This window comes from Convolutriloba macropyga, chromosome 11, assembly GCF_964194025.1.
Source record: "Convolutriloba macropyga chromosome 11, txConMacr16.3, whole genome shotgun sequence".
In the NCBI taxonomy this organism is placed as follows: domain Eukaryota; kingdom Metazoa; phylum Xenacoelomorpha; order Acoela; family Convolutidae; genus Convolutriloba; species Convolutriloba macropyga.
In genome coordinates this window covers 47083634-47192217 of record NC_134478.1, presented here as the reverse complement: position 1 = coordinate 47192217, position 108584 = coordinate 47083634, and the positions used below count along the sequence as shown (strand labels likewise).

The window sequence follows — 108584 nt, the reverse complement described above, 5'->3', positions numbered from 1 at the left end:
ATATCGAAGTTGACTTTGGCTCCGTCTGGAACTGAGTTCTCAGATGAAAGTCTGTTGTCTTTTGTGGTTGTAGACAATGTCTCCGTGTGGAGGTCTCTTTGGACGTTAATTGAAAGATCTATGATTGATGAATCTAATATCTCAATAATACGATTTGTATAGCTTGTAGCTTATGACTAAGTGTGAAAAGAAGTTGCGCTTTAACACTCTTAAATTAATGGCCACGAACATGCGACTTTTCTTAAGCGTTGTAATATTTCGTCTTCAGTTGAGCTCTAACGTGACTCATTAGCAGCTATAACGAGACCTGTCAATCAGACGTGAAAGTGAGCAAACAGAGTTAACTCCAATAGGAGTTTAGATACGTATGTACAACAAAGTTAATTATATAACATAAGAGTTTAGAATAAGAGTTTATAAATAATACTTGTAAATCTTGGTTGCGGAGATAACTATGTATATCTCTGTATCACACTTCCCCCTCTGCGGGAAAAATTTCTTGTTAGAAATTTTTGTTGAGCTCCTGGATATCATCGTCGTTTAAGTCTGATATGGAGTCACATTTTGGGGAGGACGGCGGCGTTTTGTAGACCGACGAACTGTGGGGGCTATTGTAGATCTCCGATTGGGTAGGCAGTCTCTGGTCCTCGGTGTTTCTTGTTATCTCTTGGGAGGAGTTTGAAGATTCAAGATAGATGATTTCCGGGGCCTTTGTTTCGGTCGATGATTGTTCCATCTTTTCAGATTCGTGTAATTGTGCGGTTGTGGTAGGCGAGGTGTGTTCTCCTTGCGTGGAACGAATTTTGTTGACCGTTCTGTCCAGTTTGGATGTACTTTTTGTGAATTCATCTCGATTAATTCCGTAAGAGTCCGTCTCTCCATGTGGAGTTTATTCGGAAATAGGAGCAGGGATGATTGAAATTAGCGGCAGCTCAGCTTGAATGTTCTCTCCGTCTGGAGTTGTGGTGTCCTCTGGGTAGATAGGTGGGCTCTTTGGGCTGGTTCTCATGAAGTCCACTGGGTTGTCACTAGTATGTATCACATGAGGTGGGATATCAGGGTTGTCGGACTCAATGTGCGTTTGGATGTTGCTCTGATCGGCTTCATCATTAAAATTGAAGATGTGGAACGATCGATTGGATACCTCGGATGGGGGTCGAGCTGTTTTTGATGAGCTGGCTTTACTGGATGACGCGACGTTAGCAGATTCCATGAGGGCGGCTTGTTGAGTTTTATAGTTGATGGAATGCTTGGGAGTGGAAGATTTGAACTTTTTCTTGAGCATAGAACTTTCTGGTTGTGGCTGGGTTTTGGATTTCGATTGTTGCCGAGATTGGTTGCGGGTGGCTAGCTTGACCAGCTTGTCTTTCGTCCATTTCGTTTCTGCTTTTGAGCGTTGTTTAGCCGGACTTTGTTGCGGTATTTGCTACACCGGTATGTCGGAGTGCGCTTTCCCGGGGAATTCCCTTGTTTGGAGGATTGTGCCTTCTTGATTGCTTTAGCTTCTTCTAAACAGAACTTACGGATTTTTTCTTGTTTACGTTCATATTCTCCTACGGTTTTGCATGCGATCATATGAATTAGTCGTGGCTTTGGTTCCGGTGGTGGTATAGGTATAGTTTCCGTGGCAATGGCAATATCATTCTTCCCAATTACTGTGTTTTTTCGTTTAGGACTATCTATGGTTACCGTATGGGGTGTGTACCCGGTTATTGTGCCATCTGGAATTATATTCCATTGGGATGTTAACGTAGGTCTTGGCTCTTTGGCTTTTCTCATTATTGTTTTTCGAGCTATGTTTTTTTTATTATATATTATCTTAGATGTGTTGTCTCCGATGGAGAAATGTAGTTCTGAAGGCCTGATCTTACGTGTGGGAGTATGGCTGAGAGGAACGTTTTCTGAATCGTCAGAGTCTATGTCCGGTGGAGTGGGGGGGTTTGTCGATTGCGATTTTTACTGGATGTCCAGTTCGTCTTCGGAGGTTCCGTCTCGCCTCCACAGTTCTTCTTTTGTTAGGGCGTCATGTCTGAGGAGTTTTTTGTCTAAACAACGAGGTTTGAGTTTTTTGTAAAACAGATTATCGAGTGATGGCTTAGTTACGATATTTGAGAGTTCAGTATTTGGTTTTCTTCCAAAGTGTGCCTCAAATGGAGTTGTTCTTGTTGTTTTGTTAGGTATTAGTCGTATATTTTCGATGATGTTAGCAAGTCAAGAGCGTAGTGTTTCATTGCTCCAGTTGGGGTCTATGTCTAGAACAGCTAGTCTTCGTTTTATAGTTTGAATTAGTCTTTCAACCATACCTGTTCCTATGTGGTCTCCGGCTGGAGCAAGAATTAGTTTTATATTTTTTCTTTTTGCAGAAGATTTCAAATTCTTTTGCTTTAAATGCTTGGGCTTGGTCGCATCTTATTGATCTAGGAATGCCATGTTGTTTGCAGTATCGTTCGAGGTAATCTAATGCTGTTTCTGTGTCACAATTATGGAATGTTTCCGCGTGTGGGTACCTAGATAAGCGGTCAACTGTGACTAGTATGTAGTTATTTTGAGTATTTTCTTTAAATGGTATAGGACCCGCGAAATCCATTCGGATTTCTTGATTTGGTTCTGTAAGCGGCGGTAATGACCCTAATAGTGATTTGGATATGAGAGGTTTTAAGTTTTTACCTTTGTCCGTACATGATCTGCAAGCTTGCGCTTTCGCCACTATCTCCAAGTGGATATGGGGCCACCATACCAGTTTTACTAAGGCTAACATTCCCACTTGTCCTGGGTGCTTGTGATGTATGGCGTCAAGTATTAGCTGTTTTAGTGACTTGGGAATGACCATCCGATTTTCATAAATTAAGCAATTGGTGGGGGTGACCGATAAGTCGCGACGTATTTTATAAAATAATGGGTTGGTTTTTTCAAGTCTTCCCAGTTTTGAGTTGTAACTAAATCAATGATGGGTTTTAGATCTTTGATAGAAGCTTGGGCAATAAATTCTTCATTGAATACTCTGTTTAGGTTTTCACGATAAAGTGGGGTTAGGTATTGTCGTAGCTGGGGAATATTTCTTCATGTTTAGATTCGTCGATAACGTCTAGGCCCTTGCCTTTATTGGAAGTATAATCAGTTTGGGTGCTTGAGTTAATTAAAGTTTTGGGTGTTGAGGTAGATTGCTCCATTTGGAGTTTTTTGTTTGGGGCACGGAAGCGTTTTTTGATTGGGACTTGAAAAGTTTCTTTAAGTGGATTTTTTCGCGTTGTAATGGCGATTAGTTTGCTGTTAGATAAATTTGAATTTGGATTGATATGTGAGAATGTAATAGAAGAAGAATAAAGCGACTGATTTCTGAGTTGTTTAAGGCAAAAAGCGTTATTTCGTTCGCTGTTGTTTTGGAGTGGATTAATGACGTCATTAGAATTGACTAGTTTCTTGTCTGCTATGAATTCGCTCGCTCCATTTGGAGTAATGCTATTCTTAATTAGAGCGAATGTTATTTCGTTAATAATGTTAATGACGAAGTTTTTATCTTCCTCCGATGGAGGGGGGGGCGTTGCCAGATGGATTTCTACTAAGATAATCTGCGAAACCTATATTCTTTCCTGGGACGTGTTCGACCGCAAAATGAAACGGAAGGAGGCGGTCTACCCATCGTGTTAATCGACTTTGATATGTTTTGTTTCCCCTGTTTTCTTTTAAGGCGGTTAGGAGTGCTCGGTGATACGTTTGGAGAATGAAATGTGAGCCGTAAAGGTAATATTTTAAATGTTCCAGAGTTCAGACTACTGCTAGTAATTCTAGTTCGTTTGTACTATATCGTTCTTCTAAGTTATTTAGAAATCTGCTAGCGTAAGCTACTGGTTTCCATGTGCTACCGTATTTTTGTTCTAGGCATGCGCCTAAGCCTTTTTTTACTTGCGTCACATCTAACTCTCGTTTGTTTTTTGGTATCGAAGTGTTTGTTTTCTGTAATGTTTTGAGTTTGAATTTTTATTTGATTAAAAGCTTCAGTATCTTTTTCGTTCCAGTCCAGTTTGTTTTGTGCTTTTGTGTTAGCCTTTGATAGTAATGGTCTTAGTGGTTCAGATAATTCTGCTAAGTTTAGTAGGAATTTTATTAGGTGGTTCTTACTACCCATGAACGACCGAAGTTGTTTAAGTGTTTTCCGTGGGTCTAGTGCTAGAATTGCCTCACATTTCGGTTTTGAAGGAGTTACTCCGTTTGGAGTAACTTTGAAACCCAACCATGTGTTTTCTGGTTTGGCGAACTCACATTTTTGTAGGTTTATTGCTAAGTTCTCTTCATTTAGTTGTTTCATTATTTTGTCTATCTCCGTTTCATGATCTTGTAGTTTTCCTTTCGTTATTACTAGGATATCGTCTAACTATGTAAATTTTGTTTTTATATTTTGAAGTGTTTTGTCGATCGTTTTTTGAAACGTTGCTGGCATGTCCGTTAGTCCGTAGAATCCATTGATAAACCGGAATGTGCCTGTTGCGCGACCTCCTAGTATATTGAAGTTACAATGTTTTTATATATTTTCATCTAGAGGGATTTGGCTGTAAGCATATTTAAGGTCTATTTTTGATAACAGACTTTGACCTGGTAGATTTCTCTTTTCGGAGATGTATAGAGCTACAGAGTCTACAAGGTGGTCGATGCTTTGCATTTGGTATTTGTTCTTGTGTAGTGCGTCATTGAGCATTTTCGAGTCGAGAGCTATTTTTACACTTTTATCTTTTTTGACCGTGATTACAACAGGGCTTATAAAAAGGTCATCGTACATTTTTCCAATTTGATGATTTGACCGTCGTCGATAAGTTTGTTAAGTTCGTTTTCAACTTTTTCTAGGAGGTGTAGGGGTACCCTTCGACCTTTGTGTTGCGATGGTGTATAGCTTGCTTTGAATATTGATTGAGCTGTATGATTTTTTGACCGACCTAGTCTCGTACATAGGTGTGGATATTTCTGGAGTATCCACTTTATGATATTTTTCTCCGTTTGGATATTAAGAATTTGTGAAGTTTGCTTACCATTCGGTTTGTTTGCGTTGAGGGTGATCCCTAGTTTCGCCAGCAGGTCTCGACCCATGATGTTGTTTGTCTTGTTGTCTACGATTAGTACTTTACACTGTTTCGCCGACCATGATCCTGACTTTATGTCCAGGTGGAGTACGCCTCGATTTTGGATATTATTGTTGTTGAAGCATCTATACTTTGTAAATTCTTTGTATGGATGAATTATGGCGTTGAGGATTTCCTCTAACAGTTCCATCGCTTTTTCTGCGTTTATAAACGATCTTGGAGAGCCTGTATCGGCGAGCCAATGGAGTTTTTTGTGCATTGTCAACGTTTCCACCCAGAATTCTCCGTCGGAATTTTTGTTCAGGTTGTCGTTTGATTGTTTGTGAAATTCTGTTGGGCGTACCAAATTAATGTTTGCCCAATCTTCATGAAGCTCCTTTACGTAAAGTACTGCCTCGGCATCTACACTCTCTTCTGTGGATTCTTCGTGAGTTATTTCTGGCTTCACGTGTCTTACACGTCTTGCCTGGGGTGACGTATATTGGCCTGGAGATGTAGGTTGTTGTCTCCGAGGGATTTTTCGTTCTGGCGTCTTTGCTGTGAATAACGATGTATAGTGGCCTATCTTTTTGCAAATTTTGCATTGTTGATTTTTTGGCGGGCAAATCTGGAGATGTGCTAGGCTGAAAGGGTTGCCACATTTTCTGCATGGGGTTGCTTTTTGTGGTTTCTGCGTTGTTGTAGAATTTTGTTGTTTGTTGGGGCGCACGTATGTGACTGTGTTCAAATTGGAGTGTGCTCGGCGATTTTCTTGTTGATTCGCTCGCCCTCTTTCTCTAATGATGGCATAGTTGAGCACCTGTTGTGGTGTTCTAACTTCTGAAAGCAGTTACATTTGTGTTTTGGAACTGTGCATGTTCGAAATGAACAAGTCTTTTACTAGATCTTCTTCTAAATGTTCTAATTTTGCGTGCGACCCGAGCTCTCGGAGTTGGCTGTAAAATGTCTCCAGTGTTTCGTTGCTTTGTTGAAGTGCTCGGAAAAATTGGAAACGATCAAACGTCAGATTCCTTGGTCGGGTGATCAAACGTCAATGAGAGTTCGTGAACGAGTTCATTTGTAGTGCAGCGCTCGATTCTAGTGTGAGGGTTTCTTTGATGGAAAATGCGGCACCCTTCTGTTTCCAACGATAGGTAGATGAGACTTTTGGCCTTTAGGTCTGCTTCATCCCATGGAGTGCGATCTATCATTGGCCTTCTATATTCGATCTGTTTGCACTCGTTCTCCCAATCCATCTTTCTTTTCTCATTTCTTTGTTCCCTTTGTCGTTCATCGTCTTCCGTTTCTCCTTCGAAGGCGTCCTCGTAAGTAGGGAGGGTTGGGTAGAAGAGCTCTGCTCGTGTCGGTTTTAGTTTTAGGAGCTTGTCGACTACGAGATTATCCCTGGCCATTATGGCCATTTTTAGCGTGCCAAACCATGTGCTCCATTCGGATGTGGGGTTTGCGCCCGATTCCCAGAATACTGGGACTCCTAAGGGGGTTTTAGGAATAGATGACTGCGCCATGTGATATACGATTTGTATAGCTTGTAGCTTATGACTAAGTGTGAAAAGAAGTTGCGCTTTAACACTCTTAAATTAATGGCCACGAACATACGACTTTTTTAAGCGTTGTAATATTTCGTCTGCAGTTGAGCTCTAACGTGACTCATTAGCAGCTATAACAAGACCTGTCAATCAGGCGTGAAAGTGAGCAAACAGAGTTAACTCCAATAGGAGTTTAGATACGTATGTACAACGAAGTTAATTATATAACATAAGAGTTTAGAATAAGAGTTTATAAGCTTGTAAATCTTGGTTGCGGAGATAACTATGTATATCTCTGTATCACAATTATTACTACTATTATTATTATTATTATTATTATTATTATTATTATTATTATTATTATTATTATTATTATTATTATTATTATTATTATTATTATTATTATTATTATTATTATTATTATTATTATTATTATTAATATTATTATTATTATTGTTATTATTACTATTATTATTATTATTATTATTATTATTATTATTATTATTATTATTATTATTATTATATTATTATTATTATTATTATTATTATTATTATTATTATTATTATTATTATTATTATTATTATTATTATTATTATTATTATTATTTGCTCTAAAATTGCTCCAAAATTTGTGCTTTTTAACTTTTATCGTTGTGTAATCATTCTTAGTTTCGACAATATCTTTGACTTTACACTCTTTTCTAGAGGTGTTGTAAATTTCTTGTACTACAGCAATCAGTCATTTGCTTGCATGCTCCATTCCTTGATTTAAAATTTTGCTCCTAACTATGTTCAGTTTCCTTTCCCGCAATGTCCTCAAGACAATGGATTTGACAATTCTCTCAACCGCTTTCATAATCGATGTGAATGCAACCTTTGTAAAACTTTTCTAGGGAACGCAAGCGTTTGCTGAATTGTTTGCAGCTGGCTTCACGTAAAATGAAGTGGTTTCAAATGCTCCGCTGACCGTTTTCCCGGGTTTCAACGTCTCAGATGTACATCGAAATCAGCACATGGTGATCGCAACGTCTCTACTACAGCCCCGCCGGCTGACCCCATACCAAAAATCAAGACCAAAAAACCCATTAAAGCCACGAAAAGCCCAGGTTGTTGCTGATGAGGACAATGATTAACCCATAGTCGCACCAGCTCCTAATACTTAGCAAAAGACGAAAACATTTACAAAACTTTCTGGCGTACATTGCCAGGGAACGCCGATAAGATTGACAGAGTTCATCCAAAAATCTTGCATTGTCGGGCAAATTTCATAATGCTGAACGAAAACACAGCGGGGCAAAAAATAGTTGAATGCTTTGATGAAATGCTGAAAGAGTTTGCAGAAAGGGGCATTAGGAAGAACTTTTATTGAAGGTTGCCGCTATCTTCCCCACCTGGTCCCCCTTCCGTGAAATCGACCCATGAGCAGTCAGTTACCAACACAGTTATGGTGCCAAGGCCGCCTCGGCGAGCTTCTTCTGGAAGCTAGAGTTCTGCAGTACAAACTTTGTAACACCCTTAAAAGCGGAAAAATTCACGAATTGAAACTTTAGGCACACTGGAAAAATTTCAAACGCCATAAAATGTCTTATTGGTGAGTCATCCGGGGTATTATGAACAAACGATAAAATTAACAACAAAACTGTACGAGTTGTTCAAAGAAAAACAACCGACTCTTTCCCAAGTGAAACACAATTACATAGTAGACAAAAACACGTATGAGTCAATACCGTACCACCCCGCAGTCTTCAAAAACATAAGTGCATCGGCAGTTAAATAGGCGGACTAGAAAAGCATTTGCAGCAACCGACAATACGGTAGTATAGCTGCAAACGACTAGAGACGGATTTTCACTTGTTTCAAAGAACTTTCAGCAAACATAGCGAAAACGGTAGCCAAAATTGCTATTTGTCTGGCAATTGAAGAGAAATTATCTGAAAAACCTCCTGAAGCGTACAACGCATGCAAGCTAATCACCTAAAGCAAGGGCACCAGTGTTCGACTTTTTGGCGTAGGAGAACTTCTCCGTCGCATCATAGGCAAATGCATCATCAATCGTATAGAAAACTACCTAAGTTTTTTGGGCGGCAACTCACAACTCTGCTCAGGTAGAATTCCGCGATTGAACACGCACTTCACTCTTTGCTCTTACAATTTGAAAGAACTGAAAATGAAGCTGTTCTCCTAATAGACAATGAAACGCCTTGAACTGCCTCAAACGTAATTTGGCGAACAAAAATATCAAGAGAGTTTGCCCCGCCTTGAATTCTTCTGGTTCAAAACATTTGTTCAGCCCCGTCTGATCTATACATCGCAGGCAAAACACTGCAGTCCCTAGAAGGCACAACCCAAGGTGACCCCATTGCTATGGCAATGCGTGGAGTATACAATCTTTTTTTGCTGAGGCTTGTCCAGAAGACGCAAGTGTCGCCTAAATGGTACGCAGACGACGGCATGGCAGTAGGACAGTTGATGGACTTACTCTTGTTCTTCAAAAAACTCACTTTGATTGCTTTTCTGGTCGCTTTCTTGGCTACATCGTGAACGCCCCAAAGTGTCCAATAATATTTTATGATAAATGGTACGCAGACAACCTCAGCGCAGTAGGACAGTTGGAGAACTTACTCTTGTTCTTCAAACACCTCACTTTGGTAGCTTTTTTTGTAGCTTTTTTGGAAACACCGTGAACGCCCCCAAAGTTTCATATAATATTAATCAGAGCACTCAGTTTGTTTGAGGGGACGGCAGTTGAAATTGTTGACTGCTGCCGAGTTCTAGGATCTGTAACAAACAGCGAGCAAAGCTACGTGAAATTTTAATGTAATCAAAGCAGGAAAGTACGCTAATGTGTTGAAAAAATTAGTGCAAGTAGCAAAAACGTCCCTTCAAAACGCTGACACATGCCTCACAAGAAGCTTGCAACAAAAATTAAATTTCTTGTATACGACAACGCCAAACTCACGGAATATCTTCACAGAAGCGGAAACCAACATGCAAACGCTCTTCCTACCGTCGTTTTTCAACTCTCCGGTGTGTAAATCCGAACAGGGATTGTTTTCTCTACCAACCCGGGATAGCGAACTTAACATCAAGGAGCCAAAAGATTACGAAAGGGGGTTTGCCGCTTCGCTGACTGCATCGGCTCCCCTTGAAAATGGGAATTGAGCAAATGCTCATCTCCTCCGAGAACTCACAACGAACGACCGCCGAACTGCACGATTGAATAAAATTCGATTGCGAGAAACGAATAATGTGGAAATTTTTCAGACCGAGCAACGCTACGAAACAGAAATAGCTTCGGAAAAAAGAGCCTCGAACTTGCTCACAGCTATACCTCTTAATTGTTACTGTTTAACGCTAACGAAGTCCGATTTTAGAGAAGGGCTTTGCATTAGTTATACATCGAGGCCAAAAACACGGCCATTAACTGTCGATGTGCTGAAAATTTCACCCAATTACATGTTCTCCACTGTGCGAAGATTGGGCATACACACGTGAGACACAGCGAGATCCAAGACAACGGTTTTTGATTTATTTTTTAAGATAGTTTCTAGAATTGTTTATATTGTGGTGTTCAGACAAATTTAAATACATATCATGTTTTTTAAACACTTTGTGTAACAGTTTTAACCTGGCAATGATCGAAAAGTTCGAAAGCGTTTGTTTTTGTGATGCCTTAAAATTATATAGAAAATCTAGAATGCAGCCTTTTATTTGAATACCAGAATTCAGGCGAAAAGAAACTGGTCTGCTTTTTTTAACCCAATTGCAAACTCCGGCCTGAAAAGGTCAGTAGAAGAGTACCATTATCATTAGTCGTTTAAGTGCCTCAAGTATTAGCAACGAATACTTGGCGTCGAGAAGAGTATTTTTATTCGGCTTGTGTTTTCCCGCATGGAGGGCGCAGGAGCGTCCGCAACGCGCACTATAAAACAACTAGCTAGCAAGATTGCTGAAAATAAAGATTAATTTTACTTGGCGGCAATAAAATACATAAGCCCGAGAATAATTTCTTCTCTCCTGTGCAGTGCTATCATATGCGTATGAGGGTGTGTGTTTCAAAACAAACAACTGATTTTGATAACTCAAGCAGTGCCATAGTGCAGGAGGGGAGACTAGACTCAAAACGATTGAGCTAATATAAAAATTCGATTGTCATGACGCAGATCTAAAGAATTATAGGGAGATGTCTTTAAAAATATATACGATAAAGTGATATCTAAATAATTCTGATATTTAAAACAAACCATTTCGAACCTAACGTTCATCGTCAGGTTAAAACTGTGTCACAAACTGTTAAAGAATAAAACGATTATGTGTTTACAATTGTCTGACACCACAATTTAAACAATTTTTAAACAATCTCAATAATTAGATTGAAAAAATTTTCATTTATACAATATTTAGCCTATTCACCAGTGTTATATGAGATAAAATACGTTTTCAATTTTCTTAAAAACATTCCTATTGCGGATTGTTCAATTTTGAGCATGTTTTTTTTATTTTTAGGGTAATTCTGAGTTTACCCTTATCCTAAGTATCCATCTTGGAGGTTTTTTCAAATTTTGTTTTGTCATGCACGACATAAGTTTTGAATAACTTTTGAAACTGAAAAAACTTAGAATTTGTCAAAACTCAAAAATGGTCAAACATGAAAATTTTTACAAATTGGGACCGAAAATCTGTACACCCCCCCCCTTTTGGGAAGGCAAAACCCGAGCAACCCGAGGTTATGGCAGACGGTTCGGGTTACCTCTAAGCTAATAATGGACCCAACGAACGTTATTCCATCAGACCCACAAGTGTGGCTATTAGCTCTTAAATGGTGCAAAATTGGCATTTTTCGACATTTTGTTATTTATTGTTAAATTTTTTTATTAAGTTTTTTATTTATGATTCTTTAGATGATCATTAAAGGTGAAATACCGTACATTCGAGGCATTTAGAGCTACGTAATAACCATCCGTGCTTATGTCAACAAAAGTAAATATTGCAGTAATTTGACATTTACTATGTAAACAATGACCTAAATCATTTTCTTGATTAACCAATCAGAAACAAGTAGCGATGATGTTATAAACGATAAATATTTGATTATTTACTTTAACCCAATTGTTTGATTAGTCAAACCGTATTGTATTTAGAACCATTAGAAACTGTTGCCAAGAGCAGTTGGTTTTCAGATAGACTAAAATTTGATTCTTTAACAACTTTAGTCTTTTTGCTAAGTTTTGCTAGATCTTAAGATCTTGGGAGTTGTAAGTTAGTTGAGCTGACTTAACGAGAAGTTTGCAACATTACTAGCTACTGGCTGAAGCCTTACAATCTTCAGCACGAGATTGAACATAGACTATCACTAAGGATTTTCTTATATTCAATCTACAAAATTAAAGTTACAGTCCTTTAATACGTCCGAGCGACTAATTATTTCTGCGAGATCGTTAGTCAATCGAAGCCAGTGAAGAACCAGGCCGGCGTAAAACTCGAGAACCAGGCTGTAATATATCGGTTCCGCTGAGATTCTTGAGCAGCCGCAACATTTGGTCCGCCGACCCGGGCAACAACAGCAGTAACACGAACAACAACGAATCTTCGATTCAACCTGGTGGACCAAAACACAACCAGCAACGATGGCCAGCAAAAGTCCCAACAGACACTGGAAGACGGCTGATTGGAAGGTGAGTGGTCAACTCAAGACGTTAGAGAAAGAGAAAGCTGATCTACTCAAGTCGTTCTCCAGACACCTCAACGAGCTAGAAGGCTACCTGACAAAAAACAAAACAATGACAGCCGAAGGTGCTTATCGATGTTTCTTCGAGACGTACGACAACTTGGAAGACAACCGACAACAGCAGAGGCTACTATTAAAACCAAAGTAATTTGAAAGCTTTGACAATGACGCCAAGCGTATGTTACAAGAAAAGAGGAAGGTTTTGCGATGGGTAGTTGGCAAAATACCAGATCTCCGATTCTTTGAAAATTGTCGCGCAGTAGTCGTCGACTACTGGAAAGACACATTGCTGGGAGATTATTGGGAGATTATGTTTCAATCGAAAACGAATTGTCAGAACTCGAAAAGAAACTGAAAGTAGAAGATTTAAGCGAACCCGAAAAACAGATACTGTGTGATCAGGCGGAACGGTTATTAGAAAAACTAGATGAAGTTTTCGCAGAAGTTCTTCAAATAATGAAGACAGAAGCTTGTCCCAATGAGTTTGCGGGTTTCATTAATGCTAGGAGTCATTATCAAGACCTGATCAAACAGTACAGGCTCAGCAAGGATTGTGGAAACCAAACATCGTTAGTGTCGACTACATCGGCTGGTGACAAAGACCCAAACGACGAAACTGTAATTGATACAGGTAATGGAGCAATAGAAAACGCTGAGGAGAACAACGAGTTCTCTTCCAAGCATTCAGCTACACATGGAAGCAGAAAACAGCCCAGTATCGCCAACTCGCGATCATCAAAAAGGCGACAGATCGAAGAAATGGAGCTCGAAAACCTAAGAGCAAAGAAAGAAACAGAGCAACGATTGCGAAAGCGCTAGTTGGGGTTAGAGCAGGAGCGTGAAAAAATAGAACTTCGTCGCAAGCAAGAAGAGTTACGTTTACAACAGCAACAACAAGAACAAGAGTTACGTCTAAAGATGCAACAACAAGAAGATGAACTGCGTCTTTGACAGCATGAGCGAGCACTTGAAAACGAAAGAAAGAAAGCAGAGGAAGAAGAAGAAGAAAGACGTACGAAACTTGAGCTGACCAAAGCAAGCTCAAGAGCATCTGCATCGGTGGCAGATGAGATAGGAAGTGTTGGATCAAATCGAAATCACGAAAGAACAGCAGGGTGGGCAGAATCAGTGGCTCAACAGTCTGTCCATAGACGACCACTATCTCCAAATGTTGTTATCGACCCACCAACGAATGTCACACAGGAGAGAATTGACAAAGGTTTCAGCTCTTACCCGAAAACTACCCCGCTGTTCCAACCGGGTGAAGGACTTTTCTCAACGCAACTGACAGAACCAAACTTTCTCAAGAAACCAGAAGTCCTTAAACCAATTAGAGTAACGGACCCACCAGCACCGCCGTTGACAAGAACGACGTTTCAGCAACAGGGAACGTCAGCAGTTCAAACTAGAAACAGGAGTCAGAGTCCCATCAACAACTCTCGAAACAGGTCTGCCGAGAGCAGAAACAGGAGCACAATGAAACACACCACTCCCAAGTCATTTACCAACCATTTCCAAGCAGTGGTGCCAGTGGCTTGCCAAAACTAAAACTGACTGAGTTTTCAGGAGATGTTGTTGTTCATCAAAAGCCAATCAGCGATACAGAAAAGATGCAACACCTCCAGACCAGTCTCACGGGTCAAGCAAAGGCAGCAATATCGGGAATGTGATTCAGCTCGCAATCATACTATCACGCTTGGGATATACTCTGTGAGAAGTACGGCAGATCAGATTTTATAGTCAACGCTCAATTCAAGAAAATACATACTCATCCTCCAGTTCGGAATGACGATTCTACGATTATCGTCAAATTCGCAAATGTGGTAACAAATGTAGTAAACACTTTGACTCAACTTGGATATACATCCGACCTAGAATCAGAAGGAGGGCTAAGTTCAACAACTAGAAAACTTTCTCCGCAACTGAGAGAACAGTGGTTGCAGTACATGCAAGATCGTCGACTACTGAGAGGCAACCTGATTGTTTTCAAAGAGTGGCTTGCCTCCAAAGCTGCAATTCATGAGAACTTGTTAGCACAGACAAGCTCGTCGTTTGACAGAAACAAATTTCAAAGCCGTGATAAACCGAAGACGAGTACCTTTGCTTCAAACGCTGAAGAGTCGAGCAAACCCATGAATGTGGAATGTCCCTTCAAAGATGGACAACACCCCATTTGGACATGTGAAAAAATCAAATCAATGAAATAAGATGAACGACGAGAGCATGTCCAGAAGTTTCGACTGTGTTTCAATTTTTTGAAACCAGGTCACATGTGGAAGGACTGCAGAAGCAGGCCATGCAGTGTACCCAGCTGTGGAAAGCGGCACAACAGGCTTTTGCACAGCGAACTACCGAAGAAGGAGACTGCAAAGAATGTCTCAGATGCTACAACTGCAGTAGCAACTAACATCACCCAAGGAGGACTTCCAGTGGTACTAATCAAGCTGACAAACAGAGACTTAAGCCTAAATGTACAAGCGATCTGTGATTCGGGATCCTCAATCTCATTTGTGGACAAATCAGTGATGTCAAAACTCCAACTCCAAGGCCGAAAAGCAGCTCCATCAGTAGCAGGGATCCATGGATCACAGGAAAAAAAGACTGAAATAGTGCCGATAGCTGTTTCAGCGCATGAGAAGTCTCGACCATTGACATCAGTGCAGTTCTACGTACACGAAAAACTGAAATTGGGTGACAGATTGTGGAGCTGCAAGAGTTGAAAGACCGTTACCCACATCTGAGGAAATTGCCAGATCAGAGCTACAATCTAAACGATGTTCAAGTGATTCTTGGACAAGATTGCTACGACATTCATCACCCTTTTGAAATCAAGACAAAGCTGCACCATGGGCAGTAAAATAAAAGGTTGGTTGGGCTTTAGGTGGACCCCTACCAGCGAAGCAAGCAGCAACTCTTGCGACCACAGCAACATCAATTGCAGACGACAAATTAGCAAACCAGTTGAGTAAGTGGTGGGATATCGAGTCCTGCGCTTCAAACTGCGATGTCACCGGACATTCAAAGGAAGAACAACGAGCAATCAAGACGTTGGAACGAACAACCCTATTCAACGGTGAAAGATACGAAGTTGGACTTCTGTGGCGAGAGGACGAAGTGAAGTTACCAAACAACTTCTACTCTGCAATGGGGCAACTCAAGTCCTTAGAACGACGCCTACAGAAAGACGAGGCGCTAAAGAAGAGCTACCAAGAAACCATCGACACAGATGTCAACGCTGGATACGTTCGGAAAGTAGATCAAGCTGAACTGAATGAAACCAAAGACAAACTGCAATGGTATTTACCACATCATCCCGTCATAAACCCGCACAAACCCGAAAAAGTCAGAAGATTGGGCAACGCAGCAGCAAAGTATCAAGATGTAGCCCTAAACGACAAACTTCTACTTGGGCCAGACCTGCTGCAGAGTTTGATCGGAATCATATTTCGCTTCCGAGAACAATAAATAGCCTTATCAGCCGATATAGAAGCAATGTTTCTTCAAGTAGCTGTCCCAAAGGATGACAGCCGATGTTTACGATTCCTCTGGAGAGAAGATCCAGAGCGGAGAATAGAAATCTACGAGTACACACGACACGTTTTTGGGGCGAAAAGCTCGCCGACTTGTGCAAATTACGCCTTGCACCAAGTGGCGAAAGATAATGCAGTCAACGACGAAAATCTTGACAAAGCTTTCCAGCGAAACTTCTACATGGACGAGTTCCTCAAGTCAGTCAGAACACCTGAAGAAGCGATTGAAATTTATCAGAAAGTCAGAGACATCCTCATCAAAGGTGGATTCAAGTTGACGAAATGGATAACAAGTGACGAAGACGTCAAGTCACACATTCCACAGACAGACAGATCAAAGAAAGTTGTGAAAACTTTCGAAGCAGAACCAAAACCATCCTCAATCCTAGGACTGAACTGGAATGTGGACACAGACAGTCTCATAGTCTGTCGTGGAACTGAGCAAGATGTTCCAGCAAAAATAACTCAGAGAATTGTCCTATCCTTTGTCTCAGCAGTGTTCGACCCACTTGGGATATGTTCACCATTCACCATACGAAAGCGGTTTCTACTCCAAAGCATCTGGGCAGCGATGGGACAAGCATGGGACAACGAGTTGGCAGCAGATTACTCAAAGATATTCAGTGATTGGTGCTCTGAGTTGAGAGAAATAAGGACACTGTCAATAAATCGACTTTATTTTGAAAACGGATGCACAAACTTGGGACTACACATCTTTACAGATGCATCAGAGGAAGCAATGTGCATTGATGCATATCTGCAAGATGAAGCAACGCTAAAACTGACATTTGTAATAGGGAAATGTTGTGTGACACCTATCAGACATATGACGGTACCGAAATTAGAACTTCAAGCCGCAGTCTACGGAGTTCGTCTCAGAAAGCAGATACTCAATGAACATGATGTCAAAATTGACAAAATCTATCATTGGACCGACTCATTAACAGTGCTACAGTGGCTACGGGCAGCGCACAAGAAACAACAAGTATTCGTTGCGAACAGAGCAGCGGACTTATTGGAAAACTCATCGATGGATCAATGGAGACACGTCAAAGGTGTCGAAAACCCTGCCGACATCGGAACCAGAGGAATGTCCATCGAAGGCCTCATGGAGTCCGTATGGCTGAACGGGCCGGCATGGCTCCAGGCAGATGAAGAAAAGTGGCCAAAGCCGTGGTGCCAAGTGAATGAACTCGAGCCTGAGCAGGTTATGAGTACTGTAGCAACAGAAACAAAACGACCAATTATTTGACTGGAGACTATACAGTTCCTTCAACCGAATTAGAAACTTCATTGCCTACTGCATGAGGTTCAAGACAAAGCAGAAGGGTCCCCTCAAAGCAGACGAATTTCATCAAGCAGAGCAAATACTGTTTGGATTTGTTCAAAACGAAAGCTTCCCGAATGTTTCGAAGTCTATAGCAAACAGCAAAGAAATCTCCAAAACTTTAAACATTGCCAAATTCTCTTCCTTCATAGAGGAAGATGGAACAATTAGAGTGAAAGGCCGACTGAAGCTTTCAAACCTTGACTACAATGCAAAACACCCAATATTGTTAACAGCAAAACATCCAGTTGTACAACTTCTGTTGGAGAAAGCACATCAAGACAACCAACATGAGGGCACAGAATATGTGAGAAACATGCTCCAACAAGAACACTGGATCATCGGGCTGAGAAATGCATTAAGGAAAAACAAGTCGAGATCCATCAAATGCAGACACAGGAACGCCAACCCAATTCACCCACCGATGGCAGATCTACCCCGAGAACGACTTGACGAACTTGTGTTCCCATTCACCCATACCGGAGTTGACTACATCGGACCCTTCGAAGTCAAGTTCCTACGACGTACCTTGAAGAGATGGTGCTGCCTCTTCACTTGCCTGACAACGAGAGCAGTACACATTGAAGTTTCTCAGTCATTGGACACCGAGTCATGTCTAGCTGCAGTGACAAGATTCATTACAAGACGTGGCTAACCAAATACCATCATTAGTGACAACGGAACTAACTTTGTTGGAGCAGCCAATGAGCTGAAAGTATTCATGAACGAGTGGGACGCAGCTAAGATTGAGAGTGACTTAGCACAGAAAAAGATTGTTTGGAAATTCAACCCTCCCGGAGCTCCTCACTTTGGTGGAATCTGGGAAAGACTGGTTCAAAGTTGCAAGAAGGTCATGATTGCAATCTTAGACAACAGAAGCCTCACCGACGAGGTACTCAGTACAACAATGTGTCTTGTAGAGCAGACTCTCAACGCAAGACACCTGACGGCAATAAGTTACGACCCTGAAGATTTGACAGCACTCACACCTAATCATTTCTTGCTAGGACGAGAGAACTCGAGTGCACCATTCATGCCATCCAGTGAACGCTACCATGACCTGAGAAAATCATTCAAAACGGCTCAAGCAAATGCCGAGCTGATCTGGAAAAGATGGACTCGCGAATATCTTCCACAATGGAACCAGAGATCGAAGTGGTCAAAAGAACATGTGCGAAACCTGAAAGAAGGCGAGTTAGTGTGGCTAGTAGATGACTTTGTGAAACGCTGTGAATACAAGCTTGGACGAATCATTGAGATCTTCACTGGCAATGACGGAGTTGTGAGATCAGCGAGAGTCAAAATGGCACATGGAGAGCTAAACCGGCCAGTCGTGAAGTTAGCGCCAGTATTCTACGATGGTGTTTCCGAGATCGAAAACAGGGCCGGCGATGTTGGCGCCACTTCAAATCAGCTAGAAAAGCCATCAGACAGCAAGAAATAACTTTTGAAACTGAAAAAACTTAGAATTTGTCAAAACTCAAAAATGGTCAAAAATGAAAAACTTTACAAGTTGGGACCGAAAATCTGTACACCCCCCCGATTTTGGGAAGGCAAAAAACGAGCAACCCGAGGTTTTGGCAGACGGTTAGGGTTCCCTCTAAGCTATTCATGGACCCAACGAACGTTATTCCATCAGACCCACAAGTGTGGCTATTAGCACTCAAATTGTGCAAAATTGGCATTTTTCGACATTTTGTTATTTATTGTTAAATTTTTTTATTAAGTTTTTTATTTATGATTCTTTAGATGATCATTAAAGGTGAAATACCGTACATTCGAGGCATTTAGAGCTACGTAATAACCATCCGTGCTTATGTCAACAAAAGTAAATATTGCAGTAATTTGACATTTACTATGTAAACAATGACCTAAATCATTTTCTTGATTAACCAATCAGAAACAAGTAGCGATGATGTTATAAACGATAAATATTTGATTATTTACTTTAACCCAATTGTTTGATTAGTCAAACCGTATTGTATTTAGAACCATTAGAAACTGTTGCCAAGAGCAGTTGGTTTTCAGATAGACTAAAATTTGATTCTATAACAACTTTAGTCTTTTTGCTAAGTTTTGCTAGATCTTAAGATCATGCGAGTTCTAAGTTAGTTGAGCTTACTTAGCGAGAAGTTTGTAACAATACTAGCTATTGTCTGAAGCCTTACAAACATCAGCATGATATTGAACATAGACTATCACTAAGGATTTTCTTAACTTCAATCAACAAAATTAAAGTTACAGTCCTTTGATACGTCCGAGCGACTAATTTTTTCTGCGAGATCGTTAGTCAATCGAACCCAGTGAAGAACCAGGCCGGCGTAAAACTCGAGAACCAGGCTGTGATATATCGGTTCCGCTGAGATTCTTGAGCAGCCGCAACAGTGGCTTCCTGCCCCCTAAATTCATCGCGTGTGTTCAATTCCGGCTTCAACTTGCTGTTGCTGATGTATATAGTTTCGATGGTCACGAGTTTCTCTACTGTGTGAAGGGCATCCATAATTTTCCATTCAATGTAAATCGAGGAGCCACTACATTCAACAAGATGGTGACGCACCTGTGCATCATTCTTTTGATGTTCTGATATACTAGTGGTAACATGCCGGCTTGTCTGCCCAACATAGATGGATCCAAATCCGTTACATTTTATCTCAAATACCAGCTAGTGAATAGGCCAAAGATTGTATAAATGAAAAAATTTTCGCTTTAATCTTTAAATCTGGCGACAAACGTAAAGTTCGAAAATGTTTGCTTTAGTGATGCCTTAAATTTATTTAGAAAATCTAGAAGGCAGCCTCCTATTCGAATACCACACTTCAGGCAAAATTGAAAGGGCTGCTTTCCTTAACCCACTCGCCAAATCAATGCTGAAGAATTCAGTAGAGGCGTACAAATATCGTGAGTCGTTTAACTGCCAAGTATGAGCAACGAATTTTTGGCTTCGAGAAGAGTATTTTTGTTCGGCTTGTGTTTTCCTTCATGTGGGGCGCAGGGGCGTCCACAACGCGCACTATAGAACAACTAGCAATCAAAATGGCTAAAAAAAGACTAGCATTACCCAGAGACCATAACATACCGACGCACTGGAGTATATTTTGCTCTCCTGTGCAGCGCTATCAAATGCCTCAGAGATTGTCGAGTTTCAAAACGGGCGACTGTCATTGATAAATCATGCAGTGCTGTAGTGCTGGAGGAAGTATAGATTCATAACAAATTAGCTTACGCAGAAATTCAATTCTCATGACGCAGCTCTAAAGAGTTATATTGAGTTTTCTTTAAAAATATATACGATGTAGTGATTTATAAATAAGTCGGATATTTAAAACAAACATTTTCGAACTTAACGTTCATCGTCGTTTTAAAACTGTTTCAAAATTATTAAAGAAAAAAAATGAATAAGTATTTAATTTTGTCTGGGACCACAATTACAGGTTCATTTTATTCTTTAAAAATTTGTGAAACAGTTTAATTCTGGCGATGAACGTAAAGTGCGAAAAAGTTTGTGTTAGTGAGCCCTTAAATTTATATAGAAAATCTAGTCGTCAGGTTAGAAGTGTGTCACAAATTGTTAAAGAATAAAATGAATACGTATTTACATTTGTCTGAGACCACAATTGAAACAATTCTAGGAACTATCTTAAAAATTAATCTGAAATTTTTTTTCATTTATACAATATTTAGCCTGTTCACCAGCGTTATATGAGATAAATTACTTTCTCAATTTTCTTAAAAACGTTCCTATTCCGGATTTTTCTATTTTGACCATGTTTCTTTAGGGTATTTCTAAGTTTACCCTTACCCTAAGTATCCCTCTTGGAGGTTTTTTCAAATTTTGTTTTGTCATGCACAACATAAGTTTTGCCCTATTTTTACTTCCCGATTAAAAATTATGATTTGAACTAATATTTCAAAGTGGGTTCCCGCAACCTAAATTCATCGCGTGTGTTCAATTCCGGCTTCAACTTGCTGATGCTGATGTATATAGCTTCGATGGTCACGATTTTCCCTACAGTGTGAAGGGCAACCAGAATTTTCCCTTCCTTGTCATTCGAGGAGCCACTACTTTCATCAAGATGATGACGCACCTGTGGATCCTTCTTTTGATGTTGGGATATCCCAGTGATAACATTCCGGCTTTTCTGCCCAACATAGACGGATCCGCACCATTACATATTTTCTCATATACCACGATTTTATCTCAAATACCACTATAGTTAATAGGCTAAATATTGTATAAATGAAAAAAATTAACGCTTTAATCTTTAAGATAGTTCCTAGAATTCTTTAAATTGTGGTCTCAGACAAATGTAAATACATATTCATTTCAATTTTTAACAATTTGTGACACAATTTTAACCTGACGATGGACGTACAATTCGAAAATGTTTGTTTTAGTGATGCCTTAGTTTTATGTAGAAAATCTAGAATGCAGCCTCTTTTTCAAAAACCACAATTCAAGCAAAACTGACTGGCTGCTTTCCTTAACCTACTCTCCAAATCAAGCCTGAAGAATTCACTAGAAGCGTACAAATATCATGAGTTGTTTAAGTGCCTCAAGTATTAGCAACGAATACTTGGCGTAGAGAAGAGTATAACAACTTAGCTTATATAGAAATTCAATTCTCATGACGCAGCACTAAAGAGCTATGGTGAGTTGTCTTTAAAAATAAGTACGATGTTTTGATTTTTGAATAATTCTGATACTTAAAACAAACCTTTTCGAATTTAACGTTCATCGTCAGCTTAAAACTGTTTCAAAATTGTTAAAAAATAAAATGAATATGTATTTACAATTGTCTGAGACCACAATTTAAACAATTCTAGGAAAGATCTTAAAAATTAAATTGATTTTTTTTCATTTGTACATTGTTTAGCCTATTCAGCAAGTGGTGTATGAGATAAATACGTTATCAATTTCACTAAAAACATTCGTGTTCCGGATTTTTTGACTCTGAACAAGTTTTTTTTTGTTTCTAGGGTAATTCTGATTTTGCTCTTACCCTAAATATCCCTCTTGTGGTGGTTTTTGCAATTTTTGTTTTGTCATGCACAACATAAGTTTTGCCCTATTTTTCTTTCCCAAATTAAAAATATGATTTGAACTAATATTTTAGCGTGGATTCCCATCCCGTATACTCATCGCGTGTGTTTAATCCCGGCTTCCACTTGCTGTTGTTGATGTATATACATTCGATGATCACGAGTTTCTCTACTGTGCGACGGGCATGCAGAATTTTCCATTCAATGTCATTCGAGGAGCCACTACATTCAACAAGATGGTGACGCACCTGTTGATCCTTCTGTTGTTGTTGTGATAACTAGTGGTAACATGCCGGCTTGTCTGCCCAACATAGATTGATCCGCATCCATTACATTTTATCTCATATAACACGTAGTGAATAGGCTAAATATTGTACAATTGAAAAAATTATCTCTTTAATCTTTAAGATAGTTCCTGGAATTGATTAAATTTTGGTCTGAGACAAATGCAAAAACACGTTCATTTTATTCTTTAACAATTTGTGAAACAGTTTAAACCTGGCGATGAAGGTAATGTTCGAAAACGCTTTTTTAGTGATGCCTTAAATTTATATAGAAAATCTAGAAGGCAGCTTCCTATTCGAATACCACACTTCAGGCAAAAACGACTGGGCTGCTTTCCTTAACGCACTCGCCAAATCAAGCCTGAAGAAAACAGTAGAAGCGTACAAATATCGTGAGTTGTTTAAGTGCCTCAAGTATGAGCAACGAATACTTGGCGTCCAGAAAAGTATTTTTGTTCCGCTTGTGTTTCCTGCATGGGGGGCGCAGGATCGTCCGCAACGCGCACTATAAAACATCTAGCTAAAAAAAATGCTTAAAAGACGAGCATTACTCAGAGGCAATAACATACAGACGCACGGGAATAAATTTTGCTCTCCTGCAAAGCAAAATCATATTCCTCAGAGGGTGTCGCGTTTCGAAACGGGCGACTGACATTGATAATTCAAGCAGTGCCGTAGTGCTGGAGGAAGACTAGATTCATAACAAATTAGCTTACGCAGAAATTCAATTCTCATGACGCAGCTCTAAAGAGTTATAGTGAGTTTTCTTTAAAAATATATACTATATAGTGATTTCTAAATAATTCTGATATTTAAAACAAAACTTTTAGAATTTAAAGTTCATTGTCATGTTAAAACTGTTTCAAAATTATAAAAGAATAAAATGAATAAGTATTTACATTTGTCTGAGATCATAATTACACGTTCATTTTATTCCTTAAAAATTTGTGAAACAGTTCAATTCTGGGCATAACATACAGACGCATGGGAATAAATTTTGCTCTACTGCGCAGAGCTATCATATGCCTCAGAGGTTGTCGTATTTCAAAACGGGCGACTGTCAATGATAATTCAAGCAGTGCCGTAGTGCTGGAGGGGAGACTAGATTTATAACAACTTAGTTTATATAGAAATTCAATTCTCATGACGCAGCACTAAAGAGCTATAGTGAGTTGTCTTTAAAAATATAAACGATGTTGTGATTTTTGAATAATTCTGATACTTAAAACAAACCTTTTCGAATTTAACGTTCATCGTCAGCTGAAAACCGTTTCAAAATTGTTAAAAAACAAAATGAAAATGTATTTACATTTGTCTGAGACCACAATTTAAACAATTCTAGGAAATGTCTTGAAAATAAATTGAACTTTTTTCATTTGTACATTGTTTAGCCTATTGAGCAAGTGGTGTATGAGATAAATACGTTATCGATTTCACTAAAAACATTCGTATTCCGGATTTTTTGACTCTGAACAAGTTTTTTTTTGTTTCTAGGGTAATTCTGATTTTGCTCTTACCCTAAATATCCCTCTTGTTTTGGTTTTTCAATTTTTCTTTTGTTATGCACAACATAAGTTTTCCCTATCTTTCTTTCCCAATTTAAAATTATGATTTGAACTAATATTTTAGCGTGGGTTCCCATCCCGTATATTCCTCGCGTGTGTTTAATCCCGGCTTCCACTTGCTGTTGCTGATGTATATACATTCGATTATCACGAGTTTCTCTACTGTGCGACGGGCATGCAGAATTTTACATTCAATGTCATTCGAGGAGCCACTACATTCAACAAGATGGTGACGCACCTGTGGATCCTTCTATTGATGTTGTGATAACTAGTGGTAACATGCCGGCTTGTCTGTCCAACATAGATTGATCCGCATCCATTACATTTTATTTCAAATTACACGTAGTGAATAGGCTAAATATTCTAAAAATGAAAAAATTATCTCTTTAATCTTAAAGATAGTTCCTGGAATTGTTTAAATTATGGTCTTAGACAAATGCAAATACACGTTCATTTTATTCTTTAACAATTTGTGAAACAGTTTAAACCTGGCGATGAAGGTAATGTTCGAAAACGCTTTTTTAGTGATGCCTTAAATTTATATAGAAAATCTAGAAGGCAGCTTCCTATTCGAATACCACACTTCAGGCAAAAATAACTGGGCTGCTTTCCTTAACGCACACGCCAAATCAAGCCTGAAGAAATCAGTAGAAATGTACAAATATCGTGAGTTGTTTAAGTGCCTCAAGTATGAGCAACGAATACTTGGCGTCGAGAAAAGTTTTTTTTGTTCCGCTTGTGTTTCCTTTATGGGGGGCGCAGGAGCGTCCGCAACGCGCACTATAAAAACAACTAGCTAAAAAATGCTGAAAAGACGAGCATTACTCAGAGGCATTACAGACGCACGGGAATAAATTTTGCTCTCCTGCAAAGCAAAATCATATTTCTCAGAGGGTGTCGCGTTTCAAAACGGGCGACTGACATTGATAATTCAAGCAGTGCCGTAGTGCTGGAGGAAGACTAGATTCATAACAAATTAGCTTACGCAGAAATTCAATTCTCATGACGCAGCTCTAAAGAGTTATATTGAGTTTTCTTTAAAAATATATACGATATAGTGATTTCTAAATAATTCTGATATTTAAAACAAAACTTTTCGAACTTAAAGTTCATCGTCATGTTAAAACAGTTTCAAATTATAAAAGAATAAAATGAATAAGTATTTATATTTGCCTGAGATCATAATTACACGTTCATTTTATTCCTTAAAAATTTGTGAAACAGTTCAATTCTGGGCATAACATACTGACGCATGGGAATAAGTTTTGCTCTCCTTCACAGCAAAATCGTATTCCTCTGAGGGTGTCGCGTTTCAAAACGGGCGACTGACATTGATGATTCAAGCAGTGCCGTAGTGCTGGGGGAAGACTAGATTCATGACAAATTAGCGTACGCAGAAAATCAATTCTGATGACGCAGCTCTAAAGAGCTATATTGAGTTTTCTTTAAAAATATATACGATGTAGTAATTTCTAAATATTTCTTATATTTAAAACAAACCTTTTCGAACTTAACGTTCATCGTCGTGTTAAAACTGTTTCAAAATTATTAAAGAATAAAAATGAATAAGTATTTAATTTTGTCTGGGACCACAATTACAGGTTCATTTTATTCCTTAAAAATTTGTTAGACAGTTTAATTCTGGCGATGAACGTAAAGTGCGAAAAAATTTGTGTTAGTGAGCCCTTATTATTTTATAGAAAATCTAGAAGGCAGCTTCCTATTCGAATACAACACATCAGGCAAAATTGACTGGGCTGATTTCTTGAACCCATTTGCCAAATCAAATCTGAAGAAATCAGTAAAAGCGTACAAATATCGTGAGTCATTTAAGTGCCTCAAGTATGAGCAACGAATACTTGGCGACCAGAAAAGTATTTTTGTTCCGCTTGTGTTTCCTGCATGGGGGGCGCAGGATCGTCCGCAACGCGCACTATAAAACATCTAGCTAAACAATGCTGAAAAGACGAGCATTACTCAGAGGCAATAACATACAGACGCACGGGAATAAGTTTTGCTCTCCTGCACAGCAAAATCTTATGCCTCAGAGGTTGTCGTGTTTCGAAACGGGCGACTGACATTGATTATTCAAGCAGTTGTTGTTGTTGTTGTTGTTGGGGATTTACAGTTTTCACTGAGTGGATTTTCGTCCCTGTCGTTGTCTTAGAAAATTGTCCTATTATTTCTGCAGATCTGACAGTCACAGCATAGATGCCAGCTACAGATGTTATTTTCGTCGAATCGCTTGTTTACAAACTTCCGCATGAAATTTAAAACTCGATTTTTAAGGCCTTTTTTTGTATTAAATTCAATGTATTTTTCTATTCGATTTGCTAGTCTGCATGTACGGAAAAGGAAATCATTTCTAGCCTTTTCAGTTCTGGTTTTCGGGAGCTTTAATAATTCATTTGTTCTCCCTTTTTCTGAATTTTGTCTCAGCATTGGTAAAAAGCTATCGTCTTCTGTCAATTTCGATAAATGTAGAATGTCATTTAGTTGCATGAACATTGGTAGTGGTAGTATGTTAAGAAGACTCAGTTGATTTGGATACGGCATAACTTTTTGTCCAAGGATCCATTTGACTACTTTCATTTGAAATGTTTCAAGCTGTTGTAGCTCACCTCGGTTCGGATTTGTGCATGCAGAGCCATGTAAGAGTACTGGCAAAATTAGTGAATTGTAGAGTCCGAGCTTGATCTGTTGTCTTACGTGAAGAACTATGTTTCGTCGAAGTAGGTAGAGTACTTTGTTCGCTTCTTTCAGTCGTTCTTCGATGTGTGTCTTCCACGTCAGGTCATGGGAAACATAGATGCCGAGATCTTTGATGGTTTTGGATGACTCTATTCTAGTGCCCATAAGCTCGTAATTTTGTGTTTGACCTCTTATGCTCAGCTTTGCACATTTGTCCATGGCTTATTTTATTTTATTTTCGTTTACTCACTGTTCAATACCATTGAGATCGTTTTGAACTTGCCAAAACGTTTTCTTCACTGCAAGAATTTTTAGGTCATCCGCGAAGATAAATGGGTCAGAAAAAACTAACACATCAGGTAGGTCATTGGTGAATATGCAAAACAGGAGTGGTCCAAGAAGAGAACCTTGGGGTACCCCACTTGTTACGCAACTTCAGTGCCGTAGAGCTGGGGAAGACTAGATTCATAACAAATTAGCGTACGCAGAAATTCAATTTTCATGACGCAGCACTAAAGAGCTATAGTGAGTTGTCTTTAAAAATATATACGATATAGTGATTTCTAAATAATTCTGATATTTAAAACAAATTTTTCGAACTTAAAGTTCATTGTCATGTTAAAACTGTTGCAAAATTATAAAAGAAAAAAATGAATAAGTATTTACATTTGTCTGAGACATAATTACATTTGTCCGTTCATTTTATTCCTTAAAAATTTGTGAAACAGTTCAATTCTGGCCATAACATTCAGACGCATGGGAATAAATTTTGCTCTACTGCGCAGCGCTATCATATGCCTCAGAGGTTGTCGTATTTCAAAACGGGCGACTGTCGATGATAATTCAAGCAGTGCCGTAGTGCTGGAGGGGAGACTAGATTTATAACAACTTAGCTTATATAGAAATTCAATTCTCATGACGCAGCACTAAAGAGCTATAGTGAGTTGTCTTTAAAAATATATACGATGTAGAGATTTCTGAATATTTTTGATACCTAAAACAAACCTTTTCGAATTTAACGTCCATCGTCATGTTAAAATTGTTTCAAAATTGTTTAAAAATAAAATGAATATGTATTTACATTTGTCTGAGACCACAATTTAATCATTTCTCGGATTTATCTCAAGAAATTAAATCGAAATTTTCATTTATACAGTTTTTAGCGTACTCACCAATTGGTATATGAGATAAAATGTGTTATCAATTTCCTTCAAAACATTCATATTTCGGATTTTTCGATTTGGTTTTGTTTTTTTTTTCTAGGGTAATTCTGAATTTGCCCTGAGTATCCCTATTGTGGAGGTTTTGCAAGATTCGTTGTGCCAATATCAGCATAATTTTTGCCCTATTTTTTTCCCAATTTAAAATTGATTTGCTGTTGCTGATGTATATAGCTCCTATGGTCACGAGTTTCTCTACTGTGCGACGGGCATGCAGAATTTTCCATTCAATGTCATTCGAGGAGCCTCTACATTCAACAAGACGGTGACGCACCTGTGGATCCTTCTTTTGATGTTGTGATATACTAGTGGTAACATGCCGGCTTGTCTGCCCAACATAGATTGATCCGCATCCATTACATTTTATCTCATATACCACCTAGTGAATAGGCTAAATATTGTATAAATGAAAAAATTTTCGCTTTAATCTTTAAGATAGTGCCTAGAGTTGTTTAAATTGTGGTCTCAGACAAATGCAATTACACATTCATTTTATTCCTTTAACATGGCGATGAAAGTAAAGTTCCAAAACGTTTGTTTTAGTGATGCCTTAAGTTTATATAGAAAATCTAGAAGGCAGCCTCCTATTCCAATACAACACTTCAGGCAAAAAGTGACTGGGCTGCTTTCCATGCGGCACTTGATATAAGAACGAACTTGACTGCCTATTTTTAAATTATCCTTCGTTTTTTTAAGAATTGAGTTGGGACAAGTTATAGAGGCGTGCTTGTAATGGGTGTCATTTCATCAATGAAGTACAAGCAAGACACTAGTAGGTCCTAAGTTTCGCCGATATCATTTGAAAACTTCAATATTTGGACACCAATACATATTTAGAACTGTCATTGCGTCGGTTTTGTTAAAACTTCATGTCAATTAATTATGTAGAGTTAATTATGTAGAGGCCATGTACAGTTAATTATTTATCATTGTAATTAATTTGAAAAAACATTAAATTAGTTATTTAAAGAACTTGACCTTACATAAGTGAAAGTGAGGCTTAAAGTTTTATGCACAATTTTCTATGCACCTCGTGAAGATTTAGAATATAATTCATATTAAATGATTTCCATGACATCTTGCTTTTCAATTAATTTTGGGGCCTTTAAAATTCTTTCCAAAAATGTTCTTTCAACTCTTTTTCAAGGAAGCCTTAATGTTAAATCTCTTCGGTTGCTTTCTTTTCAGTAATATGTCTGTCGGTGATGGGAATAAATTTGAAAAAGCGTTGAATGAGTTGGCTGAACGAATTGTTGAGTCAGCTCTAAGCGAAGCATCGTTAGTGATCCCTAAATTTTCACCTGTATCGTCCAATTCAGGTAAGCAGCGAGTTAAAATGGAGGAATTTTTACTTTCACCGTTCTCATTTTGTGAAAAATAAACATTTGTAACACTATTCCTGCTGTTCAGACTCCATGGCGCATAACAACGAAATCATCAGTTCAAACAGCAAAGATTTTTCCCTTAGCAAACGAACAGGAGGTACAATTGATGTGTCAGAACTCGAACATACCGTTGACTCTCTAAACAAAAAAGTTCAGGAACTGCTTCTGCAAAGTCAACAAAGTTCTCATAATTATAGATCGTATTATTCGATTTCAAAAGATAACTTATCTGGACAGAAAAGTGACGAAGAGTTAACTGACTCTGCTAGAAAAACAAAAGAACTGGTATCCCACGTGTCAGGTGTAATTGACAAAATTGCTGACAGACCATCCACTGCATTGAGTACAGACAAGCAAGATAAACAACTAGACAGAACTATCGAAGAAGCTGAGTACGAGGAATTAGCATCTAGAGTGCAACAAATTTTTGAAAGGGAGAATTCAAGGATTTTGGATTCGTCTTTCAACATTGGGGATGGGCCACTTGCCAATAGTTCTTATTTCACGAAAGGTTAGTTACATCTGAAAAACGTTTTAAAATATTCCGAAGAGAAGGGTGTTGTTGATGAAGGGAGGTTGTTAGTTTGTTAGTTTGACGCGTCTACTCTCGTCATAAGTTTTTTTGTTTTCAACAGTTGTCTATCTATTGTTGGATCTTTTCCGTTCGTCAAAACCCACCCCCCCCCCCAATTACAGAGCACGTGTCATTACATGTTAAATCATCATGTAAAATATTGCACGTGCTTCTGGGGGGTGCAAATAATATGACCCACTGAGCTGGGGGGGCACAAACGGAAAAGATACTATTGTTTTACATTTTTCTCAGCCGATGTTTGTAATAATTTCATTTTATTGATAGATTTGAAAAGTACGAAATGCTGTATGAAGACGAAGCGCCGGGAGGGCCCGGGCCAGCCAATATTCACCCAGTGTTAGGGAGGGATATTTCTTAATTTAGTTTTGTTTTGAAATGTTCTGAATCAATAATACAAATTTAATGTTTTTAAAGGTTGATATAAGCGGATTTAATAAGAGGAAGTAAAATATGCTTTTAGGTGGTCCTGATGGCTCGTTTTGCTGGACAGATGAACTTCTTAAATCATCCTCACACATACAAGATGACGTTGTCACTCAAACTGTCACGACAGTTGAAAGTACACATACGGGATCAATTGACGCTGAAACTCCTCGAAATCTTCCCAACGAATCTATCGGGTCTTGGACCCCACGAAGACATCTAGTTGACGAACCACACACTTCGGGTGTTTACGGATCTAAAAATACCGAATCTGTGCACAAAAGCATAATTCATGATCAAACTACTACAACTTATCAACATGATTATTCATTAAATGATACAACTGCTTTTATCACGGAAAGTGTGGATACAACTATGCACATGCCTAGCAAAAGCCTTAACGATACTTCATATTTCAACGGAAGTGTTATGAGTGTAGTTACGGAGAGTTGTAATTCATCTTTCTTTCGTGATATGAACGATAGCCTCTATTCACCAGAACGCGATTTAAGACGAGCCGATTTGCGAAGGTCGCCCTCGAGAAAGCGTGAAAAGATCAGACAAAGTCGTGAAGACTTATCACAAGGCTTTGACATAGACCTTGCCGAAAATTCAGAGCCAAATGTCTTGTCATCTAAACCACTTAGCCATTTTTACCCATCATCAAGAAATTTGGTTGAAAAGACGAGGAGAGAATTGAATAGCGAAATGGAATCTTTGAATCCAAAGCTTGCTCAATTATGGTCAAAATTTCCAAAAGCAACGAAAGGTGAAAATCGAACTGGCAAAACGCCAAATCCAAAATCTTCTCGAGATGAAATTGATTGCTTTTCCCAACTAATATGTAATCCAGTTCAGTATTTTGCCAGGCAGTGGTTAGAAAGCGTCCATGAAGCAGCGAATTTGTCAATTGTCCCTGAAAGTGATTTCGATTCGACTTCGCAAAGTCCAAACTGGCCTCCAAGTAACAAAGGTTTGACGGACTCAAAGTCTTGGAAATCAAGAAAGGCTTTAGCCGAAGAACAAGCACGAGCTCGGGCAAACAAAATGAATGAAGTTCAGCAAGTTACGTCATCAGTTCTGAGCCGCAGATTGCCCGACTTTGAAGATAAGGAATCGAGAAATGAAGTCCGCTTTGACACCAAAAATGATGCTCTTAAGTTTGATTTCCAGCAAAGTAAAGAGCAGAAAAGTCAGAAATCGAGAGTGAAATTGAAAGCAGGTATTGCTGACAATGGCGGTGAGGATGAAAATGATGAAGTGTTAGTATGTGAGTCGAAGCGCACAGTTTCGGTCCAGACCCCAAGAGAGTTACTGCTGAATTATCAATTAGATAACGTCAATGGACGAGGAAAAGATGATTGCTATAGAAATGCCCTGCAAGCTAACGAAAACGTGAGAGCACGGTAAGAGCCTGTTCGAAATTAATAGAAAAAAAAGACATTTATGTCAGGTTTACGATATTAATGTGCTCCTGTATATGTTCTCTTGTTAATCTGTGGAACCCAGTTTACAAAATGCACATTAGTTCAGTACTTATCAAGATGACGATTGCTGATGTGCTGTTTAAATTTTTGACAAGAGACAACTTTCTTCCATATGCTTTTTTTTACATCGCCTCTGATGTTTTTTGAAGTTGAGGTGTTTTAGGTTTTTCATTTAGACTACTGTTTCACGGTGTCATCAATTGGAACTCTTGTTGGTCTTTTTCAAAAGTTTCTTGAAAAATGCACTCTGTTTATTGTAACCATATCTGCATTAATTGGGAAAATCCACTTGTGTAGAATTTTTGGACCTTCCCCCCAATCATATATAAAGCATATAATATTAGCGCTCTGCAACGCCTGTTTTGAGACACACAGTACTTTATTAATGAAACACTCAATTTCCTATGATAAGCCATAAGCCCCTTTATTGAAGGTTTGGGGTTCTGAATAGAATGAATAGATCGCTATTTTTATCGGGATGTTTTTAGATCTGAAGTAAATCAGCCACACATCCGGAATGCGAAGGAAAACAAGAGCGAGGAGTATACTTCACTGACATGGTTCCACTCTTTGAGTGACAAGGAAAACCAGGGCGACGCAGATGAAGATCATCGAATTAGATTGGCCGCGAAGAAAGAAGATAGTGCCCCGCGTGGTGCTTCGGCGCTGACGTTACAGGTATGCAGCTTAAAGCATAGAATTCCGATGCAACCTATGAAATTTCACATTTTGTGCCGATGAAACTTTACAACAATTGAGTTCGAAAAATTGTGTTCAACAAAATGAGTTCGAAAAATTGTGTTGTGTAGTAAGCAGATAAAAAGATGGACTATTCTTGTCACAAATTGAAAAAAAATTAAGGATCTTTTACCGCGCTTGGTGGTTGCGAATAATATACACCCACTAAGCTCTAGGACGTTAACAGAAAAGATTTAGTTTTAAAATTGACTTAGGTTGAGATTCCATACCAAAATGGTCTGTGATCCACCCCAGTTGTGAGTGCATTTAACACTTAAGTAACAATACCATTAAAGATCCCTCAGTGGATTTTTCAGGACGCTTTTCTGCTGAACAAAGCGGACGTGGTGAGGAAATCTCGCGAGAGACAGAGAATGATCTCAATTCGAACCGCGGAACGTCAAATGCAAGAGATCTATGTCCATAAGAGAGCCAACTACAACATCTCCACACGTGGTCATCACGGATTGCCGTTCAAAAGGCCAAATGTGAAAGTGGTCGACGCTGTTCAAGCCCAAAACGCACCCAGATGGGCATCAGTTGTACCCGTTAGAGGTGGGTTGCTTTAATAAATGTGAGCAATAGCCTATCTTTTGATCTAACCCCCCTGCAGTATTTGATCTCAGACCCCCAAATTAAAATTTGTGTTATATAGCATGTTTAAAAAATGACGATGTCCTATGATGTCACGGTATGCATAAAAGATTTATGATCACTAAACATGAGGGGAGGAACATTATGTCACAGTCATCGTAAAATTTTCACATACAAACCAATAATAAAATTGGAAATTAGGCCCAAAAATGTAGTTAATATTGAAATTGATGATTAATTGCAAAAGAAATCAGTAAAGACAAGACATTTGGTGGTTAAGCAAATGTGATAGTTAAATCGGTAATGATTAGTAGGATTTTTAGATTGCAACAACGCCGGAAAGAAGCCAATAACACGGAGTGAAATGCGGCTCAGGACTGAACGGTGGGTTATTGATTTTCACGTCGTTTTTAATCAGTTTTAAAGAAATAAATGTATCCATATGAGTCACAAGCTTCTACTTAGTTATAAACCATTCGCTTGCGCTTTCGTATGGATTGGAATGCGCTTGAGTTCTGCATGTCGGTATAAGAATGAAAACCAATTAGGAAACCGATTAAAAGGATAAAGCAAAAGTCAACGTTTTTTTAGAAAAATATGGAAACAGCATCAAAAAATGAGTAAATTTATTCTGAAATCTAATACCAGTATACGCTTGTTATTTTTAACTTTTAAGGAGAAGAAATCTTACCTTACTTTTCGTTCTTTCCAGATTGTATCAGAGTCTTCCGGAGGTGAAGGAGAGAGATCGTGTGAATAAACAGAGAGGTCAAATACAGAGTAACCGCATCATGCTGGATTCCTATAAGGCCGTTAGTGTTACATTGCTCTCGAACAAATTGTGAATCATTTATTTTAGTCGTGTGCCTGTACAAAGTTTTGCTCGACAGTTCTTGACTTTTCGAGTGATACCATGTACTTGACCCTTTAAGTTTTGTGTGTTCGAAGTTGCTGGCGGTAGTTTACTACTCAAAGTTAATTTTAAAAATTCATTGACTTTAAATGTTTACAGTAGTCCATAGTAACCGCGGAAAACGTGAGTTGAAGCCCCTTACTGAATATACCCCCTAGAATCAATAGCCCTCCCTTAAACCACGCCGTCCTTTCGTACACCTCCCCTCCCTGCCGACATCAGAAAATTACTGTAGAAGCCAGTTCTGGAGCAAATTGTAAATGTGTGTCCGTGCAAATTTTTAGTTTGATGCTTTTCCGCTTTTGTTTAATTGCTCGCGAACGAAGTTTGAAGCAATCATTGTAACCGTGTTGGTCTCTCTTTATGCAAAATGTTTGCTTGACGATTTTTGCGCTTTTCTAGAAAATTCTGTGACTTCTCAGGTGACTTTTTCACGCTTCACTGCTTCATTTTGAATTTTTAATTGCTCTCAAACGAAGTTTGTTGCAATTATATTAGTCTTGACGGTCTTTTTTAATGCGATTTTTCGCTTGACCGATTTTTCGTCTGACGCTTTTGACTTTTCGTCCTCATAAGACGGGATAAACAGGTAGCGCCCAGCGGGCATTAAGTGCTCTTAGAGCCTTTCAGCTCTGTTTCAGCTCAAACTGTTTTGGAGACTTATGCCTATGGCGTGAAGAGAGGTTCTTAGAGATTGAAGACACCCCCACCCCCACTGTTGACCCCACCCCCCCGCCCCACTATTCCCCCACACCCTCCCACCTCGCTGTTGCCCCCCACACCACTGTTGCCCACTCACCCCCCTTGTCTCCCTCCCCGTCAGCCCCCCCCCCCCCCTCGATTGCTAAAAACACGCAGTTTTGTACTAATTTTTACAATTTTTTTCAATTTTAGCTTATTCTTGGCAAAACGTGCAAATTTTTTTTTCGACATTTATTTTTAATTGCTCTTGAACGCAGTTCATAGCAATTATTGTAAACGTGTGTATTTTGTATTTTGTACGCTTGAAAATTTTGCGCTTTTCTTGAACATTCTTTGACTTCTCAAGTGACTTTCACGCTTTCGTTCATCATTTTAGAGTGATCTCTAGTCCTCCGAAGTAAAGCTTTTTGCTAATATAAAGTCGGTTGCAGCATAGGAAAATTGAGTGAATCGTAGCGCAGTGGTTTGTGCGTGTGGCCATGGATCGGGAGGTCAGTTGTTCGTATCCCAGTGGGGTCGAGGTTTTTTGCACCCATAAAGAAAAATTGATCTATACTAAAGATCATGAATTAAATTGCCTCGCCTGCCGTTCAAGAGCAATTCTTCCGACATTTGTCGGTTTGTTTCATTATTCACGTTTTTCCAGTCGCAGGTTCCAGAAAACGTCCTTAGGGGTTTGATAATAAGGTACTGAAAATATTTTATTTGCCATGGAATAGCTTTCATTTTAATATAACAAATTTTTGATAAAACTTGCATTTTTTCAATTTTTTTTGAAAATTTTTGTTGGTTTTTAGATTTCTTCGGCCTGAAGAGCCAAAGAGCTTCCTCTAGGGTTGATTATAGGTTACTGAATAATTTCTAAATGTAATCGAATGTTTTCAAGATTTCAACACCACGATTTTTAAAATTAGTTTTTACAAAACTTGCCTTTTTTTAAAAATTTTTTTTGACATTTATTGTCATTAATCAGGTTTTTCAGCCTAACAGAAAATCTGTGTAATGGTTTGATAATAAGTTAGTGGAAAATGTTTTTCGGCCATGGATTGGTTTTCACCTTTCATTGATCGCAAATTTTAGCAGTTTTTCTTTGCTTGCAATTTTTTTTTTAAAAATTTGTCATTATTTAGGTTTCTGCCGACTCAGGAGCCACGTAACCTCCTCATAGGTTACTGCATAGCTTCTAGATGGAATGGAATAGTTTTCAGATTTTAATAACAGTTTTTAAAAATATTTGCAATTTTTTCAAGTTTTTGTATCTCTTTGAATTTTTTTAAATCATTTCTTCCGGCACCAGGGCCCTAGGGTCCTCCTCCAAGTTTTTGCTGTCTCGTATTTTCTAGAGTTAATGGAATAGTTATCAATATTTTAATGGCTCCAGCTTGAGCAATTTTTTGTTAAAATTTCAAATTTTTGGAAATTGTTTCAAGTTTATGGATCTTTGAGCAAGTGAAACTATTGAAAGCTTGAAATAGGAATGCTAGATGGTCTCTTGAGACAATGAAATGGTTTTGAAGATTTTAATATCTTGAATTTGAGCAAGATTTTGTTAACATTTGCAATTGTTTTCAAAGGTTTTGAATATCCGAAATCTGGAAGCTTTTCTTTTAAATTCTGCAATTTTTTTTTGCAAATTTTTAAAATATCAGTTTTTTTGTTTGATTCATTTACTAACAAGGCTAGAAAACAAGGCTAGAGTCGATTCAAGCTTGAGCTAGCCTCACTAAACCGTGGCTAGCTACTGCTGAAGCCAACCGCTCGGTGGTCGTTTGAGTGCAATTCGCCTGACGTTAGTCGGTTATGATTTCAATTGCTCTCATGCTGAAATAAGATGTTGCTGATATAAAAGTGTGTTAGCTGTTTAGTACCAGCTCCGTTATGGCCCAGTTGTTAAGATGTCTGACTGCTATCCTGCTCGCGGTTCGAACAGCTAGCCGGTCTAAGTTTTTGCACCCAAAAAATCTCTGGATTGAACTTATCACACTTCAGCTCTTCATTTTGGAGTAATCTAAGTTGCTCTCGCCATGAAATCAAGTTCGTTGGTAAAAACTGGTTTGGAAATCAAAGCCTTTGTAGCGGAGTGGTTAAGATGTCAGGCTACCAAACTGGAGGTCAGGGTCCGAATCCCAGTGGGGAAGTTTTTTGCACCCATAGAACTATTTCTAAGCTGCGCCCACTCTAGTTACCCCCGTCATTTGTTCCAGTGCAGTTCATCCGATGTTAGTCGCTTAATATTTAAACATTGTGATAATCTATTGCAATGATATCAAAAATTCCCCTCACAGTTCAATGTCTGCCGACCGAATTTTAGAAAAAGCAAAAAAAACTTTGTGATGGCACAAATATATAGCAGTGCTGTTTGATATCACATATGCGGGCTAATCGAAATCTCTATTTGATGGGCATATTTTTGCGCTTGGATGTGCTTGGGTGGAGCTGGTACTAAATTGCCCTCGAATGAAGATTAAAGCAATTATGTTAGTCTTGTGTCCTTGTTTTGGTTGACCATTGTTGTTATGTTTTTGCTCGCTCCTGTTATGTTTTTTGCTTGCCTTATCTATAACCGAAGGCAAACCATCGACTATTGATGGAGCGCAATTTGTCCAGCTTTTTGGAAGCCTTCATAATTACATTTTTAATTGCTCTCGGACGAAGTTTGAAGCAATTATCGCAAACGTGTCTTTTTTACGCAATGTTTTTGCTTGAACAATTTTTGTAGAACAACCTTTCGATTTAAATTGAGTGACTTTTTCGTGCTTGTACTTTTTGATTTGTTGGAGTGATTTGAATTGCGCTCATTCAGAAATTAAGTGTTGCTAAAATAGAAACGATTGTGAGTGGAGAGCAAACATTGCCGTGTAGCGTATGGGTATAGGCATTCGACTCTCATGCGAGAGGTGGTTGGTTCGAATCCCTCCGAAGTCATTTCAAGTATCAAAATTGGCGAGAAGAACTTAATTAATGGTATTAGGAGACTGCTTCAATGGGTCTGATTATCCTATCTCGGCTTTTCCCCACCCCTAGATCGCTTCTCTGTCCCCTTTAAGCAGTGAGGCTACTAGACTCTCAAAAAGATAGTCACACCTAATGATAGCTGCACGCCAGTCGTTTGAGAGCAATTCGTCCTACATTGGTTGGTTATATTCTTTTTCTTGCTTCTTTTGGAATTTGATTTGATTCTTTGGAATTTTGAGTGATTTCGCTCCTCAGTTTTGTTATGGGCGGCAAAAATTAATTGTATGTCGGTTGCTTGTCTGTATGACGGTCAATTGAGCGACAGTTTCGTAACTGATAATTACATTTCACTGACATTTTAATTCAAGTTAAAATTCTCGCCTGCATTTTGTAAAATGCCAAATCTCTGCAGTGCCAGATTTTCTTATTTACAGTGCCAGATTTTATAACTGCGGGCTTTTTGAAGCTTGCTAACTTCGTGTATCAAGCGAGATTCATGGTAAGTTACTTCGATATTCTGTCGTACATCTGAAACCGCTGAGTAGTTCTAGACGAATGCATGATTTTCTAAGTGACTTCACCAGAGTAACTTAACCTAAAAACGAGATCGAACAAACCATATCAAATGTTGATTCTAGTGGCGTAGCAACCTGAGAGAAGGGGAGATATTCGAAATGTTTGTGTTTTAGAAGATGAAAGACCAACAGCGAGCAAAAACCACGAGATCAAAAACATTGGTTGTGAGACACTACTGACGGAACCTACGATTCTATTGAAAAAAATTTTGTGTTATTCTAAATTTGTGACTCAGTAAATTTGTGACTTAATACAAGTCTTCTAAAGTTATCAAAAGACATAAAGATAAAAACTTTTACGAAGGCCTTAGCCGTTTATAACAATTTTTGAAGTCTTGTAAAGTCTGTAAATATGTTTGTATATAGTTTTGTTTTGCAATCTGATCTCATTGTTTACACAACAAAAATAGAATTTCAGTTAAATGGTTCTTTCCAACAGCTGAGTTTCATCTGTGAAAAGTTTTTTAAATAGCAACGAAGAGAGAGTTCTGTCACAATAGCAACGAAGGGATGCTAATTATTGCGTTACAGATAAGGCGTGAATGGTGTCAGTCTTTCGGATCCGACGTAGAGAGAGTTCGGTCACCATGGCAGTTCAGTTTTATGTTAATGACAGTTGGATAGGGTGGCAATGGGGGAGGGGTGAGAAACAAGGAGACTTTTAACTCCCGGAAGCTTTGTGTGATTCGATAAATGAGTGAATTTGGTAGGTTTATGCGCGCATATGGCATTTACCAAGTAATATGATGTGAAATTCTCTTCGTTTTGCATTGCTAAGACGCAGCAACTACTGAAATTGGTCAGTACTGTATTCGAATCAGAATCTGCAATTTACTTCTCAGCCTAGTGTTGTAAACATTACACTCAATGGTCTGAAGTTCTCGAAAATGGATATCTCTAATAACCCATTCTCTTGATTTTATTCCTCAAAGCTTTGTCTCTGGTAAACTTCTTAAGTCATCTAATGCACAATTTGCATATTTTGACCGTTCTTTCAACCTTCGAAACACTTTTCAGATAGGTAGCTATGATACTAGGCGGTGCCTATGATAACCCACAGTCAATGGATGACCAACATAGATTTGCACTGGCTTTTCTTCACCAGCAACAGCAGCAACAACAGATGAATGCAGCCGCTATGCACTCCGCGGCAGGAGGGGTGGATCACTCGGGTGCAGCGGGTGTTAACATGCACGGGGGTGCGGCTGTTTCAGCTGCAGGGGGCTGGGGACATTTAGGTAAGTTGAGACATAGTGAACGCCACTGAATAATATCCTCTCAAGGAGATGCAATAAAAGGGGAATCAATAATTTCATTACCCTGTAGTCTTACCCACTACTAAACTTCAAGATCAGTGTGGTCATGAGGACTATGCTGAAAACCCGATTGTGTGGGTTGCAATTCCAAGATCAGTCCAAATGACAACTTCATCTGTTCTTGAGCTGATGAGACTTGCTATTAACTAAGATTTCATAAAGAGTTGTGAAACTAAAGAAATTATTTTAATAGCCGCACAGCGATAGCTGAGGCTATTATTGGCCTTCTCTTGGTTTTTTTTACGACTCGAAGAGGAGTATTGGTTTTCTCTCGTTTTTTTTTTTTACAGGAAGTAGATTTGTGCACGCGGCATTTTGACCTAAAAGCGAAAGTGAGAAAAGCTGTCTTGGTGAACAGATTTTCGCTAAGCGAGAGAAGTTTTTTGATCATGCGCTGCGTTTAGTGAACAACTTTTTGCCTTTGAAAAGTAGTTTTTGATTGAATTGCACATATAAATAACCGTTTTTAGCCGTTTTTTCGTCTAAGTGGCCCAATTTTTTTGCTTTTAATTTGATTTCTTGTAGAAATAAATTTTATTCGATACTATATTGAAATTTCAACCTCGGAAATTGATGCCACAGTGTTTTGCAGAGCCTGACAATGCGTTTCAAATTGAAAATTGGAGCATATTTCTTGATTTTTTAGTTAATTTTTGGCTTTTTTCTAATAATTTTTTTTCATTTTTGGGTCTTAACCGTCTTTTTGTCAAAAATCAGTTCATATGGCAACTTCTCTCTGATAATTTATATACTCAACTCCTCTTTCTACCTCAATGTAAATTTGTTTCATAAAATTGTACACATGCTAATCCGATTTTGGTGGTTTTTTTCCGATTTTCGTCAGTTTTTTTGTTTGTATTTTGGTTGTAATTGCTAGAAATAGTTTTTTTGAGCAACATTTGGGACTTTAATTTCGTTTCAATGAAAATTCAATCATTTCTTGGCGTTAAGTTTTGGAAAAACAGTTAAAACTTTTTCATAAATGCAGTATTAACTTAAAAGTTCTTTGACCATTTTTTTGCAAAATGTTTCAATGTTTCGTTTTTATGAATTCTGCTTTTTCCTATTTTTTGTTCTCTTCAGGAGGATAGATCTTTGTATCGGATGACTAGTTATCTTTTCTATGTCTTGAATGCTGAACAATGAAATGTATTCGTTTTTCTTGAATTTTTGAAATTGATTTTTAACTTTCAAAAATTAAGAATGTCTTTTTGTTACAGTGTTCCTTACATTGTGCCGATATTCTTGACATTCTAGTTAGTATCTTTGTAGCTTTGTCCTGGCACCTAAATTTATTTTCGGTATATTGATTTTTTCAGTAGTAAAAAATGAATGATTTTGGCTTTTTCTTAGATTTTCGTCATTTCTTTGGTTTGCAATTGATTTCATTCAACATAAAGCAGTACTGAGCGTTTGACAGCAAGCCCTTTGCAAAATTTCCACTTATGACTATTTACTGCAGCTTTCTTCCGGCCTGGGTAATATTTTAACCGATTTTTTGCCTTTGAATATTCTTTTACTTATGTCTTTTCTATGATCAATTTTATTTTTGATTTAGTATGAAATCATGTTTTCTAGCACATGTACAAGGATCAGGTGTGTGTTGTTTTTTGTCTTAATTGCAGTGATTAGAATTGTAATTGTTGGTGTTTTCTGATTCTTAATTTTGAGGTTTCTTTTCTGAAAAGATTTTAAACTTGGTTCAATCTTAGAACTTAGTTTCTAAGATTATTATCTCCCGTTTACTTTCGCGATCTTTTTTCAGATTAGATTCATGAATTGTTTGAGGGCAGTTGATAACCTTGTCAGCTTTTTCATACTATCAAGTTTTTGACCACCTTAATTATTTCGGATTTTTTAACGTTGCCAAACGTTTTCAATAATTTAAAATTTTGCTGCATTTTGTTTCTCTTGGTGACAGTGGTTCAAGTTTCACCAATTTTTAGAGCAGACCTGGAGAGGTAGTGAGTTAATGGTTTAATACAAAAGGTAGTGACTTCCGCTTCAATAACGGTTTTGTTAGTGAAGTTTTGACGATTCGAGTCGCTTCCGGAATTCTTCCGGCTATGTTTTTATTTCGACGTCATGATTTTTGTTACGACCATATGACGTCACAGCCATTTTTTGTTCATTCGTTCATGCAATAATTTCATTACCCTGTAGTCTTACCCACTACTAAACTTCAAGATCAGTGTGGTCATGAGGACTATGCTGAAAACCCGATTGTGTGGGTTGCAATTCCAAGATCAGTCCAAATGACAACTTCATCTGTTCTTGAGCTGATGAGACTTGCTATTAACTAAGATTTCATAAAGAGTTGTGAAACTAAAGAAATTATTTTAATAGCCGCACAGCGATAGCTGAGGCTATTATTGGCCTTCCCTTGGTTTTTTTTACGACTCGAAGAGGAGTATTGGTTTTCTCTCGGTTTTTTTTTTTACAGGAAGTAGATTTGTGCACGCGGCATTTTGACCTAAAAGCGAAAGTGAGAAAAGCTGTCTTGGTGAACAGATTTTCGCTAAGCGAGAGAAGTTTTTTGATCATGCGCTGCGTTTAGTGAACAACTTTTTGCCTTTGAAAAGTAGTTTTTGATTGAATTGCACATATAAATAACCGTTTTTAGCCGTTTTTTCGTCTAAGTGGCCCAATTTTTTTGCTTTTAATTTGATTTCTTGTAGAAATAAATTTTATTCGATACTATATTGAAATTTCAACCTCGGAAATTGATGCCACAGTGTTTTGCAGAGCCTGAAAATGCGTTTCAAATTGAAAATTGGAGCATATTTCTTGATTTTTTAGTTAATTTTTGGCTTTTTTCTAATAATTTTTTTCATTTTTGGGTCTTAACCGTCTTTTTGTCAAAAATCAGTTCATATGGCAACTTCTCTCTGATAATTTATATACTCAACTCCTCTTTCTACCTCAATGTAAATTTGTTTCATAAAATTGTACACATGCTAATCCGATTTTGGTGGTTTTTTTTCAGATTAGAATCATGAATTGTTTGAGGGCAGTTGATAACCTTGTCAGCTTTTTCATACTATCAAGTTTTTGACCACCTTAATTATTTCGGATTTTTTAACGTTGCCAAACGTTTTCAATAATTTAAAATTTTGCTGCATTTTGTTTCTCTTGGTGACAGTGGTTCAAGTTTCACCAATTTTTAGAGCAGACCTGGAGAGGTAGTGAGTTAATGGTTTAATACAAAAGGTAGTGACTTCCGCTTCAATAACGGTTTTGTTAGTGAAGTTTTGACGATTCGAGTCGCTTCCGGAATTCTTCCGGCTATGTTTTTATTTCGACGTCATGATTTTTGTTACGACCATATGACGTCACAGCCATTTTTTGTTCATTCGTTCATGCAATTTCAATTGAATTGCATGTGTGACGTCATTTTTCGCTCTTAGTGGAGCGAGTTTTTTTGTTCATGCGCGTGATTAAATTTTTGGTCACACTTGACTTACCTCACTCTCAAAAGTGACTTCCTCACTTTGAAATTGACTTTTATTTACTTTAATTCAAAGAGATAAGGTCAAATGGGTGTGTATCACTCTAAATGAAGGTTATTTGAGATCAGCTAATAGAGGCAGCAATAACTTATACAGATTTTTAATCAAAATATAACAGATCAGCCTTCAATGAAAAGATAAATTTTTTTGGTCTGTCTTTTTTACTGTTTTTTTTTAGACTGCCGATCTACGAATCTATTGCGGCTATTTTCTGGCAATCTGCCAGCTATGTTTACTTTTTCCTCTCAAACTAGCTGATCTCAGCTTCATGAAATAAAATATTTTTGGCGTAAATTCATAAAATATTTTTGGCGTAAATTCAAACAAACAATTAGATAAACAAGTTTAGTACGGTGTACTTTTGTCTATAATTACTTTTGTCAATTAGACTGCTGATTTTTTAACGCAAAAATTATCCAATAACTCGACTATCCATCCAATAGCGTATTCGGACGTACAGCCAATTAACTGATATAAAAGTCATGTGCATCTGTTGTTTAAATCAACTTAACGAATTTAATTTTTTCTGCGTAATTGCAGCGGAACTGCATTAGGCCACTGCGGTCTGCTATAATATGTCCATTTCTTATTCCCCACGTCAGACTGTTCATTCCATGAGCAGCATTGCTCTTTTTTGGTGACTATCGCCACTTTTTTGCGTCTGAAACTTTCACTTGGTGCCATTATCTGTCCGAAGTAGCCAAGATTGGTCAGATAAGGATTAAGTGCTATTGTTAAATGAATGCTCATCTTCACACAGACAGCTTCACAGAGGCCGGGGTTTTGACTCTCGATCATTGCCGTTTTAATCAAACGCTTTACTTCTCAGCTTACCACGCCACCATTTAACTCAGCAAATATCATTTAGCTCCCCAGGGAGGTCCCCAATCCTCAGTTGGCTTGGCAGACGCAACTGGGGGACAGGACACTCTGAGTGTTGCTACAGGGGCTGGTACAGGTGGCGGAGGAGGAAACTCTGCCGGCCTTCTCTCTGAAGAAACTCGCAAAAGACAACTTCAAGAGATTCTGCAACAGATCATGACTATCACTGAGCAGTCCTTAGACGCAGCACAAGCTCGGTGAGTATCGCTGCCTGTATTTGAAAGTCACCAAAGAATTTAATCATGATGTTTCCTTTGGTTGCGGTGAATGTTTAATGTTTTCGGAGGAAGTCATTTTTTGCAACAAGTAAATTAAAATTATAACCATATGGTTAAATATACTTGAAAAAAAAACTTCAAATCATAAATCATTCAAGCAAAATAATGAACATCAATCAATTTTCTTAAAGAATCACATTATAAAATTTTCTTCCGATTGTTTTCTTCCTAAAAATAACTTTTAAAAGCTACGTTTCAAAGGAATTTTTTCATATTGTGAGAGCAAGTAATCATTCCATATTTTCCTAAAAACGTTTTAATTTTCTGCCAACCGAAGCCATTGTGGTAACTTATTCAATTTTTGTACACATTGACGAACAATCTAATTTATTCCAAAGTTGGTTTTGACAGTCTGTCTAATTTTGAATTGTTTTGCCCGAGTGTTCTGATGAAGACTCAGATACCTATGAAAGTTTTCAGATTTTTCTCGTCTGGCTATATCATAATGAAATTTGATTAGCGACATTTTGCTATTATTAGCTCAGCTGGTATGGTCTTTGTCTGTTTAGCAGATCTCTCGCTTTGTCATACTTTTTGCATAGAAAGCACTCCTTTATACCTCAGTTAATCTGTCAATTAAGGCGTTTTACGTTTTTTGCTAATGAATTTTGAAAAAAGATTGCCGAAAACGATAAGTGTAAAAGCCAAGTGGTTTTAAAGAAGAATGCGTGCGTTCAGGGGAATTTGATGTCCAATTAGGTATATTGATCTTATAGCATGAGCCATCTTTTTTAAGGTTTTATTCAGCTGCTCATCGAAATTAAGGTTCCTATCAATTTGAATACCAAGTTACCTGCAACATTTCTCTGTTGTGAGAACTTCGTATTAAAAAAAATAGATATGAAATCAGAATTGTTGCGCGAGAAAAATATTAATTCGGTTTTGATCGTATTCAAAGGTAGTTTGTTCATCTCTACATATTGTTTTTTTAATAAAAATTTCCTTGACTTTTCCATGTAAGTTACTTTCCTTTAAACAAGAGGCAATACTTGGTCATCTGCGAATTGAATTACTTTCTCCGTTGTCTTTATGATAGCTGAAAAATGGTTCACATGTAAAAGAAAAATCAGTGGTCCTGAAACAATTCACTGTGTTACACCGTGATTCACATTTTCACAATCAGAGAACATGCCATTAAGTTGTGTTTTTGGCTGCAGTTGGCAAGAAATGAAAATAGCAGTTCTTTAGCCTCCTCGGAAAACGAGACTAAAATAACGGGTCCAGTTTATTTCGTTGTCTTATTGGTCTTATTTGGTGTAGTATTGACTTTCTACATGTTTTTCACCGGAATTATTTTTTGTTCAGGTCATGTTTTGACCTGAAGTACTATTAGCAGAAACCCATGTGTAACAACTTCAGTTCAAACGAGGGTCATCAAAGTTATCAGGAAAACATACACGTTATATATGGCCTTATATCATTACCGGGATTTATTTCATGCCTTGCATGCCCGAGTAACGGCTTTTCGTTTGAACGGAAACTCGGGAAGCTAATAGGCACGTTTCATTAGCGATGATGCTGTTGGTTTACACTGCTAATCTACAATTTATTTTTATAGCTGCGAAGATTTCAGCTGAGCGGAGTTTTATTGTGGTGTTTGTGGTTTTTTTTCAAGAATCAAATCATAATTCTTTCCAGCAAACTAATGAACATCGATCAATTTTCTTAAAGAATCACATTTCAAATTTTCTTCAAATTGTTTGCTCCCTAAAGATAAATTTTAAAAGCTCCTACGTTACTATTCAAAGAAATTTTTTCATGTTGTGAGAGCAAGTAACCATTCAACTTTTTCTTAAAATCGTTTTCATTTTTTGCCAACCGAAGCCATTGTGGTAACTTATTCAGTTTTTGTACGCATTGACGAACAATCGAATTCATTCCAAAATTGGTTTTGACAGTCTGTCTATTTTTGAATAGTTTTGATCTAGTGTTCTGATAAAGACTCAGATACCTGTGAAAATTTTCAGAATTTTCTGATCTCGCTATATCATAATGAAATTTGATTAGCGACATTTTTGCTATTATTAGCTCAGCTGGTAGGATCTTTGTCTGTATTAGCAGATCTCCGCTTTGTCATGCTTTTTGCGTAGAAAACACACCTTTATACCTCAGTTAATCTGTCAATTAAGGCGTTTTACGTTTTTTGCAGATAATTTTGAAAAAAAGATTGCTGAAGACGAGTGTGAAAGCACAAGTGATTTTAAAAGAAGAATGCTTGAGTTTTGGAGAATTTGATGTCTAATTAGTTATATTGATATTATAGCATGAGCCATCTATTTTAAGGTTTTATTCAGGTGCTCATCGAAATTAAGGTTTCTAACGATTTGAAAACTAGGTACCTGCAACATTTCTGTGTTGTGAGAACTTCGTTTTTATAAAAAGTAGATCCGAAATCAGAATTGTTGCGCGAGAAAATTATTAATTCGGTTTTTCTCGTATTCAAAGTTAGTTTGTTCATCTCTACAATGTTATTTTTATAAAATTGCCTTGACTTTTCCATGTAAGCTACTTTCCTTTAAACAACAGACCATACTTGTGTCATCTGCGAATTGTCTTACTTTCTCGGTTGTCTTTATGATAGCCGAAAAATCGTTCACATGTAAAAGAAAAATCAGTGGTCCTGAAACAACTCACTGTGGCACACCGTGATTCACATTTTCACAATCAGAGAACATGCCATTAAGTTGTACTTTTGGCTGCAGTTGGCAAGAAATGAAAATAGCAGTTCTTTCGCCTCCTCGGAAAACGAGACTAAAATAACGCGACATAACAAGACTAAAATATTTAGTAGTCTAAGTGGTCTGTTTTGGTGTAGTATTGGCTTTCTTCAAATTTTTCACCAAATTTTTTGTTCAGGTCATGTTTTGACCTAATGGATTATTAGCAGAAACCCATATCTAACTAACTTCTGGTCAAACGAGGATCGTCAAATTTTTGTTTGTTTTGCCATCTTTTGAAAATTGCAATGTTCCATTTAACGTTATCAGGAATACATACACGTTATATATGGCCGTATATCATTACCGGGATTCATATCATGCCTTGAATTGCTGAGTAACGGCTTTTCGTTTGAACGGAAACTCGGGAAGCTAACAGGCACTTTTCATTAGCGATGATGTTGTTGGTTTAAACTGCTAATCTACAATTTATTTTTATAGCTGCGAAGATTTCAGCTGAGCGGAGTTATATTGTGGTTTTCGTGTTTTTTTTCAAGAATCAAATCATAATTCTTTCCAGCAAAATAATGAACTTCGGTCAGTTTTCTTAAAGAATCACATTTCAAATTTTCTTCAAATTGTTTGCTCCCTAAAGATAAATTTTAAAAGCTCCTACGTTACTATTCAAAGAAATTTTTTCAAGTTGTGAGAGCAAGTAACCATTCAACCTTTTCATAAAAATGTTTTCATTTGCCAACCGAAGCCATTGTGGTAACTTATTCAGTTTTTGTACGCATTGACGAACAATCGAATTCATTCCAAAATTGGTTTTGACAGTCTGTCTATTTTTGAATGGTTTTGATCTAGTGTTTTGATAAAGACTCAGATACCTGTGAAAATTTTCAGAATTTTCTGATCTCGCTATATCATAATGAAATTTGATTAGCGACATTTTTGCTATTATTAGCTCAGCTGGTAGGATCTTTGTCTGTATTAGCAGATCTCCGCTTTGTCATACTTTTTGCGTAGAAAGCACACCTTTATACACCAATTAATCTGTCAATTAAGGTGTTTTAGGTTTTTTGCAGATAATTTTGAAAAGATTGCTGAAAACGAGTGTGAAAGCACAAGTGATTTTAAAAGAAGAATGCGTGCGTTCAGGAGAATTTGATGTCTAATTAGTTATATTGATATTATAGCATGAGCCATCTGTTTTAAGGTTTTATTCAGGTGCTCATCGAAATTAAGGTTTCTAACGATTTGAAAACCAGGTACCTGCAACATTTCTGTGTTGTGAGAACGTTTTTATAAAAAGTTGATCCGAAATCAGAATTGTTGCGCGAGAAAAATATTAATTCGGTTTTTTTTTCGTATTCAAAGTTAGTTTGTTCATCTCTACATAATGTTTGTTTATAAAATTTCCTTCACTTTTCCATGTAAGCTACTTTCCTTTAAACAACAGACAATACTTGTGTCATCCGCGAATTGTCTTACTTTCTCCGTTGTCTTTATAGCAGACGAAAAATCGTTACATATAAAAGAAAAATGGGTGGTCCTAAAACAGTTCACTGTGGCAAACAGTGATTCACAATTTCACAATCAGAGAACTTGCCATTAAGTTTTACTTTTTGGCTGCAGTTGGCAAGAAATGAAAATAGCAGTTCTTTCGCTTCCTCGGAAAACGAGACTTAAATATTAAGTAGTCTTAGTGGTCTTTTTTGGTGTAGGATTGGCTTTCTACAAGTTTTTCACCAGAATTTTATGTTTGTTCAGGTCATGTTTTGACCTAATGGATTATTAGCAGAAACCCATATCTAACTAAATTCTGGTCAAACGAGGGTCGTCAAGTTTGTGTTTGTTTTGCCATCTTTTGAAAATTGGAATGTTCCATTTAACGTTATCAAGAAAACATACACGTTGTATACGGCCTTATATCATCACCGGGATTCATATCATGCCTTGCATGGCTGAGTAACGGCTTTTCGTTTGAACGGAAACTCGGGAAGCTAATAGGCACGTTGCATTAGCGGTGATGCTGTTGGTCTCAACTGCTAATCTACTTTTTTTTTATAGCTGCAAGTCAGCTGAGCTGAGCGGTTTTTAAAGCTGTCAGCTGAGCGGAGTTATTTTGGTGTTCGTGGTTTTTTTCACGTTTCGAAGAGGTGTATTGGAGGAGTCCTTCTTGTTAATCAGAAGATTAAATTGTGAAGCAGAAAAAGAAACGCGTGAAATCTGGAGTGGTTTTGGTGCTGAACAAAATTGAAGAGTAGAGCGAAAAGAGTTTTTCATACTGCTGTTTTCAAGTGAGCGAGAATTTAAGGTGTGAAGTGAATTCCGTAGTCGAGCGAATTTTTTTTTGTTCAAGTGCGGCTTTTCAAAACATTTTTTTCTGATTTTTTTAATTGCTCTCGAACGAGCAGCAATTATTGTAAACGTGTAACTTTTGTATGTAGATGTTTCGCCTGAAGGTTTTTTCGCTTTTCTTCTAGAATTATCGTTGACTTCTGAAATAACTTTTTAACCCACTTGCTCTTGATTTTGAGTGATTGCAATTGCTCTCACTCCGAAGTAAAGTTTATTGTTCAAACAAAACCGATTGTTAGAGATACGATGACAAGGCCCTGAAAGCCGAGTGGTTAATGCCTTTTTCGAGGTTAACGAATCGGACCCTGGAGGTTGGAGTTCGGAACCCTACCTTCGTCTGATGTTTTGCACCCATAAAGAAAAGTTTATACCCCGCCTGTTATTCGAGAGCAATTTTTCGGTTGCTAGTTATTTAATGTTTTAGTTTAGAGGTTTAATTATGATTTTGTACTATTGTTTGGGTTGTTTTGATTGTGGTTTGATGGTTTCCGTTAATTGATATGAATTTTAAATCAATTTACAGGGTTTTCAGCTTTTTTGCTGAATTTTAGGCGTTTAGCTGTTTTTCGGTTATTTTTTCTTTTACTGCTTTGTGTTGGATTTGACTAGACGCCTATTACTTGAGGAATTTCTGGATACAGTTTTTTTTGGTATTAAACGTTTTTTGGGAAAAAATTACAAACTGAAATTTAAAATTATTTCTAAATTTTTTTGCAGTTTTTCGTTTTTTACTAGTCTTAGATAAGTTTATTAGCCTATTATGAGATGCCTGTTGTTTTGCGAGCGTGTGAATACTATGTTTTGCCAATGAACTTTTTTTGTCTGTTGTTTTCAAATGTTTTTGTATTCTTCAAGTTTTTATAGCGTTTGAAGATGTCTATGGCTCAAGTTTGTTGTTTCTGCTGCATTTTTGATTGTTGTGATTTTAGTTTGGGTTTGTTTTGGTTAAGAAAATAGTTTTTCTTGTTCAAATTTCGGCGGATTTTTGTTTGGTTTTTTGCTTATTTTTTGCTAATTTAGACTTTGTGCTTTTCGCTACTTTTTACGGGTCATTCTTTTGTTTAGTGTTTTTTGTTTGGTGCTGCCGGAAGTCAGTGGAAGCTAGGCAGGGCACTTTTCAATGGAATATAATACAAATGTCTAACTCTGTTTTTTTCGCACTTCTCTTTTTTGATTTATAAATTGGCAAACTGTTGAATTGTTATGTGCTTGACCAGAAATAGTAGTGAAAGTTCGTTACAATAAGGATTTGAAAGTTGTATCTTGGCAATTTATTAAATATTTATTCATGAATTCTGCAGAGAATACTACTTTTTGCAGAGAATACTACTTTTTGATTTTGTCATTTACTTCCTTTCCCTTACATTCGTTTTCTTTAACTGAAGTTTTTTATGGGTTTTTCTGTCAATGAACGAAAATTGAATTTGTCGAACGCTCTTTTGCCAATAGTTTTCAACTTATTCGTTTTAATGTTATTGTTTAAGTGGTTTGTGTTATTTTGTAGGATAATCATTGTCAGTTAGGGTGGCTAATTTTTCCTTCGAGTCTTCCGGAATTCTTCGGGCTATGTTTTGAAATTCAAAGAATTTGAATTGCATTGGGCGCTGTCTTGATATCTGTTCACACATTTTCATGGTTTTGAACTCAAATTGGAGTAGTCAGATTGGTCACTCTGAAACACGAAGAACAAGCGAGTGGTTTTGCGGCGCAAAATGTTTTCACTCAATTTTTAAAATAGAGTGAGAAAATGGTGTTTGAACAGCAATTTGCTTTCTCGCTAGTAGTTTTTTTTGAATTGCGACATTTTCTTTTTTCCTTTTTTTTTATCTGATTTGTTTTTCTAATTGGTTTTCCCTATCCATTCATAGTCGATTCTAGGTCTATTTTTCTGTTTGTTTCTCAATGAAATTTCTTTGAATTGTAGATCAGGACTTTGAATTGTAGAGCAGGACTTGTCCTGCTATGTCTTCATGCTTCGTTGTCTGGCGCTCTTTTTTCGTTTTAAATCTTTGCAGACCGCAAAGCTGAAAAAGTCAAATTTTCTGCTTAAATTCCTCCTCTCGCTTGCGCGCGCGGTTTTTGCGCGCCGGACGTCATCTCTCACTCACTCTAGTAGAGGTGTTTAGGTCATTTTCTTGATTAGATTTTGATCTTAGGTGACTTACCTCACTCAATAAAAAGACTTTTACACTCGCTAGACTTATGTTTGTTTTGATTTAGTTAAAGGAACTCATATGTGTTATAGATCTCTAATAAAAAGGCTTTCGCGTAGTGAATTTTACAAGCCTTTTTAATTGATCGCTTAATGTTTTTGTCATTTTTTTGAGCGGCGTCAATAACTTTTTCAGTTTATATCTGTTTCTATCTGTATTATACGGCACGTGAGTCTTTCGCAGCTATTCCGGCAATCTGTCGTCTATGTTTAAGAACAAGATATGAGTATTGTGTTTATTCTGGTTATTTTTTGTTCCCTTGTGAAGAAAGCTTTCGATACTATAAATCATAATCTACTGCTAGAAAAACTGGAAAGATATGGTATTAGGGGGAAATGCTTAATGTGGTTTGAATCGTATTTAACAAATAGGAGACAAAGAGTTTTTTTTAAACAATGTGTCATCTGATTGGGAAATTTCAAACTGTGGGGTACCACAAGGTTCAATTCTGGGACCTCTACTCTTTCTAATATATATTAACGATCTCCCTCAAAATTGTAATCTTAATGTCCTGCTGTTTGCTGACGACACTAATATTACATCCATAGGAAACAGCCGTGCTGAAATTAGTCTCGAACTTGCGAAGATAAATAACTGGTTGAAATCAAATAAACTGGTACTTAACCTTGAAAAGACTTAATGAAAATGCTGGTTGCTGGTTCCAAAATAGATTCAAGTGAATATCTGTTTGATGATCAAGTTGTCCAAACTCACTCTATGTGCAAGTATCTTGGTGTTAGAATTGATGCAAAGCTTTCCTTAATTAGCCATATTGAGCATGTAAAGAAAAAACTAAGCAAGCAATGTGGAATTGTATCTAAAATGAGACATTTTGTTCCTAGATTGCAACTTATAAGCTATTATTCGAGCAACGTGATTCCCATTATTCAATATGGCGTTCTTGTATATGGCTGCTGCAGCTACTCTTCTTTACTATCATTGTTTATGTTGCAGAAAAAGGTGTTAAAGTTTATATCCTTTCGACGAAAATCAGACAGTTGCAGTGATTTGTTTCTTAAACATGGATTTCTCTCAGTCTACGAGCTACATATTTACGAGCTCCTTAAATTTGTTCTTAAATCGATTTGCAATTTTCATTCTGAGAATTATTGTAACGAAATGTTTCAATTTAGTAAAAAAAGGAGGAATACGAGGCAATCCGAGCTAAGATTACTCAATATACCTTGCTGCAAGAGAAAACTTGAGAAATTTTCGATCAAATATCGTGCTGCTAAACTGTATAATAAGCTCAGGGAATTAAATCTGCTACCTGGAAACGTAGAAAAAAGTACGCGTGATGAATTAAAAAATATATACCATAAGTTAAAGGATTCTTACCTTATTAACAACCAAGAGCTAGTAAATTATATGTTTGAAATGTAGTAAAATTGAAAATGTTAATGTTTCTGAGTTAAATATGGGGATTGCTGCAATAGAGAATCAGCAAGATTCCGTGCAAGTCCACTTGTGTCATGATAAATATATCCAATGGCTGCATATATTCAATCATGTACAAGAAATAAATTCTTTTTTTTTCTTGTGCTATCTTTTCATCCGCACTCTGATCTCTTTGACATGCATTGTATTCTATTCAGAAGGCTTTCTATCATTATGATGTGACTCGTGAACATCTAGCGTCCTTTTTTGTGTGGCTTTTTAGACATTTCTTCAAAAAAGTCAAACAATTGCTTAACTCGATGAAATATCTTTTGCGTTAAGTTTTCAAATATAAAATGAAGATTGAAAGTTAGTGTTAGAAAATTAAGAACATAGTTGAGGTTTACTTCTGGTATAAATAGTCTCCTTCTCGTCTAGTATCGGGAAATCTGTTGACTATTTTTCATGTTTGCTTGTTTAGGAAGCAGACACTGAATATCCACAGAATGAGGCCTGCCCTATTCAGTGTACTCTGTGAAATCAAAGAAAAAACAGGAACCTGTAAGTATTACTCAATGTCATTTTTAAAATGTTTGAAATCGCATCTAAACGTATAAAAATGTATTTAATTATATCAGAAGCCATTAATAACAAATAGTTATAATCTGAAGATCAAAATAAGATCTATACTTGGCGTGAACAAGATATTTGTTTTCATGATTATGGGTTTACGAACTAATTTGTGTTCTTGATCTGATTATGTTTTTTACATCCTAACGGGAGGTGGGACTAGCCATTGGTGAAACAGCTCCATAATCATGACTCATACTTATCTTACCTGGCAATACTGTTTTTTGAGCCTCAAAAACTTCTGATCGTTCAGGTGTTAAACCATACATACTTGCTAAAATTTTGCAAATGAACTATAGAGAAGGAACAGATGGCTAGCTTAAATATCTACATAAACTTATTTACAATTTTTTGGCTTTAATTTGATAACAGCTCAGGTGATTCATTGGTTGCTTTTCCTTCAGTCCTGAACATGCGCAATCAGAATGATGACGATGCTCCTGATCCACAGATTGTGAGACTGGACAACATGCTGGCAGCCGAGGGTGTGTCTGGCGAGGGCAAGTCACCCACCGGGGCCTCGACTACGGGGGGAGCTGGGCAGCCGGACAACACTATCGAGCACTCCGATTACAAGGTTTGATGGCTATTTATCATTACGTAGCCACTTCAAAATATAGCCCGATATAATGATAACAATGACGGGGGTCTAATATTTTCGATCCTACTACGGTGGAGATCTATTACTAGGAGCAGCCGGTTTGTTTGCGTAAAAATTACTGTGATTCTAAGCGACAAAGTAGAAAATGAAGGCTTGAGGACGAATGGTTTGCTAAGAAGGATTGGGTAAAAAAAATCAGTAGTGTTGAGTAAATGATACTTAGAGGCCAAATAGAAGTCGAGATTTATACTTTGTTAAAATACTCAATTTATCAAGTTTAATTATTTGAAAAATAATTTATTTATTAATAGCCGCGAAGCGATAGCGGCTATTATTCGGGACATCGTGGTTTTTTTTTTCAATTCAACGAATTTGAATTGTATTGGGGCGCTGTCTTTTTTTTATGATCTGTTCACACATTTTCATGATTTCTGAAGTCTAATTTGGAGTAGTGATTGTGGTCACGCCGAAACAGGAAATGGAGCGAAATTTTTTTGCTCTAATTTTAAAGTAGAGTGAGAAAACGCAGTTTGAACAAAAATTCGCTTTCTCGCTATTGGTTTTTGTTCACATGCGGCAATTTCACTTTGATTTTTACTATTTTTTCAATTGTTTGGATCAGATTTTTTCCAAATGGCTTTACTAATCCATTCATAGTTCATTCTAGGCCAAGGTTTTTGTTTGAACCAAATTGCCATTTTGGCATTGATTTTCTGTTTATTTTAATTGTTTTGATCTGATTATTTTCGAAATGGTTTTTCCAATTCACTCATATTCCGTTCTAGGTTTTGTTGTTGTTTAGTCAATGAAAATTCTTTGAATAGTACGTCGGGACTTGTCATGCTATGTTTTTTAATTCGTCGTCTCCATCGATGATTCTTACGACCTGACTTTTTGGAATTGACTTTTTCAATGACTGCAGTGACTTCTACTGCTTTGCAGTTAAAATTTGTATGCGTGAGGTCATTGCTACTTTTAGGTCAATTGCGTGACTTACCTCACTCAAAAAATGACTTCTGAACTCACTTAATGGAACTTTAAGTTTTATGAACATTTACTTGTTAAAGATCAATAGTGTGCATCTAAGTAGTGCCAAACTTATATGCCCTAATTGTTGAGTATTAGTCTCGAGTTTTTGATTTCGAATATCAATTTTGAAAACGCTCTTTTAGGGCTCTTTCCTTGTAGACCGTATATGTCATCAAATTGAAAGTCCGAATCTAACCCAAAAAAGTCTAGTGGTCTATTAAAGGACTGGTGGTCGATCTGTGTATCTTATTTCTTTAGTTGTTTCAATTAATGGAAGGCCGCAAGCGTCTATCGCGGCTATTTTCAGGCAATCTGCCGGTTATGTTATTCAAATTAATAGTTAATAATAATGTAACTTTTACACCTATTTGATCTTCTGTCTACCATTTACTCTTAACTATCAGTTTCTCGTGTTTCTGAGTTCCTTTAAAAATGGAATTTGTTTACCGGTCATCTGAAGTCAATAGCTTTCTTTGTACATGGCAATGACCTAAGAAGTACAATAAGTGTTTACTTAAAGGGAAGAGACATTCGAGTCGAGTCCTTCACGGAGCTGTTCACCCCATTCCTAATTTATTTTTAGGCCAAGCTGGGTCAGATTAGAGAGATCTACCACACCGAAATGCGCAAGTACCACATAGCATGCAATGAATTCACCTCTCACGTGATGAATCTTTTGAGAGAACAAAGCAGAACCAGACCCATATCCCCCAAAGAGATTGACCGGATGGTAGCCATTATCCAGAAGAAGTTCAACGCTATCCAGATGCAGTTGAAACAGAGCACGTGTGAAGCGGTCATGATTCTGAGATCGCGTTTCTTGGACGCAAGGTCTGTATCATGCATAAGTATCTTTGCACGAGTTTTTGCGAAAAAGCCAGTTTAGTTCTTTTGCAAATAAGCAAAGATCTGTTCTTCTGTAATTGTTTACAAGCTATTGATGAAAGGAGCTTTACTAAGCTCTAGCTGCTTCCTTTCAAAGTTTTAAAATTGGAACAGGTTTCTTTTGAAGTTCTTCAGTGTTACCATCTTAAAAAGGGAGACGATCATACTGATTAATTACCCTCGAAAGAAGCTTGAAGCAATTATTGTGAGCGTCTTAGACTTTTTGTGCTAAATTTTTGCTTCAACTCTGGGCTTTCGAGTAGCTTTTCCGCTCTTGACTTTTCGTTTTGCAGAATTTTCTTGCATTCACAAGTCTCAGCAGCTAAACTCAAGTGGCGGCTGTTTACTACTAAAAGTCAAATGAAAAATGCGCCAAAAGTGGTGTCATTTATTCACTTTAAATTTTATTAGGGGTATATAACCTCTAGTGACCTTATATAAGCCCCACCATTAGGGAATTTACCCCCCCCCCCTGCACTGAAGCAGGCTGCAATAGATTCGAGCTCCCACTAGTCGTTCGAGAGCAATTAATCCGACGTTAGTCTGTTGTGTGTGATCCATTAACTTGGGCAATACGAGGCACTGAAGTGCCGTCTTAATATGAAATCGCAGCAAATGCAATGCCATTGCGCTGAACGTTGATATCATAGAGAATCTTCGAGTGATTAGAAAAAATATGGTGACTTGTCTCTTGATGGGAACAACCGCATATGCAAGGATACTAAATGTTGATTATATGCGGTAATCACGGATAATGAACTGAAGCGTGATGAACAAAATGAAGAGCAATATATCGAGGAATAGCTCGGTATGCGAAAGTTTTGGCCCTACTGAAGAATACCGGCGAGACAAATTTTCTCGCTAAACGCAATTATTTGAACTCATGCACGACCAATAATATCCCGGCGATACACAATTGACATAAAAATTTGAATCTATTTCAACAGGGACAATAAAGCAATATCAGATCAAAAATGCTATATCAATGAAATCTGGTATCATGTAAATAGCTCACAAGTTGGAGCAAATTATAGTACAACATAGCACAGAGGAAAGAGGTTTGAAAGGATATTCTTGGGAAAGTTTTTGAGACACTTGATGTCACGAGTTGTTTGATTCTAATTATTGAATTACTTTTTTTTGTACTTTGCATCTTAACCATTTGTTCAAACATTGGAATTCTTGTGACTATTAAATAAATTTAGCATAGGTTTTTACTGCACTTTTTGGTAATATTTTACTCTTCCGGACCCATGAGTGACATTTGGCCGATGTCTTGATTTTTAATAATTGTTTTTTGCTGTATTTAGTGTTTTTCTAGCAAGTTGCGATAGCTGATTGGTATTATTGATTTTTGTGTTCCACTCGCAGTTTTTACTCGTTATTAGATATATTTGGTCTTCTGTTGTATTTTAATGCATTCTGTATTTAACGAGCTCTGTGTACATCTAGGAGGAAAAGGCGCAACTTCAGCAAGCAGGCGAGTGAGATCCTGAATGAGTACTTCTACTCCCACTTGAACAACCCTTACCCATCTGAGGAGGTTAAGGAAGAACTCGCCAAAAAGTGCGGGCTCTCGGTTTCACAGGTCAGTTTGTCTCAGGTCTTTCTGTTTTCGACAATTTGCCTCTTAATGACGATTTGAATTGTGGTCCATAGTTAAGTTAGTATCAGTGCAGTATAAGTATCAGGTAATCTGTGTATTGACCTGAGTTCCAAAATGATTAGAAACGAAAAGCTGTGTTGTCATAAAAAATTCGTAAAAAATACCTATAAACAATATCAATGCTTCACATGCTTCTAAAATTCAAGCCAGTCAATTGACAGGTCATAAAGCTTGTCAATTGTGCCTAGACAGCCTCAAATCGCGGGTTTATCCAAATCGAAATCAAATTAATTACACTGAATTTGTTTTAGATATCAAACTGGTTCGGAAACAAACGCATCCGCTACAAGAAGAATATCGGTAAGACATTCGCACCACGACTTATATCTGATTCAACGCTACAGATGTTGTAAAACGAAAACTTTTTAGACAACCCTGGAAGTTACAACCCGAACGACATCCTTGGACCTCCTGGAAGCACCCCGGGTGCCATGGGAGCCAGCTCATCATCGGGACCCTCGAGCGGAGGAGGTGCGTCGGCGTCATCCGGAGGTCAGCCAGTTCCTACGGGTCCCTACTCTGATCAGGATCAGTTCTCGAGTGGTCAGTTGACGCCGGTGGGTAGCGATGACACAGCGACAGTCGCAGCTTTGGCACAACAACAGGCTGAAGCACATCAGCTGTTTCAGTACCCGCCCGTGCCGCAGTCGGCTGATAGTGCAATGGTAAGTCAATTCAATCGTATTCTGTTGTTCGCTAAATCAATTTTTTTCCAACAACTAAATTGAAATTATCACTTAAACGGTTTAATATACTCGAAACCAATACGGTTTAATATATTTCTTGTTCATTCGTTCATTCAATTTCAACTGAATTGCGTGGGTGACGTAATTTTTCATTCTTTTTGGAGCGAATTTTTTGTTCATTAAGCGTGATTGGTTTTTGGTCACACGTGATTTACCTCACTCACAAAATTAACTGTCCAATTGAAGGCTATTTGAGAGCAGCTAATGGAATCAGCAATAAATAATACGGTTTTTTTGTCAATGTATAACATTTCAGAAATTAATAAAAAAAAGAAGAAATTTCTCTTTGGTCTTTTGAGATCGCAGATCTACAAAGTTATCGAGGCGTTTTTCTGGAAATCCGTCAGCTGTTTTGTCTGTTGTTCTGAAAGGTCCAAATAATCTGTTTCGCGGCTATTATCTGGCAATCTGCTGGCTATTCTTCGAACTCGACTTCTGTAACTAGGAGTCTTGCGGCCACAAAATGTGACCTGAAAATGATCAGCAGCAAGTAAGAATTTGATTTCTAATTCTTTGCCGATGGTTTTTGACTTCTTCTCTAGCTAATTTTGTGGTCAAACTAAAAGGTAGTGTATAATGAACAAGATAGCAGCCTTGACAGTTTTATTTTTAATAGCCGCCCTCATCTTCTCAGCCGGCTATTATAGCGCTCCTTTTTTTACAATTCAAGGAATTTGAATTGTATTGGGGCGCTGTCTTTTTTTTAAAGATCTGTTCACACATTTTCATGATTTTTGAAGTCAAATTGGAGTAGTGATTTTGGTCACGCCGAAACAGGAAATGGAGCGAAAAAGCGAGTGGTTTTGCGGCGTGAATTTTTTTCGCTCTAAGTTTAAAGTAGAGTGAGAAAACGGTGTTTGAACAAAAATTCGCTTTCTCGCTAGTGGTTTTTTTGTTCACATGCGGCAATTTCACTTTGATTTTTACTCTTTTTTCAATTTTTTTTTTCGTTTTCAACCCATTCATAGTCCGTTTTAGGTCTAGTTTTTTTTAGTCAATGAAAATTCTTTGAATTGTACGTCAGGACTTGTCCTGCTATGTTTTTTTACTTCGAACTTTTCGCTTTACCATTTTGCCGCTTTTTCATCATTTTGCGTGAAATCTTTTTGACTTCTTTAGACTAGTTTCTCTCTTCTCTCGTTCTGCTAAAAGTGTATTTGAACATCAGTTGCTCAGCAAAGCAATTCAAAATGAACAGAGTCAGAATTAAAAAATTGAAGTCAGAAATAGAAACGGGATAAACCCATAAAGCCCAATTTTAGATGCCCGCTATTTGAACGTCGTTCCTATAAGTCTTAGTTACCATCTCTTATGCTTATTGGTGTTGATAGTAGCCTCTCTCTAAGAAACAGAAGTATGTTCAACTACAAAATGCCATCAAAATAAATCAGACTTAAAAATTGTTTTTGTACAAAAATCTTTTTTTTTCGATATCTTCTATTCTTTCAATCCCAATCATGCTTATTGGAATCAACGGCGGCTATTGTCCGGCAATCTGCCGGGTATGTTTCAAAAACTTCAAATATTTTTTAATTTTATCCGTGCAAAATAAAAGTGGTCGTACAACTAATGGTTCTCAGAAATTTTCTTAAGCAATTATTTTTTATCTACTGGTCCAATTAACGCCATACTGTAGCTGGGCAAAGTTGGATGATTTAAAAAATCCGATCAATAAGTCAGTGTGCCTATTTACTTTTTTGGATCCCTAATCTAGGGTACTCTCGAAGGAAACTTGAAGCAATTTTAATAGCAGAGAGTGTCATATGCATTTTGCATGTGACGTTTTGACTTTGGATTTATTTCTACATCGACCGTTTTGATTTTCAATTATATTTTACGTCACTGGTTTTTGCGTTTTGTGTGATCCTAATTGATCTCATTCGCAATTGTCAGTAGCTGAACTCACATGCGGGCATTTTACTACTTAAAGGCAACAAAATGCGCCAAAGCCGTTTTCCGTCTTAAATCTTGTTGCTAATTACAATAAAGTTAATAATCCAATAATCCGTACAATAGTCCAATTACAATAACGTAATTTAAAGCGCCCCCCCCCCCCCTCCCCCCCCCCCCCCCCCCACACACACACACACACACAAGCAACTTCCCCTCTCCCAATAAGCAACACCCCTTGCAAGACACGTCTAAAGCAGGGTAAACTAATTTTTTTCTAGAGCAATTCGTCCAATATCAGTCGGTTACGTTCAATTGCTCTCAAACGAAGTTTGCACGATTATATTTATTATGTGGTCTTTTTAAAGTGATTTTTCGCTTCATTGATTGTCTGACGCTGCTACTTTTTCGTCCTCAAAAGCGGGATAAGTAGGTAAAGCCCGTTGGCCATTAAGTCACTGAAAAGCTCTCTTTGACTTCTTAGTTTTTTAAGTGTACTTTTTAAGCGCCAGTTTGGGCGCTCTCCCTCATTAAAAAACCCTCCACCTCCATCCTCCCCTACAAAAAAACTGCCCTCCCCTCTCCACTCCTCTTAATCCATCTCACCCCTCTCATTCCACCCTGGCCCAACACGCTCGACTCCCCTTCCAGATAATATGCAAACTGTAAATTATATGCAAGCATGTTCTTGTTGCAGTTAGACATTCATAATTACACATTTTTAAAATTGAATGTCTCAACAATTGAAACCGAATCGATATTCACTTTCTGTTGGTGGTTACTGATGGAATAAATATTTTCATCTACTAAAACTGCTTTCCTTCTTTTGTTGGTATGAAGGACAGTTTTTGGTATCAATGACAAAAGTTTTATCACAATTTTGTCCATTTTTCCGACTCGCCATTTTCTTTGATTTCTCTTTGGCTCCTTACCGAATCTGGCCTCATGAGCGTAAAGCTGGTGCTAGTTACCATCAACAACCCATCGCCACCCGTTGTTTGAGAGCATTTTGTCCGGCATTAGTGGGTTGTCTTTTCTTTTCGCAGATATGCAATGACCTTGACAAAGGCAGCCCAACTCCAACTGCAGACAGTTTTCCTTGCTGCCACGGGCAAGGCTTCAATGACTTACAGTACTATGACCGCTTAGTCTGTCAACCACAAGTACCAATACCTGAGCGTAACCTGAACGAAGCTTCTTGTTGGTCGACCTTGGAAAAGGGGGAACCAACGGCCTGACCTGGATTATTAATTACGGACAAGCTCAATAGCTCCATCCGGGAATCCCTGAAGCTCAGATGAAGCTTCTTGTTTTCAAGGATAAGAACTCAAAATGACTCAAAAACTTAATTGTTGGTCAAATGAGTAGTTTGATTTGTAGCGTCTCGTCTTTGTTCCACGCATGAACGGTTCATTACTGTTGTCTTTTCCTGAACAAGTTTGAACCCTCGTCTCCAGTCCTAATTTAACGTTTTCTTGGCGTAAGTTTTTAGTTAGAGAATTAATTAATAGCTCTCGAACAAAGTTTGAGGCAGTTAATCGTATATTGTTTTCAGCGATATTTCCGCTGATCTAAATGGCGCGCTAGATTTTGTGGAGGGGTAGGAATTTAATATATCTTCTATCGCTGTCCAAAATCGGAATAATCTAAATTTAAAGAAAATTTGATTTACTGAAACTTATCCTGTTTTTAATAGCCGCCCTCATCTTCTCAGCCGGCTATTATAGCGCTCCTATTTTTACAATTCAAAGAATTTGAATTGTATTGGGGCGCTTTCCTTTTTTTCAAGATCTGTTCACACATTTTCATGATTTTTGAAGTCAAATTGGAGTAGTGATTTTGGTCACGCCGAAACAGGAAATGGAGCGAAAAAGCGAGTGGTTTTGCGGCGTGAAATTTTTTCGCTCTAATTTTAAAGTAGAGTGAGAATATGGTGTTTGAACGAAAATTCGCTTTATCGGTAGTGATTTTTTGTTCACATGCGGCAATTTCACTTTGATTTTTACTGTTTTTTCGATTTTTTGGATAGGATTTTTTTCTAAATGATTTTTCCAATCCATTCATAGTCCGTTCTAGGTCTAGTTTTCTGTTTAGTCAATGAAAATTCTTTGAATTGTACGTCAGGACTTGTCCTGCTATGTTTTTTTTACTTCGTCGAATAAAAAAATGTTTCGCTTTACCTCATCTTGCCGCTTTTTCAACATTTTGCGTGATATCTTTTTGACTTCTCTAGGCTAGTTTCTCTCTTCTCTCATTCTGCTAAAAGTGATTTTGAACATCAGTTGCTCAGCAAAGCAATTCAAAATGAACAGAGTCAGTATAAAAAATTGAAGTCAGAAGTAGAAACGGGATAAACCCATAAAGCCCAATTTTAGATGCCCGCTATTTGAACATCGTTCCTATAAGTCTTAGTTACCATCTCTAATGCTTATTGGTATTGATAGTACCCCTGTAGCCTCTCTCTAAGAAACAGAAGTACGTTATGTTCAACTACGAAATGCCATCAAAATAAATCGGACTTAAAAAATGTTTTTGTACAAAAATCTTTTGTTTTTTTTTCAATATCTTCTATTCTTTCAATCCCAATCATGCTTATTGGAATCAACGGCGGCTATTTCCGGCAATCTGCCGGGTATGTTTTTACTTCGTCGAATAAAAAAATGTTTCGCTTTACCTCATTTTGCCGCTTTTTCAACGTTTTGCGTGATATCTTTTTGACTTCTCTAGGCTAGTTTCTCTCTTTTCTCATTCTGCTAAAAGTGATTTTGAACATCAGTTGCTCAACAAAGCAATTCAAAATGAACAGAGTCAGTATAAAAAATTGAAGTCAGAAGTAGAAACGGGATAAACCCATAAAGCCCAATTTTAGATGCCCGCTATTTGAACGTCGTTCCTATAAGTCTTAGTTACCTTCTCTAATGCTTATTGGTATTGATAGTAGCCCCTGTAGCCTCTCTCTTAGAAACAGAAGTACGTTATGTTCAACTACGAAATGTCATCAAAATAAATCGGACTTAAAAAATGTTTTTGTGCAAAAAAATTTTTTTTTTCAATATCTTCTATTCTTTCAATCCCAATCATGCTTATTGGAATCAACGGCGGCTCTTTTCCGGCAATCTGCCGGGTATGTTTCAAATTTTATGTAAATTAACAATCGCGAATCGTTTTTCTCTGTTTACGAGCGGAGTTTTTCTTCAGTTCCATTTTTCATAACCTCGATGTTTGTTGAAAGATTAGGAGGCCTCTTAGCAGAATTTTGACCTCGGAGCGAACCCTCGAGCTGTAGTTTGTAAATATTGTTTTCATATGAGTGCAAGTATTTTTTTGTACAACGGGTGTGTACGCTGACTCCTGAATGATCGAATTTTTCGGATCTATTCTGCCCCCCCCCCCCCCCCCCCCAGCTTAGTAGGCTTATACCTTTTAATCTTTTACCCCCCCCCCCAGTCGCACGTGCCATTTTTTAAATAGTAACGTGCTATATAACAGCATATAATTTGTAACGGGGGGGGGGGGGGCAAACAGAATAGATCCGAATTTTCTTCCTTATTTTTTAAAGTTTTTTCAATTGTCAATTGCTCTTAAATGCTGTATTAACAAATTATATTAGTACTGGTTCTTTGTGTTTTCCCGCCTGACCAATTTTTCGTCTGACGCTTTTACATTTTCGACCTCGAAAAGTGGATCAACATGTAAAACCCGGAAGGCATTACGCGGCTAGGCAGCTCACTTAGGAGCCTTACGACTTTCTTGTCTCCTAACTATGCGATTCGCCAAAACTGTTTTGAGAAAAATTCATTGTTTGAAAGGTTCTTAAGAAGGTTCTGGATGGTGAGAAATGCTATTCTTAGTCTTAGTAGTTTGATTCCACTCAGTCTCGTCCTCACCATTCCCCCGCATCAACTCCCTGGCCCATCTGGCAATTTGGACCCGGCCCCATCGTCCAGCTTTTCCATCCCCGACCTCCTCCTCCCCCCCCCCCCAATGCATGACAACCCCCTGAGAAACCCCACTGCGCTTTGTACCCCCTAATGCTAATATTTCTAAGCACCCGCTGGCTACTACTGAAGTTAAAAGCTCGCCGGTTGTTTGTTTGAGGGCATTTCACCCGTCATGATTCGGTGATGTTTTAATTGCTCTTAAACGAAGTTTGAAGCATTTACTGTAAATGAGCGTCTTCTTCGATTTTTTTTTTGCCTGACCGATTTTGGGCTTTTATTCTAGAACATTTTTCGTTCTCGAGTGACTTTTTCACTTTTGATCTCTGCGCGATCTAAATTGCTCTCATTTAGAATTTAAGTCTTGTGAACATGGAATCGATTATAAGCGAAGTGGTTTCCCAGTCGTGTTTGGGTTTTGGTTAAGATGACAGTTCCAAACCTCTCAGTTGTCCGTACTTTTTGAACTCATAAGAAGTTCTGTAGCGCTGAATTAAATTGCCTCTCCTGTTCGCAGGAATTCGTCCGGTGTTAGTCCGTTTGTTTTGCTTTGAGCTTTGAAAATGAAATAGAAAAAAAATTAGCATCAAAATTTTTTGTGTATGTATAATATGTTTTGTGATATACAATAGGAATCGAACAATGTTTTTTAGGTGAAACGACTAGATCCTTAAGTTCAAAAAATGAAATTTTCCATCATTTGACAAAATTTGATGTTTTTCAAATGATTGAGTTTTGGAATTTGTGCTCTGTCGTTATCGAAACGAAAAGAAGGTAGAAGTTCAAGTTGAGCTTCTACCTTCTCTTCGTTTCGAGAACGCCAGAGTACAAGTTTCAAAACTCAATATCAAAGACTCTATTAAAATAAACTTCCTGGCATTTAAAAACGAACAGATTATCAGTGCTCTTGGCATTGTAAAATGAGTTTTTCCAGGTTCGTAGACCAGGAACTCAAAGCTAAGAATTTTAGACCCACCTAAGCATAATGCTGTCAAGCAATCATCAGTTGATTGATAAGCTTTGATTTTTGACGGAATTAAGCTATGGCTCAAAAAGCTTATGACTGCTACTAATATTAAGAATTTGTGGCGTGATTTTACACCAGAAATTTGGAAAATGTTATTCTTGGCAGAATAATTGATGCTTAGCCCCTGCTCATCGTTGCACCCGTAACCCAAAGCGCTCAGATCACCCTGTACCACCGTGCCCCCACTGCCGCCGCCTTCAAGCCAAGACCCTTCACTTAAGCTGGCCTAAACCGTAGCTATCTACTAACCAAGCCAACCGCTCGCCAGTCGTTTGAGAGCAATTCGCCCGACGTTATTCGGTTATGTTTGTTCCAATCCCCCCATTTTCTTAGGGGCTAGAGACTTTGTCACATCGTCTTTTAATTGCACTCAAATGAAGTTTTTAGCAATTATATTAGTCATGCTGGTCTCTTTAGTCTTTTTAGTGAATTTTGGTACTGCCGACTCTTCGCCGCCACTTCACCCCTCCTCTCATTAGTGATGTTTGTTAAATTAAAGATGGCGTGATTTTGTAGAAATTTTGAAGGTTACCTCGAAATTTATTTTAAACGAAAAAATAAAAGCGTTTTATATCTGATCTGTTTCTACTTGAAGAGCTTGAAATGTTGATGTATCTTCAGCATTTGTTTAGAAAAGTTTGCAGACTTTGTCTTTGTGGATAAAATCAGGCTTAAATTTTATCGCCTTTAAATTTGACTCTTAAGCCTTAAAATAACGAATGAAATCAATATTAATCTTACAAGTTTGTTGGGTGCAACAACATATTGGTAGATGCCGATTCTTCATTTACATCCAAATTGAAGTTTTTGAACACTTTGAGAGAATATATTTCTTATATTGCACTTCTTACGTTTTTCAACTAGCTATAACAGTTAAAGGCAAAGAAGATAAAACGACGAATTCTTTCGATCGTTGCAAACTCAGGCCTTATCTTTTATTATATAGTGTGGCCTTGACATTTATACCGATTGTTATGTCTTGCATTGGCAGTTTTATTCACAATACTTTGAGCGAAATATTTTTTTTTCGTGAGATTGAATTGCACACTTCAAAATTCGCACCGTTCTTCAATTTGCCGGAATCGGAATATTTTCCGATAATGTTACAAATTTTGAGGATTGTAAAATATTCGACAAATTTTGGCTTTTCGTTTGGAAACAGGAATCAATCAATCTCGAATAGCAAACAGCTTTATAGATATTACAAAATTAACTGTTTAACCTGTGCATGTGTTTGGTGCATAACTAAGTTCAAATGAGATTGCTGAGGATGCCCATTAAGGACGAAATTTAAGTTTTCATATTTTTAATAGCCGCACAGCGATAGCTGGGGCTATTATTGACCTTCTCTTGGTTTTTTTACGACTCGAAGAGGAGTATTGGTTTTCTTAAGGTTTTTTTACCGGAAGTACTATTCGTTCAGACGCTGTTTTGACCTAAAAGCGAAAGTGAGTAAAATTGCGGTGTGAACTTATTTTTCTGAGCGAGAGAAGTTTTTTGATCATGTGCTGCGTTTAGTGAATGACTTTTTGACTTTGAAAAGTACATTTTGACTGAATGGCACATATAGATAACCGTTTTTAGCCGTTTTTTCGTCTAAGTGGCCCAATTTTTTTGCTTGTAGTTTGGTTTTTTGTAGAAATTGAATTTATTCGATGCTATATTGAAATGTCAAACTTGGAAATTGATACCACAGTGTTTTGCAGAGCCTGAAAATGCGTTTCAAGTTGAAAATTGACACATAATTCTTGATTTTGTAGTTAATTTTGGGCTTTTTTATATTAATTTCTTCATTTTTGGATATTTTAACAGTCTTTTTGTCAAAAATCAGTTAATATGGCAACTTCTCTTTGATAATTCCTATACTCAACACCTCTTTCTACCTCGGTGTAATTTTGTTTTATAAAATTGTACATATGCTAATCCGATTTTGGTAGTTTTCCGATTTTTGTCATTTTTTTTGTTCGTGTTTTGGTTTCTATTACTAGAAAGCCTTTTTGTGAAACATGCGGGACTTTAATTTAGTTTCAATAAAAATTCGATCATTTTTTGGCGTTAAGTTTTTGAAAAGCAGTTAAAACTGTTTCATGAATGCAATTTTTTGACCATTTTTATGCGAAATATTTAAATGTTTCGTATGTTTGAATTCTGCTTTTTCCTATTTTTTTTGTTCTTTTCAGGAGTATAGATCATTTGTATCGGATGACTAGTTAGCTTTTCTATGTCTCGAATGCTGAACAATGAAATGTATTCGTTTTTCTTGATTTTTGTAATTTGATTTTTAACTTTCAAAAATCAAGAATGTATTTTTGTTACGGTGTTCCTCGCATTGTGCCGATATTTACATTCTAGTTAGTATCATTCTAGTTTTGTGCAATTGCTCTCGTTCGAGTGCAATTGTTCCGACATTAGTCGGTTTATGTTTCTTGATTTTTTTTAATTAGGTTTTTAACGTTCAAATATCGAGAATTAGTCTTTTTGGTACGGTGTTACTTACATTGTGTTCATTTTCTTCACTTTCTAGTTTGTCTCATTCTAGCTTTGTCCTGGCACCTGCTTTTGGTTTCGTTATATTGGTTTTTTTTGTTGTTAGAAAATTGAATGATTTCAGCTTTTTCTTAGATTTTCGTCATTTCTTTGGTTTGCAATTGATTTGTTTCAACATAAGGCAGTACTGAGAGTTTGCTAGCGAGCATTTTCCAGAATTTCCACTTAATACTATCTACTGCAATTTTTCCGGCCTTGGAGTTAATAAACATTTTTTTGCCTTTGAATATTCTTCTGCTGCTTACGTCTTTTCTGTTGTCAATTTAATTTTTGATTTAGTTTGAAATTATGTTGTCTAGCATATGTAGAATAAGGGAGAAGTGTGTGCTGTTTTGTGTCTTAATTGCAGTGATTAGAAATGTAATTATAGTGGTTTTCTGATTCTTGAATTTGAGCATTCTTTTTTAAAAAGATCTAATTAGTTTCTAAGATTTATCTGCCGTTTGCTTTCCCGATCTTTTTGAGATTAGAATCATGATTTATTTGAGGGCAATTGATAGCCCTGTCAGCTGTTTCAGCCCATCAGTATTTTGACCTTCTTATCCATTTCGGATTTTTTTTTAACGTTACCAAACATTTTCAATAAAATAAAATTTTGCTGCATTTTGTTTCTCTTGGTGACAGTGGTTTAAGTTTCTACAATTTTTAGATCAGACATGGGGAGGTAATGAGTTAATGGTTTAATACAAAAGGTAATGAATGCCTTCCGCTGCAATTACGGTTTTGTTTGTGAAGTTTTGACTCTTCGAGTTGCTTCCGGAATTCTTCCGGCTATGACGTCACAGCCACTTTTTGTTCATTCGCTCATGCAATTTCAACTGAATTGCATGTGTGACGTCATTTTTCGCTCTTAGTGGAGCGAGGTTTTTTGCTTGATAAATTTTTTGGTCACACTTGATTTACCTCACTCTCAAAAATGACTTCCTCACTTTGAAATTGACTTTTATTTACTTTAATTCAAAGAGATAATGTCAAATGGGTGTGTGTCACTCTAAATGAAGGTTATTTGAGATCAGCTAATAGAAGCAGCAATAACTTAAACAGATTTTTGATCAAAATATAACAGATCAGCCTTCAATGAAAACACAAATTTTTTTGGTCTGTCTTTTTTACTGTTTTTTTTTGAGACTGCCGATCTACGAATCTATTGCGGCTATTTTCTGGCAATCTGCCAGTTATGTTATTAATTGCTCTCAAACTAAGTTCGTTACAATTACATTAGTCCTATTGTCTTTTTATGCAATTTTTTGCTTGACCAATTTTTCCTGACCCTTTTATTTTTCGTCCTGAAAAACCGGATGAACTGGTAACGCCCGGAAGGCATTAAGTGTAGCAGCTCTTTTGGAGCCTTACTCCATACTAGTCTCTAATTAAGCGATTCATCAAAATTTTTTTGAGGAGACCATTTCATGGTGTGAAGGGCGGTACTTAATTTTTAAAGCTTGACTAAGCCCACCCGCCCCCAACTGTCGACTCCCTCCCACTCACCCCATCACTTACCGCTCACCATCCCCCACGTGGTTATATGGACCCCCACCCACCGCGTCCAGCCCTACCCCCACCCCCCTGATTGGCTTCGCCTCTCGATGGTCGTTTCAGATCAGTTCGCCCGACCCTTTCAGTTATGTTACTTTTTTGTGGGCTGAAATATTTTGCCAACGCACTTTGACTATCTGCCTTTATAATCTTGTATCTTTTAAATCGGCAATGCCACTCTCAACTTTCCTCAACTTTCAGCTATTGTGAACTTGGAAGTTGCTTGTTTTAGACAAGGTTGACTGGCTCTGCAAAAGGCACTTCGACGTTCTAGCTCAACATCCCTTATCCCGATGTGGTTTTAGATAAATGCAAAAAGTTCTCAGCTACTTCAAGCATTGTCATGTAACCTAGGCGATCATTTTAGGTGAGTTCGGCAGCCGCTGTGGCAGCAGCCAACTCGTCAGCAGTGGTAGCCGGATCTCTCTTCGATGACCCGGCATCCTCGGCCTCTCTGGCCAACTGGAACGCAGCCCACGCTGCGGCTGCAGCAGCAGCATCCGCACACCAGTCTGTCCAAGATGCAATTGCACGATCCGCCAACAATCCGTCCTTTTAAGTGTCCGCTTTCCAAAAGCCGAAACTATCGGATCTGGTTTCCTCACGCCCCCTCCCTCTATCCTAATCGAACATTAGGGATCTAATCTGTCCACATACAGTGTTTTTTACTCTAAAAACCCCAACTTAACCACGCTGAGCCGTTATATAGCACATTACTATGCAAAAAATAAGCACGAGCGGCGCCTGGGGTATACAAGTTGTATGCCCACTAAGCTTTGGTGGGGGGGGGTATGTACTCACTTTTTAGGCATTTACACTGCCAACAGTGAGTTTTCCCGCATTGGTCATAGTTTGTATAGCCTAATATTATTTTTCACAATGATGCTTAAAAAATGGTAATCATAGAGGTTTATATTCCGGCTGGGAAAATGAAAACGGGTCCTACGTACTGATTTATTGGACTTTTAGAGGACAAATCTGAAAATATACCTGAGATTTGAACTACTCGATACTGTGATGAATGTTGATCTTATTGATGCTACATTTTAGCAATCTCATTATATTTGAGCGATTGTTGAGCTCAAACTTGCAATTATGTTTGTTACCTAAAATGGGTAGCTATTACTTGGTATGTTAGTGCCATTTTGCCAAATTCAAATTTGGTGCAGTTTAAAACAGAATCGAAACTTCTTTACTTCAACTACTGCAGTGAAAACTAATAACACGTGAAAATATACTAGTGAATTATAACCACGCCCTATGTCCCCCGCGCGCGCACCAAGCCCCTTGCAACGTGCACAAAGTAACACTAATTCTTTGATATCTCTTTGAAAACTTCTATAAGCCTTCTCGTTAAAAATCATTTTTTAAAAAGTTTCTGCGCTATAAAATTGTTGCTCCTAATTTTATTGTTTATCATTACCATGGTCGATATCAACGACCTTAAAGTCACTATCTGTCATTACTCTGTTACTAACTGTGTCGTATTAAATAGTATTTTACTAGAATTAGAGAAGTGCAATGCACAAAGTTGTAATTTTTACCCACTTGAATTATCTGGATCTTGCGACCCCCCAATACTCACATACACACACACACACACACGTTGGTTTTTAACAATCTTACTTCAAAGCAAAGGAACAAGATTGCTAGTGAGCTTCTGTACCAAACTTGTGCTGTGCTGTTTTTTGCCTTTTCAAATGCGTGTATGTGGAAATGCGTGTATTGTGCGTGGGTTGAAGTGCCGTTGGTTCTCATCGGTGAATTTTCTGTGGCGAGAAAAATAGCATGAACCATATGTGGTGTTTATTCGACGTTATCCACATTTCAACTCAAGGGGTTTTATTTAAATTGCATGGATTTTTTGGCAGCAGAGGAATATAAAAATTTTGCTACCAAAAATGAAAGTAAATTTAAAACAAAGTGCAACCTGCTACATAGCTGGGCTGTCCCAGTTTGGGTTTAAAAAGTCCTATTGCTGCCACAAATAGGCAATTTTCTAAAACTTGTTATTTTGACTGTATGTTTTGGTTGAGGGGAGGTGTGAGCATGATCCATTTTTCCGTTGATAGTTTCTGTTTCAATAGTGATATTGGGCCTGATTCTTAATGTTATTTTGAGCAGGGTATTTTGCGACTAATATATGCTAACGAATAGCTATAGTAGATTTTAGGTGATTCATTTTGTAAATAATTTATATCATTGTCATAACTAATATTGGTTGGGGGCGCTGTAACCTGTTTTGGTAATCAATTTTTGTATTCAATGTTTCCTTTATACTGTTCTAAATTGTCCCGGCTGATTTTTCTTGTTTTATGGATAAATGTTATACATGCCTACAAATGCTATTCATAATAAAATTTCATATTAGTGTTCTTCTTTGACCTTTAGAGATCACCCCTGGCAACTTTTCAAATTAGATGAACTAATTTTAACGTGTTTTCTGGGAAATTTCTTTTCTCCAGTGAACTCTATGAAACCCAAAAGCAGAACTAAAGGACAACTATAAAATTTGAAAAAATATCTTCAATGATATACCTAGGATGTACCAGTCGTCCATTAAAACGACGAGTTCTGAAAGAGCCAACAAGATGAGTTTTGTCAAATTGGAGTCTCGAGAAAAATTGGTCTCAATTGACGTCAATGAACAAAAAAATTAAATTAATTGATATGCACCAAAAATTGCAATACCTTGTCAATAAATTTGAAAATTGGAAATTTTAATATACAAGACAGAATGTAGCACCTTGAAAAAGCACCATTAAACGCTGAGTTATCTGTCAATAAATTCTCGCGCAGGAGTCAGAACACCGCAGTATCCGATCAGAATGCAATTGGTTTATTTGTTAACCGGGTTTTGGCGAGTTTGCCGTTTAAATAGTCAAAGTATAGGGTGATGGGATGTTCTGAGCGTTCAAATACTTTGAAAAGAAAACGGGAAATTTATGATCAAAACCATAACAAAGCACCAAACTGGGTAATGATGCCAGAGTCACTCCGTGATTTATGACTTGTTTAAAGACCAATCTTGGATCTCCTTGGCTGACTTTTTCGACAACGCCTTCATTTGAATGGTCAATTTCTTCTCATTCTCATCATTAGTGTGGATAAACCAGCAGTCATTTCCATGCTTACAATTCCCAGCATCAAAATTCTTGCATTTTTGGGTTTTGTATTTCTGGTGAACTTTTGGAGCTCTAAGTTCTTCCTTTCCATGGGCGAATTGACATTGTTCGGCAAAGAGGCAAGAACCCCTTTTGTAGGCTTTGCACATTTGGGTCTTGAAGCGGTCAGGGTTCAGCAAATTTCGTCGTTTAACTTCGCCAGACGGGTTTTGGGTTTCAATAACGAGCGAACTGTCGTTCCCGGATTTCTTGATTACGTAAGGCTTCTTTCGTTGTTCAAAGAAAGCGTCAATGTTCAATTCGCTGAGTGGTGTTACGTCATAGTTAATTTCGAAGCTCCCGGTGATGAATACATCGTTATCGTCTTCTGGTGTTGCGTAATCGCTTGTTGCGTAATGTGAAGTTGAGTCGTATCCTGATTCGTCATCTGATGTTAAGCAGCCAGAGATACTAGACAGTGACCAGGCCAATACTTCAGAGCTGTAATCGGAATCCTAAAACAAAAATGACAGGTGGTTAGCAGGTATAAAGAGCAGGTTTTAACAATTCTCTGTGTTAGCTACCAGATATGACTCATGTTTTATGGTAACAATTAGAAACCCTTTTATTTTATTTGTGCAATTTTCATGATCAGAAAAATAAAAACAGAAGATACTTTAATAAGTGCGCCTTTGTTCAGATCAAATATAGCAACTTGGCTAGTCCTGTTATTTTGAAGTGGAAATTGTTTACTTACGGGAAATTGTTCTGAAATTGCCACTGAAGAAGTTGATCGGTATGATGCAGTTGAACTAAACATATTGGATCGTCGGAACATTACTTAACTGAGTTTATTAAGATTGCAAGCGTGAAATGAAGAACTATACACTTGATCAGTATAATAAAAGAGCGGAAGGAAACGCTGAAATTACAATGAATTGCTGGTTCTTTGCTATTATAGGTCTGAATTTATTGTAAGTCTGAATAAGGTAGCTTGATTAATTATTTCTGACAAATCAGGGTCTAAGTTTGGTCAAGTTCGATGCAATTGATTACAATGAATGAAAAATAAAGAATGAACGTCAAAATGTGGACGATTTGTCAATTGTTTATTTGAGATAGTCGCTTAGTTTTATTCTGTCACACCTACCTTTGAAATTTACTATTTGATTAACTCAATAAAAACAGTGTTTTGATAATTTTAAGGTGAGACAAGCTTCAATTCACACCTCTGCTTATTATTTCAAAAAATAAACAACGCTTAAACGGTAAGTGCTGCGTAATTAGAAATCAATAAGTTTTGTCGGCAACTTAAAATTGTGCGCTCAGCGATATATTTTGGATGCTTCTCTCTTCCCGTGAAAAGAGTTAAAAGTATTACGATACGTCTTGTGAATTTAAAGAAGTAAAATGGATCAAATGTGTAATCTTATTTGGTGTGGGCGCCGAATTGTGAGACATTCTACAAAAAAGCTAGCCAGAAATCAATAGTTCCTAGTTAGCCGACTTTTCCCTAACTTAATATGCAATTCAAGCAATGTTTGGCTGGTTTTTTTTCGCGGGGATTTAGGGGTGGATTTGCGTGGGGCTGTTTTCTTTCACAATTTAAATCACGTTTTCTGACATCGTTTTGGCGACAACTGCTCTTTCTGAAAGGAAGAACATCCAATTTTGGTCATGTGGTAGTTTCCTGAGATAATTGAACAATTTTAGCCGAATTGTACCATTTTCATCACCATTTATTCTCATTAGAAGAATGTTCAAAGCATAAATTTGACCTGGGTTTAGATTAAATATGGAGTTAAATAACTGCTGTTTACAAAGAAAGTCGATAAATAACATGCTAGTTTACTAACTACTTTACTCGCTAGTTAACTAGATACTATTCAGATTTTATGAATTTCTGCTATCGATGTTTTGATTAGTTCTATTAATTGAAATTGGGGAATATACAATTGTAGATTGTAATAGCAAAAAAATCGGAACTGTTTCACCTTCGCACGTTTACAAATTTTTGTTTTATTTGTCATTTGTGAACAAATGGTTGCAAGTAATTACGCTGAATTGTTTATGTAGCCTATAATAGAAGGTAGGTGGGACTGACTATACACTTCAATTCAAAAAAAGTTGCTCTAAAGTTTGCAGAATTGTACTTTCGGTTGGTCATAGTCTAACTCGGGGGTCAACGGGTCAAAAATGAAACAAAAAGATCACTGGGAAGGAGGAAACAGTTCCAAACATTAATGCTCTAATTTAACCAATATAGTTCTTCCAGGACGGAGCTGGTATTCTTTTCAAAATAGATTCCAACGTTTGAACGATTGTTATGGAAAAGTCAAATAACCTGGAAATAATACCCGGACCTCCCAAATGTCTGGACGGAAACGTTTACATTAAATCATCACTCAGTCACCGTCTGTTTATAACCGAGTTAACAAATTCTAACATTAATGGCACTGTCATTCGTTCTTTCAATGGTCTTGTTGATTTTTTCGCACAATCAAATCGAGACAACGAAGAATTTGAAAATTTAAACCGACCCGATCGGGAATCGAACCCGAGCCTGGGATGTCTGTTTATACCTGATTCCCAAAACTGCTGCCCATTTTTGATCAAAACTGTTTTTCACAAGCCTTCTAAAGAAAAAACCGCAGTCATAGAATCTATTGGGACTTCACTAATTTACCAGTTAACACTTTTTCAATGTGTGCTGATCAAAAAATGTGAATTGACAGCTACCGAAGATTTGAGTCTTGATTTGAATAAATCTATTGTTCCAATTATAATTATCATTTGGATGCAGAAACAAATTAGTAAGCCCGAATCGGCCAAGTTGATAACCGATCTAACCAATTTTATTAACCAACAATCAGAAAATGGCAAAAAATTCTTCAAAATTGAATTTGAAATTAAGTTCTCAAATCCTGATGATATTTCGGCGATTTTAGAAAATTTCGATTCTGGAGACTATCAAATGTCAAGTCAGAATCGTATTCAGAAGTTTATCAACTCTTTAACTGAAATCGAGGTGAATTTTGCTGATCGAAGTCCTGATGATTCGTTCTATACGTTGAGCAATGAGCCATTTAGAAGTTTCAACAATCAAAAATGCACATTTCAGATTGTCCCAGCAATTGTGGGAATTATCAACAGTTATTTCCCCAAGAAGAGGGAAAAGTTAGAGCTAGTACCGAATTTAGATCAAATTTTTGACAATATTCTTTACGCGACAACAGATTCTGGAAACTTAGGATCCGCAAATAAATACGGTTCATATATGGGCGAAGTAAAAGATTTTTGCCATTGTTTCTTAACAAAATTGCCAAATTCGAATGGAACGTTCCTGAAAAATTTCGCAGACGCTCATTTTTCAACGTTGCTACACGAAAGATCTTGTCAGCCAATCAGATTCGAGATTGATTGGATTTATTGCGGTGACGTAATAGTTGCTTTCGAAGTTGGCTATGCGGAAGATTCCGAAAAGCCGACTACAATAATAGCAAGGAAAATTGAACAAGCATTGACGAAAATAGTTCCTCAAATGGAAATGATTATTCACACTTTTTTCACGACTTGCCAGAAATGGAATAATGAAACGAGTCGACCAATTAACAAAGATTTCCAACAATTTCTGCAAAATAGCTTCAAAGTCATAATTTTTATAACCAATGTCAAGTTTGCGACTTTGAGGAGAACTATTTCGAGTTTTAAATCGGCCCTGAAAACCGACAATGCTTATCAAAAATCAGCGATTTACACGCAAGTTGTAACCCCGGTCAGAAATTGCTCGGGAAAAAGTTTAAACCAACTTCTGTTTTTAGCTGAAGATGAAAAGTCTCGACTCGGTTTATTCAAAATTGATCAAAATTTTGATATTGTTGATTCTGGTTTTGAAATTCGTGAAATGTTCCAACAGAAACCAAATCACAAAAACGAAGTGGTAGAATACATAAATTCCCTTTTTACACTCGCAAGTTTGAACAAAATTTTCAGCTCTGAAGAATATTTTAGTATTGAAACTACCAATTCTTTGGACATTGATCGCCGATATTGGAATTCATTTGCTGAGTGGAGTAAGATGCAAAACAAAAATTCAACTTCGCCAATTGGACTTCAGTTTATTTTGAGTCCAGAGCAACACCGGATTCTGTCAGAAAACAAACGGTTTGTTGGAATTTTTGGAGAGCCGGGATCAGGCAAAACGTCGCTGTTGCTAGCCCAAAGGTCCAGATTTTTGTTTCCCTCTTTTTTGGTTTCCTCCATTTAAGGCTACATTTAGAACAAAAAATTACTAATATTCTGTCAAAAGTTTGGGTCTAAAATTGATATTCACAAGACTGCATTTTGACCAATGATTTTTATTGAGCACAGTTGTTCAGCTCAACTAAGCGTTTTGCAGTCAATATACAATTTGCGGACTACAATCAGAATGGGTTATTGATTTTCTGAGTCAAAATTTAATCTTAAATCCAATTTGGGTTCCATGTTTGTGAAGAATTTCATGAACAAGCAACGAAAACTGAAAAAAAAAGAAAGCGGGTTAGTTTTCAAATTTGCTCTTCACACAGAAAGAGCAAATGTAGCTACAAAAGCATGATCCTAATGTAGAGCTACTACACGTTAAAGCATTAGCTGAGGTACAGTTGGTGTCTTTTCTTTTGGAAGACAAAAATGAGCACCAGACGACAAAAACTTTTCCGAATTCTCCCCTCAAATTTGGTTCACACACAAACCTCATTTGACATCCAAAACCTCTTTTAAAAACAAAAAAACATTCAATCTGTGAACGATTGAAAAAGATTTTTATATTTTATTTAAAATCTGAAACATGTAAATTAAAATAACTACTTGGTTAATGTTACATGTTATAAATTTATTAATCAAACATTAATATTTTCTAATTCATAACAAACTATGGTTCGGTTTTCTTAAAATAGTTTAATGAAAAATATGTTTGAATCCTGCAACCCTTCTGTCTATTGGAACTCTTTCGTGTCGTTTAAGCATTTCCGGCCATTCACAACACCGGCCAGTCACAACACCGGCCATTCACAACACTGCGTTCTTAAATTGAGAACTCAAAGATACATTGGAAGTTGCCAAATGTACATAGAACAACACTTCAAGGCACAAACTGCTGACAATAGCATAGAATCTTGCAGAACCTTGTGTTAGGTAAAAAAAAATTATAATCTTTTAAGTGCATTTCAAGAGCACACAACATTATCAGGATTTTGCTGAAGGAAAAGAAAAATTTGCATGTCAACTGTCTAAATTTCTATCGACAAAGTTGCATCTTACCTGATAAATCTTTTTAACACCCCATTATGAACAATTAAACTGCACAACTGCAGTTATGTCAAGATTGATTTGAGTATATAAAACTCAGAAGCCAAAAGAGGAGATAGGAATGATTTATATATTTAAAAGTTTATAGTATTAAAACTACTAAATACCATACGCTACAGCTGTCAAACTGAGTATCCAGTCAAGTTGTAGACCGTGAGATGATGTGATGAAAAATTATTGTATTCGAAAACAAAATTCTGCAGACGCAGAAAAGTCAAATAGGTCATTTTTTCTTCTATTGTTATTTCTGAGATTAATTCAAGACAACCGTAATCAGGTAATCAGAAACAGTAGTTATAACATGTTTAAAAAATGTGGTGAGGTGTGAAACGGTAGGAAATCCTGATAATCTTATCAAAATAATGATGCAGTTTGAGTAACGTTAATTGATTATTCGAATGACTACAAAGTATAGAGACAAATTTGAAGAAACAATAAAAATTTAGAGAAATTTAGTTTAGTTTGTAGGAAATTCGTGGTAATGACAAAGTTAAGGACAATGTGTTCTAAGTAAATTTCACTATTCTTAAGCCCTCTTGAAATACATTTGAGTATGGAAAATGACACACGCCTGCTTCAAACTGCTGCCTGAAAAAATGTGTCGTTTTTTTAAATATAGCAACAATATGAGCACCTAACTCACTCTATGAAAATTTTTTTAGCTTTTTTGACTTAATAGAAAAAAAAATTACAAGGTAGTTTCTTAAAACACTTTAACAAGTCACAATTTATGCTTGAAGATTATCAAGTTGAAATAAGACTTCAACAAAAAAACTCTCTTTCTCTAATAATTTCCAGGAAAGTTAAAGTCAGAAAACCATTCGAAACGACCAAGTTTTTGTGGTGCTTTATAGACGTTTTGAACGAAAAATAGTTGTGCAAATATGCTCGAAAAATGAAAATTTTCTCAATAAGTTGTTTTGGAAATTAAGCTATACAAAATAGAAAACTTTAGCCAGAAGTCAATTCTCTTTATTCTTTATTTCAACAGATCAATAAAACTGCAACATTGTTTCAAACAGCAGCTAAATTCCTCATTAGTGGCAAATTGAACAAAAATTTGGCCAAAACAACCAAAAAGAGAACAAAGTGTATAGCATGTTTTTCCCAAAAACATCGACTTCATCTGATTTTAAGAATTTGAACCTCAGATGCAGAGAGAATTGAAAAAGTTACCACAATGAAATGGTGCTATCGTAAAATTTGGCTTTTTTTTAAGAAAAAAGACGAATTCCCGTTTTTTGAAACTTTTAGGAAAAATCCAAATCAAAGGCAGCACTATGGATCTTTTATTGTATTGAATTCTGTTAACACCGTTATTTAAAATCTGCTTAAGTGAGTTCAAAATGGTCAGCGGAAATGAGTACAAATTGCGAAACCTGGCAGCAATAAACAACTTATTGGACACTTATCTGAGAAAAGCCAGGTGTGGCGCAAGCATAAAAGCAATGCTAATTGACCGAAAAAACTTCGATCAATGAGATTTTTTGATTGGACTAAAATCGAAACTTAGAACGCAATTTTGAAGAATAAATAATGATTTTCAAGGGGTCCAATAGCCTCAGTAAAAACTTATGGGAAGACTTTGCTTACTGTGTTTTTTTTAAAAAATGAAATTGAATGACCACAGTATGTAAGTCTTTTTTTGCAAAAATTGAATTTTGTATGTTATTAGAATTTTCCGATTTTTTAAACAGGAAGTGCAGTATTAATATGACGCACTTTATGAAAACAATACTCACTAATCTGAAGCAAAGTAAAGGTTTCTTTGAACAGATATACTCCAAAGACAGATTCTTATTTGTTCTTAAATTAAAGTTTGCGTTTTTTAAGAACAACAGTTAACATATTTTTCAATACGCCAGGTAATCAAATTAAACTTTCTTTAGATAAACAAATTGTTCGATAATAAAGAAGTAGCGACTGGAGAAAAGCCAGAACCAAATGATATGGAATGTTAAAATTGAATCCTCTATCCGTTTTTATTTTACAATTTCATTATAACAATAAAATATCGTATTTTAAGTTTTCTAGTCATTATTTTGGAAAAAAAATGTTTGTTTTTTTGTTTTATAAACGCTGTTTATGCGGAATTTGTGGCAATTGAGATGAACGTAGCGAATTCATAAACAACAGCTAAAAAAATTTGTTAAAATTTGATTTTTAAAGCACTAGAAAGCCGCGATAAATAGCTCATAACAGTGATGTACTTTTAATCGAGGTATCGGAAGTGCTACAAAAATGCTGATAAAAATGATTGGCCGTATCAAAAAATTGTAAGAAAAACTTATTCTCAATCTGTTTTTTACCATGAACATATTATGATCAGGTCCCTTTTTACTATGAAAAGTGTAAACTCAGCAAGAAAAACGAAGTCTGTTCAGTGTAAAAATAGAATTGAATTCGTATACTTAGATAAAAATCGTTAAAGAAAAAAAACCTTAACTAAACTGTACTTAAGAAATTAAACCAACTACATAATAGTTAATTTACAATTCAATTTTGCAATTATTATGATCATTAAATTAATATCATTCAGAACACCAAGAGAATCTTTCAATGATATGAAAAAGAAAAAAAGCAGCTTTAACAGAATTTAATAGATTTTTGAGTTTTCAAGAAGGCACAAAATAAAAGCAATAAAAGAACAGTTATTTTTCAGTTCAAATAATTTCAATGTCAAATCAACCGGAGAAGCTCCCATCCTCTAGTAACACCTGCAGATCCCCACCAGTCCAATTAGTTTTAACAGAAGCCTCTAGCACCCCTACAATACATAACAGTACCTCAAAAATACCTTAAACAATACCTTAAACATAACCATACCTTAAAAAATTAATTCATAACAACCTGAAAAAAACGGGAATTTTCTTGAAAAAATAGTATCTTAACTGGTCTAAAATTGTTGTCTTCTGATTTTGCATGTTTTACACTGGTCTTTGTTTGCAGAAGCTCTCAATTTTGCAAATTTCTCCCTTTATCCAAATATCATGTTTGTGCATAGTTCAAAAATTCATTTTGTTTTCGAGAATTTCAAGATTATCATGATTTTTTTATAACCAAGAAAAGAATAAAAACCGAATATTCATGACAAATTCATGAGAAAAATTTGTCGAGGCGTATTTTGCGAAGTCTTAGAATGCTTTGAAAGCCAAAACACCCTTAAAATACTATGAAAATTAACTGATATAACTTTCTACCATTGATATTTCACGATTAAATACTGATGTACTATGATACTACGATCCGGGTAGTCACTTATCACATTCTTTAAACTGTAAATATACGTGCATGCAGTTATGTGTTGTAAAAAAAATTTAAGTAGAATAATTGTCCAAAGAGCTGCCTCAAATTCAGCTCAGTAATAGTGTTTTTCCAGAACCTAGCAAATTGTCCCTTTCCTAGTCCTAAAATGTGTCTATAATTACTAATCTCGCAAAATGTTTACTTGAGGACACAAGGATTTTGTTTAACATCATTTGTAAAGCACTAGAAAGCCGCGATAAACAGCTCATAACAGTGATGTACTTTTAATCGAGGTATCGGAAACGCTACAAAATTACTGATAAAATTGATTAGCCGTATCAAAAAAATTTGTCGGAAAAATTTATTCCCAATTGGTTTTATTACTATGAACATATTATGATCAGTTCACTTTTTACTATGAAAAGTGTAAACTCAGCAAGAAAAACGAAGTCTAGTCAGTTTAAAAATAGATTTGAGTTCTTATACTTAGCTTAAGGTTTTCAAAATTTTTGTTTAGCTTTTTTTTATCCAGAACTCATATCAAAGTAATATAAATCGTTAAAGAAAAAAGGCCTCCGATAAACTGTACTTAAGAAATTAAACCAACTACATAATAGTTAAATTACAATTCATTTTTGCAATTATATTGATCATTAAATTAATATCACTCATAACACCAAGAGAATCTGTCAAGGGTATATAAAAAAGAAGAAAAAGGCAGCTTTAACAGAGTTTAATAGATGTTTGAGTTTTCAAGAAGGCGCAAAATAAAAGTAATAAAAGAACTGTTTTTTTTTCAATTCAAATACTTTTAATGTCAAATCAGCCAGAGAAGCTCCCGTCCACTAGTACTACCTGCAGATCCCCATCAACCTAATTAGTATTAATAGATGCCCCTACCCCCCTACATACATAACAATACCTTAAACAATACCTTAAGCATAACCATACCTTAAAAATTAATTCATAACAACCTGAAAAAAACGGGAATTTTCTTGCAAAAATAGTATCTTAACTGGTCTTAAATTGTTGTCTTCTGATTTTGCATGTTTTTCTTTGGTCTTTGTTTGCAGAAGCTCTCGATTTTGCAAATTTCTCCCTTTATTCAAATATCATGTTTGTGCATAGTCCAAAATTTCATTTTGTTTTCGAGAATTTCAAGATTATCATGATTTTTTCATTAACAGAGAAAAATATAAAAACCGAATGTGCATGAAAAATTCTTGAGAAAAATTTGTCGGGGCGTATTCAGTGAAGTCCCAGATTGCTTTAAAGTCAAAACACCTTCAAAATACTATGAAACTTTACTGATATAACTTTCTACTATTGATATTTCACGGATCAGTACTGCTGTACTATGATACTAGGATCCGCGTAATCACTTATGAGGTTCTTTAAATTGTAAATATACGTGCATGCAGTTATGTGTGACGAAAATTTTTTGAATTAGAATAATTGTCCTAAAACTGCCTCAAATTCTGCTCAGTAATAGTTTTTTTTTCCAGAACCCAGCAAATTTTCCCTTTCCTAGTCCTAAAAATTTGTCTATAGTCACTAATCTCGAAAAACGTTTACTTGAGGACACAAGGATTTTATTTAAAATCTTTAAAAATATGGTGAGTCCGAACCCATGATGAGGTGCCAGGCGGAAGTGACCTCTAAGCAGACCCAAGTCCAACGCAAACGGTGAGTTTCCAGACCAAAATTACAGGGTGTGGGATTTGGTTCGAGCGCACAGTAGTATGATCAGAGGTCACTTTGGTCTGGGGATGGTCTGACCAGAGGTATCTTCCGGATGGTAATGGTCTGATCAGAGATCATTTCCGTCTAGGTTGGTCTGTTCAGAGGTTACTTTCGTCTGGCACGGTCTGATCGGAGGTCACTTCCGGATGGCACCTCAGCCTGGGAATATTTTGAACTAAATTTTATTATGGCTGAGGAAAACAAATAATGAATTGGAAAATTAAAACTGGAAGTCAACAGATGGCCGAATTAGACGACGTGGATTGCATTTTATTCGCTTTTGAGAGCTCTAGGAAGCTGTTCGCTGATTGGCTGATAAAAACCGTGAACAGATATGGAAGCGAGAAGCTGAAAGCGAAGTTCAAGTTAGTTCCAACCTTCTATGATGCAAGTCAGCCCGGAGTTGAAGATATTGCGAAATATTGGTGAGATCTTAAACAATTAAATACAAAATTTTATCTTTTGGCTGCCTTTCATTACGCCGCAGAGGTATACCCAAATCGTCACGGGCAAATATGCCCGATCTGTGTATCTCGTGTTCGTTTTTCCTATGTTAAAACATTGAAAATTCAACAATATTGCGGAAAATGGCTACTTTAGCAAAAACAGTCAAGATTGAAGGAAATTGCGCAACCCGTGTTCGCAAAAGTGTCCAAATTTTAGCCGCGAAATAAAAGTACAAGCTGTGTATCCTATTTTTCGCGCATTTTGTATCACGAATCTGCTCCATTTATGTATCGCTTTTTCGCACGCCACGTAACTCGATTTCGCACTATAATCCGCTATTAAGCTTAATCTAATGCGCGTTTTTGAGCATAAAAGTGATTACTAAAGCTTTATTACTTCTACTAGTACTTATTACTACTTTATTAATACTGATCAAATTGTTCCTATCCGGTTCATTGGATCTACATCAGTCCAACATTGAAAAACAAAGCCTTTTTGGGTGAGGCATTTTTCGAAAAAAAAAGTTTTTGTGGCACTGGGAGGTATATCATATATTTCAAATAAAATGTACACTCTTTCCGCAAGAGCAACACTTTAAGCACTTTATCAACCATCGCCGCTTACACAAAAATCAATCAAATATATATCATATAACTATTATCTCATTTACGATACTTAAATAGCAGATTGAGGAGCTTTAGCGGGAGGAGGAATAACTTAGTTTTTAGATTTGATGAGTTAAAACTCAGATCCTAAGTCTGCTCGGAAGCAAAATAATTGGCAGTTTGAATTCATAAGACGTTTCCGAGGGAAGAATTTTTGACCACGAAAGACAGCTCCTGACAAAAAAAATAATCAAATATCTATCATATAACTAATATCTCATTTACGATACTTATATAGCAGATTGAGTAGTTTTAACGGGAGGAAGAATAACTTAGTTTTCAGATTTGACGAGTTAAAACTGACATCCTAAGTCTGCTCGGAAGCAAATTAATTGGCAGTTTGATTTCAGAAGACGTTTCCGAGGGAAGAATTTTTGACCACGAAAGACAGCTCCTGTCTTAGGAGACAATATAGTAAAAATTGAGCAATCAAAAAACACAAATACGTTATTAAAAAAAGCTCGATTAAACTTTTTGATTTGTTTGCAAATTGAATATATTGTTCAGTGAATTAAAAACAGAAAAAAATCAAATTGATTTTTTTTCTGAAAAATCCCTCAACATTTTTTAATGATATTTGTTGGATTTTCAGGTCGATATAACCTTCCTGGTTATCAAAAACCGCTTGGTTTCTACATCAGGCCCCTACATATAGTGCCCCTACTATATAGTGCCCCAGTCCAACCTTGATATACAAGGCCTTTTTTGAGCAAAGGATTTTTCGGAAAAAAACCGATGATTCGGCTTTTCGACTTTGTCTTTAAAGTTGTTTGTATTTAAATCGAATTAAAGCTTTAAAAGTTTCAATTAAATCTTTAATAAAATGCTGATTACAAAGTTTTAAATCAATTTTGCTTGCTCAAAATGTGCGCCTTTGATTAGGCTTAATTGAGGATTAGAGATACTTTTAATGCGAATAATAGATACCTAAATTGAGCGGAAACGTGCTACAAGACTTGTGACCTAGTTTTCGTTCCGAATGTTATTTTATTTCGCAAAAATGGCGGAACCCTTTTTGCGATAAGTAAGATACAAAAGATGTCTCCTAAACTTTTGAAATTTTGAGAAACTCTTGAAGTTGGTTGCTGCAAAAGTAATCGACATTTCAAGTTAAGTAAATTTTTTTGACTTTTTCCCTGCTTTTTTGCTCCGGACTTGGACAATCAATGGCAGATTTGTACAGGAACCTTGTGAGATTTCAGCGAAAAAATAGATTGAACAGTAAACTAATCCTGCCTCGTTTTAAAAATTTTTCGCAGAAATGGAAAATATATAATTATTTTAAGAGAAAAGACTATCAGAATCTGTAGTTTTCCAAAAAAAATTTTCTTTGAGATTTGTGACTTTTGCAAACACCTGCCCTGCTTCGCTTTTAATATATAGTACTAAGCTGTGCCAAAGTCACCCCGCATCAAGCTTATTTTCCTAATTCAAAATCAAAACTTATATTACAGACGAATTTTCGATTTTGACCGTTAACAACAACAAAACATTTTCTGCCAACCGGTAAGAAGTTTCTACAGAAGATAAATTCAAACAAATCTGATCCGAACTGAAGCGTTCACCACTACTTCACAATAATTAAGTGAAAATAATGGTGTAAAGAAAATTCCCCTCTTAATTAGCAGAGAAAGAGTGTGAGGGTGTAATTTTGAGGAAATTACACATATTTTACTTTCTTTACACAACTTACTACACCCGTATTGCGCTCTCAAAAATACACTAAAATAAAACTTTTCTCTATTTTGAGCACACTCTTTTTAATGCACTTTCCACTATTTTTATTACATTTTTCACTGCAATTTTTCACTGCACTGTTATTACACTCCTAAAATTGCACTACAATTACACTGTTCACTGTATTTTTATTTCATTAATTCAGTTTTTAATCTTAAAAAAACACTAAAATTAAATTGTTCATTTTAATGTTATTGCACTTTTTCACTGGTTGAAACCTTCCGAGGTCAGAGTGTCAGTGTGTGCAATCGAAAAAATATGTAACATTTGCGCGGATATTGTGAAAACCCGGGTCGAGATGTGAGCGGGTGTAAGCAGAAATTTTTGTGCCGAATGTGTTAAAATTATGTAAGGAATATGCCATTAGAGGTTTTTTAGGAAGAGAATATTTATTAAGTTAGGCTATTTAAGTATTTACGTGTTTATTTTATGGGTTATGACAATTTACCCAATGCCATTATACCCAATGCCAAAATAACCAATGCCATTATACCCAATGCCAAAATACCCAATGCCATTATACCCAATTCACATTAATGTTTTCGTTCCATAATACGAGTACTAATTAGCAGAAAATAGCTCTTACACGTTTGATTTAACAAGCGGATAATTTAATCCCATGTTCGGTTATGATAGTTTCATATCAAGTCCCACGGGCCGCTGAGGCATGGCCATGGCCATTAATTATGTTAAAACATAGGGTAATACCGACTGCTAATTTTTTGTCGAATTATTGAACGAAAATATCAAAGTACATTGGGTATAATGGCTTTGGGTATATTGGCATTGGGTATAATGGCATTGGGCATTTTGGCATTGGGTATAATGGCATTGGCTAAATTGTCCTGACACCTATTATGTTAGAGATTTTTTGAAAAGTTTTATGCAGAACTCTGCATAATATAATCATTACAGGCAATGAATTTTGTTCTTTGTCGTTAAACTTTGTTTTTTCGTCGTTAAGTTTTAAATTTATTCGCTATGAAGCAAAAGATGTTTTCATTTCTTAAATCTAAAAAATCTAAAAATTTCGTTTGTGCACCGCTTAATAAGATTAGACAAAATGTAGTGGAGTGTACGAGAGTGTAAAAGGGAGCGTTAATAGTGCAATCAAAACAGCGTAAAAACTTTTTAATGGTGTAACTAGAAGTATTAAAAAAGTTTTATTGGTGTAATTAAAAGTGTAAAGAAAAGTTTTAATGATGTAACTAAAATAGGGTAAAAATAAATTGATCCACCTTTATTACACAATCTTAAAATTACACTTTGTCCGCCATTATTAAGCGGGGCACTAACGGTTTAAAAGTCTTATATTTTTGCACTTTTCCCCCCGTTATTTTTGGGTTAAATCCTCGCCCCGATGAAAAAGTTGTTAGTTTATGGTATAATTTTTTTTCAGCCCTAGGGGACTTGAACACGCGGTCCTGATGATAGACGAACTGTACAGTGACTGTTATTTCGGAGTTTCTAAAGACCAAATACAACAAGTAAAGTGCTGTTGGATGGCTGGAATCGAAGCAGGTCAACGAGAAATTCTCAATCGGAAGCCTCGAATTGTCGAAAACAACATTTTCAACATTGAAAGTCTGCACGTTTTATTTCGAAGTGCTCACCATATTAGCCAATTTTCCCACAATTTTCTGGAAAGACAGAATTCAACTTTTGTGTCTTCAGCAATCGTGCCGGGATGTTTCACTTCGTCACAACATGAATTTAAAATCGAATATTTTCAAAGTTTGTCCGACAAAATTTTGATTGAGGAAAGTTTTCAGCATTCAAGTTATGGTGAGAACCGGTTGTTTATTGTTTTTATTGATAAAATAGACGACAAAAATCAGTGGCTGGAGCGGCTTATGACACGAAAAGATTTCAATCCCGCTTGTGTCTGCTTTTGCGGAACATCTGGTTTGAATTTAGAATTTTTACCCTTCACGGGCTGCGAATTTATGTCAGTTCTGATAATAATTGATCTTCTAGAATTTAAGGATACACATTTTCATTGCTTCATTCTAGCAATTTCGCGAGCACAATTCGAAGTATGTTTTCTGGTAAACCAAAAATTGGAAACGAGTGAAGATTGGGTCGAGTTTTTACATCCAAAAGAATCGATTGTGGCAAAATTATGCAACCAAGTCGAGAAAGGCGTGGCTTTGAGATCTAATTCGTTAATCGATTTTCAGTGGAAAGAAGTTTTAAAACTTCGTGATAAAATTCGACGCATCAAAATTAAAAATCTCCAAAATTCTCTGACTCAATCGTCGGTTTTAATAGCCCTTCCTTTGGTTATTTTACTTGGATCTAATTTGGCTAGTTCGCTTGAGATTTCGTGTTGGACTGCTGAAAACACTGGAAAAGATGGGAAGACATCGAATTGGACAAAAGGCACAGCATCAAAGCAAGCGAAAAAATGGAAGAAAATAGATGGCACCCTAAAGCCAGGTAATGAATAGGACCACCTATTTAGAACATTCAACCTTTATCAGTACCCACCCGGGTCCGTGTGTCATAGTACTTCAGTACTGAATCTTGATAATTTCATTATAAATATCATTATTCCCAGAATTCTGTTCATGAAATTCTATACCCTGTTCATCATGAAATTTGGAGCCTATAGTCTGATAATATTCTGTACATTCTGTTTCCATAGACTGATTTTTTCCTGAACAGTATGGTTTTCATATTGATTTTTTCCTGAATAGTATGGTTTTCATACACTAGTTTTGCCCTGTATAGAATGGCTTAAAAGCTGCCTTCAATATGCTTACAGTGACAAATACCCGAAGCACGCTGACTAGAATATGAGTAAATGTGTGAGAATATAGTTGCCAGCAACTGTTTCCTGTCAATTATTAGATTGTGATCATCTCTAATTGCTGTTTTTACCCCCCTTACAGTGGTACAATGTGGTGTAAACTTGCATACAGAGATTAGTGAAAACAAAAAATAATTTTAACGGAGATGGCGCAGTTCCCATATCTCTTATGTGCTTGGATTTTTTTTCCAAATGGCTTTCGCAGTCTGTCCGTTTGTTAATCTTTGAATTACAAATTTAGAGCAAACATTTTTTTAAGTAGATAAAGCAAAAGTTTTGCACGTTGTTTGTTACACACGCAGTAGGATGTGAATTTTACTTCTGAAGAAGCCGATAATTGTTTTTAAATGTAAACAAATACTGTTAGAATACTTCTGCGAAAATATAACAATTTCAAATGCAGATGTAAAACTTGAAATGATATCAAATCAACAATTCTTTCCTTCTTTAATTAATTGCCTCCTTTTAAATAAAGATGTGACTTTTATTTCAAATGAAATATTGCTAACCTCAGCCTGCAAAATACCCTTTTTCTTTTTTTTTCTTTAGATATATTTCAATCTTAAGATCAATTGTTAGAAAACACCACTGTGATAAATAATTGCTTATTGGTTGTCCAACATGTCTTGTCTAATCCAAGAGATTTGTGCCATTTAAGTCCCGCAAATGCTGTGAAAAATAATCAATTAGAGAAAATATTACGAAGAGCTACTACAATTGACGTTAATTCATCTTTAATCATTTGTAATTCTACTGGTTCCGATATAAATAAATTTATTTCCAATAGAACCAAACATCAAAATGATTAGTAAAAATGACCAAAAATGGTTTTTTGAGGAATTTCTACAAGATATTTTCAATATAAGATCATATAATTTAGAATCTAACTAAATGTTAAAATTTTTTGCCCAAACAGGGTTATTGACTGCGAAAAAGAAAGAGCACGGGAAACAAAATGATATTAAATTTAAATAGCTGACTAGTGTTTTCGGCAAAGCTTGCACAGGAGGCAATTTTGTTAATTTAATTTTTTTGGTAAAAATAAGTGTGAATTTTGAGATATTCCATTGGGAACAAGTACTTAGTTACAATAATCACAATCTAATATAGCGAATGGTTTTATGTGTTACTGAAGTAAGAAAACAAAAAAAAATATTAGCTCTCTCTACTCAAACAATATCGCTATGTATTTAGCTGCAGCGTTAAGAAGAAATTGTAGTTGGTTGCGGCTCTTTAATTATCAGCCGGTGGTTTCTGTCCTCGCAGAAATGAAGGACGTGCTTCAAATACAGTTTTACCGCCTTTTATAGTGATGCTTTGTACTTTTGCCAGTTGGTTGAAATACTCTTTTTGGTTGATTCACCATTTCAACATACGCAAAGATATCAGATTAGGATTGCACCAGCTAGTAATAAAAAAAATTTGACTTTTGTATTGTATATAGCACTGGTACAGTTTATTAGAAGTTAAAAATTTTTGTCGGTGCAATAATACCTTTTAAAGTGTTAAGATTATACAAGAAGATGTTTTCTGACTTCTGGACAATGGTTCCAACTATTAATGCGCATGTCGAATGTAAATGTCAGATCAAACACGCCTAGTCTTTGTGAGTGTTTGGTCCCATGAAAAAAGGCATGTGACATTTATTTAATCTAATTTTTGTTTTTCGAGCCTTTTGATTTAAAAATTAAATTTGAATATATAAAACAAACGGTCGACGTGTAACGCGTTTTCAAATATAAATACTGTAGTGGTTGCAATGATTATCAGTTTTTTTAAAAACAAAACTCTCAAAGATGTAATTGCAGATCAATCACTTGATTGAAATTAGTTGATAGAAGTTTTAAAGTCCAAAATTTTTCTGAAGTTAAAGCAACATAATTTTTGGTTTTCCTAAATTATTCAATTAAAAGTATTTGAATATAGCGCTTTTTGTCTATCAGAACTCATTCGTTTCATTAACTCACTGATACTGTCATTTTTGTATCGTTTTTTGTTTTTTTTTCTGGTTTTAATGGAAAGTTTGCTCCTTTTCGAATGTAATTTAATATGACTGCTCTTTTATTCGTTGGTATAACTGATCTGACTTACATTTTGGTACTTAAAAAGTATAGGCACTTCGGCTTACATTTGATCGGCTTCATTTTAGATCCTTTCGAAGCTTTCGTTAGATTGGCATTTTTTGTGTTGCAGAATAATTTAAAACAGGTGTAACAACACTATAGCTATTTGGAGGAATTATTTAAAGATCTTTTGAGAAATGAAACTTTGTTGCAGTTACAATTATAATAAAATTTTGGCCATTGACGTCTAAAATATAGTGCAAAAAGAATTCCAATAGCTTGTAAATAAGAACTTTGATTTGCTTCCATTCCAAAATGCGCGTAAATTTTGAATTCTACTCCAGTTCGCATCCGAGTTTAATTTGTTGCCATCTTAGAATTTTAAATTTTTTTATACAATTGCGCAGTAACGTATGAACTCCGCTTTTGTCTATAGTGACACTTATTTCGCAGGAATAGATGAGATTTTTAATAGCATTTTGGGTTAATAAGTTCTTTGTATTGCAAGGATTCTTCTTTTATAGGTTCTAATCCCGAAGAACAAAATAACCGAATTGCAGATTTTTTTTGTACTTTTACGACCAACTGAATGCAGTTGATGGGCATGGAAAGACAGTCGAAACTCTGAGAAATCTTCATTTACTATTTTACGCTGTAATATCTAGAGACAAAATTATGTGGGACGCAGTTACTGATATGGCACGCAAATATAATTTTCTGTCGACGGAGTTGAACAAAATTTATCCGGAGAATCACACGTTGCTGACATTTGTGAGCTTCGAAAGTGAATTCAACTACCCCGGCATTACGTGTCCAGACAACCATATTCAGGTATCATATTTGCTTCTGGATCGATGGGAATTGAATACATCGATGTAAATTTGATGCGTACGGTAATTGAAGGGGGGGGGGGGGGGGGGGGTACCGCAAAATTTTAGCTCGGTAACATGGGGGAGGTAGACAGCAAATCATGAATTTTTGATTTTTTGTTTTGCACAAATTCCCATTATAGCTCCAAGCTATTGAGCTATTTGGGTGGTTGAAGCATAAATCTTAATAGATTGAAATTTAAAATTGTTTCAAAATTGTCTAGCAGAGATTTTGCTTTTAAGGGATCTCTTCCGGTTGTGCCCCCCCCCCCCACCCACTCTTGGATAATGACAGCTTTTTGATTCTTGGATAATGACTGAATTTTCGCTTAGAAAAAAAGATGTGATTGCCTCTCAAACAAGTTTTCCTTATACCCTTATCACCATCTTCTTTTTTAAAAATGCATTAAAAATGGGGGTGTCATGTCAATCATTTTTTCTTGAATAGATACTCTGAAACAGTCGATTTTGGACTAGGGTTCCCGATTTCAGTAACAACACTTTGGTATAATAAAATTCATTATATTGAGGTTGATCTTAACAACTCAGAAATCAAATTGAATAGCGCTTCAAGGTCATTTCAAGCCTTAAAGCTAGAACAGCGTGACAAGCGAAACTTAATGCTACATTCTATTGAAGTCATACGGATTTGTTCAATTTCTTCAACATTTATATTTAGCAACTATTATTAGTACGAAATCGTCATTCATGAAGTCAAACTATAACTCAAATTCGAACTACCTCAACCACCAGCAAAACAATACTACGACTTAACAGTATTGCATCAGATTCTTTGCGATTGGATTGCGAATCAACCTGTCATTGATACAGAATATCCGACAACACTTCTACATGGTTAACAAATTTCCCATGACATCAAATTTACACTGGAAAAATGACGTTATGGAAAAGTGTTCACATTCTTGTCGACATTTTTATCTACAACCAATCATCAGTTGAATTTGACATGTAAATCCACGTGACTAGCAGCATAAAAGGAGCTTGAAAAACTACCAAAAATCAGTTGAAACTCGTAAATTTGGTTATGTTAAACTGACATACAGTGCGTACTGGAGCACACTTTCTTGAGCGGTAAATTACTTGTTATCTTGTCTTGTTTCTGTCGATCATATTAGTGATTGTACAGTTTTAACTTTACTTTGACTTGTGAAAAGAGAAATAACTTTGATATTCTCAAAACTTTCTTTCTGAGGAACGAAGTTCCTAAGTAAGAGAAACTTTGTGCAAAGCATAAATTTTCCTTGACTTTGATAGGAGAGCAGCTGTTACATTTGGTCCGCCGACCCGGACAGTGGAAGGCAAACTGCTGTCCAATCTGATGAAGAGAGTGCCAAAGGCATCCCCCAATGAAAATCAAACGAATCAACAGCGCGACGCCAGTGAGGCAGAGCGAAAGGTGCGAGTGCAAATCACGAAACACGTTAAAGAATTGACTTCGCTTAAAAGGAACAAATAGCAACCAGGCAATCCAAGCACAACCCACAAAGAGTGGCTTCAATCAACAGCTCAAAGGTACGACACGAAGTTCCAAGATTTAGTGGAAGAAGTTAACACTAAAACAGAAATTGGCTACAAAATAATTGAAGATTCAGATCGACCCAACAAACTAAATGTCCTCTACCAACAGACTATTCACCTTCTAGAGGAAGAAATACCCAAGCAACTGCAGCGTCGGAACAAGCTTGTGCCCTACCAAGCAAATTTCGTTGAAGAACATCTGAAAAAGGCAAGGAAGTGCAAAGCAAGTTTGGACTATCTTTGGCTTTCATATATAAGCAAAGGCACGCATCCAGCAATGAATGCGGAGCAAAGCAACGCAACTCAAGCAGTGAACAACATCGAAAGCAATAACAACTACCCAACGGACAACCCAGTTGCTCAAACAGTGCAAAATGGAGCAACAGCAAGTGGCCAAGAGACGGAGAATGTTTCGGAAACATCTTCAGCAAAGCAAAGGCGCGAGGAAAGGATGAAGAATTTTGATATCGAATTTGAAACCAAGATGCGACTGGAACAAGCACGGTTTGAGCGGAGGAGGCTAGAGCTGGAAATGCAAATGAAGGAACTGGAAACCAAGCATCAACTACTGGAGGAGGAGCGCGAGCAGAGCGCAAAGTGAAGAAAACAGCATTAGAGAACGATGATGCTCGTTCCCAATCAACCAGTGCTCGAGACAAATCACCCTTCAACTGGACTCCCAAGAAGAGAGATGTCTCTGACTGGGCCAGCAGGATCGACAACCTTCTAACACCAGAACTTTCAACAGCTCGCTTTGAAGTAACCCCTGAAGTGAACAGGCATAGTCACTTCTCACGATATCGCAGTTTACGAGACCGATCCTCAAAAATTGAAGACCGAGACGTTTCCCCCAGAACTGGTCTAATACGATACAAGACTGGCTAATCAGGTAATAGTAACCTACAAAAGCTGAAGTTGAACAACTTCGACGGAAACCCTCTCGAATGGCTTGAGTGGTCTAGTACGTTCATTGCTACAGTGGATCAACGACCAATACCAGACTCAGAGAAGATGAGCCATCTGAAGACTCTACTGACAGGCAAGGCAAGGTCAGCAATTTCTGGAATGGGCTATTCTGGACAGTTCTATGGTGCTCCATGGAGTATTCTGGAGAGGAAATTTGGAAGGCCTCATGTGATCATTGATGCACACATGGAGAGTCTTCGCAAAGCAAGTCAGGTAAAACCACACGACTCAACAGGTCTGATCAGTTTCTCAGTTATTGTTTCGAACTTTGTGAATGTGCTCAAAGAGTACAAGCAGATTGGTGATCTGCAATCAAGCTCGACACTGTATATGGCAGTAGATAAACTACCCCAAGTTCTCAAAGAGAAGTGGTGGTTCTATGTTGATGATAAAGATGAAGATTGGCCTGATCTGATTATGTTTGAAAAATGGCTATCAAGGATAGCATTCGTGCATGAAGGGTTTTCAGCTTTCAAGGGAGAGCGAAGAGAAGAAAACCGAAGAAGCACAAATAGACACAAACGTTTCTCGAAAACATCGAACTTCAGTGCAAGTTCGAACGTGAAAGAAACGAAGCAAACGCAAATTGATCACTGTCCGCTAGCTGATGGCACTCATAAAATATTGAACTGTCCACTATTCAGGAACATGTGTGTGAATGATCGGTACGCAGCAGTGAGGAAGCAACGCTTATGTTACGGATGTCTAGGCAAAGGACATGCAGTCAAAGATTGTAAAGTCAATGCGTGCGGCATCAATGGATGCATCAAGAAGCACAACCGATTGCTACACTCAGAAAACCAAATGGACGAGGGCAATCACGCAGTCAACCTAAGCGCAGCAACAATCAATCAGAATGACAAAGTTACAAGCTTTCTTCAGATAGTTCCTGTCTCAATACAGAGCGGTGGCAACAGGCTGAACACATACGCTTTCCTCGATAGTGGATCAACGGTTTAATTTATCGATCAAAGTGTGCAAGAGAAGTTACGAGCCTAAGGCACCGATGTGACGCTCAACATAGCTTGCATACATGGAACAAAGGACCTGAAGACAGAAAAGGTTCCTCTCAAAATAAAGGGACTACATTCAAAGGTGCATTCAATCGAAGCGTTTGCACATCCGTCAATATCTTTGGGAAACACAAACTACAACTACAACAAGCTGAAGCAAAGCTTCAATCACTTGAGTGTTCTACCCAACAAAAGCTTCAACTTGATGGAAGTTGGCATCATCCTTGGTCAAGATGCTTATGAGCTACAGCGCCCATTGGACTACAAGATAGGAACACGAAATGAACCTTTCGCCGTTCTAACAGAGCTAGGATGTGTAGTCAGTGGACCCATGACGGGCAAGAGAAGACAAAATGTTTGTCATTTCGCCTTCACTGAAGATGTGAAAGTGGCTGAGAATATCCAAACCTGGTGGGACATAGAAACCTATGCTTCCAAATTCAATGTCGTCAGTCAGTCAAAGAAAGAACTGCAGGCACAGAAGATGCTAGGGAGTACAACGAAGTTTACAGGCGAGCGGTACGAAGTGGGAATGCTGTGGAGTGAACCAGAGCCAAACCTACCGAACAACTACAGCTCAGCCTTGGGTCAGCTTTACTCTCTGGAGCGAAGATTCCAAAGGGACCCAAACCTGAAGAATTTGTATCAACAATCAATAGAAACAGATGTAGTAAAAGGATTCGTAAAGATATTGAACGGGTCCGAAGTGAAAGGCACCTTCGGCAAAGAATGGTATTTGCCACACCATCCAGTGCTAAACCCGAACAAGCCTGGCAAAGTAAGACCTGTTTGCAATGCTGCCTCCAAGTACAAAGAAGTATGCCTGACTGATAAGCTACTAGCAGGACCTGATCTGCTACATGGGTTGATTGGAACAATATTCAGATTCCGTGAAGGACCAATAGCCCTGACAGCTGACATCGAATCGATGTTTCTACAAGTGCAAGTTCCCGAACAGGTTAGAAGTAGCTTGAGGTTCTTATAGCGTCCAAGAACAAATGAACCTGTTCAGATATACAATTATCAGCGTCACATGTTTGAAGCAAAGAGTTATCCAACTTGTGCAAACTATGCTCTCAACCGAGTGGAATGGACAACGAAAAAAAGAGTATCCGATTGCAGCCAAGGCAATACAAAACAACTTCTACATGGACGATTTCATCAAATCAGTAGAAACCCCTGAAGAAGCAATTGAAGTTTTCAATCAACTACAACCTCTTCTCTCACAACATGGATTTGAACTGAAGAAGTGGATAAGCAACAATGATGCAGTTACCGAAGCAATCCCCGAATACTTGAAGTCAACCAGCAACACGAAGCAAGTCGAAGTGGAACCCAGTACGAAGGGATCTTCAGTGCTAGGACTACAATGGACCGTTACTGATGATAGCTTTCAAGTGTGTAGAGGTACCAACAAGGAAGTGGAAACCCCTATAACCCAGAGGAAGATTCTGTCACTGGTATCTTCAGTATTCGACCCGATCGGATTGTTTGCTCCGTTCAGTGTTCATATGAGACGACTTCTGAAAGGCATCTGGACTAAGAATGGACAACATTGGGAGAACGAAGTGGAGCCTAGTGAAGAAGAAGAATTCCTGAGATGGAAAGAACAACTTCCAATGTTGGCTGAAAAAAGCATCGATAGAAGATACTTCAACAGAGAGAGGGATAAAACCGAGCTTCATGTGTTTGCTGACGCATCTGAAGACACGATGTGTGCAGTGGCCTATCTATGTTCACAAACAACAGAAGACTCAGCTGACCTAGCATTTGTAATTGGAAAATGCAGAGTGGCACCGATGAGGCATCTTTCAATACCGCTATTGGAATTGCAAGCGGCAGTCATGGCAGTGAGGTTGAAAGAACAGATAGTCAAGGAACATGAGATGAAGATAAATAGTTGCAGCCTTTGGTCAGACTCAACTACGGTATTGCGCGCAGTGGATACACAGTTCCCATCGCAAACAACAAGTGTTTGTGGCCAATCGAGTAGCTGAGATACTAGATACAACTGATGTTTCATAGTGGAAACATGTCAGCGGTATCAACAACCCAGCGGACATTGACACCAGAGCAATCAACATTGAAGAACTCAAGAGAAGTGAGTGGCTCACTGGGCCGGCCTGGTTAAAACGACCAGAAAGTGAATGACCGGAGCAGGTGAACCTAATCTTTGCATCAGATGAAGAGAATATACCCTCAACAGTATTCATGATACAGGCTGAAGAGAAGAAAGCTGTGATCCAGTGCGAACGATTCAGTAACTTCAACAGACTAGTAAAAACAGTGGTATACGTACAGCGAGCATTGAACAAACACAAACCAGCAACACTCGTAGTCAGCATTGAAGAAAGAGAAAAAGCAAAAGCAACGATCTTCAAGTTACTACAACAAGAACAGTTTGGTGAATAGATGACATCTCTCAAAGCTGAAAAAGAAATTCCAAAAGTCAGCAAAATTCTACATTTCTCCCCCTTCCTAGATGAAGAAGGACTTATTTGAGCCAAAGGCAGAATAGGCAAAAGTCAGTTGGACTTCAATGCAAAGCATCCAATTTTGCTACATTGGAAACATCATGCGGTTGAATTATTCTTGCGAAACGAGCACAAGGACAATCAATACGAGGGCACTGAGCATGTAAGAAACATTGTTCAGCAGAAGATGTGGATCCTAGGCATACGGAACGCCTTAAGATCAATCAAGAACAAGTGCATTACCTGCAGAAAAGGCAGAGCACAAACGATGGCACCAGTAATGGCAGGTCTACCCGAAGAGCGGTTAGATGCTTCAACAGCTTTTACAAATGTTGGAATCGACTACTTTGGCCCTTTCATTGTGAAGATTGGGCGAAGAAATGAAAAGCGATGGTGTTGTCTCTCTACATGTCTAACTATGAGAGCGGTGCATATAGAAGTGGTTCCTAAGTTGGACACAGACAGTTGTCTCAAAGCAATAATGAGATTTATTGCCCGAAGAAGCAAACCAAGTACAATCATCAGTGACAACGGAACAAACTTTGTTGGAGCTGAAAGAGAGTTTGCGGAGTATGTTGCGGCATGGAACAAAGAAGGGATCGAAGAACATCTAGTTCAACGAGGAATCAGATGGAAGTTCAGCCCACCCGCAGCACCTCACTTTGGAGGAGTATGGGAACGGTTGGTGAGAAGTTGCAAGAAAGCAATGCATGCAGTGTTGGGGAACAGATCAGTCACCGAGGACATTCTTTCAACAACGATGTGTATTGTTGAGCAGACATTGAACGCAAGACTTTTAACTCCAGTCAGTTCAGATGTTAATGACTTAGAAGCATTGACCCCCAATCACTTCCTGCTTGGCAACAGGAACGTTTGCTTACCCTATCTACCGTGCGCAGAAGAATTTATTGATCATCGAAAGCTCTTTTGACAAACTCAAGCCTATGCAAATCTCAAATGGGACAAATTTCGTAAAGAATATCTACCAACTCTGAATAATTGAAAAAAAGGGCGATCTACGGCGAACGAAACCCTTAAAGAAGGCGATCTCGTTTGGTTGATCGAAGACAGTGATAAGCGTGGATTTTACAATCTAGGTCGAGTTGCGGAGACCATCGATGGCTCTGACGGTGTGATTCGATCAACTATAGTTCGAACAAACGACGGAGTGTACAAGAGACCAGTAGTGAAGCTCGCCCCAGTACTACCTGGAAAAGATGTTTTCGCGATAGAAAACAGGGCCGGCGATATTGCGGCTGAGCTTAACAACTCAGAAATCAAATGGAATAGCGCTTCAACGTCATTTCAAGCCTTAAAACTAGAATAGCGTGACAAGCGAAATTTAATGCTACATTCTATTGAAGTCATACGGATTTGTTCAATTTCTTCAACATTTATATTTAGCAACTATTATTAGTACGAAATCGTCATTCATGAAGTCAAACTATAACTCAAATTCGAACTACCTCAACCACCAGCAAAACAATACTACGACTTAACAGTATTGCATCAGATTCTTTGCGATTGGATTGCGAATCAACCTGTCATTGATACAGAATATCCGACAACACTTCTACATGGTTAACAAATTTCCCATGACATCAAATTTACACTGGAAAAATGACGTTATGGAAAAGTGTTCACATTCTTGTCGACATTTTTATCTACAACCAATCATCAGTTGAATTTGACATGTAAATCCACGTGACTAGCAGCATAAAAGGAGCTTGAAAAACTACCAAAAATCTGTTGAAACTCGTAAATTTGGTTATGATAAACTGACATACAGTGCGTACTGAAGCACACTTTCTTGAGCGGTAAATTACTTGTTATCGTGTCTTGTTTCTGTAGATCATATTAGTGATTGTACAGTTTTAACTTTACTTTGACTTGTGAAAAGAGAATTAACTTTGATATTCTCAAAACTTTCTTTCTCAGGAACGAAGTTCCTAAGTAAGAGAAACTTTGTGCAAAGCATAAATTTTCCTTGACTTTGATAGGAGAGCAGCCGTTACACATTGTATCATTTTAGTTGTATATTATAAACATTTGAACCCCAGAAACACGTTTGAAAACGTAACAGTCGGTTGTATGACTTGAATATGGTCTTGAAGAACGGCTGGTGGTCATCGCCGTTTCAATCCGAAAACGAAGACAATGCTTTCTGTGCGTTGCAAGAAATCCTTGCTAAAAATCCATCTGATGAAACGTTGCTCCACGAATTTGAGGACAAAAACTTCTTTCAATGGTATATATATATATATATCACGGTTTACTGGATAGCTGTCTATGCATTTTGTCAGACGAGCATCGATTTCAATTGCTGATTAAATTGATGTGGTATTTGGATCAATTAGACAATGAAAAATTTGCCGAAATTTATGCTAATAGGGAACTGTTTTCTCTCCCCGGGTGTAAATCGACCATCGGTTGTTGATAGTTTAAATCTATAAATGACAGTTTTTAAGATTATATAAGTTAACTTTAACTGCTAGTCCCAAACTAAGGAAGCCAATATCGCCCAGGCTGAAGTCCAAGACCGAAATAACCTCTGATCAGACAATCATCAAGTTAACAAGAAGAAATTAGCGTTTAAAATTATATGGTCTGTATCTTTGTTCGGACGAAAAAAGTTCGGAAAAAATTTTAACTTTGGTCAGAGGCTGCTTTGGTCTGTGTTGATCTCATTCTATAACGTGAGAAAGTCTGATCAGAGGCTACTTACAGTGCACTCTAGTCTGGGTTAGGGTCGCACAAACGTCTGATCTAATAGAACGAGTATAGTTTTGTTCATAATTTCTAATGGAAATGAATAGAATTGTTCATGGTTAGAAAGAACAGCTCCTCTATTAGTATTACTAAATGTGGTCATGGAGCATTGATTACAGCTGCTAATTGCGCGGATATTGAAACTCTTTCATGGGCGATTAACTCGTTGAAAAAGTTCAACAGTTTCTTAAATATCCAAGTGGAACGTTTTTACATGGAATGTTATGGGTATCCTATTTTAACCGCGCTTTGTCAAGCAACGAACGGTACTGTTGACGGTGTGAAACAAATTTTGGACAATGGTTTTCCTATTCAACTCTTAACTCACGAAAGCCAGTTTTGTGGAGAGTTTTGCAACCCCCTTGATCTCGCGATTAATGCCAAAAATTACGATGTAGTTCAGTTTCTGTTATCGGATGAGAAGCGAAGGAATCTGTTTTTGGAAACCAAAAAAAGACAGAAATATTTGAAATGCATAGAATTACTTTTTCGCTATCACTAAATTTTTCCATTTTTCGGAATTTTTCACCTCCCCCCCCCCCCCCCCCCCCCCCCAGTGATTTTTTCACTCAGAGCAGCCACTTTACTTTTGAAATGTATATCTTTATGAAATATGCAGCGTATGATCAAAAAATGTTAAAGTCATACCAGAATGAAATTCTTTCAAAATTATTTGAATAGATTTTTTGAGTGTTTTTTCAAGTGCCGTCAACTATTGCTGAACAGCTGAACAACAGCGAAACACTGTTTGTAGCTTTCAGATTCTTTGCTTTGAAGTTATGCAGCTTTTAGTTAAAAAACAAACGATTTATTAACCCAATATCAAAGGTAACACCAACCAGCAACTAGGGACGAAAATCTTCACCTCAGTTTCTCATAGACTTGATGTTCAATAAATATATGAAAATTATATTGAGAGCAAGTGCAAGCAAGTGCAGTACTCAATTATTGTTCCGACCCCACTTGTGGGGGAAGGAACTATATACTCAAATGGGTTTTTTTTGGTCAGTCAATTTTGGCCGATCGATATATTCATCGTAGAGAAATGTGAGTGGAATCATTAAAAAGCTCGTCCAGCGTAGAATTGGAAAGTAAAAAGATTTTTTTTAATTTGGCATGATTTTGTTCACTTTTAGTACAATTATTCAAATTAAGTCCTTTTAATAAAAATATTAATTCAAAATTCCATTTCACGCCACAAAATGAATCAATTTTGAATTCCTAATAGACGAACGAAGGACGATAAAAAGACTAGTTCTCGTCTCATAGGGAAGTGTACTATCAAAAAAATTCGAATTCTAATTGAGAGCTCTTCTTTTGGAACTTTTAATATTTTTCTTTGTTTTCTCAAGTCACCTTTCAATACTTTTCCCTAGTCACTTTTAAAAACGATGTTCCAATATTGACAACCTGAATTGCATTCTAATGAAGCCCAAAGAACAAAAAAATCGTTTTCAAGGAATCAATCGTGTTTTTTTTGGCTTCGAATCTTAGTTTTCGTAATTTTAAATGAAATTTGATTCTCTCTTTGACGTTTTACTAAATTTTTGGAGTCCTATGGGATAGACTCGTTGACAAAAAGTTCAATAGTTTCCGAAAATGAGCACTAAGTGAATCTACCTAGAGCTTTGAGTGGACAGCTAAGGGCTGTTAAGACTTTAAAACTGGTTTTTCGCGAATTTTTTTAACATTAACTGATCATAAACTTGTTTTCGTGAACTGTAAGTCAGTCTCAGTAATGACAGGACCCCTTCTCTTTTACTGCAACCAAAATTAATCTGGCTAAAGGTTTTATCTTCTAACTATTTGCAATATGACTAGAATGCAACAAGACTTCAAAATTTTTCAAAAATTTTTATTGGATATTTTCGTAATAATGGTTCCTCTTGGAATGTTATCAAATTATCCTGATATTGATATCTCCCATTGGCTTAGGGAACAATTTCAATGGATCATGGTTAAAGTTTTCAGAGTAAAGCTTATGGTTTAAATGGCTTCGACACTTTCTTCTCGCTTTTTCCTGTTGAATTTTTGTTTTTTGCCTTTGTTTGTTGTTGTTTACATAGTCATAAGACTTATTGTGATATCTTATTATTAACCAATGTTTGACAAGTAGTGTTTTTCCTCCAATCAAGGCATAAGTGACCCTATTTAATGACTTTCGTGGAAAGCTATTGAATTTAATGGCTCTTGAGACTTTAAAATGATTTTTCGAGAAATTTATTTAACATCGACCGGTTTTAAGCATATTTTCGTGAACTGTATGTCAGTCGCAGTAATTATTGGATCCCCTTCCATTCTACTGGAACCAAAATAAATTTTTAGCCGTTTTATATTCCAGCTATTGGTGTTATGACTTCGATGCACGAGTTTTCATATTTTTTAAAAAAATTTTTGGATTTATTTTTGTAATTTTGGTTACTTTTGGAATTCTAACCCCTTATCCTAATATTGATAGTTGCTTTGGCTTAGAAAAGACCTTCAGGGGATAATACGTAAAGTTTTCACAGAAGAACATATGGTTTAAATGGCTTCGACACTTTCTTCTCACAATTTTCTACTTAATTTTTGGATTTTTGCCTTTATTGGATGTTGTTGTTTTCATAGTCAATGGTTATCTTGAAGTCTTATTGATGAATTGCGAATGACAAACATCTTTGTTGTCCCATTGATGCGTAACTTGGCGTATTTATTAGCTTCCTTTGAGAGCTATTGAATTTAATGGCGTTGAGACTACGGGTTTTCTCTAAAGTTTCGTGGTTTTAATGTACTTGTTCATGTTTATTGATTTATTGGAGTCAAATTGCTAAAAAGACTAATCCTTTTGCCGTTAAAAAAATTAAGTGAAAGTAGAAAAGTTTTTACTGAAAAGTTTATTTTTTAATGGCTTCGACATTTTTCTCGCTCATTCTTTTTTTAATTTGCTGTTTTAGCCTGTTTTTTTCTTCATTCTTTAGGTAGCCGTAAAACTCTGACCTGTCTCATAGGCTTGTAATTGGGGTTTGAATGAATGATTTTACCCAAAGCAGTCGGTTTATAGCGAAAAGTCTTAAAGTTTAGTATACTGAACATTTTAAAAAATTTTCAGGATTTTTCAGTTTGTTGTTCTTTTCGTCAACTTGTAACTTATTTTCATCATGGAGAGTTCCATTACAGCTCCTTGTTTTTTTAAAAATTTACATTTTTACTGATATCATGACATAACTCATGTTTTGTTTATTTGACAATATGCCTTTTCGTAAAGTTATGTGAGTGGTGTAATTGTGTTTCTTTTTCTCTTCCCTTAGCACAATCGCGTAATAACAGATCTCAATGATTTTGAAATGTGGCCCGATGGAAATATATATATATATAAAGAAATTGAAATAAAAGACATAATATTCAGATAAAAGCTAATGATTTTAATGGCTTCACTAATTTGTGTTTTCGCAATGTTTGAAATTTGTTGTTCGTATTTTTTTGAGCTTTTCTACATGTTTAGTCCTTTTCTGTGGCTTAGTCTAACCACAGACAGGACCTATGGGTTTCATTCTGACTTTTTAATAAAATTATCAAGAATTATTTTGTTAAAAGCTAATGATTTTTAAGGATACTTTTGAAATTATTTGGTTTTTTGATTTTTTAGTTTCGCCTCAAAATTTCTTATTTTTGTTGAATATCTCATTAAGATAAATCCCATCTGCTGTTTGAGTTAGAAAAAAGTAAATCTGTGTCGTTAGGGTTTTGTCTGATTGTATTTTGACGTTGTTACTAGGAGCTTTTTAGATATTGAGTTTTGTTTTCGGTTTTGCTTTTTTGTTGTTGTTTTTTTCTAGTAGTCTTTTTAATGGCCGATCTTGTAAAGAGGCGTGGCTTTATTTAATTCAATCATTAGTTTGGTTGTGTAACGATTTTTTTCAATTTCAAAAATCTATTTTTGATTATCTTTTTGTCAAAAATGTTGATCAAAAGAAAGTTAAGTCAAAAATGTAGATGAGCGCGGGTCGGAACATCACGTTCGAACGAACATTAACGAGCCGCCCTGTTTTATTTATACAAACATATATATATATATATATATATATATATATTTATAATATATATATAACTATATATATATATATATATATAATAAATATATATTATATATATATATATATATATATATATATACATACATACATATATATATATATATATATATATATATATATATATATATATATATATATATATTTATATATATATATATATATATATATATATATATATATATATATATATAGGGGAATATGCGTTAGTGGGCTCCTGGTGGGGGCTACAATAGGGCTCAGTTTTTGCATACATGACCTTTCAGTTTTATAAAGAAATGACCTTTAACCAGCTTGAAGGTATTAAAAATAGGGAAAACATTAGTAGATCCTGCGGCCGTTAATTCGTATTTATTCCCATCCCAGTTTTTTGAAACAGAAAAATCTATTTTCAGCCTTAAAATTTTCATTCTTGCAATTGCCTCCTTTGAGTACTATAATTTTTCGCAAATATTTGGGCACTAATTAGTTTACTGATAATATTACAATCTGGTTTCGATCTCTATTAATATGAGCTGAATGCTTTCTGGAACGCATTGATGTTTTTGTGCTATTCTCTTGAATATGTACAATGATCCAGTTTTCGCTCGCTAACATTTATTTTAAAACGTTTTTTGCGCAAAACATATGGTCACTCGAACGTTGGGTCTTGTAAGATTTATGCAAAGACAAGCGTAGTCATGTGGAGTACGATTCGACTTTTCAAGGCAATTTTGAAATAATTTCGTTTTCTTTTTTTCAATTATCCCAGATTTTGCCCACTAAAAGGTTGGCCTTGCTGACAAAAAATGCCAAGAACTACTTGAAAGAAACGTGCTGCCTCCATGCAATTATTTTTGCGTTTGAACAAAAGAAACGCATGAAACCAAAAGCTTTTGAAAAATCTGTTTTGGAAAACTTTGATTTATTTTTAGACCGTTAATGTATTAAGAGAAAAAGGCTCCTTAAAAATTGGTAGCAGATGAATCTGCAGAGCAGTTAAATTTAGTAACATTTTTATACATTGTTGAGAAATTTATGAACTTAAAACAAAATTTTCGATTAATTGGCAAAATAGATAGTTGTGTATGAAATATTTAAAAAATTCTTTTAAGTTTGTGCCTCCCCTTATTATGAATGAGTTCTGTAATGCCTGTAATGGAGATCACACAACGTAGAGATGCGAGAATAACAATAAGACCTACGCTAAATTTCTCTCTAGGGGCTTTTTGGCAAAAAGTTGTTTCACACTTGTACTCGATTCTAAGTTGTCATTGATAACGTGTAAAAAGTCTCACAAAAATAGAGAGATAAACAAAATCATTTTTTCTGTTGAAACCACAAAAGGTTGAAATTAGATAAAGCGATTCAGAAACGCGAAACTGTTCAAAAGACTGAAACCAATCATAAGAGCAACTTCGCAAAAACGTTTTGAAATATTCGAAATTGGTTTTTTTTTCTGAGAAAAATCATATTAACATTTAAGAAAATGGGAACTATTAAATTTGAAAAGCTGTGATTATTTTGATGGAATTTATTGCTTCAAGAGAAATCACAGGAACTTAAAATAAAAAAAAAACATGTGTTCTAACTCAAACTGTTGAATCCATTAAAACAGAACCTGGACTAGCTTGAGGAGTTTGTAGGAGTTTGTATAAATCATAAGGAGAAACAATTTGGAACTTAAATTCGGAACTGAACAAATAGTGTTACAAAAAATGCAGTTTTTCATTCTTATGTCACTAATTAGATACTCAGCCCAATCGACAACTGTTTTGTCGTCAGAATGAAATGATTTTGTTCATTTTGTAAAGCGAATTGATTTCAAAATGCCATCAAAGAGCTAGACTACTAAAAAAGAGACCTGCAAAGAGCTCGGAGTCTAGCAATTTATGTACCGATCATTATTAGGCAAAAAAACTAAGTTTTAGGCAAATTTGTTTTGGAGAAATCCCTATGTATACGGAAAACATTGATGCCTAATATACAGTCAGTTCGTAGTGAAACCTTCTATGAAATATTTGGTCTCGCGATTCGAATTGAGTGATTTAAGTGCTGCAATAAAAAATATGGCGCATCGAGCAGCTGATTTCTTTTCTTAAAAAGAATCTATATGAATTAAAACGGTCATTACCGCCACACCTTGAGATCGAAACCTTTTGCTACAAAACAATTGTTTCATTGTTAAGCTCTTGAAAACGGAAATGTTCCTTTACTTTTTCAAATTATCTGTGGTTGACGCTTAAATATTTGAAACTTTTTCACAATTTGCTCTTTTTATATTATCGTAGTCTGCAAGAGCACAAGAAATTTGAAAACTTGGAGTATCCATGTTTTCATAGTGATAATTTTTTCTCTTAATATTTCTCATAAAAATTCAACAAAAATGAAGCTTCTTTATGAAATATAAGGAGTTAAAAACAGCAAAACAAGAGAAGTACTCCTGAAGTCGCTTTCAATTATTTAGTTTGGTTAAACAAAAAAAAACTAGGAATTTGAAATAATTTATCAGAATGAATGTAAAATTGGACGTAAACTACTGAAATTCAGCAAATTGCTTGTATCACTAAAACCCTAGCTGAAAAATTCGAAGGCAAAAAAACTGCTACGGTCATTGTGATCTTTTTCTATTAACAAAAACTTACAAACTCACGAAGAGCAACAAAAAATGAAAGATGAGGAGGCGAGACTGATGTAGTCTGAAGGTATCTCGAGACCAATTACGCGTAGCGAACGGAGCATGCAAGTCAGAATTGGCAGGAAGACACACGTGGCACATCAGCAGAAGATAAAATTGGACGGTCTGTACGAAGTGCTGGCCCCAGGAAGGTACGGTGGGGAAAGTTAGCCCTACAACTATCTTATCAAAGAGCCGTGGAGACCCGAAATTCGTGTTTGGAACTCGGATATAGCTAAATTTAAGACAAGACATGAACGGGATGTAGAACACGGCCAATACATCAACAGGCGACAAAAGAAAGTTCCAGAAAAGACCCTTGAACAGAAAATTGTAAGTCATAAAGAGGAAATTTTGAGAAAAGCCCTCGGGAGCAAGAAAATTAAACGTAACCGAAAACAACCTGATGACATAAGCATCAAATAATCAGGACGATCTTGTACTTCAACAACGAGCAACGTAGCTAGAGCCCTAAAGATGAGGATTCCTAAGCGAAACCCTTAACATAATGAGGCCTTTCAGAATCGGCCGGACGTCACGCATGTTCTCTCTTTCAGTCCAACAGAGGCAATTGCGGCCCCACCAACGCAGCCTTCTGAAGCAGGACCATCTGCGCCACAAATGACTCCGCTCTTAAGAAAGGAGAATTGAACCATTCATTTCAGTGACACTTCCGATTCTGACACATCCTCAGTGAGAAGTAGTAAGCAGCAACTGAAGACACAGAAGGAAATTTCTGATTCGTAATCCAAATCTATCATTCAAAACATTCAGGTTACGGAGGGGTTTTCGACAGAAGACGCAATCTCGGAGACGACATTCATTGGTGTTGCTTCTCCTAGAAACCCAACGAAAGATAGACGGTGGACCCTAATCCTAATTTGCCACGCGAAGTGACAGTACTCGATTTTGAAGAACAATCAAGTAATTCTGAATAAACTCCTCAAAACTCTTTAAACCTTTATATTTTACTTCATTGTTTAATATTTTACTGGTATTTAACCGGTGAATAAGTACAATTTTTCTGATTTTATTTATTAATTTTCAATTTCTCCAATAGGGGGGAAATGTTATAACGGAATGGATAATATCATCAGAATAAACATTACCGTACGTATTCAGTTCTTATTAAACTTTCATCTTTTTCAAGGGCAGTTGTTCTGGTTCAATTTGACATTTAGTACTTGATTGTCATTTTTAGTTTTTCAGTAGTAGTAGTAGTACACAAAAAAACTATCTGTTCATACTTCATCTTGATCTGATTTTATTTCATTTCTAGTTTCACTCTTCTCATTTGCATATCTAGAATTCAGTTCAATTTATTTTGTTCAACTGCTTATCAAAAGTAAGTTCCAAGAAGAATAAGGCATTCGCATCGCGAACTGGATACCAATCAGTACATTCTAAAATCAGCATTCGCACCGCAATTGCCAATTCAGTTGGTAAAAACTACATTTATGGCTCAATTGGCTAATAACACAGTCAGTGAGCATTACACAGTCAACTGCATCTGTTCTCTTTTTTACTGTCAACTCGACGGATATAAAATTTCTCCGATGTTTGTTTATCAAATTTTTGCATACCTGTTTCGACGTTCATTACGTTTAGTGATTTTGGAAAC

The 108584-nt window shown here is 36.7% G+C and overlaps 4 protein-coding genes across 7 annotated transcripts; 3 read left to right on the top strand and 1 right to left on the bottom strand.

The window, feature by feature from the left end:
- The first annotated feature begins 28310 nt into the window (after window positions 1-28310).
- Window positions 28311-38773, top strand: LOC142349248 (uncharacterized). 2 transcript variants are annotated; one of them, XM_075400683.1, is made up of 8 exons: window positions 28312-29302; window positions 29394-29879; window positions 30424-31792; window positions 32362-32551; window positions 32929-33166; window positions 33529-33589; window positions 33918-34017; window positions 38465-38773. In XM_075400683.1, the coding sequence occupies exons 1-8, from the start codon at window positions 29107-29109 to the stop codon at window positions 38528-38530; spliced, it is 2706 nt and encodes a 901-aa protein (XP_075256798.1). In that variant the 5' UTR covers window positions 28312-29106; the 3' UTR covers window positions 38531-38773. The 2 variants fall into 2 exon arrangements, 1 of the variants encoding a protein (XP_075256798.1); XR_012760810.1 differs by lacking the exon at window positions 33529-33589 and having other exon boundaries at window positions 28311-29302.
- Window positions 38774-39338: 565 nt separating this feature from the next.
- LOC142349745 (uncharacterized) lies at window positions 39339-70160 on the top strand. Of its 2 annotated transcripts, none has more exons than XM_075401493.1 (9): window positions 39339-39588; window positions 44044-44254; window positions 53428-53507; window positions 53981-54153; window positions 55790-56037; window positions 57544-57679; window positions 58009-58057; window positions 58127-58422; window positions 61440-61877. In XM_075401493.1, the coding sequence occupies exons 1-9, from the start codon at window positions 39378-39380 to the stop codon at window positions 61629-61631; spliced, it is 1596 nt and encodes a 531-aa protein (XP_075257608.1). In that variant the 5' UTR covers window positions 39339-39377; the 3' UTR covers window positions 61632-61877. The 2 variants fall into 2 exon arrangements, with proteins under 2 accessions (XP_075257608.1, XP_075257607.1); XM_075401492.1 differs by lacking the exon at window positions 61440-61877 and adding an exon at window positions 69809-70160 and having other exon boundaries at window positions 39340-39588.
- Window positions 70161-72075: 1915 nt separating this feature from the next.
- Window positions 72076-73523, bottom strand: LOC142349492 (uncharacterized). Its single transcript, XM_075401086.1, has 2 exons — window positions 73303-73523; window positions 72076-73060 (listed from the first exon to the last, which is right to left on the bottom strand). Exons 1-2 carry the CDS (start codon window positions 73381-73383, stop codon window positions 72446-72448), a joined length of 696 nt encoding a protein of 231 aa, XP_075257201.1. The 5' UTR covers window positions 73384-73523; the 3' UTR covers window positions 72076-72445.
- Window positions 73524-75480: 1957 nt separating this feature from the next.
- Window positions 75481-99706, top strand: LOC142349236 (uncharacterized). 2 transcript variants are annotated; one of them, XM_075400664.1, is made up of 5 exons: window positions 75481-76769; window positions 83124-83308; window positions 87132-88171; window positions 91132-91438; window positions 99583-99706. In XM_075400664.1, exons 2-4 carry the CDS (start codon window positions 83124-83126, stop codon window positions 91194-91196), a joined length of 1290 nt encoding a protein of 429 aa, XP_075256779.1. In that variant the 5' UTR covers window positions 75481-76769; the 3' UTR covers window positions 91197-91438; window positions 99583-99706. The 2 variants fall into 2 exon arrangements, with proteins under 2 accessions (XP_075256779.1, XP_075256778.1); XM_075400663.1 differs by having other exon boundaries at window positions 83117-83308.
- Window positions 99707-108584: the final 8878 nt, after the last annotated feature.

What these genes read in the sequence shown, in the direction of transcription:
- LOC142349248 (XM_075400683.1), top strand. Translation starts at nt 29,107, where the DNA reads ATGTTCTTTCAACTCTTTTTCAAGGAAGCCTTAATGTTAAATCTCTTC. An exon ending in ATCAGTTGTACCCGTTAGAG is followed by an intron (nt 33,167 to 33,528) that starts GTGGGTTGCTTT and finishes TAGGATTTTTAG; the next exon opens with ATTGCAACAACGCCGGAAAG. An exon ending in ATGCGGCTCAGGACTGAACG is followed by an intron (nt 33,590 to 33,917) that starts GTGGGTTATTGA and finishes CGTTCTTTCCAG; the next exon opens with ATTGTATCAGAGTCTTCCGG.
- LOC142349745 (XM_075401492.1), top strand. Translation starts at nt 39,378, where the DNA reads ATGATACTAGGCGGTGCCTATGATAACCCACAGTCAATGGATGACCAA. An exon ending in TCGAGCACTCCGATTACAAG is followed by an intron (nt 54,154 to 55,789) that starts GTTTGATGGCTA and finishes ATTTATTTTTAG; the next exon opens with GCCAAGCTGGGTCAGATTAG. An exon ending in CCGCTACAAGAAGAATATCG is followed by an intron (nt 58,058 to 58,126) that starts GTAAGACATTCG and finishes AAAACTTTTTAG; the next exon opens with ACAACCCTGGAAGTTACAAC.
- LOC142349492 (XM_075401086.1), bottom strand. Translation starts at nt 73,383, where the DNA reads ATGTTCCGACGATCCAATATGTTTAGTTCAACTGCATCATACCGATCA. An exon ending in CAATTTCAGAACAATTTCCC is followed by an intron (nt 73,061 to 73,302) that starts GTAAGTAAACAA and finishes TTTTTGTTTTAG; the next exon opens with GATTCCGATTACAGCTCTGA.
- LOC142349236 (XM_075400663.1), top strand. Translation starts at nt 75,520, where the DNA reads ATGTCAAGTCAGAATCGTATTCAGAAGTTTATCAACTCTTTAACTGAA. An exon ending in GAAGATATTGCGAAATATTG is followed by an intron (nt 83,309 to 87,131) that starts GTGAGATCTTAA and finishes ATTTTTTTTCAG; the next exon opens with CCCTAGGGGACTTGAACACG. An exon ending in AGATGGCACCCTAAAGCCAG is followed by an intron (nt 88,172 to 91,131) that starts GTAATGAATAGG and finishes CTTCTTTTATAG; the next exon opens with GTTCTAATCCCGAAGAACAA.